The sequence below is a fragment of the Photinus pyralis genome, unplaced genomic scaffold (genome assembly GCF_008802855.1).
Source record: "Photinus pyralis isolate 1611_PpyrPB1 unplaced genomic scaffold, Ppyr1.3 Ppyr1.4_LG5, whole genome shotgun sequence".
Lineage (NCBI taxonomy): Eukaryota > Metazoa > Arthropoda > Insecta > Coleoptera > Lampyridae > Photinus > Photinus pyralis.
The window spans coordinates 27,476,462-27,601,252 of NW_022170596.1; the positions used below are offsets into that span (position 1 = coordinate 27,476,462).

The 124,791-nt window shown below is 35.8% G+C and overlaps 3 protein-coding genes and 2 long non-coding RNA genes across 12 annotated transcripts; 4 read left to right on the plus strand and 1 right to left on the minus strand.

The window, feature by feature from the left end:
- The first annotated feature begins 181 nt into the window (after positions 1-181).
- Positions 182-1,528, plus strand: LOC116171227. The gene is made up of 2 exons (XR_004145400.1): positions 182-1,033; positions 1,086-1,528. It is a non-coding gene; the product is annotated as an uncharacterized LOC116171227 (long non-coding RNA).
- A 4,614-nt stretch (positions 1,529-6,142) lies between these two features.
- Positions 6,143-92,710, plus strand: LOC116170173 (four and a half LIM domains protein 2). Of its 7 annotated transcripts, XM_031486398.1 has the most exons (10): positions 6,143-6,382; positions 11,939-12,024; positions 12,728-12,833; positions 49,306-49,468; positions 50,337-50,498; positions 50,552-50,833; positions 73,839-74,039; positions 79,138-79,312; positions 91,566-91,735; positions 91,788-92,710. In XM_031486398.1, the coding sequence occupies exons 2-10, from the start codon at positions 11,961-11,963 to the stop codon at positions 92,130-92,132; spliced, it is 1,668 nt and encodes a 555-aa protein (XP_031342258.1). In that variant the 5' UTR covers positions 6,143-6,382; positions 11,939-11,960; the 3' UTR covers positions 92,133-92,710. The 7 variants fall into 7 exon arrangements, with proteins under 7 accessions (XP_031342258.1, XP_031342259.1, XP_031342260.1 ...); XM_031486399.1 differs by lacking the exon at positions 12,728-12,833 and having other exon boundaries at positions 6,144-6,382; XM_031486400.1 differs by lacking the exons at positions 6,143-6,382; positions 11,939-12,024; positions 12,728-12,833 and adding an exon at positions 36,313-36,458.
- A 2,453-nt stretch (positions 92,711-95,163) lies between these two features.
- Positions 95,164-96,339, plus strand: LOC116172348 (vacuolar protein sorting-associated protein VTA1 homolog). 2 transcript variants are annotated; one of them, XM_031489555.1, is made up of 3 exons: positions 95,164-95,203; positions 95,258-95,364; positions 95,417-96,339. In XM_031489555.1, exons 2-3 carry the CDS (start codon positions 95,262-95,264, stop codon positions 96,163-96,165), a joined length of 852 nt encoding a protein of 283 aa, XP_031345415.1. In that variant the 5' UTR covers positions 95,164-95,203; positions 95,258-95,261; the 3' UTR covers positions 96,166-96,339. The 2 variants fall into 2 exon arrangements, with proteins under 2 accessions (XP_031345415.1, XP_031345414.1); XM_031489554.1 differs by lacking the exon at positions 95,164-95,203 and having other exon boundaries at positions 95,210-95,364.
- A 526-nt stretch (positions 96,340-96,865) lies between these two features.
- On the plus strand, positions 96,866-97,820 carry LOC116171852 (mitotic spindle assembly checkpoint protein MAD2B-like). The gene is made up of 4 exons (XM_031488867.1): positions 96,866-97,045; positions 97,098-97,389; positions 97,439-97,604; positions 97,650-97,820. Exons 1-4 carry the CDS (start codon positions 97,024-97,026, stop codon positions 97,773-97,775), a joined length of 606 nt encoding a protein of 201 aa, XP_031344727.1. The 5' UTR covers positions 96,866-97,023; the 3' UTR covers positions 97,776-97,820.
- Positions 97,821-101,516: 3,696 nt separating this feature from the next.
- Positions 101,517-102,124, minus strand: LOC116172277. The gene is made up of 2 exons (XR_004145621.1): positions 101,894-102,124; positions 101,517-101,846 (listed from the first exon to the last, which is right to left on the minus strand). It is a non-coding gene; the product is annotated as an uncharacterized LOC116172277 (long non-coding RNA).
- Positions 102,125-124,791: the final 22,667 nt, after the last annotated feature.

A 124,791-nucleotide genomic window follows, 5' to 3' on the forward strand; every position in this document is an offset into this window, starting at 1 on the left:
TCAGATGTAAGTTGGTAGTGTGCTTTAGTGTTAATGTACCTATTACTGTTTGTCTGTTTGTTTTATTTTTAACTTGTAATGTTATATACACTTTTACATGTAAACCTTTTTTGTTTTGACAACTGTAAGTGCTTTGCACCCAAACAGGAACGTAAATAAATAAAATAAATAAATAAAAATAAAATAAATAAAAATATAGTTTATTAGAGTTTTTGTCCTCAAATAACCTCTACTTTATTTTCCCAAAAGATTGCCCATTCCGCTTGGATCACCCTGTATGCTGTGATTTTTCTTGAAAAAATTATCTGGAACCTTTATTAAGAAGAACTGACTCAACCTAGTTGCGAAGGAAAGGGGTGTGCCTATGTGCGGGTTCCCCTGGTGAATAGAATAGAAGTTTGATCTGGCGTTTTAGAGTGGCTTAAAAATAAAGTATATTGCAATGGTAGACCCTCCATTTGGCAAAATGTTTCGGCTCTTATTAGTTTCCGCTTATATTCAATAAGGTTCCCTATTTGTTCTCCATTCTGATATCCCATTTGCGTTTGGGATTTTCTCAAGTGTTTATATTTAAACTTTACGTTATAGATATGGAAATTCCAAAAAATAAAAATTCAAGAACTCGGCTAACTCCTTTCGAATTAATCAATTTGTTACGTTCTAATAATTATTCATCTTTATCGAATGAATTCAGTAACAAAAAAAATACTATGATGGCTTCAGTTTTGAACTTAAATTTAGTCAACATATTGCGCGATCAGTCTATCCCCAAGTTGTTGGCTAACTGGGATGTGAAGAGGCGTGATGCAGAAGCCGTGTGGTTCATGAAGGGTATTATGGATGAATGCACACATTTGAAGAATTTCTCAATACCGTTCGACACCTCACTTATTTATGCCATTTGTGCCCTACATGATGGCTATGTTCCTAACAGCGGCTGTTGTAAATTAGAAGATGTGTGGCCTCAAGCGACTATAAGATATGTAAAAACGGGTCATGTTGGTGCGTACCTGTGGTATCTTCACTTATTTAGGTATGCAAATGAAATACATTTATTACTTTGTGTTTTCTAGGATCTTTTTTAGGAATACTATTGTCGAAGCGTTTGAAAGGGCAAAACTTGTGTGCCCTCCACCAGCTGTGACTTTCTCATAATTGAATGAATACATTCTTTACCAGTATTCCTTAAAATTCATATGTGAACTTATGTGCCTTTGATCTTTTGTATGATTCGCACTGATTGTACCTGACTGATTACCGATTAATTTTAAAATGTGATATTTTTGATATAGTTTATAAACTTACTAAAATGTTATACTTGCTACGGTGATCAAGTACTGCATTGATAAATTGCAAAGAGTGAGTATATATTCGCTGTTGTGTTTGATATTGAAACCCAATGTTTACAAATTAGAAAGTGTTGCAACTCAATACTAATTATTCCAAATTATATATTGGCTGCTGTATCTGTTTAGATGAATAGAAATTGTAACAATTTAGACAAAAGCAATAAACGTATTTTGTTAAAGTTGCAATTTAATGGTGTGGGTCCCAGTGACGCGGCAAAGAACTTAAATGAGAGATTCAACGTTAAATTCGGTAGATGAGTGGACCAAGCAGCATAAGTTCGGATAGCCCTGGACAAATAGAGCAATCTTCCGGTTAAGGGCATTAGAATGATACATAAGGGTCCCACTAAAAGCCACACCAAATATACCTACACCAGATTAGCCGCGGAATCAACTTAATAATGTATGCCACCGACAAATGGATGGACGCGATGGGCAGTGAAAAAAAATCCGATACAACTGAATACTGAACGATCCTCGAGATCTTCACACCTTATTGTAAAACAAATTTTTTAAATCAGCATTTGCTTTACTTTTATTCGAGGTGCCCACATCCAACATTTCATTTAATATTTTAACAAATCGGATTGCGCATGCGCAAGACAAATTTTGTGATTTGGCTCTACTTTTTCCGAAGTACCTAATCTCAAAATTTCCTTTCAATAGGTTAACAAATAAAAAAATCGTACTGCGCATGCGCCAAACAAATTTTTTTGTATCTACATTAGTTTACAGTAGGTACTTTTATTCGAGGTATACAAAATTTCATTTAAATATGTTAACAAATCAAAAAATTTGATTGCGCATGCGCACGTAGTTACTTTTGAACATGTGTACCAACTTTCAACGTGATTGGACGTTTCTATACAAAGTTATCCGGGCAGAGACCAATACAAAAAGATCGTTAATAAAATGTAAATTAGGTCTATCGCACTTTGTCGGCAGATTTCCTATGCGTCATTATGAAAACAATAAGAAGAATTAAGAAATTCCTACACAGAATCTAAGAAGTAATGGTAGATACTCATACGTGCGAACGACAATACCGCATTTTATTCGTACACCCAACCCTTACATGTGGTTTCTTTCCTGGTCTTTTGGTTAGGAATTAAAGATTTATCAAATCAGACTCTTGCCGAGGTGGCTCGTATTATGCATTCAAGCCACTTCAGATAAATAGATGCACAAGCATTACGTAAACGTTGTAAAATCTTTGCAAAAAATGATGTTTTATAACTTCACTTTCTCTAATGTCTACCGCCACGAAAACAGTACCATTGGGCATGCTCGTGAATCCTGATGGTAAATATTAAATGAAACCTTTTCAAGCTTTCTACAATATTTAACGCGCACAAAACCAAATTTGGAAACTGGCGCTACATTTGCTTTTATTCCAAGTGGCTATATGTATCAAATTTCATTTAAATCCTTCCATAAATAAGAAAGTTGTCACTGCGCATGCGCAAAACCAAATTTTTTTATTTTTTGGCCTACATTGCCAATTCACCAACTTCGATCTATAAATTTGATAAAGAACCCACCTACAAAATTTCATCGTAATCGGTCCATTCGTTATCGAGATTTCGTGCTAACAGACAGACAACGCAAAATTATAAACTCACTAGGAGCTCGTTAATATAATAATGGAAGATATGGGCACCTCCTACTTGGCACTGAAAAGGTCGGCTGAAGATTGGAAAGGATCGAGATCTCCATGCTAACAACCATACTGATGGTGGGTCACAGTCAGGGGAGGACTGGCCCGGGGAGGCGGGTGGCGATTGCCACCTGGCCTGTAGATCATAGTGGCCCGTTGGAAATTTATAAGTATATATATAAGTATGTGTTTCTCTAATATTGTGGTTGATGTTAGGTTGTTAAAAAATTCTGTTTTAATTGAAGTGTTTTACAATGAATTTATCATTTTTGTCGTAGTATTTTGAAAGTGCTGAAATACAATGATAGGCGACGCACCTCGTGTGGATTGTATATTTTGTTACTTTTAATTATCAGCTGCAATTAAAAAAAACTGTATGGTAATTGAATTTCGAAAAAGGAGTACCTTAAAATGTTTTTGTGGTGCACCTCAGAGCTAACCCCCCCCCCTCCACCCGCCACCTTCATTGCTACACTCATACTTTAATGGCCCGTAAGTACCCAGTCCGCCCCGTGTATAACCTTCCTTTTTTACCAAAATTCGACTACACCAAAATTTCTCGGGAAAACACTTTTTCTTATTAATTTGGGTTGGGTGCGTAGAATCCAAATCAATTCGTACTTTTTCGATCAGACTTCTCAATCAAAAGTTATAGACTAGAAACCAATTTCGAAAAAAAATTCAAAGGGATGTAACTTTTGAACTAGTAGCCCAATCTTGGAACTGTTTGAAATTATGGATTCTACAGGCCACATTCTATAAGAAAAATTTTTTTCCGGTTCGATCTGAGACAATTTTTTTAGGGTCTCAAAAAAAGGCAGTGTATAACCTTCCTTTTTTACCAAAAATCGACTGCACCAAAATTTCTCGAGAAAACACTTTTTATTATTAATTTTGGTGCGTAGAATCCAAAACAATTCGTACTTTTTCTATCAGACTTCTCAATAAATAGTTTTAGACTAGAAAAGAAACCAATTTCGAAAGAAAATTCAAAGGGCCGTAACTTTTGAACTAGTAGCCCAATCTTGGAACTGTTTGAAATTATGGATTCTACAGGCCACATTCTATAAGAAATTTTTTTTTCCGGGTCGATCTGTATCAATTTTTTTTCGGGGCTCAAAAAAGGCAGTGTATAACCTTCCTTTTTTACCAAAAATCGACTACACCAAAATTTCTCGGGAAAACACTTTTTCTTATTAATTTTGGTGCGTAGAATCCAAAACAATTCGTACTTTTTCGATCAGACTTCTCAATCAAAAGTTATAGACTAGAAACCAATTTCGAAAAAAATTCAAAGGGCTGTAACTTTTGAACTAGTAGCCCAATCTTGGAACTGTTTGAAATTATGGATTCTACAGGCCACATTCTATAAGAAAATTTTTTTTCCCCGGGTCGATCTGAGACAATTTTTATTTCGGGGTTCAAAAAAAGGCAGTGTATAACCTTCCTTTTTTACCAAAAATTGACTGCACCAAAATTTCTCGGGAAAACACTTTTTCTTATTAATTTTGGTGCGTAGAATCCAAAACAATTCGTACTTTTTCGATTAGACTTCTCAGTCAAAAGTTATAGACTAGAAACCAATTTCGAAAAAAAATTCAAAGGGCTGTAACTTTTGAACTAGTAGCCCAATCTTGGAACTGCCAAAAATACTTGGCCTGACTGTTTGTCAGGATGTTACATGGTCCTTGCATATTGATAACGTATGTAAAAAATTGCGAAATTGTTGCTACTCTCTAAATGCTTTAAAAATCTTTGCACTAGATCTACGCTTCTCACCCTGTATCATTCGAACTTTCACTCGCACATTATGTACAATATAATAAACTGGGGTGGTAGTGCTCAAGTACAACGCGTGCTGATACTACAAAAACAGGCGATTAGAACCATCTGCAATCTACCCTTCAGAACTTCCTGCCGGCGAAAACAAAGGTTGACCCATCTTCAATATGTCTTCGAGCGTCAGTTGTACGACACGGAATACTTGTCAATAAGGAACTCAAAAAAACTCCTAGGGAAGCTGCCAATTGTCGTTTCTTTGGTCTTACATCCTCCAATACCAAAGACTTGGTTTTTTTCTACATCTCAAGTGATCACGTTAACAGGGTACCCTAGATGGGGAACATCTCGACCATGTTTAATCAATTTTGACCACTCGCAAATAGTTGACTTAGAAGAGCAATCATCTCCGTATACAGGCAACATTTCTTCAAAAATATTTTTTGGAGGTTTTCCTTGTTTTCTAAGGTAGCTCGGTATCCGATTTTATTCATTTCGATACATACAGTGTGTCCCAGATAGAACGGGCCATAGGGAAATGGCATATTTATTCGCGAAGGATCCAAGAGACTTTAGAAATTATCATTCAACCAAAGCTTTTTGGTGGTTCAACGTACCTACCTATATTACTCCAATCTCTTATTTCTAACATCAGGCAAGCGCAATAACTGTATGTTACCCATATGAAGAAGTGTTTTTGATAGAAACTCGTCTAGGAAGGGGTTGTAATAAGTGTCTATTGCAAGGGCATCCGCATGTTAATGTATCTATTGTTATTTGCGACGCTTCGGGCATTTCTTTATGCAGGAATGCAAATTCTCGCCCTCTAAAACTCGGCAGCCAGGGAACTTCGCCCCACCTGTTCATAGAACAAGAACTTTGCTGATCCAGCTTGTTAATTGCGTTGAGTTTGTGATTTTCAGAACAACCCATAATTGGCCGGGGAGGTTACAATTTGAAATTATTTTTAAGAAGGGTAGTTATTGACGATAATTTAGTAATTCACCCTTCTATAACTCTCGTTTCAAAAGCTATGGTTTGTGCAAACGCGAACACCGGGATTGATATTTGGGGAAGTTGCCTACTCCCATGAACTGAGCCCATAAAACGGAAAAAGTTTGGGGAGGGGGCTAAGCGATGGATCTCTTTCAGTTCATATAGTAAATAATAGCGCATTGTTTAATCGTAAATGTGCAATGCAAATAATTGATGACAGTTTTTCATATTCCTATCGTCTTGGAATTTATCATTTCATGATTACGAATGCGAGTTATGCAAGCGGTTGAGCAGGGCAGTTCGAATGTCGGTATTCGCCGGTATCAGGCGACGAATTTGATTTTAGAATTTTAGTTGTGTTGGTGCGTGTGTAGAATGTGGTAGGTTTAATTTTTCCGTTTATTCTAACCTATAAACTGTTCTTGGTTTTGTTTTTAACTATAACATGTTTTTATAAATAATATACCGCCGATTATTTTCATTTTGATTGAATCCTTAATTTGTGTGTCGCTTTTTGTGTCGTGTACATCTGTGTTCTTTGATTCCCTCCGAGATGGACGGCACTAATATTCGAATGACCGAGGAGAGATTTTACCCTGAGGTAAGGCCCGTGCAGTGCACGTTTAATTTATTAAATAGTGAGGTGATAAATTAAAGCGGCAGGCGCCTAACGTTTGCTCGTCTGAGAATTGTCTGCGGGGTTAATTAGAATTCGTGACTAAACTTCGGGATTAAGTTATCCAACTGCATTCATTTGAAGAGTGCATGATATCATTTCTATATTAAAGTATGATGATTAAGTGCCATATTGATGAATTTCGATATTTTACATATGGTGCACCCACACGTTTAACCCTACCGGTTATGCCGTGTCCAGATGACGATGAATCGGTTAATCAAATCAAGTCGCTGTGGTAGTCGATAGTTGCCTTGGATTATTCTCAGTGGGATAATAATGAAAAGTCACGATCCCTCTGATAAGGCAAAGGCACCCACTCCCTCAATATTTTGAGGTGCATTTTAACATTCTTGTGAAGTTGGGTAAAAGTCAAGCTGCGCCAAACCAGGAAACTTATTTATTTATCCACCTCTATAGCCTTTGAGTGACATTTTTACTTCCTGTTAAAGGAAGTCCATTACGATATTGCTCGGTTAGTTTATTACACTGTTCAGTTTAATGTCGTTGAACTAATTATCCCGTGCCTGATTTTAAATCAAAAACTTGTTCAAATTGAAAAGTGACAATTTTGGCCTTGCAGACGAGGACAATTTCGGTTTATTTATTATTTTGTAAACCGACTTGGTCAGCTGTTGTAAAATGAAATTGTCTGCATTTATTTATTTAGCGCTACACGTATATGAAATGATTTTTTCCCGCCAAAATTGGGCTCCCAATAAATGTTTTGACCTAGAGCTAGAGGTCAACGAAATGACATAATTAATCCCTAGTTAATACCATTGTAAATTTAGTAATCTTGCTGCCATTCTAACTTAAATCCCATCCTAATTCCATGCTCTAATGTCCTGTATAATATCATATTGCACATGATACTGTTAATTTCACTCACCTACATTTGTACCGAGACTTTGTACCTTCCATGGCTATCTCGATGAAACTATGTGATATAGTTCGTAAAAGGTTTTAGACGTTTTAGATCTCAGCATTGAGAGTTTGCCACAAATAAAATAAAATTGCTTCGTACAAAGTGTCTGTTAAAAATTGAACCAAAGGTCAGCCAGAAAATGAAAATTTGCTGTTTATACGCAAAAACAGGTTAACGCCAACCCGAGCGCCAACCGTTTTGAGATAATTACAAGCGAGATTACAAGCATGTAGAAGAAAAAAATATCTCCCTTTATCATTTACATATTTGAGGGGTAACGAAATATTGAATTGGAAGTAAACGCATCTTCATTATTTTGTCGTTTGTAGGACGTTATAAGTAATTAGAATGGAATAAAACGGGATTAAAAGTATTGAATGGGGTCGCGATAATGAAAAACACGCTCTGCAGGAATGAGCGTTTCGAGCTCTCGACCGGAAGGTATGACAAAATATGAAAATGAAATATGGCTCGATAAGTCTGGCCATGGTGCAAGTCCAGATGGGCTCATAGAGACACCCTCGCAGACACCGTTATAATTATAGAGACAATTCAACTCATGTATAAAAAATCGCATAAGCCGCAGTGCAATTGTCACTTTGACAGCGGCAAAAGTTACCTGCAACTTTTCCAGCGACAAATGCACTAGTGGTTTTTTCACTTTTCATTTTGGAACAATTATCGCATTATCCTTTCCCATATGATTAGCTTGACGTCTGTCAATAATTGACTAGTTTGGTGAATTTCTTGTTAGTTAAATTGTCCTGCCGAATTACACTCGAGGTTTATATTTAAACCGAGTAAATTTGGGTTGTTGCAATTCAAATCTGTTTCCTTTTAGCAATTGAACTCGAAAAACTGTCAACCTAAAAATGCTCCACCTTCGGTGTCGCATTTTTATTAGTTGACAGTTTTTCTCGTCTAATTGCTAGGCAACAGATTTTCATTACCTTAACAACCCAAATTTATTCGGTAAAATACAAACCTCTTGTGCAATTATAAGTGATTAAATGCGCATAAATATCGAGAAATTCTGTTGTGGAATTATTAAATAACGAAAAAAAAAGGATTTTATTTTCCTTATAAATGGGTCACTTAGTGGTAAATAGAGACCATCCAGATTATCAAGCTCAAGGGCAATCTCGAGGGCAATTATTACTTAATGGGTCGAGGCAAATGCAGATTTCTAAGATGGCCTACCAAATCGGAGCGGAACCCGCGGAAGCACAAATTAATTAACGGTATCTACATACTAGCTACAGGAAAACGAAACAAAGAAAACAAACCCCCCTATATACTTCACGGAATGAAAATATCAAGCGCTTACTTTGAAATTAAGTAAACGGTAAGTTCCGAGGTACGTTCAAATGCCACAGTCACACGAAACTAAAACGGAAAAATATCCCCTTAAATAGGTTGGTACGTTACATAGAATTCTCAAAAAATATGGAAATAGAATACCGTTCCTGATGTGGGCATCCTACACACAAATTCCCGATTCCATGAAATTTGGTATAACCATTGTTTAAATACTTAAACAATTTATACAATGGTATAACCAAAATTTTACACCTAATATGCTGTTTTCGAGGCTGTTTTCGGTCATTTATACGACTACGAGGACCAAAACATAGTCAAATTCTATTTTTTAATGTCCGTAAGTCAATTTTTCAAATAGGATTACAGTGTCTCACCTGGGGAGTTTGAAGCGCCCTGTATACACGGTGTCCATTTTTCGAGTGCCACTATGGGGATCTCGCTTATCTTAAGAGATAGACATTTGGTTAAATGGGGACAAAGTTGTGAATTTTCGTGATGAATAATAACCTAAAAAGAAATTTAAAATATCTTCAAAAGTTTTGAAAATATCGCAAAAAAAAAAGAAAATTTCTGATTTTCGTTTTTAATTTTTTCATAGTAAACTAATCGTTCTGGACATTTCTAATTAACACATTTGAATTCAGACACTTTTTAATGGAGATTTCGAATCTGGCAACCCGTTTTCAATAACTTTTAAGAGGACGGAGAAACACGTGGCAACTTTAATTTTTTTATGGGCGCCGTTTTGGATTTTGACATTTTGAGATTAGGTCTTTTTTTCTCTTTACAACGATATATCACACATGGTGGTTCAGTAACACATTTTTCCTAAAATTACAATTTTCATTTTCTTCGAAGAATGCTTTGGAAAAACAAAACGTTCTTTTGTTGTGAACAAAAGGTTGACTTATTTACGTTTGTGCTAGATTTATTGCGAAAATATTATTTATTCTTATGTATTTTTGTTCTAATTTGAATTATAATTTGCTTGCAAAACGAAGGTTCAATTCTATTCAGATGAAAATCGAATTGTCTCAACACAACTAGTTCCCTGCCAACGCTCCAACCAGACAGATGGATCAAACTGTCAAACTTTTGTTCACGATAAAAGAACGTTTTGTTTTTCCAAAGCACTCTTCCCAAAAAATTAAAAAGTGTCTGAATAATGTGATAATTAGAAATGTCTAGTATGATTAGTTTACCATGAAAAAATTAAAAACGAAGGTCAGACATTTTTGTTTTTTTTGCGATATTTTCAAAACTACTAAAAATATTTCTAATTTCCTTTCAGATTATTATTCAGCACGAAAATTCGCAACTTTGCCCCCATTTAACCAACTCTCTATCTCTTCAGGTAAGCGAGATCCCCATAGTGGCACTCGAAAAATGGACACCGTGTATATATTTCAAATGATTACATTAGATAATCTACGATTAAACAAAAAAATAAGTAATAAGTAAAATAAAATCGGTAAATTATTAATTATTTATTTAGGTGTAAAACTGTCTGTAGAATCCAAAAATGTACAAGGTGTACCGTGAATTTTTTAGAACTATCGTTTTTTGCAATTTTTGTGTATTTTTTGTGGAATTTTCGGGCATGTTCGTCGAATTTTCAACCTGATCCGCCGCATCGATTAATAAATTATATCCACAATTATGTACATCTTTGTCAACAGAGGCGCCATCTAGTATGACAGATTGCGACTATTATCCGTTCTGTCGATAAGTTCGCCGATAGGTTACCTACTTTTTAAGTTGAGGGAAGTGTCTAAGTACCTGATCTTCAGACGATTGAATAATTTGAGTAATTCGACCGAACGGAGAAGGATTAAATTTCATCAAAAGAGAGGGGTGGGGGGGACTGGTTTTATCCTTCATGGTACTCCGAGTGGTACTCGAATGAAAGGTTTCAACGAAAGGAATTAATTTCTATCAACCATAGTCCGAGCCATAGTCCTTCTCCTCGACCCCTTATCGTGATCGGATATAATTCCTTATATCTTAAGAACGTATTGTCGCAAGAGGGTACTCATAGGGCAAGAGGAAGGTCAGGACTAGACATACTATTGGTGCTGTCAAAACGGAGTGTCGGAGGAGCTCGCGGAGGAGGGTACTCTCAAAGGGCGGAAAGATCGTCTAGGCGAGACACATATATTGGCGATGCAAAAAAACTAATTGTTCTAGTAAATGATCATTTACTGAAAAAAATTACAAGATGTTAATAAATCATATGAGACCCAAAATATTACTGGTATGCCCTCGTCCGAAGATACTGCTAATGGGAGCTCGAACAAAGTAACACCTACTTCCTCAAAGAGCATCGGAGGTTTTGAAGAGCCACTAGTTCATAATGTTAACCGCACGGAAGACATTTATCTGTATTTACTGGCGATTGCTACATGGATTTCGAAGATTAAAATCGAAACAGTATGGGCGAACGAAAGAGTTGCAGAAAAAATTGAAGAATTCTTATTGACTTGCGGCCTCCAACCCTGGATTTTAGGCAAAACCTACTTTATGATCCCAAAGTGCACCTTTTTACTAACACTTAATGGTGTTTTCATTAAATTAATTAAATAAATTAATTGAGGTAGCTTAGCTTAGATTGATAAATCAAATTTTCTATAATTATTACCTGTCTACTACCAATTATAAAGTATAATTTATGGGACACCTGAACTCAAAATTATAATTACAGTGCAAGTTCCTCTACACATATTTACTTGATAGATTAATTTACTGTAAATATTTCGTAACAAGTATCGCATCTGGCACATGCCGTACCAGTCCCGCAAACCAAATTGACTAATCTCGAGTTTTAAAGAGACAACTTTCTACATTCATTGTTTCTTTAACTTGAGTATTCCGTGGGTGTAATGTGAGGGTTTCATTTGCCGAAGGAGGTAATCGATACCCAACCACGTAAATGTTATTTGTTACACTCATTTATGATGCTTGTAACAATATACACCTGACACGATACCTTAGCGATTCGAGTTTTTCTTCTTTTCAAAACAAAATCTGCGTGACCAACTTAACACGCAATTTATGCTTTCGATCATACATACTTCGTACTGAGTAATGTTTGGATTGGTTCTTCTTCAGGTTTAAGGGATGAATTGATGACAAAAATAAAGTTATTTACTGCTCACAAGATCTGTGAGGGCTGTTTGATGTTTCCTGATCTTGTTTATATGTAACAGTATATCTCATATAGTATCTTCTTTCAGGGTGCTCAGGTGAAGGAATTGGATGATGGACGACCGTGCCTTAATTGCAACAGTTGTGAAAACGGCTACAAGCCTCACATTTGGAGGTAAGTAATAGCACCTCGAATAGCACAGACAAAATACTGTAATAGACTTGGTAAGAATGGTTGATTATCTGCTCGATTATATGTATGTTAAAGATTCAAATTTTTGATAATTGAATGTTCAGTGTCTGCTGCTTATTCCAAAAAATGCTCAAGCGCAAGAAATTACGGAGAAAGCAGTCATTGGGAAACTCCATGTACTGTTTGTATAAACCAAAAATCCTCAAATGCCACTAAGAAAGTGTTAATAATTAACCCAGTTCCAATTTGCTTGCCTTACATGGGCAGAGGTTTTCCTGCCGCTTACGTTCATTTTCATAATCGCCGTGCCATCAGGTCTAATCGTCGTGAAACGTGTAGGTGTATTACTAATTTGTTAAAACCGAAAACGTGTTTGAGAAAGATACTTAACGAGTTCGTTAATTTCGTAGAAGTCTCCTTATTTAGCCGGGGAATTCTTAGCTTCATTTTCAGTTCAAGGATGACTATTTACATTTAAATTGTTCAAAGAAAATTCTTACGAATGCAAGTATGTAAATTTCGATTGGGGCTTTATAGTCGAACAACGCGTTCGAGCTTCTTATGCAATTTGCAATTCGCCTCTACATTGCAATTGCCTAACTGTAAGGTAGTAGCTGTGGTAATCAATTGATTTAGTTACAGGGGAGGCGCATAGAATATTCTTTAGTGGTGATTATTGTTTCAGAACGTTTTGTTGAGGAAGACTGTTTTATTTTTATAACAAGGTCGGGATATCGTTGTTTCCTGTTTCAATCTGAACACCGGAAACACCTTCTCAGCGAATTTATTAAGTACGTTGTAAGTAGTAAGTACATACTATATTTTAATGTGACTTGAGAAAAATTCTCCCTGATCTAATTTTTTGCATTGGGCACATGACAAAAATGTAACGACGTTAACTTTCTCTCTTTTTAATTCTCAATTCATTTGCCGGAGTTGCTTAAATTAGACAGAAATGAATGTCTGTGAACTCAGCCCCGCATGTATAGAATTTTGCAATTCTAATTCTGGATGTCCTCGGCAAGGTACCTACCTCTTCAGAGTTATTGATAAATCCTAGATTTCGGGCAGTTAAGTCATAAGAGTAATTTTGAAAATATTGGAGAAGAGCTTCACGGTGCGCTGCTCCCCCCTTACCAAAAGTTCTGGAGAAATCAATTTGTAAGTAGTTCTCAATAGGGATCAACCGATACGGTCTTTTTTGGCCGATGGCGAGAGGGGTTTAAATAGAAAATGAGACTGCATTTTCGTATCAAGGAAAGGATGAGGAAACTATTAAACAAGATATGGACAGGAAGGGGACTACTTACCTGATGAATGGAAGGAAGGGAAAATAGTGCCGATTTACCACCGATCGTGAATGGAAAATGATAGGGAAATCACGCCAATATCCACGGCGTACAGAATATATGCAAAGGTATTATATGAAAGAGCAATAGAAGAGAAGAGGATGTTACAGGAAACACAAATGGGAATCGGAAAACGAAGGGGAACGACCGACTGTATATTACATTGTTTTGTTTGGTTTCATCAACTACAGTAGTGTTGGGTCACCCTGTATGTTTAATTTCAATTATTTTTAAAACGTAAATGTGGTCGTTAATTTTTATATTAAGCGCAAATCTGCATCATATTCGTTGAATTCGGGGGTCATCCTGATGTATCAGAATTATTTGATGTTTGATTTTATTTAAATAATTGTGTTATTTTGTTATGGGAATTACGTGTTTTAGATTAGGTTTTTACATTATCTCTGGTGCTTGTGATAAGAGCGTTATCGCTGCGTCGCTTAATTAGTTTCAAGATATGCACGTGGAAATGGTTTTTTGCCGATAAGGAAACACTGGTTTTTAATTTATTCGAAGACGCATTAATTTGTTGGATGCGGAAGAGAAATTGTAGAAGAGACAGACGTTGCTTTTTTGCTGGTGGACGTTTGAAACGTATCCGTTTGATTTAGCGTACTACCGTACTTACGGACAGTCGTCTTGTTTAATTGTAAAGTTGTGTAGAAGAAGGCTGGAGAGTGTTTAAAGAATTTTCCTCGGAATTTTCTTTACGTCGTGATAAAGGTGAACGTTAAGTCGAGGCGTTTTTTTCACGTTTACGAAGAAGGTTAGTACGAGTGCTGTGGATATCGAGCGTTTGTCCCTTAAGAGAAACCCGAGGAGCAACCTTTCTTTAAGGACTTCAAGTTAATTAGTTAAAGGGAGTTTTCCGCTGTCAAAGAGGCAATTGTAATTATAATTACATCGAGGCCAGCGTCGTATGGATTGAGATTCGATTTATGTGGGTGGTCTCGTGGGTGGTTTAGTGACTGTTTTCCAAGATGGGAAATAGACAGAATCGAGGAGACAAGAATGAGGGTAAGACTAGAAGAGTCTGAAGTGTTCTGCACATGTAAAGGACTGAGACAGGAATGCTCACCTAGCCCAACCCGAGGCCCAACCTTATTTACTTTCTACATGAGACACATGGAAAAAATAGTAAGACAGGGTCAACGTGGAGTGATCGTAATGGGAAGAAGGAAGAATAAGGTCCTTGAGTTACGCGGACGACACAGTAAGGAAACAGATGAAGGAAATGATAGATAGAATTGATATATATGTATTGGGATAGAAAGGGAATGGAGTCAAATGTCAAACAAAGGGGGGGGGGGAAGGAAAAGGGAAATGTTTTGACTTTCTGCTCGCATTCGGAGATACGATTTTTAATTAATTTAATTAATTTTTAATTAATCTGGTTTGTTATATTGTTTTGTTATCAAAAGAAGTTACTAAATACGGATTTTCAAAAAGATCGGATGAATTTTGCTTAGTAATAACAAAGTGTTAATTTCCGAGATTACTTTTTTACATTTTTCCATAAATAACAATAACAGTTGAAAATGAGCGTTCCGGACCAACTGTATCTTATAGAAAATTTTATTCTAAACAAGTTCATTTCTATTCATTTTTTCCTTCGGAGAAATAGGTAGTTAACGAGATAAACGTGAAATGTGAAAAAACACGACATTTTCCTTTTCATTTTTCTTCGTTTTTTGGTTATAACAATATGTTCCGGGCGTTTCCGGCCAGGGGGACTAGGATTTTCGGATTCAGCGAATTTTTTTACATATGATGCGCTTGGTGTCGTTGAGTGAAGTAACAACATCCAACCCAAACCGTAATTTGACTGGACTATGGTCTTCTCGATCGTTAACACCGTTGATCGTGATATATTGAGCATGCACGCCCAAGTTTACCCTCAGTCACCACACACTGAAGAATTGGGTACAGGTCAACATCCAAGATCAGAAAACGCTATCAATGCCTTGTAGAAATTCAAAACGGCTTAATACAAAGCAAATATCTGGAATTAATTTGGGGGGGGGGGGGATGTTACATGTTAGATATGTCCCTACCGAGGTCCCTACCCTTACGTTGTATTTGGGAGGATTTCCATTTGCGTATCTGTCTGTCTACGGGCGCCGTAACTTTACCCCAGCCCTAGACTTGACCCTAGGTTATCTATTGAGTTTCGGTGTCCGCTATATGATTTTTTCTGTAAAATAGTTTTTTGAATAATTTATATGAACCTACATTGTGCAATTTAATACATTTTTATGTTTTTTTTTATTATTCTAAATATTTATTTAAAAGCCCTGTATCTCGCCTTGTTTGTTGAGAAATTTATGTTGATAATCAATTTTTAACTGTAAGTATATCAAAAAAACTGACCTAATATCGTGTGGACGATTTGTTTTGCGAATAATTTAAGGAACGTCAACGGTAATATTTGGAATAATTCCAAACACATCAACTTGATTTACACAACTCGTCATTAGTTAATTACAAATTTCCAACTGTAATTCTATCGTCACTTATAATAGCTCTGAAGTTATTAATAAATATTAGGAGTATTATGATCAGTTGTTTATTGTTTTGATTTCGAATATGTGCATAAATTGCAAACGTTCAGAAAAATACCTGATTTAAGTGTATAGGAATCGATTGTAGATTGAAAACTCAATTTTCATATTGGACGATCTAGGTGATTAGTCTTCCAAACCTAGTTCTAAATAAATATTGTAAGTTATTACCTAAAACAAGAGCTAAACGAAATTATTTATATGTTTTTTACACTTATGTTATAAATAATTAACAAAAGTTTCGCATTACTTTATATTTTGTTGTAGGTCACAATAACAATAATTTATTTTGGGCTTTGAAGTGGTTCTATGTTCCAAAGCTTACTAGAAAGGTAGAGTTGCACTGATTGCGCGATTCCAACGATAATATTCCGGAAAAATTTACACTTTCTGCCTAATTCACCATGACGGCTCCCTAATATCTTGATTAGATTCTACAACAAATGCGATTTAAAGTTCATAGTGATCACATAAACGGGAGATCTAAATATTTTTATTTTTCCTGAATTCAACGTTCAAGAAATTCCTGATTATCTCTAAAATGGCGTTTTTTGATTTCTACCCTATTCGTATAAAATTTCCTTGGAGCCGATTGTTTGAAGTTTGCTATAAATTTGGAAATGCGAAAGTGGACTTTCCGCTGAAAAACCGTCTCATCTGTTTATTTGCAACTTTCCCGTGTAACCGCAATAGTGGTTGAGGTGATTCAGTTCCCTAACCGTTAAATTATACCACCTTGATTACTGTGGCAGGAGGGGAAGCAAGTCTGCAATAGAAAATCAACTTCAAAAATTAATTAAAAGTTCGTCACGTCACAAAGATAAAGCCTTACACTAAATCGAAATTCTAAAATTAAATTAAATCAATCCCTAGCAGTTCTCACTTTAGATACTCGATGAATTATGCTTCAATGAAGCAGCAAACGCGAGCACTCCAATGTAAAAGCCCTAATCTTTAGCTATTGAAAAGCTTTCAGGCGTAATGGAATAGGCAACCCCACAATTTTCATTTTTTTTACTAATCCGCTTTCGATTCGTTTATTTGCGGATTTGAAAGGCGTCAATCAGAGCGGTCGCACGATGCACGAAAATTGGGGTTAAACATTCAATTACGATTGAAGTTAAACTCGCCAAAATGTCAAAATTTAACATTTAAGAGATGATAAATTCGAGTATAATGGACAGTCGATGTAGGAAATGATCCGAATGGAAAGGGTGTGATAAGGCACATTATCATCTAGCATTCAAGCTCTATTAAATTCGACCTCCTTTAAAGGAAAACACTTTAAGACCTGAAAACGAACTAATTCTCATAGTTTCAGTGGGGGGTTCAGGTCTCCCCATTAGACTTTTGGAATAGACTCAGTTTAAAATTTCGAGCAGTTTTTCAATCAAGTTAAAACTTAAAATCCAAGTTTTTTTAATTCATAATTTTGGTCTAATTGAACCGAATTGAACTATTGAAGAGTAGGTAACGATACGACACCAGAGGTCTTACTGTTAACCTGAATCACGCATATAAACGATTTTTTTTGGAGTATATTCCTATTGAACTGAAAATCAAACTGTTAAAATTAACTAGTGCTTAATGCTGCATAGTTCCATGGCTCAGGCGTATTACCTAGATATATTTGAAACGAATATTTAATTACTTTAAGCACCCGCATTAAAATTATGTTAACAAATGACTTAATTTCCTGTCGGGAAGTTTATGTAGCGCTCCCATTTGCTGACATTAAAACAATGGCATCGTTATTATGAGTTCTAAGAAATCAATAAATTAGGCATAGCAAATTCTATCGAAATATTAAAGTGCTAAATGAAAAAAAAAATTTTCATTGAGACATGAGAGCTGGATTATTTAAAATTGGCGGTAATCAAACCGAAATTTAAAAATGGAGATACTTTAGATATAGATAACTACAGACCCATCATTTTTTAGAGTATTTGAAACAATTATATCTGATCGCAGAAACTTTTTAGAGGGTCATAAGGTGCTCAGCAATCTACAAGATGGTTACACTAAAGTCCAAACTGCTACTTTTCGATAATAAAAGGATTGGAACAGAAACAAAAGGTTTTGGATCTATTTTTTGACCTCTTTAAAGCTTATGCTACTTTGTACTATGGTGTTAGGGGAGTTGCTGGAAACGTGTTCAAGTCTGGACGTCAAAAAAGGTTGTGATAATAAAAAATTCCACTTTTAATCGAGAACTCAAAGTATAGAAGTATAGTGCCTCAAGGGAGTGTGATAGGTCCACTCTCGGGTCCACTACTCTACATTATCTATGTGATTGAGTTATATCGCGTTGCTGAAACAGAGAATTTCCGCATTATTAATTATGCCGACGACTCCAATGTTTTGGTAGCTCATCACTAACTTTTAGCAAAAGGGGAACAAGTGTTGAATAAGGTTTGCTTGGCATGAATGATTTAATTGTAAATAATGGAAAGACCAAATGTATTGAGTTTAGCTCACGCCCATCGAGTAATTCCAAATCATAAGCTGCAAATTTTAATAATAAAGACTATCCACCTCGATATCCACTATCAACTGACTGTAAATTTCTTGGAATTGTCATCGACAATGTCTTAAATTGGAAAATCCATATTTCTTTAGTCAGGCATCTATGAAGCTTTAACTTTTTTATTTAAAAATCAAATCCGTGAAGTTAGCACGGTCACTGGAAGCACTGAGTACTAAAAGTAACCCCCCCCCCCCCCCCATAAGATTCACTGTAACTTCCCACTCTTGTACAATATCCGGCCTGTGTGGTACGGTAGAGTTGAAGTTCGATTGCGGTACCAAGGGTCCCTGGTTCAAATACGGGTTTGGGCATGGATATTTGTAAATGTATAGTGGATGGGCTCGCTTGAAACCCCGCCCACTTAAAAATAAAGGTAAAAATAAAAATAAATAAAATAACCAAATATACAACTACTTACGTGATCATAGGGGTTGAAATTTTAAATGTAACATGTTTGGGGGGTCTAAAGCGTGTACCTATATAAATTTTGGGACATATCTGATCGTCCCTACCATCACCAAGAGCCCTACTCTCGGCCCTACTCCTATTTATACTTTAATTGATAGACCAAAGCAATTGATAAGAAACTGTGTGTTAGTACAATTTCCCGCTCTTTTCATTACCGAGTTCAAAATTAGGAGATCTCCTTCAACTTTTGTGTGACACTTTTTTCCAAAAAATGTGATCCCAACAAGTTATTAAATCGGCTCAAGATAAATAAATCAAATAACACATACAAGGCATTTAGATGTTCTTTTAATTATACAGTAATATTCATGCAGAAGTAGACATAGGAATTTCCTATGTCTACAGTTTACTTTTACATGATAAAAAGTCTCCTGAAAAACCCCAAATGTTATGCCACCAAAGTAACTACCTACAACAAATGAGGATCTGCCTGTCATATTAATTAATTTGAATATTATCGCTTTGACTTCCCTATTCTAATTTCGGTTCGTGTGCGATGTATTCAACTAAACAAAAAGTTGATCTTTCCAATTGGTATAGTGCCAATAACAGTTAAAGGAGCTTTAGAGATTTATTTTCTGTGAAGCTAAAGCGACAATATTCAAATTAATAATTAATATGACAACCAGATCTTCATTTGTTTCAAGAAGTTATTTCTATGTCTACTTCTACACGAATATCACTGTATACCTACAACCATTGCACCATTTTTTGATGGCATTAATAACAAAAAATGTCGATACGATGGTTCTTCGTTTCGTGGGTCATGGGAGTATGCAAACAGGATCTGGTAGTACATCAGCAGTACCTCGAACTGCGGCAGTACGCTTCCAAAAGTTTGCCCAGTAAAATACCCCTCGATTACTGTATAGTAGGTACCTACACAGAATTTCGTTCTCAATTTGTGTGACCCATTTTTTTCTCTAAAAACCACGTGCAAATATTTATATCTGCTTGTTTCTTAGTGTGAAAATATACAGGGCCCTGCAGCAGTGCTTCGGTCTTTCCTAGCTCATACCTACTAAAAAATATCAAAAAAACTGTTGTGCAAATTTTTTTTAATGGAACATTCTGTATATTTTTAGGTAATTCGATGTCATTTTTTAACCTCTACATGGCAACCTATTCACTACTTGGTTTTTTGTCAATGTTGCCAAATTATTCATTTTTTTCCTAATAATTCTCTATAAGCCACCCCCACTTCGATAAATTGTACCGACCTTAATTTTTATAGTTAAGAAATAGATTTGATCAATAATGTGAATCTGAATAAAAGGCAACACTTTGGTAATGAGAAAGTTGAATTTAGTGATACAGGGTGTTCCCAAAAAAATAGCAAAACTGCCATATTTCAGTGTTTTAAATAAATAACTATTTTTTTCAAACGGAACTCGCACTATTTTATTTCTTATTCGATAGTCTTTTCCATGCTCTTCAATTTTTATATTTGGTGTTTTGTACCAAAACCCCGTATTTTTTAGGTTATTCAATATTTTTCACAAAAATAGTTTTTTGATATTTTTACCAGGTATGGGCTAGGAAAGACCGACGCACGGTTGCAGGACCCTGTATATTATTATTGGAGCATCAAGCAATTCTAAAATGTTTTTTTTTTCAAAACCTGCGATATTCGAGCGAGTTATTTCATAAAAAAAAATAATATCGTGGCAGTACACTGGTAGGGAAATCGCCAAGGATTATTGAATGCCTTTGTTTTTTTCCCATCAATTACAAATTCTGCATTTTCCGGCACCTTGTTACAATATTTTTGTATAGTTTCGGTCATCGTGAGTATACGATAACTAACAAGATGCCAGTCTGATTTCGGATCGAGGTTGAGATATGGGCTGGGTGAAGGCTTAGCTTAGAGGATAGAGCGCCATATGGCATTCCTGACCATAAATCCTCCCGACAGGTGGAGGACAAACCGAACGTGTAAGTGTGAACTTAGTGTTACTGAAGTGTTGAATATGCTCGGCTTTTATGAAATGTATTTTTTGCAATAATATCTCCAGCTGAGGGATTCTCAGGTGGTGGTGGTGGTTTGGTCGGTGTGCTATAGCTCAGCGATCTCCAGGTTAAAAAAGGTAAATTTTGAAGTTTCATAAGGATCAGACATACTGACCAACTTTGGAAAAATTTAAGGCAAAGTTCACGGGCATGTTAATATGATTGGGCAAACATCCTGGACTGAAGTCGATCTTTGATTCTAATTTGCAAAAATGTCCACACTAAAAAAACAAAACGCGTGCGACATTATTCATACAAACATTTACATCATCATATGAAACAACGCCCACTAAATCATTTGTAAACATCACTTTGGCATTACAAAAGCGACGAAGTTACTTTGATTTTCAAATTTATCCTCGTAAACAATACCTACAATAAAAGTGTGTTGTTGTAAATGTGTGACACTCGTTTAAAAATAAAATGTTGGTCAACTCGAGGGTCAACCTATCACACCTTTTCATTTTTCATACGAAGACGTCACAATTTTGGAAATGCGCCGCTCGAAATTTGTCATCCTTAAAATTTGCCAGGTACTTAATAAAAGGTCTCGTAAAATGTAAATATACAAACAAGTACAAATGAGTAGGTACCTACAAAGAATTGATATTCACATGAAAATACGGGTATGTTGCCTAATGTTTGGAAGCGGAAAATAACTTCTTTCTATAATTCCGTTTTATTTCGAATGAATTTGTTTGTATTTCTAAATAGCCTTAACCTTTCATTCAGGATGCGTGGGACATCTTCACACATTAATTCATCTTATGAAATGTACAAATCGATGTGTCACCTGTATAAATAAACAAAAGGAGCATCAAAATTACCCAAAGGAATTAGGTGTATGGGTCGGGAAGAAGACAGAAGTAATTCTCTTCAACCTAAATTTGCAACGTTAGTATACAAGGTGTTAATTAATGTCATGCAGATATGTCAGAGCGTGATAGCACTCGTGAAAATAAGAAAAAATGTTCCAAAACCCACTCGTGGGTATTGCCGCGTAACACAAAGTATTGAAACGACGCATCGTCACCAAAAGCACACAAAATGTCGAATCTGCCTATTGAAGCACATCCACGTCCAGAGAAAGAGAGGAGTTATAAGTTATAAAGTTTCAAAGAAATATTACCATACATAAGAAAGTTGGCTATGAGCAGCCTGTGCAGTCACTGCGTATGCCCACATAATTTTTTCTATGTGCGAAATGTTTACCTTTACTAGAAGCGCCTGTGGTTAAAATTTCAAAGAAATATCTCCACAAATAAGAAATTTGGCATTGCGCAGTATGCCCACACATCACTGCGCATGCCCACACATCATTTTTGCTATGTGCGAAATGTTTGCCTTTACTAGAAGCGTCTGTGGTTAAAATTTCAAAGCAATATCTCCATAAATAAGAAAGTTGGCATTGCGCAGTCACTGCGCATGCCCACATAATTTTTACTATGCGCGAAATGTTTATCTTTACTAGAAGCGTCTGTGGTTAAAATTTCAAAGAAATATCCCCATAAATGTGAAAGTTGGTATTGCGCAGTCTGCGCAAAATATGGAGTTAAATGAAACTGATCGAATTGGGCAAATATAGACCATAACAGCTATCAATTAGCGAAAACCCGAAGTCTCTAGGTGGCCCAGGGGCCGAGATCTCGATGGAACGGACGGACGGACGGAAACACGAGCACATAAGCTTTACCTCAACTTCGTTGTGTTACGCTAAAAAATGCAAATATATGCATGGTCTAAAGGGCGTCCTTTTCGTTATATAGGGTGGCAAAGTTTTAATTTTTTTCTCGTATTTTGCCTTTTCTCTCTTATGTTCTGTGACAATTGTTTTAAATTTGAAAGATCAATTATGTTTTCGAATAAATAATTAGCCTAAAGAGACACACTCTTTTCCAACCGTCCCGAACCAAAATATTCAAATTCAATTCAGGGTTGCCCTCGCTTAATCATTCGATAGGCAATAGCTCTAGGGACTTAATTGATTGCAAGGAAGGAAAAAAGAGCTATTGAAAACCTTCCAGGATATGTAGTCACTTATTTTCTTACTTCCTTTCCAATTTGCACTTTACAATTTCACATTATGATAGTTTTCATCCCGTACGACAACATCGAGGAATATTATCTCCCTCATAGTCGTGAGTACACCCTCTATTACACCAATATTCAAAATATTGTACCACCAGCTTTCACAGAAGTGTGGTTGTGTTGTGGTTATTATCACTGTTATGTAACGGAACCCGATATTCACACCAAGGGTTCACGGTACGAAGAATACACAATAATATATCATTTTTGTTTATGGTTAAGAGCTCCGGGCCTGCATTAGGATGGCTCATCATAACAATATAAGGGTGTGTTCAGGCGCCCGGGTTTGGCTAGGACATAACATGTCTCATTGTAATACAGAGTTAGGGGTTTCGAGATCCATTCCATAATAGTTTTCATATACCTAACATAAAAATTCAAATATTCAGGAGCATGAAAAACGAGATGAAAAACAATCAAATTTGTGCAAAATAAGATTGTGGCAAAATACCGCTGCAAAGAAATTCAACAAATATATATCAGGCCCCCCCCCATAAACAAATAAAGCCCCCTGGCGCATCGTACATAACATATTAACAATCATCATAACTGAATTTTAAAATATAAAAGACTTGCGAAAAGTGGCATAGCACATAGCGTACGTGCGAACTTTTTTTTTAAAATCCGCCTCGTTATTTTTAGCGCATTTTTGCAAAAAATTTTTTTTGTAAAAAGTAGCTTTTAATCTCACTTTGGCTGGCTGGCTGGCTGGCTGGTCGGCTGGCTGGCTGGCTGGCAGTAAATGCGCGCCCGTTGAAAAACGCTTGTAAAAAGACAAGGAGTGTACATGTAACTATCGGGGCCGTGTAATTAAGAACGTTAGGGATGGGGCTACAAGATTTGGAGTCGACGACATCTGGACGCCATCCCCGAGCGTATTATACTAACCTGGAGATTTTTCAGTTTTTATCTATCTTCTTCTACAGTTTTTCTCCGATTGTTTTCAAATTGGTGTCGTCGGGAAGATCTTGTCAACGCGCACAACTCCTGCGTGGCGGAATTTTGTTTTTTTTCCTGGGGGCGAAATAAACCACCTTTTGCGCGGCGCGCTTCGAGGGGTAGTCGACTTTGGGCGCCCAAAAGTCTCTCTTTCTCGTGTCACTAATAGAAGGTCGAGCTATGTGAAGTACCCAAAAGTTGAATACGATTTTATGCCGGGATTTTAGCGAAATCTACCAAAATGTGAATTACGAATGAACGGGACGTCGGAACTGTGTATCGACAAAGGGAATGTGGTAACCCCCGACGAGATCTTACTGATGGTGCAGTCGAAACTTCAAATCCGAATTGTTGCGGGTGATCAGAAGTGGGTGTCGACAAAGGGAATATGGTAACCCCCAAAGGATTTTAATGATGGTGGAGTCAAAACTTCAAACGCGAATTGCGAGGGCACGGTAAGTGAGAAAATGGTACCGACAAAGTGAACGTGGTAGCTTTCGGCAAGATCTTATTGATGGTGGAGTCAATATTGGCTAATAAAACACTGATCTAACACACAAAAATGCGCTGAAGTCCCTTCGATCTCACACGAGGACTTTGATCATTTTTTGTTTCACTATGCTTAATATACATTTACAAAATTTGAACAAAATCCGTTGAGCCGTTACTGGTTTCAAAGCCCACTCGTTGGATTTCCGCGTAATACAACTGTAATGATAAGTAATGGACAAGTATAAACCATAGCACCAATAAATTAGCGAAAATCCGAAGGTTCTAAGTGGCCCCCATGGGCCGAGATTTCGATGGAGCATGCAGACAGACGACTGAAAATCGAGCACATAAGCATATGCATGATAAAAGCGCATTTTTCGTAGTACAAATCAGTATTTTATTGGCAAAATTTAAAATTATCGATCTCAGAGTAACCTCACTCAAAATAAGTTAGAGCCTGCACAATCTCAGAAGTCGCTAGCACTAGCTATTGTAATTGCTGAGATCTCAGTCAGACAGCCAGCCATAACCAATCGAAAAATTTATTACACGGTGTACGTAGGTACCCGCAAATAAATTAAGTTGCTAAAAACGAATAAAATGGGCCAATCAGGCGACGAACCCCACATGTTTTCGTCATTCTTTGCACATTTTCAACATTTTCAAAATATTTGCATATTTTCGAAACTTCCGACACAATGTAATGTACGTAAACATTCTCTGTGTAACTCTTCTTATTTTTATTTTTTATATGTGGATTCTATAAGTGATCTGCAAGAATTCGTCATGTTTGCATAATACAAGTATGTCTGTTTTTCTTGCCTCTGCCAAGAATATACAATAGTGATCCTACATTTTCTGTTACTGCACCATAATACAGGGAAATTACACTTCATTAACCGTTGTTACCAAATAACTAAAAGCGTTGCCATTGTCATATTAAAGAGCAATAATTTATAACAGAGTTTGCAAGGGTCCAATGAGAAGGCGTACTGTACTAAAAGTAATGGTCAAACTTTCCTCGTAATTCTAATGGACTACTTCACAACGCAAGTTGACAAAGTCAGAAGTGGAATGGAGGAATCGGATTGATTTTGTAATTAACTAATTAGGTACAGTTGTTAAACAACAATACAAAGGCGAAGTTCTTATCTTAATGTAAGGGCGACGAGCACCCTTTCATTACAAACTGCAACTAATACTATAAAAAGATGGGATCTTCCATTCATGATTATCTATTAGGTACACCATTTGCCACATATTCTAAATTTCGAGACGAAATTTGCATTAATTAATACCCGGTTCAGTTACGAAACAATTTTGGCACAAACCAATCATTATTTTTTAGTCAAAATAATTAACTCGCATAAATAGCAGTTACACGAAACAAATGGGAATGTCTGTAACCGATACCGGTTTATGGAGTGTTCATAATTAATAATGAACAAAACGACCTGCCAAGAGCTTTAGATGTCCGATGGGAGGTGAAGTTAAAATTTGGAAAAAAATAAATCTTCAAAAATTAAAAATAAGTAGCGACATTTGCAAATCAAATTTTGCGTAACGGACCGCTTGCCAAAACGGTTTTTGGATGTATGCACACGACAATAAAGATACGTTAGGCAATAACTAAATATATGTTTTTTAATAGGCGTGCTTTATTGTCGCCGTAAATATTATGCGTTTCTCCGAATATAATGTTGCTGAAAATTACTATAAATAATATCTTCTTCTAGACTACCAACGACTGTGCACAGTTAATCGAGGTGTACAAATTTTCAGATATTTAGCTCCTGCTCTTTAGGGTGCGTTCTGCTGTTTCTCTAATAAAGTTTGAATCTGCCGATTTACGTCTTTTCCCATTGAAATTAAAACAGAAAATTAATTGCGTATTCTCGAAACTAATGCCTGAACAGTGAAAATTGAAGTTCAAGTTATAGCCTAAGGCTCCAGATTTCAGTGCGCCTGTTTTATCACAAACTGTGTTGGATTAGATTATTTGGATTATAAACAAAGATTATTTTTTTCACTATTGCCATTTGTACCATGTAAAAACAAGCTTTGAAAGCTTCTGTTTTTTGAAGAATGTTTTAATTTTCATTTCATACGTTTTAGAATAAATTTTTGTTATGGCCAATCGTGTCAATTGTGTGATTATTCGAACCCGTTGTGCGACCAGGATTAAAGCCTTTATATCACATATACCTTCTCGTGTTGATAAAGATTATTATAGTGGGATCGAGGCTACTGAGTTTCCAAAATTATTAATTTAAGTCAATATTAGGATTTTTCTTTTGCCGGAGTGTAGGTATGAGGAGAAATTAAAAAAATTCTATGTTTCAATTTTGATTTGTCTGAGCTAGCTTGGACAGGCGTTTTGTGGGTGGTGTAGTTTACCTCAAGCCATTGCACATAATAATAATAATAATAAAGCACAGCTAAAAAACACAATACTCTTTCTTCTCAGAAACACACCACGTTATCACAACCCACTCGTACTCAACCCAAACGCAACAACCTTAACAGCACTACAGGCTCACAAAATACTGTAACGTCTCCACCAATAACCCAAGCAACCACACAAATACTACCTCAAGAACAAAGAAACACAAGAAATACAAGTAACGCAACATGCACTACAAAGACAGGTCCACCCAATAAAGTTACACGTCTTAGCACAGTTAAAAAACATAAAACTCATTCTTCACAGAAACACACCACGTTATCACAACCCACTCGTATACAACCCAAACGCAAAAACCTAAACAGCACTACTAGCTCACAAAATACTGTAATATCTCCACCAATAACCCAAGCAACCACACAAATACAACCTCAAGAACAAAGAAACACAATAAATACAAGTAACGCAACATGCACTACAAAAACAGGTCCACCCAATAAAATTACACGTCTTAGCACAGTTAAAAAACACAATACTCCTCTTTCTCAGAAACAACCCACTCGTATTCAACCGAAACGCAACAACCTTAAAAGCACTACAGGCTCACAAAATACTGTAATGTCTCCACCAATAACACAAGCAACAACACAAATACAACCTCAAGAACAAAGAAACACCATAAATACAAGTAACGCAACATGCACTACAAAGACAGGTCCACCCAATAAAGTTACACGCCCTAGCACAGTTAAAAAACACATAACTCCTTCTTCACAGAAACACACCACGTTATCACAACCCACTCGTACTTCAACCCCAAACGCAAAAACCTAACAGGACTACTAGCTCACAAAATACAGTAATACCTCCACCAAATAACCCAAGCAATAACAACACAAATACAACCTCAAGAACAAAGAAACACCATAAATACAAGTAACGCAACATGCACTACAAAGACAGGTTCCACCCAATAAAGTTACACGCCCTAGCACAGTTAAAAACACATAACTCCTTGCTTCACAAGAATCACAACCACTGTTATCACAACCCACTCGTACTCCAACCCAAACGCAAAAAACCTAAACAGCCTACTAGCTCACAAAATACAGTAATACCTCCACCAATAACCAAAGCAATAAACAAATAACAACCTCAAGAACAAAGAAACACCATAAATACAAGTAAGGCAACATGTACCACAAAGACAGGTCCACCCAATAAAGTTACACGTCCTAGCACAGTAAAAAAACACAAAACTCCATCCTCACCGAAGAACACCACGTTATCACAACCCACTCGTATTCAACCCAAACGCAAAGCCAAAGAAACACTTACACAATAAACTCCATTTAATAAAATTACAGGAATTATTATAATGATTTTTGTTTTGTTTTGTTTTCCTCTTTCCTGATAGCGTTGGCTTATTGTGCCCATGTGTGATTTTTATTTATTTATTTTTTTTAGGACCCTACATAACTTCACCAGACACAGACACAGACACTGATCGTTACTTGATTTTAATCCGTGCGATTAGTTAACCAGGCTAGACCTGAGTTCTCACAAGAAACACCGACCATAATAATAATGTTTATTGAGCATACATACGAAACAAAACAATAAAATAATAATGTTGTACAGCTCAAAAGGTAATGAATTCGGCCTAAAGCCGTTTTTCAATTCATCCTGTAAGACACAAAATGATAAAAAAAAACAGTCGTCTTGCTAAATTAATTACAATTCTCTAAGAAAAAGCTCTTAGTAGATCTAACAAACTGAGGATAGTTCATGTGCAATGCATCTAACCTTAAATTTAACAACGATGGTGCAACATATGTGAAGCAACCCTGGAATTTTGCAGTTTTATGTCTAGGTATTGTAAAAGAATTAGTTCTTAAATTTACACAATGAGCAGCCGATCTTCTTATCAACAGGTGATATAAATATGACGGTATTCTAAATTGTAAAATTTTATAAAGCATTATCATATATAGATATTTGACACGATCCTTGATTTTTAACTCATTAAGTCTGTGATAATACGGCGTGACGTGCTCTCTAAGGGGAATATTGCAAATGTATCTTATGCACGCATTTTGAGTTTTTTGCAGCCTTGCTTGGTCACGTTTTGTGAGAAAAAAATAATACACCATACAACAATAATCAAAATGGGGTAAAATAAGAGATTTGACTAGCTTACGCTTGCTGGACTCATTTAGCAGAGAATTAAGGTGATAGATTGACTTTAGTTTTAAATATGCAATTTATTTATTTACATAGCAATGTGAATACCAATTTTTTTTATGATGAAATTTAACCCGGAATATAGATATTGTCCCAAAAATTGGTATCAAGAAATATGCCATATTTACTTGTGTAAATTAATCCTGATCGTTCTCGCTGTTTTAGCTTGCCACAATAAATATGCCCCGAAACGGCTTAATTTTTTGAGGTAGTTAGTAACAGATTTTGTAATATCAAATAGGTACACTAAACTTTTATTTACATATCGTAAAAGTACGAAGTTTGGTAAATTAGTACAAATCAATATTGTAGACAGATGGTGACGCTTGCGAAACAAGGTAAAATGTCCATTATCTTACAATAATGAAGAGAAGCTTCAAATATTTACGCGCTCCGCCATAAACTTTAATTAAATCTCGCAGGCCGAACTAAAGAGAAGACATTTATTACACACATCCTGATCTAATTATAATTCATAAATTAAGTTGAATAAATCTTGCGTCATGAGAAGTATATAAATTGTTTAATTTTATCTGGTAATCCATTGGCAAATTTTCAACAATTTAAAGTATTGTCTTTATTTGCATTACTTTTATTCCAAAGGTGAAAACCGAGGTGAAAACTAACCCACGACTAGCTGAAGGAGGCTCAGATTTTTGGCTGCTCGCAGGTAGTTCATTCAGCTTCTGTTTAATTATTTCAGGTATAATACGTATTAATTACATTGTGATTATTAGGTCACATTTAATTTCATTTCTACACGCCTTTCTTAAACCGGCGCATTTAATGTGTTCTCAGCTTTTCAACTTGTTACTATTTCAAAATGAAGAAGAAGAAGAAAAATGAATAATCATTAACGGGGGTTTTGACATTCACGAATCCATAGAATCTTGGGGGATCCAAAACAGGAAATCGAACTTTTTAAGAAATTTTTAATCGGGGGATGTTTCAAAAATCGTTGTTTCCCGTAGATTTTTGGTATATTTGAAAGGAATTATGAAGATCTTAAAATTTAGTACCACCTGAATGACCGACAATTTGTGCATGCTCCGGTTGAAAAGTTGTTGGGAATTATTGTATTCTATAGCTAACTGAAAAAAATCAGCTCGTGCACCAAATGGTCTCTGTCATTTACTACTAAATTTGGTCTCGTGTTATATTGGTTACGTTCGACGTGCGGTATTTACACTTTAACAAGAAGATAACATGGCATAATTTAAACAAAAAGCACATTTTTAAATTACCAAATTCTTGTTCAAATCAAAAGTTTTCTCCATGTTGAGGTTACCAAGTTTGCCGTGTGTCCAAGATAAGAATGAACAGCATGGGTAAATCGGAAATTATAAGATATACATTGGATATACATAGTCGAGTCGGTAAAATTTTAGGACTTTGCAAAATGAGGTTTTAAAAATCCGGATATTTCGATCAGTTCCGAAGATATTCGAAAACAACCCAACAAAGTTACCCATATTCGGTTTTATTTCTTTCTGACCTTGTTTGAAAGGATTTCAAAAAACAAAAAACACTTCCCCGCACCTTTTAAACAAAAGATTGTGCTCACAGATTTTCGTTTTTGAGAAACCATCATCAACTTCATATTGTTATATCTATGGACCACGCGAAAAAAGTACAAGTACAGATTGATGATGTTAAAATATGTGGACACCATCTTGTAGAGCTTAAAAAATTCCTATGAGGAAATGCACCTTTTTTTTTCCTACCTGCCAAAGTGAGTTAAAGAATTAGGTATATGTATTTAAAATGTTTTCAAAAATCAACACCAAGTGATTTTTTATTTGTATTTTTCAAAAAACGGTGTTCAAACGTAATGCTATCATCGTCAAGAAATAATTTTCGCAATACGAATTAACAAATATAATAACTGAATAATTATTATTTCATTATGACTCTTTATTTCTGGTCGGTGGTTAATAAAATTTAGAATAGGAAGAGCGTCATGGTTTGGTAAATATCTGACCAATCTAAACACACTTACTGACTTACTGTCGCGCCAATTCATCGTGCTTTGTTAAAAAAAGAAATTGTGTTTGCAAGTGCGTTAATAAAGCATGCAAAATTATTAACATTATCAGTATGTGTATTTCACTTTCTAACACTTACATTAAAAAATGACCGGACAATGTAAATATATCACATGAAAATAAGTGATTTTGCATAAACATTTACATAATCATGTCAATTTTTGCTTAAACACATAAATTATGCCGTATTAAAATTAATCATAGGAATTTTGAGAGCGTGCCAAAAAATTAATACCACTTACTACACGTGTATCAACAACTTTTGTGAAAGATCATTTTCAAAGCAGATAGTTATGTAGGTAACAGTTATAATTATAGGGTAGGTAATTAACTGTCAATAACTTTGTAAAAAAGCTTATTATTTGCATGATGTAAACGTGTCATCGAAAATCGACCACATTGCGTACGCACGATTTCAGCCAATATTTCCTACCCAACTGTGGAATATCGGAGACTGTGATTCTTGCGAAAAACTTTTTCAATTAGCAATTCACGTATGCCAGTAGTTTTTGATGTGGTAGATCCCCTTCGATGACGAACAGCAGGTAATTAGTAATTTTTTTAAATTTATCCATCTACAATGACTGACTAACTTTACGCAACAGATCAGTATTTTTGTTAGCCAGTTTTGCCTTTTCCAAAGTCATATAATTTCAAAGGGAAACAATACAAAAGAAATTTACTTGTTTTGAAAACAATGAAACAGGTTTGTGAGCTTGTATCGTGGGATCAATGGGAACGTAACAAAAAACAGAAAAAAAATCATTAGCAATTATTATCGTTACTTTTCAGTCACGCATGGTTTCAATTCAAAGAAAGAAAAGCAAATCGTTAGGTAAGGTAAAATTCAAATTAATTAAGATCGCTTCTTTTGAAACCACTCGTGGCTTAATCGGATACTGCTTTCTGCAGCTCATTTAATTAGCAACGTTTAATTATCCTCACTATGAAAGAGATGAAATTTTTAAATTCATACTCCCGTTGTCTCGTTCAATTTCTCAGGTCAAGCAAAGGTCTCTTATCAAACCGGTGTCGGCGTAAACGTGCAGTTTTAATGCTTGCGTTCATATATCATTGGAAGCTAAAACCTGCTAATAATTACTTAACGGAGCTGAAATTGAAAAGAACATCTAACATAAGTGCAATAAGTGCACAAGCAAAGAAGCGAATTTGTGAAGGCAGAATCGCCATTTAAAAAAAAATCGAAACAATTTCCACCCTTTGCGCTATAGTGTAAACCGTCATTGTTTTTGAATTTACCACAAAATTAAACAAATTTACCCAAAATCGTCCTGAAACCTTCATTTTCATGCCTACTTTCTGTCAGGAAATTTTGGTTTCCATGACAGACAGACGCAGAACAGACTACGTTTCCTGGCGCTTGTCACTTTACTGGCCGCACCTATCACTTTACCGGTCGCACCATCACTTTACCGGCCGCATTTGTGACATTGCCAAATGTCTATAATGACTCATGCCATCACTGACAGATTGACATTAATCAAAAGTTCTATATAAAAATTGAAATGCTATATTAAAACACGATTTCGGGTAATAGTTATTTACATATTATGAGTATGGTAAATCAAGGTTTACGTTAACGAGTGAGATGTTTACTGCCGAAGCGTAGCTGAGGCAGGAATTTCGAAACGAGTAACGTTAACTGATTTAACATACAAATAATGTAAGACATTTTATTTCATACTGCTCTTTTTTCTATTAAAAGGCCATACAATTTTTGATTAGAATGTTGTACGCATTCAAATGAAAGCAAAAGTCGATCACTTGATTTGTTTGATCTGACAGTAGTTTGACACATTAATATATTGGTTTATATGGACGTCAGTTGATGTTGCTAGGCAACATTTCCAGTCTCGTAAAAGCTTTCAGTCTGGTAAAATACGATTTACCAGACTCAAATGGGTCTGGGAAAGCGGTGATTACTAGATAGTATGAAATAAAATCTAATACAAAACTCGTCAGTAAAATGACATTACTTGACTCGGAAATTAAAGTACTCGGCCCCAAACTCGGCTTGGGGCCTCGTACTTCAATATTTACTCGCCAGCAATGTGACATTTTTCTGACTTTTATATAAAAAACTGTTATCACAAATTCGCTTCATTGCTTGTGCACTTATTGTATTTATGTCAGATGTTCTTTTCTGACACAAGCTCTCAATTATTTCAACTTCAACGCCTACTTAATAAACATTTAAAACGGTTCTGCAAATCCATTTAAATCGAGTTTTCTTTGGAACTACTGATCGGATTTGAAAAATAAAAACAGTTCTGAAAACATAATGAACATTTCTTTCGACCTAGCTAACATTTACTACCCTTTCCCATTTAAAATTTTTGTGGTGCAGTTCACCCCCTTCTCAGGGTTAAAGTTATGTAAGTAGTATTACTTAATTTAGGTGTCTCTCTCAAAACTAAAATTGTCGTGTTCGAGTGTTACTGGCAAGACTGTCGTTAAGTGGGCAAAATTAGCATTGTTCAGTGGGCCACCCTGTATTGAATGTATAGTGCTTACTTATTAAATTAACAAAAATAAAGCTTATTTAAATTAAAACCAAAATAGCTTAGTAAATGGTTTGGTTATAAGGTAGTAGCATACTATATTTATCATTGTTTACCTTCTTGCTAGATGATTAATGGGGAGGGGGAACTTTACACATAAATGTGACGCTTCGAACTATCCTTGTTAAGGTGTAATTACATTGATTGCAAGTGCATTCACTTTGACATCCTAAAAACTTCAATATTAATTTACTTTTGGCCATTGCAGATAAGCAAAATGGCGGTCTTATACCACCAATAGCAATTACAATGTGCTGCCACAAGAGGTCTTACTGTTAATATGAATGGCGCATATGAGCACCAATGCGATCTTTAATTTATCTAAATTATGAGCTCGTTAGAAAGAGAAAAAAAGGCTTACTACTGACGTACTGGCATGATCTATGTTATGTCATTAAAAAAATTCAAGATGGCGGTCGCACTCAAAAAGCTTTGGTTCAATCTTTATCAACCACCCTGTATGTGCCTGTAGCGAGCTGGTGTTGCTTCCCCTTCAGGAAAGAATCCTATGTCCAAACGAAGCAACCTTCGCTAATTCAAAACCTAGCCGTTGCCGTTTAGGATATCAAACATTTCTTGGGAAAGCGGTGTCTGCATTGTAATATAGAGTAGAATTGTTTACTCTATAATTGTAGATAATCGCCCATAAAATGCCTATTTTTTTAATAACCGTATACTCGTATTTTGATGTTTTACACTGTTACACATTGTGTCCAAGATAAGGATGTGTCCATGGGGATCTCAGAAACCATAGAAGATAACGAAGATGGTTAAATTTGGGAAAAATTGCATAATTAAAGAAATGCTGCAAAGAAAACCAGAAAATTCCGATTACTCCGATTTTTAGTTTCTTCCGATGTTATTTGAATAGATCCAGAAAAACAACAGTTTCTCATTGCCCCTTTTTGAGCTCGACAAGACAGCCTTGAGGGATTTTCAGTACAACGTTTTGTTTTGTGTTCATCAACTTTATTAGGAAGACAACGATGTAGGGCACACACAAAAAAACAAAAGTTGGAAATAGTAGGTTTCAACAGGATGGTGCACCCGCGCACAATCGCCTAATTCTGCTATAATACCTATCGAACAAAGTTCCTGGAAAATTTGTCCAAGTATTCTCGCAGGTTTAGGGCGTCGTGCGCGAATGGGCTATCCGGCATCCTGTCGACACCAACAGTTTCCAACTTTTGTTTTTTCTTTGTGTGTGCTCTACATGGGCAAATTTCTGTTTTTTTGGCATATCTTCGGAAGTAATCGGAATTTTCGGGTTTTCTTTAAACCATGATAATAACTCTTTAATTGTGCATATTTGCTCTAATTTGACCATCGCATCGTCGTATCTTCTATGGTTTTTGGAGATATCATTATTTTATTTATTTTATCATTAGCTTGGATACCAAAATGTTTGGAATTGCCATATACTAATTTAGTTCGTATTTTAAAAGATAATTTGAAATTACATAATCGCTGTTTTAAAACTATGGAGTGTTCAAAATAATGGTAAAGACTTTATTTAATTTGCTTTCCCAAAAACAAGTTGTTCATCTACAAAAATGAAACGACAGTCTAAATGGCCCTTCTAGACGCATTCAAATTTAATTGTCTTTAATTGTAACTGGTATTTAATCGGCCGAGTCCCTTATTTAGGTCAAAAAGGTTAATCTCGACTAGGGAATTGCGTTGAATGTCTCCTCCATTCTCGAAAAAGTCAATTATTGCGTTCAATCTACATCGTTATTCTTTCTACAAAATAATAAGCACGTAACCTTTCTGGAAATACAGCTTTATTGCTACATTGTTTGAAATTCTCGCTCTTTCGGAAAAATGAGACGTGCATATTCAGCACTTGCTGAAGGTATCTAACCTTCGCGCCGGTTTCGGAAAACCTATTTCCGCCCAAATTTCTTACCCGTGAAGCGCGACAAAGTTTCCGTCGAATTAGAACTTGTATGGATTTTTAATGATTTCCGCTGCACACCTTTCTAAGAACGTATGAAATCATTCGGAGTGCAAAGTTGAACGGAAGTCTAATGTAATTGTCTCATTTTCCCACGACATGCTAATTGCATCCCTCTCAAGGTAAGCGCGATTTAAATTTTACACGGGACGTCCACCTTTATTACGATTGCATCGCGAAATAATTAGAAAACACGCCGTTTCAAATTGTTTATTTTTAGCGGGCTTATTTTTGGTCGCGATTGAATTTTTTCCTCTCATCATCGCTAATTAACTATTTTGATTTATGGCCGATGTTTGTGTATATTCGTCACAATTTTGACGTCTTGTTACAGCGTCTTTCGGAGCGTCGCGCACACTCCTCGACGTCTTCTTCACTAACAGAATTAATTCTATCATTTTACACGCGACTATTCTGTCGCTCGTAGCGCTTTTTTTTTGTGGCGGCAATTTTGAAGTTTGTTTATAAACTTTTGCGCAACGTGCGGAGAAAGTTCTTCTGAAACCATGAACTTTGATATGCGGATTTTTGTTTGTGGTGGTTATCGGTTTCCGTTGGCTTGTGATGTTCCGTTTGAAATTGTGACTATTTAAATCATTTGGTGTGTAAGTGCGGTGAGTGGTTGTTAATGATGTTGGCGGAGAATAAATCCAGGGAGATTCCATGGATGGGGTTGAACTTGGCCTGTGTGAGGATTCTTCAACTGTACTGTAGAGTTTTCGAGCATCCTGAACTTTTAAAAACTGAAAGGTGCGTGTAAAATGTTTATAGGATACTTTTTTTAAAGTTTTTAATAGCGATTTTATTATCGTGTTGATGGTTAATTCTTTGAGCGAAGCTCCTGTCATTGGGGCTTTAAAAAAGACCGAAGTTCTTCAGATCTTAATTGTCTGTTTAATATACACTGAGCCTTTCTGTTATTACAAGGAACTTTTAATCATGCATTTTACAGTGCTATTGATGCGACTTGAACATAAACAATGTGTGAAACGAAGAATCATATGAAAAATTCGCGCTGTCAACCCACCGGTTTGAACATTTTGGCAAACTTCCATGCGAGAATTTTTACACTTGTACGTGCATCATCACTTTCCCTTATCTTTCATTAATTAATTTACCTTCGTTGAGCCTAAATCCGAACGTGGGTGCCACGCTTTTTTTATTATCCCCAAGTTGTGTATTTTGCTGGGTCCATATTAAACTAATTTATTGCGTGTAAATTGTAAAAATAGGGAGTGTATAATTACTCACTTATTTTGGCGGTTAATTTTGTCCAAATTAAATAAGATTCCACGTACATATGAATAATTTTATTTGAAAATGTGTCACCATGTTTAGCTTGAAGAATCGTTTATTTTGAAATCTAAAATTATATGTACGCCCAATTACCGTATCTCCCTGTTTGCTTTATTAATGTAACTTTAAATTGTTTACCTTTACTGTTACTATTTAGTCATAGTCATACCTTCTATAAATGATAAGGCTATCATGTTTGATTTCAAATTAACAGACCATAATTAACAGTTACTAAGGTTTTACCTCGGGTTTTACCTATATTCAGTTTCAATTAAAAGATCATTATATTGAACAGCCCTTACTCAATCCTTTCAAACGACCCTTCTTACGTTGATGATACCAGGCCATTACAAACAATAGATTTAATTGTTGTAAACGATTGTAGGATGATTCGCCCCCGAAAATTCGTCCCTGAATATTCGCCCCCGGAATATTCGCCTTCAAGAAAACTCGCCCCCAAGTATATTCGCCCCAGAAAGATTCGCCCTGGAAAATTCACCCCCGGCAAGTTGGCCCCCGACAAATTCGCTACTGGAAGATTCGCCCCCGGCGATTCCGCTCCCGTAGGATTCGTCTCATAAGATCCTCGGAGGTAACAGGGCCAGCAGTTCGTAAAATGAATTTTGTTTAATTGTTATTTGTTTAATATGTTACCAAACCAACCTATTACTTCCGAGGGTTAATAAATGTTATGGGGCGAATTTTTCGGAGGAGAATTTGTTGGGGGCGAATACTCCGGGGGCGAATTTACTTGGGGGCGAATATTCCGGGGCAAATTTACCGCACACCGTTGTAAACCTGTGAAGAATTAAAAAATTATTTTACAAAATACGCGAAAAATGTTTGGGATGTTGTATGCAAGAGTATTTGAAAGTGAGGAAGATCAAGCACGTGTTTATTGTTATTATACCATTCTAGATAGGTGGCCACCTTCAATTTAGTATCTGGGGGTTTTTCGAGGGGTTTTTGAACATAAAAATCACGAATCTGAAATTAGTTTTGGAAAATTTGAAAAAAAAATTCCACTGCAATTCTTGTGCGGCCGGACCACTTAAATGTGCGAACAAAATTTAAAAGTTATAGAGGTACTCATTTGAAAATTGGTCCTTCGAATCAGAAGAGTATCCCTCGGCTACTAGTGAGCCGTCTAATTTCGCAGTCCACGGCTTTTCCAGATGTTTCATAGGAACTCCAAAGCATGGCATGTAAAGTTCTTGTACTTTTGGTGTAATTTGAGTTTTTGTGAAGAGAAAGTAACATTTCCGCCAATAAGGGCAAAAATTGGTTACATGGCCTTATACGAACCCTGAGCTACGAGCATCCAATTCATAAATACTGTTAGAGTTAATTAAGCGTTTTGAACAAAAATTTGCGAAAGAAGCTCGAAATTTTCCACAATCTTAATACAAAGTTCAGTTCATTTCATCGAAATGTGAGGTTATGTTACACAATATTTCATGGTTACTTTAATGTGCTATTAAATTAAGTCTACAAGGCGGTCGATGGTACTGGGCGATTGATACGAAAAAGGCGGTCCATAAAAGATGCGACAGTTGTGCCTTCTTCTATCAAGTGTGCAAGGCGGTGGCGGTGGATGCTAATCGGCGGACGATATGGAAAAGGTGGCCCATTTGGAATGCAACAGTTATCCCTTTCCCTAGCGAGTGTACAAGGCGGTGGATGGTAATCGGCGGTCGATAGAAAAGGCGGCCCATGGAAAATGCGGTAGTTGTCTCTTCCTCTTGTGAGTGTACAAGGCTGTCGATGGTAATAGACGGTTGGTGCGGAAAAATCGATCGTAAGGAAAAAGGCGATCATTGCCAGATGCCAAATATAACCCTCTATACGAAATTTTTTTTTGAGACTGTGTGCGCTTCCATTGGAAGTACCGCTTATTTTCTGTGTACCTATTACACTATTTTAATAACTGTTAATATACACCGTAAAAGGGAAAACTGAGAGGCAAAGCTCTCTCTATCCTGTTGGTCGCATTAAATCGACATTGCTGTGGCTGGGGTTGTATGCCGCATGTCGATGGTATGATAGAGAGAGCTTGTCGCTTAGTAGCCCATCTGTATATGTCGATGGGAATGACGAAGTAACATAACCTCACATTTTGATGAAATGAACTGTACTTCTTATTAAGATTGGCGGCAGTTTTGGGATTCTTACCACTCGGATCACGTATACAGTGTGATTGATTTTGCGTGTCCAAGCATATATTTTTTTTATTATTGGAAATAGGAAAATAGTGTAAGAACAAAAAAATACTCTCTACTTTAAATTTCTGATAAAGCTACATATTCAAAAAGAAACAAAAGAGCATCATAAAACAAATTAATTTTTTTAAATAGAACCATTAAGTACTTTTTTCTGTAATATTCTTAAAGAGCTTGCAATTCACTTTACAATGATATCAAATATATGTTATAATTTCCTTAGAAACCAATCGCAGTAACTGGAAATTTAACCAAAAACAAAAGAGAGTTTTTCACATGTTATGTCTGTCACAAAATCAGTTTAGTGGACAATATAACTTATAAGAACCATGCAACAAAATAATAATTACACAAATGATGAAACGAGTGATGAAACAATGTTAAGAGATGTAATGTCATCATGATAATACCTAACAAGCAAGTGCAATGTGTTTAAATTTGTCTTAAGTTATAATAATTATTTTTGCAACTGCTTTTCATTTGTTTTATTTGTTTTGCGATGGAATAATTTGAATACTTACGATTTTGGATTTGTCAGGACAAGAATGCCAATTGAAATTGTTACTGAAATTTTGAAAACCAAAATTTTTATTTTAAAGATCCATAAATTTCGTCGAAATTGTCTTCTTTCCGATAAGATACACAAGATACAATTTCAAATGCCAACGGTCAAAACTAATAAACGCAAGAGATTATCGAAATAAAGCCAGGACCTACCTGACCATTTAAAAATTCACTTTCATCTAGCTAATTATCGAAAATTGATTTTTATATTTTTTTTCTCTGTAACGGTACCAATAAATTACAAGGGGCCAAAAAGTTTCGAAACAAATGAGAAAACTACATTCTTATTTTACAACCTACCAGACTACCAGTGGCGGATCGAAAAAAAGTTCAGGGGTAGAAAATGTAGATTCTCACTACCATTGACAGAACAATGATGTAAGCCCTTTACCGTAAGTTGTATTTCCAATTGGAGCAAAATATTTGAAATACTGCAGAAGATTTTAAAACATCCTGTAGATCAGTAGCAAAGCGTTTGCGGACCTATGTTTATATGAACTTTTACTTTTCGTCATAAAATAAATCAAAGAATGAGCACCTTACGTATTTACATCATGTTTAAGAACACCCTGTATAAGAGCGTAGGTATCTGGTATAGTAGATTAGATAAGACAGCGGTGAAGGTCAATGCTGCTTCTAACCTTTTCGCGTTGAAAAAAAAATGTTCACGCATCATTCACATAAGAGGACAATGGACGCCTGATAATAGGTTGCGGTTGACTCAAAACTACAGTTGCTTTTCACGATTGGCCGTGCTAACTTCGTGTAAAATTTCGGAAGGTAAAAGTTTTGTATTTTTACTAACAGTGAAAAATCGGCGAACTGTAATTAATTTAACTAGGTAATAAGGCTAGGTAATTTTGACTACGATCAAGACTATGTTAATAATCTTCACGGAATCGGAGTGCCAACACAGAGATTGTGGTAAACTTGACCAAAGAGAGAGAAAACTCAATCAACGATTCAGTCAGATTTTTAAATAGTCTTAATTTGGAGAAAGATGCAGTTTCATGATTCATCCATCCGCTTGTCTGACTGATTCAGATCTCAACACTGATAGACATAGAAACAACATGTTTAGACATTGCAAAAACAACGTAGTTACTAATTAACCCATTAGTGCACAAGGTTTATGCAAAGGATGAAATGTTGGTGTAGGTATTGAGCACAATGGCATGTGGTCACTACGCCACCCACAAAGCACCTGTCCACCTACCTCAAAACTAATTAAAATTGAAACGTAGTATTTGATAATTTTAAATTTCAATTAAATTTTTAAATAGCGTAAAAAAAATCCACGCTTTCAAACCGTCGTGAAAGAAATAGCTCGTCTTCTCGTTATCTCCAGTATTTAAGGAAATACCCCATGGAAAACTACTTCCACCATAAAAACTCCTTGTTTATGAATTTTCAAATGAATCGGCAATCGACGACGACGTAATGAGCCAAACGTCCCCACTTCGGCCGATATAAAACGCGCAATTCTTCTAACACCTACATCTCCTGTTATTAGCGAAAGAACACGTGCGTTAATTATATTTCGCCTAACAAAAAACTCCTTATTCGCAACGAACAGATGTAACCTTTTATAAAACACGCAAATATCACCAGATGTGCCTTACTTCTACCACCTTTTTTAAATGGAATAATTTACAAAAGACGATCTAACAAAATTTCTAAAAGGAACAACAAATACGGAAATACAAATTCAAATAAAACAAACCAACTGTGTTTTTTTTTCGTACAAAAATCCACCAGATTTGCACTTAAAAATTGAACTCGTTTCACATGTAGGGTAGGCAAACCTTATTGAATGTGCTGACACCAAAATAATGTCTTCGTGACGTAGTTTACATAACAGTTCTAGCCCTATTTTCTAAATGTTGTTCTTGAATTTTTGCATCTTTTGGGGCCATGAACGTACACACAAGTAATAAAGGTAAACCCGAGGGTAAACCAGTATGTGGATAACGTAACGAAAATGGCTACTAATGCATTACCATGAACTCGTAAAGTTTTATGAATTCAATCCAAGAAATTTGTATCATATTTGGGAAGTTAAGATCAGCTGCAATAAAAAGGTGATTTATTGAATGACCAATATATTATTTTTCCTTTGTGTGACGAGATGTAAAATAAAACAGTCTCACGGGCGGGATCATTTTATCGTTTAATTATTACCATACAGTGAAATGAATAAATCAATTCCCCCGCTTGTTTATATATTTCACCGAAAACGACCACCTTTACTAATTTCCCGTCAATACTGAATGAACAAAACACTCGCCAAAGTAAATTCATTTACGACTGATTATATTAAGATGCCAAATAAAATCGCATAAATTACCGAGAGGTTGACGTAACTCATATTTGTTATTTTTTCGCCTTTGCGTAACCTGTTGCAGGGTGGCAAATTAAAATAGGCCTGTCGCAATCGTAAATTGTTAGGGCGCCTTTCGAAGGGTTGTGGACCGTCGTCAATTTAAGTTTATTACTGTGTTACTTACACATATGACGTTTTTATTACTATTTTAACACATAAATCTTGATAAAACGTACGTAGAAATATAAAATGGGGTTGGTGGCAGTAAGCGGCTAAGTAGGTATTAATTTTTTTGTTATTCGTGACGATCTTCTCGGTATTCATGAAATTTTAGCCTAATGAATCATGTCGCGTATTTTCCGCGTCTTCGCGTGGGTACCAATTTGGTCAGGAAACAAACGTCACGCAGGCTTATATCGTCGTAAAAGTGTCCTAATGAATCTGACTTCATGCGTTTAATTGGATGGCATGTGTTTGTCGGTATTCACAATTAACTGCATAAATCGTTCCCTAAATTGAAAACTATCTGGTTGTTGGTGGAGGAAGTAACTCAGGAAAGTGACCTGAAATCGATTAATCTCATTTAAATTATTGAGACGATGACAGCCGAAATCAGAGTAGATCGCCATTTCGTTAGTATTCAATCAACCCATCCTTTGAATTTGTGGCCGAAATTTTATTTGAGCCATCTGCAGAAACTTCCTGAAAATGAACAGTGCCAACTTCATTTTTAGAGCCGATAGAAGCTAAGATAAATAGAAAAAGAAGGATAATGAAAACCATTCAATGTCAATCGTCCGTCAATGAAAATATAACGCTGTTTCCAGCGCGTGTAAACAAATCCTATTGAACGGGGCCTTTGCAGCCGACAAAAGCGCATTCCTTGTAATTTTTATGAAATGCTTCAATTAGGTATATCATGGTTTCGGAGATGTTTAACAGATTTTGGTATTCGTCTTTCCGCATACTCATTCTTGTGCTCCATTACATTTCATTGCGGAATGTCTCAATTTACAACAATAGAAACATCTCATACGAGATGGAGATACTGTATTGTTGCTAGTACTTTTTTTTTGCAAAGTTTTTGAATTGAAAGTCAACTAAAAAACACCATAGTTTTCAGGAATAGCGCTTTTTTCCTCCATTGTTCACACCAAGATGGTGACTGATCTTTGTATGTACAAATGAACCTGCCATGCAGAAATTCTTTGAAGTGCCTTCAAAAACGACAGAAAATACTTCTGAACTTCTGCTAAGAGTACACCAAAAGGACTATTGTGATTTCCCTCTCATTATATGCTTTTGTGGGCGATGTGTGCTTGATGTTTTTTGACATTCTCAAACGCTTTTGATATGCACAGATGAACCTGTCACGCAAACATGCCTCAATAAATTCCTTGAAATGTCTTCAAAATCGAGAAAATATCTCCTTCATCCAGTATATTGTATGTAGGATTAGATTAGCGATTAAAGGGAATCAAAGTTAATGCGTCTCGTGACACCTTCCCAAAAATGCCAACTAAGGAACGTTTATAATCATTATCTTACTGTATGTGGTAGAAATACGGTGACCGCTTATGCTTTAAAATATAACAAAAATAGTCTTTTTAGTAATAATGGCCAATAACATCATAAAACTCCCATTTTTAACATGTATCTCATTTTTTGTCACTACGAGTTACGACAAGCACATTTATAAGCTTCTCCATGAGATATTTACTCATAAACTTTAATTTGCAATTATTTATGCGGTAGTACTAGTAATTGATAAATCACTGTAATGGCGCAACTAATATCAAGTTATCTCCTACTTTAATTTTGTTAAAACCGCGTTATCGTGATTGTCGCACTTACAGTACCAACCTAGATTAATTAGTCAGGATGTTTTTAAGGACGTGCCTTGTTTTATTTCATAATTACGATAATTGTTTCAAGTATAGTTAAATATTTGATGTACTAACCACATTTCCTGCTTGTTTTAGATATTAGGTTATCGGAAAGTATGCATTTGTTAAATCAAGACGCTATGTTGGTTGCGTGGTGCACGGCGCCAAAAATATCCACGATAGTTATTTTCTGAATACTGCATCGATTTATTTTTATTCATTTGAAACCCGCAAACCCATTCCGATATATCCGAACCCAGGTTATATCTTACCCCAAAAGATTTTTTACAATCATCATTTATTCATGAATTTCGTTGCGAAAACGAGCAACGCCGTTTTACTTAGGCTTAAAGAAGTGGTCTTTTTTATCGCCAAATAGGTGCTAAAACTAGCAGATTGGTTGGGAATGTCCAACATACGATAATTGCAAAAGTTTTTGATACTCAATTTTCATGACAAGGGTGCGTTGGGTAGTGATAAGTTTGATAATGTTAGACAAAGTTTAGACCGAGATCCTTGTATAAAACCATTTTCCAACTCATGTTGAAAGCGCCGCTATCATGGACACATCTGGTCGTTAGCGATAAGAGTTTTTCTTATTGGACGAGATTTAATTATCGGACGTGTTTCTATCGCTGTTAGAAGATATAACGAGTTACGCAGGAGTCCAACGTGGTCCGCATTATCTTCGGCGTAAGTGGGGATACGTTCCTTCTAATGTAATTGCAATTTGCGCATTTTTTATTATTCAATGATGGAAGTGGGTGTTAATTAAATACGCGAAACAAGGTAAAAAGGAGGCTGTTGTTAGTTCGAGACGGTAAAAAGAGCGTGTAAATTTATTTATTTGTTACTCAGTTGTAAACGTTGATTAACAAGACAAAACGCAAACGGGTAAACGTCATGTTTAAACGCTACTGACTTGTAAAACTGACAGCAGACCTGTAAAACTGACAGCAGACCTGTAAAAATGTTACAAGTTAGTAATCTAGTAATTTCATTGGCCAGAATTAATGCGAAGTCTCTGTTACATGGATCACATGATATTTTAGACATTTCTTCAAGATCAATTGAAGAACTAATTATTTACGTTTACTATTGTTTACAAATGAGTAACAAATAAAATATTGTACATTATACGCCAGGTAATAGTTTTTACTGGCTCTAGGAAACTCACTTACCTGGCTAATAATGTAAAATACTATTACCCCAAATCGTGGGCGGTTGACCCTTTTAATTTTGTTAAAGACGCAGTTCGTCAGTTTCGAAATAAAGTGTGTAAAAGAAGGTAAGCAGTTTTAATAAAATATTAAGTTATCGTCCAGTGAAGGGGTAAAAGCGAGGGTAAAAGTTTGTGGAAAATTGTTTTTAACGATTTGTCCGTATTCAGAAAAAGTTGGAACGAATAGGGTTCAACAAAGCAGTTATCTGCTTAGTGAAAGTTAAAAGTTTCGACCGCCAGAGTAGCCACCGAGAATCATTTTCAGCTTGTTTATCAAGCTAGTTCGAGTTATTGAGTCCAGCTTATTTAAAAGACAAAGTGAACTTTTTTCCAAGAATCTTGTTTTAATTTTTTCTTTTGATGTGTCTTGGAATAAAATGTTGTCATTGTCAATCATGTATTGGTGTGTTTATTTGAACCCATTGTGCGACTCTGATAGAATGTTCATGTCAGATTTTTCGTTTCATATCCAAGATTTAGTTCAGGTGTTGATCAAAATTTACGTAGTAAATTCTTTGAAATTTTCGGAAGTTGACCGAGGCCACCGAGTCTCTTTGACTCAATTTTTGACAACTTTGACTAGAAGTGAATTGCTCAACGTCCGCCCATCCTGGAAAGAAGGTTGATTTTCGACATTGAAACACTTTACAAGAAAGACGCGTTGTTTAGTCGCCATAAAAGTTGTTATGCATGCATGTATCTTGCATTTTGTATGTTTGATGTCTGGATGTTTGTTGTTTTCGTAGCTTGAAGTGACGATACTGTCTTTCCTACCTCTTGATCCTTTCCTTGACATACAGTTTCCAACCGTTTTCTTGCTCTACACAAGATTAACTTCAGCCTGCACTCTTCAGCTCATTTACTTCTTCTGAACTTTACTTTCTTTATTAACTTGACTTTGTTCAAACTACCGGTCCAAAATTTTAATGGTTGTGTTGTTCTTTGTTGTAAACAACGTCATGTGGACGTTATTTCGCTCTAAACACCAAAAATAATGACGGAATACCAGATACCCTGTATATGACAATATTTCAACTTATTAAGTGTAAATCTGGGGGACAGAGTTTGTTTATTTTTATTTGAATTTGTCGTTTCGTATTTGTTGATCCTTTAAGAAAGTGGAATTTTTCGTTTTAATTTTATCGCTTTTTTGAAGTAAGAGATCGGGTCATGTTTGCGTACTTTATTTTGTCTGGTTGTTTTGCGATAAGTAGTCGAATTTTAATTATAATTAACACACATTTTATACCGCTGTTAAGATATACCGAAGGTGTTTTACGATGCGCGCTGTATTTCGGCGTAAGTGGGGACGTTTGGTGCGTTTCGTCAAAACTGGCATTATCAAGCCTAATTGTGATTATCTGTGTTTTGAAAATCCGGGAGGAGATTATTTTATAGTGGAAGTGGTGTTCCCTTAAATAGGGGAATCGACGTGAAAACGAGACTGCTGCTGCGAGTTCCGCGACGGTTGAAAAGTATATAATTTTTTTAAGTAAATCTCGAGTAACCTGGTCTAACTTTTAGAAACGGTTTGGCCGTATTCAGAAAAAGTCAGCTGAGTGGGTAAACAAAGCAGTTGTCTGCTTAATGAATGTAAAAAGATTATCTTTCTTTTCTTGCGGGGTTTTGCGGGAATAAAATAAATTGTGTGTTTATTCGAATCCGTTGTGCCACCCGGATAGAGTTTTCATGTCAAATTTTTTTATTGGCGCCCGAAATTTATTTCAGGTGTTGATGAGAATTTGTGTAATAAATTCTTTAGAATTTTTAGAAGTTGATCGACACCATCAAGTCTCAAATTGAGAAGTTTTATGTTGGTATTAAGATTTTCCTTTGTAGCAGATGTCGAACCGGTGTTTTGTGGGTGGCGTAGTGACCGCTCGCCATTGCACACAGCAGTATATGTAGATTTTGGTACAAAGCACCGTGTCCTTAACACGGAACGTCACGGCATAAGTACCACAGTCGTAACACAACACAATATATTTTTCCGACATTATGCAGTGACGCTAGGAATATTTACATTAATTGACAGTATCGGCAGGGTTGGCACATTTAATTCGCGATGTAAATAAGTATTTTTTATTTAAAAAATCACTTGAAGATTAGTCATCGGCGATAAAAAAACGAAAGCGGATGTGACGCATTCTTTCCGGGAAATATGACGTGTTTGTTCGAGAACATTCGAGAGCGTTCAGAAGCGTTCGTGAAAGATCGGCGTTTGCTATGTAAGCGAACTGAATCGCGTGTATATAGTTAGTTTCAATTTCAACGCCTAAGTAATACATAGTTCGAGCTGTTGCAAATTGTGTATATGTGAGCGGTAAATAATATTTTAACTGTTATAAATTAATTCATTTCAAAACTTTTGTCAATTTATTGTTAATTAGTTGTAAATAAATAAAACACGTAATTAAATTTACGTTACAATACTATTGCCTAGATTCAAAATGCATGGCTTGTACAGTATAAAACAATCAATGATCAGTTTATACAAGCTGTCTCAACTAAAACTCCCGATTTCTAATAAATCACTTTCCATAAAATTAACGATTTGATTTCCATCACTATCATGAATCGTTCAAAACGTGCTATTTACATTTATTAAGAGGGTAGCCACCCCACATAAATGGTGACGTAGACGTCAAATATAAATGAGGTGAAATTTATCACTTTTCAATAGATGGTTTTTGCATCTGAGCATACAAAAATTTTTAACGTGTACCTGTTACAACGCCAAGTTCCGAACGCGAAATTGATTCGATCAACAAATTGTATCCCTCTATCTTATTAACCATTACTTGCAGTATAGTCACAAATAATGCTATAAATTGACGTTCAGTGCATCAGGTACACATTTTAAGGCAGTGAGTTAACCTCTTGAGAACGATGCATAAAACGGGCACCATCCAACACAACCCTTACTTTTTTTTCAATTGAAAAAAAAATGCTACTTTTTTGTTAATAACAATAATACAAATTGTTCAGGCTAAACAACAAAACGCAGTGTACGCTTACTAATAGTTATTTATTTTACAAGACGATAAAGGGATATTTTAACCATTGAGTGAAAGATATTAATTCACGCGCCACGAGGGAATTACTTTCACGAGCTGGTTAGTTTCCTTTTATCGTCGTTAATAATACAAAACTTTATTTTATAGCAGAAGCCATATATTTATTGTCAAGTTTCTGACAATTCTGATTCTGAATGATGTCATTAGAATGTACACTCGTCTGTTTCACTTTTTCTACCCTTACGGTTTATCTATCTTTACGATTAAAGAACGGCTTAGCCTACTCATTCCAACCTATTAAAATGTCAATTTAACATAAATTTTAAAATAAAAGAATATTTCATGCTGCATACAAAGATTACAATGCAGATATTTTCGGCTCGAAATTATGACGAGAATGTAATCGAAACTCAAGTACAACATTTCAAGACGAAATAGTCCACTGACGCTAACAAGACATAAGTACCATCGTTATTTTTGATCATTCGGACTGTAAATCCCACGATTCTACTAAAAATCCCATGCTAGTTAGGATGGCGATCAAATTACAAATTTGCGCCCTCTGAGTGGACGAATTTTATTCCGTCAATGGCTTATAATCGCCACTTTAGAAACATTTTACGTAGAGGAATTGAAATGGTACCTAGGGGTATTGAATTTATTCCGTCTCTTTCCTCCAAATTGCCGTTATGCTTTGTTTTATGTGACAATCTTCAATAGTTCTAGACGTCTTTATTGCCGAAGATTTATAGTTATCGTTATTAATTTTCTACTCGAGTCTGAATCGAAACAAATTGTATATGTATGTAGATACACAGTATGGTCAATAATAACACTCGCAAATTAATTTACTAATAAAAGAATTGTAGTGGTAGATCTCGATCTCTAGAATGTTCACATCAGTTATTTTGAAATCAAACTACAGAACTTCGGTTTCTCACACTCGATGAGATTAATTTACGGACGATTCCGTACCAAAATGGTGGCAACCAAAGGGAGTGAGAGTGGTAAATGAGAGATGTGGACTATTTGAATGAATGTGCCAATGTAACAGTTTTCTTTATTTTCAGGAAAAACTGCATCAGCTGCAAATGTTCAAGGGATATTCATGACGTCATCGTGGAGCATGGCGGAAGACCCAGAGTGGGATTGCTTCCTACTGCACAAGAGATAACCGAGCCTAGAAGCCTGGGCTATGCGTTTATACCTTCTGGTTTAACTTCTGCTCGCCTCGTAAGTATCATTTAAAAAAAAATGTAAGTACGTGTTTTTCCAGAACTAGAAAATAGTTGGGCCGGAACTCAACCACTTAATTTATTACCATTAAAGATTTCGAACCTTCTAAAATTGGACGGAGTGGTCTACTGGTCACGACAGTAGACTACGAATAAAGACTCAAAACATATTCTAGTCACCAGTATCAATTTGTAACGTACCCAGGCCAACCCCTAAAAACTGGACAACCCAAAATTTCAAATCAAAACTTTCCCACCTAAACTGACTGAACTCGAGTCTAGGCAAATCTACCTAACCGTTGTGTTAAAAAAAAGTCACTACAAGATAATCATAAATGTATGTGCTTCAGGTCGGCGTGAGGATCCAAGTAAGATGTAGAAGTAAAATGAACAAATGAGTTTAGAGGGTCAACTAACAGATTCTATTAACAAAGTACCTCTTTTCACATAAAAACAATACACAATATAACGATACGAACACCGCAACAATCTGAATCATTGCATGGGGTTTCTGTGGGGTTGGCACGTACGACCAGGTAGACAAAAGGGCAGCTTCACCCGGTTCATCAGATCACGAACCAATCAATGAAATCGTCAGAGCAAGAAATCTCTGACCCTTTTCTTGTCAAGTGATCACTGATTTCTTCACTCTCTCCCTGCACAAAGTATGCCCCACAGCAATAGGAATTGTTTCTGGTTCGCTATCCGGTAGATCACATTACGGCAGTCGGCCAGATAAAAAATATTAATCACAAAGCTAGGAAGTATGAGAATCTTGGAAATTGAGCAGCAAATTTCTTATCTTTATATTATCTGTAGAGTAGAATTTTTGAATCCGCATTTCAGTTATTTTTTCTCATTTTCAGGTCGACCAATTCTATTCAATGCTCCCCAATTCCGATGTTCCACGTTTGGGGACCAAGGGAGAAGTTATTCGTACGCAACGCATACTTAAACAACTGCCTAGGCAAGATTTATCGATAAACGCGTGTAAGCACATAGAGCCTGAAAATAGAAGCAGCTACCAAGTAAGTTCATAGTTCTGACGTTCACAATTCATCTAACAGATCTTCCATTTTAGGACTTTATCAACGCTAGAAATGAAATAGCCTTAGACGTGGGCTGCGTACGTACAGCTCTTCCCGATATGAGCTGCATGGGCTGTTCGAAGTCGATATTGCCCCAACAAACTTGCGTATCAGCCCCTCGTCTGGGCAAAAACCTCTGGCACCCCCCGTGCTTCAAATGTTCCACATGCGATGATCTCCTGGTCGATTTAGCGTATTGCGTCTTTGAAGACAACGTGTACTGTGAAAGACATTACGCCGAAAAGCTAAAACCACGATGCGCTTCTTGCGACGAGGTAAGTGCATGATTTACTAAAACAATCGATTATTAAGCCAGAGCGCAAATTGGCCGACAATCGTTAGTAAAATTAAATTTAGAAACGCTTGCAGTCTATTATTAAACCTTCCCCGGTGAGTTTTAGGGGTGACGGTGTCATTAAAGTACAGTTTGCCTTTGTTTGTTCTAGTTTGTTGTAATAATACTAAAAACGGTGAGTTCTACTCCAAATCGATCGCCTGAATGAAGTTTAAAAATAATTTTCGCGGGTATTGCAGGCAAATTGGTCAATTCAGCTTATTTTTTGATAATTCCTCTACAAATTTCTCGTAGTGGAATGTGAATCACAGTTGTTTCTATCGGGATTTAAATAAACCGCCATTAATTCAGATTCTGAAATCGCTTTTACTGTTAATCATGAAATTGTGTGTGAATTAGTCATAACATAACTATTTCGGTTAGTATATGATGCAATAAATAATACAAATTAATTAATACATATATAAGTGATTACTTTTGTGTTTTGTTCTTTTTAGCCTGAATTTTTATCGTTGTGATTGATTAATTAAAATACAAGAAATTATGAGACTGGAACAGAAATATAAGCAAAAAATTATACTGGAATTCGATATAAACTCAGGCGCCAATAAATTAAAAATAGTCAATGCAATTAATTAAAAATGAAATATATATACTTACCCATACTCAAAATTCAAAAAAATTCTTCGGAGAAAAACAAGTAACATAACAAAAAATTATAGATAACGGTCTCGGACTAAGTCTCGGTTACTTCAAAAACTAATTTGCAATGCAACGCAAACCTAATGTTGGTAAACGAACTAATATAAAGGTTCTGAAGCGTAGTTCAGCTAGTACAAATGAATATTCGGAGTCACAAAACACAACCAATAAACCCTTTTCAGGTAGACACGAAGTCACTAGAAAAGTAATGGCGTACCGAAGAAAAATAATTTGCATGTAACCAAAATGGCGGTAAAATCTTCACTGAAAAGGAGCTTATACGCAATCCCAAACTAAAAAGGATAGAACATCTGCACGACCTCCACCGGCGAAACAAAGAACTGGGATAATAAGCTACTACAGCTACGGGTTTACAAAAGAAACACCTGTATTGCGCAAGAATTTAAATAAGAGCACAAATCGAAGGTTACTTAAATGTAATTTAAATCGACAATGGAAAAAAATAACAGGTTGATATAATTCGAAAGCCAAAAGTCAAAACGGCAGATCGTCAGATGGTTCAGAGCAGTTTGTCCTGTGAAAATTATTTTATATGATTCTTTTTGTATACTTTTATTTTTAAGTGGGCTGACCAATACTCCTTTACCAATCCACAAATATACATGCCCAAACTCTCATTCAAAACAAGGACTCTCAATAGTCTCAATGTACCATAGTGCATGTCCAAGATGAAAGAGTTGTATGGATCTCGAAAGATCCTATGTTCCAATCTACCCAGTACCGACCCAACTCCGCCTGTAAGTCCAATTACTCCGCCTACGCCTACCCGACATGAGTCGCAGATTTGATAATTGTACAATTTGTTTAGGCTCCCCAAAGGATGGAAAAAATCCTTAACGTTCTTTTGTTATTTTTGGTAAGATTAAACAATTTCGAGTTTTGATTGCTACTGGAAGCGTTCATCAGTTGAATGCAACTTTGTTTCCAAAGGCGACTTTGTTTTTATCATTTTAATTAATGCTTACTTGAGAGTAAAGCACGACCACGTGCGTTCGGCGCGAATGATAAGCTAAATATTGCTTCCCTTCTAGTATCTCAGTAATGAAAAAAGGTATTGTAGCGAATATTCCAGAAATCTCGATAGACATCGAGGCGCCACGAAAGATTAGTAATCGCCGATAAAGAACCGAGGCGGATGTGACGCAATCTTTCCAGAAAATATGATCTACAATCTAGAATGTTCGAGAACATCCGGGAGCACTCGAGAACACTCGAGTTTGCTATATAAGCAAATCGAATTGCATTTCAGGACAGTTCCAATTTCAACGCCGAAGTAATAAATACTTCGCGCTCTATAAATTGTGAGTTTTAACTGTTATAAATTAATTCCAAGTAAATAAATTAAGCAATAATACATAAATCTAGACATCTGACAAAAATTATAACTTCATCGTAAAAGGCCATCTGCCGGATATGAATATCTTTAATTGATACTGCAGGCGCGTGTAGTGTATCAACTTTCAGCCACACTAGGTTTTTGAAAATCCACGATAAAGCGTTTTGTTACCGAATTTCCGTATAGAAAAATCTGCTTCTTTGATTTGGAGTGCACGTTTCGCCCCTCGCGGAATTATAGGAACCTATCCATAATTTCCATCGTTTTCTCTTTTTTCTATTGTATAAAAAACTTAAATCTTTATTATTTTCTAATGTATATGCAATTCTTATTTGCCTATCCTCAATTTTATTTGTTTTGTAAATTTTCAAACCTCCCTTAATGCATAACATATTGACATATCAGAGGCGTAACTTAGATACTCACATCCAGCGACTTTTAAGACATTTCTAACGGATGGCACTTGTTTCTCGATTCTTATTTGATCTGTGTAACAGCGATTTAATATTTTTCGTTCGTTTATTAAAAGGGAAGATAAATAACGTGGTTTCTTATGTCTCATGTAAAATGAGAAAATGTGCTTTAAATTTATACTCCTTTTTATGGATTATATGTATTTCAACGTTGAAAAACGTATTTCAAGCATTTTTTAGAACCTCGTAAAAAGAAAAGTACCCAATTATTGCATCAAATTTTATTTTGTTATCACATGCATTGTCATTTCAAAATGTTGCTGTACTAGCTCATAAAACTTTGTCTGCGATTTCTATTCTTGACTGGTAGTCGCGAACCCGTCGTTGGTAAAACACCAGTCAATTAAAAATTGTTTTCCAAAAAACGAAATGAACTATAGCTTTTAGTAGTTGTATTCTTTTATTGATGTTATTGGGAAGACAGTAGTGCCATTTTCGATAACCGTTTGTTGAATTCACGATGTGTTCCAATTTATGATGATGTTCTCTTTAGCTCTATAACTTCTCCAATGCAATACGAGTTGTTATAGGCTAAATGTCATTAACTCATTACCTACCAATAATGTTATTTTTTTCTTCATCGCAGTGTGGTTAAAATTAACCCTTTTCATTTTTAAAATAAAAGGAAATGTTTAAGGGATTTCTTGTTGAAGCTTAGGGTAATCTAAGAAGGTTTGGGAAAATGAATTGGAATGCATGGCAAATTTAGGTCATATGTTTGTGGTAATTTGGGTGGAGGATTATGAAATTCTCGGGAAATATAAGGGTATTTTGAGGAAACAGTTGACAATTTTTAGATAGTGAAGTGTCCTTGTGACCAATCCCTCGGCGGTCTTTGTTACTCGTGCAATACATTTAATTTATCTTGAATAACGTGTAGATTAAGTTAGAAGAAGATTTCATTAGCTTAGTCGCATTTTCTCTCTGCGATATTATTTTCTTTCACTTATCAGATTTTTTTCAGTCGAGAGTTTAAAGTAAGTGAAGGAGAATAGCATTATGACATTATCTAAATCTACTTTAATTGAAAAATAAAGCAAAAGTGGTTAATTAGATAGCGTTTGGTTTTATTCATTTCATTACTTTATAATAAAGCTTTTGGCAAAGACCCACCCTGTCTAACGACCGAAACAAATTTACGGAATAGACTTAGTCGTTAAATGATAAGATAAGCTTGCAATGTGTCACACGAAAAGACTAGAGCTTGCCTTCTAAATTGATCTTATGGGTCATTATTTTCTGTTGTTATCTGCTCTCGAAAGGCTTTTGTTATTACCATTTTGAACTTGAAGCTTTTTCAAATTTCACTATAAAATTATTTTTAGTGTGTAGTATTTTACTTCTTCGACCAACATAGTGGGAATATAAAGTAAATTATTTATAGTTTGACAGAAATTTAATGAATACATAATGAATAGGTCACAAAGTGCATTAGAAAGTATGAACATATCTCCAGTTGTCGTACGTGATAAAAGTCAGACGAAAACATGTCAAGGAATTTGCGCCAAAGTTTCTCATGTCAGATAATCGGGGTGCACTAAAAAAGTTCATCGACCAAGAATCTTGGATGAAATGACAATGACAAATCGTTTATTATTATTAAAGAACCGAATCGAGAAGTTTCACTAGATAATTCTAAAAACTTTGTTATAAATGTAAGCTAGGCCATACATTTTGTGAGAAAAAGTTTTTAAATTAAATGCACCACCGCTAGGTGGCGCGTCCTAACTTAGTTCTTTTAAATTGAATACCCACTTTAAATTAGATTAAAACAAATAGTTAATTAATCAACTAATAAAACGACAACCGGTAAAAAGTTTAAAGACAATTAATTCGTTCTGTTGTCGGCTGTCAAGAAGTCACAAGTTAAAAAGTAATCGTAAACGATTTACATAAAGCGCATTTCCACTTGCATTCATTTCCCATTTGTAAGATGCAACTTCTATAAAATCGTAAAAATCCGGCCACAAATATGAAAGATAGCGTTGCACATGGGCAATCCATTTTTGTCGTGCTACTTCAATGTCAGTTTATGAGAAGAATTTCATTTCAATGCTTTTCTAAATAAGAAAGTTGGAACTGCGCATGCGCAAACCTAAATTTTGAAACTAATGTTAGATTTTCCTTTGTTCCAAGCGCCTAAATATCAAATTTCACTTAAATGCTTCCATAGATAAAAAAGTTGGCACTGCGCATGCGCAAAATAAAATTTTGAAACTGGCGCTAGATTTTCCTTTATTCCAAGTGCCTATGTATCAAATTTCATTTAAATTCTTCCATAAATAAAAAAGTTGGCATTTTGAAATTGGCGTTTGATTTTCCTTTATCCCAAGACTCGACACCATAACGAACCAAATAGCGAAAAAAGTAGAACAATAGCTCTTAAGATAAAGAACTAGTAGCGTCGCAAAACGAGCGGACGGACGGACGGACGGACGGACAAAGTGGCCACAATAGCGCATTTTTTTTTATTTTTGTGGAAATGCGCTAAAAAAGGAGAAGAATTGCACTGACAAGTGCGCATCGGTAAATAGTGTATTTCGGTTTTTCGTTGATGAATTATCCAAACAAAATTACAAAACTAAAGCATGGTTCATTCAGCTCCGAAACATGCACATAATTTCCCTTTTGTAACTGACGATTTCTGAGATTCCAATGCTGTGCACGGAAGTATGCAAGCCACCGTGTATATCGTGGTACAACCGGCCCTTATCACCCCCCCCCCCTTCCCCCTACAAATCGGTGCCAGAATGATACATCCAAACGGAAATCAAGTTACTTTCTCAATTTTTCCAAAAATATAAAGAATGCCCTTTTTTAGGGGAATTATTCGAAAGAAAAAAAATTCCCCTTATGTGTTGGTTTTGTCCGTCTGTCTATCTGTCTTTTCCTCGTCTAACTCGGGAACGAAAAGAGTCACCGATGTCAAACCTTCGCCAATCGATTTCAACGAATTCAAGGATCACTGCTATTCAATGTGAGCCGGATTTCTGGTTTCCGAATGCAAGTAGACTGTCCAAAAATTCCCCTACGGAAAATCGCCAGTTACACGTTTCCAGATCAGTTAATTTCGGCAGAAAATCAATGTTTAGGCATTTGTGGCAATAACATTTTGAAGCACTTTTTCCATTTCGATCATGTTTTCAGCCATGGTTTTCTATTTTCAAATTAATTTAAGGCGCGCGGCGCTTTGACTCGCAGACGTTTTCAGTTTCCAAGACTTGTATTTTTTTATAGAAAGTAAATCCACTTTTTCTTTCATTGAGTCTATTATAGATTATAAATGTATCTAATAGTAGACCCATGATTCATTGTGTGATCTATATTTAAAAGGTGTTTTTTTAACCGTGCGAATTAATAACGTCTGCAGTTAATAATACAATTTAACAAACGTCAAATTGGTCTCACTTCCCTTGTCACTTTTCCAATTCGTAAGACTAAGCTTGAAATGAACTACCTAATTATTTTGCTAGCGATATCTAAATAATCATAATTGTGCACACGGCACCGACGCTGACCAAAACGAATATCGCATAGTTTTGCTTCTGTTGAAGTAAATTGTGTGGTGATGCGGTGGCCAAACAAGGCGCGGCTCTCGGGTTGCATTTTTCAGATTTGCGCTATAATTCCATTGCATGCATGAAGGTGTGATAAGTGCACCTTGACGTTACACATTTCAAATCGACCGGTTAATAATTTCATTAGATTTAGCAGCCTCTTCAAACTGAAGTAGGTATATGCAAAGTGTAGTTACTTTCTAAAACTCCTTGGTACCTACTTTTTAATGCAGTGGCATTTTTTTCTTTTATCTTAATGGCTAAACAAATCAATGGACATGCTAAGTGAAGTAGAAATCACTTTAGAATTCCGAAGCGCTTGTGCTATTATGGAAGGCAGATACAAATAATTTAATATATTTAAAAGCAGGTCGGTATCGCACCAGGGGCGAAGAACTCTCTAGAGCGAATTCTAAAATCATAAATTGTTTACCTATAAATTTAGAATCGAGATTTTAAATTTAGATTTATGGCCGGAGTGAGAATTTCTCTCTGTTGGGTATTTACACGTTGCAGAACAGACGAAGGAACAAATTAACATCTCTTAAGAACTACTACGATCAGATTTCTGAGACTGGATTAAATTATTACCATTGTATCGTATAACTTCTAAAACCGAAGTTCGTCAGATTTGGCAACAACCTTCAAAAAAGATGGTGGCGGTATAACTTGTTTGCTTTGTCCTCTACTAAGTGCCATCTAACTCTAGGGATGGGGAGAGGAATCCGCTATTGCTGTGTGCAATGGTATGTGGCCCACTACACCACCGACAAAACACTTTTCCAACTAGATCAAAATTTAAAAAACTCAAAAAAAATCCCAATATTGACTGAAATTAATAATTTGGGAGACTCGGTGGCTTCGAGCAATTTTCGAAATTCCAAACAATTTATTAAACAAATTTGTATCAACAGAAATAAATCTGGGATACTAAGAGAAAACTCTGACATAAAGACTGTACGGGGCGCCTAATCCGAATAAACACACAATTAATTGATTATCAATAAAAGAAAATTAAAACAGCATTTCTGGAAGAAAGAAAGGCTATACACAGTCAGTTTGGACATATTACCCCGCACGCAAACGGCCGATAGTGAAAATAAGAAATTTTAAAATTACTTACAATTTTTTTTAAATAATCCAGTCGTAAACAAACTTGCGATAAATAGGTGCAGTTAACTCGATACAAATGCTGACAGATTTTGTCGACAATAGAATTCGAAAATTCGAATCGCTTTTGTTCTGCAAGTTATCACAGGTTGTGTTATATTTTGTTGGGACACATATAAAAAATTGCGTGGGGATTGTACCAAACAGTCAAAATAAGGTTTTAATGTTTTTCTCAACAGTCATAACAAATGAATGGAACTAGCAATGCTATCTAGGTCTATGGATTAGTGATTCTTGCAAGATAAGACAAGGAATTATCCCATTTTTGCCTTGTTTCTTGTTTTGTCTTTTTTAGTGTCGAGTCAAATGACTCCTGTCACCACTGACAGATTGATATTAATGAAGTGTTATTTGAACATTGAGAGTTTATAATAAAAGACTATTTCGAGAAAGTAATACAAAACTGACCAGTAAAGTGATACTACTTGACTCTGAACTTAAAGTACTCGACTCCAAGGGGCGCTCGTACTTCAATACTTACTCGCCAGTAATGTGTCATTTTCCTCACTTTTATGTAAATAACTATTAGCGCGATGATTATCAGGTTAACTATTTTCAACTGAAGGAAATATTTTCAAAATCGATCGCCAATAAGTGCAAGAGTGAGTGTTTCTTGCTCGGTCAACTTTTGGCATTGCGTATTATATGGCTAAAGCTATGCCCATATTGAATTTCATGCAATTCAGTTCATAACTAACGGAGATGTAAAAGCGATCGAACATTTCTAAACAAAGTTATCGTTCACACGGACAGATAGATGGACAGACAGACAAAGGAACAGACGGAGAGACCAACCGGCAGGCGAGAGATAGCAATGCAAAATTATAAACGATCTCTAGGATCGTTAATAAACGGCAAAAGTGTAAAATTATGGAACATGTAAAAAACGGTTTTTTGTTTTTTTTACAATAACTTTTTTTGTAAGCGGTACAGAAAAAATTCCTTCCTTGGTACAAGACTCGACACCATAACGAACCAAATAGCGAAAAAAGTAGAACAATAGCTCTTAAGATAAAGAACTAGTAGCGTCGCAAAGTTAGCGGACGGACGGACGGACGGACAAAGTGGCCACAATAGCGCATTTTTTTTTATTTTTGTGGAAATGCGCTAAAAATCACTTCTTGACTCTCGCAAGACAAGACAAAACAACACAGAGAATATTAGCTTCCTAATTGAAATTATGAAAAATAGTAAATTCGCGATACATTAGAGACTATATCCATCGCATCGGTAGCATCCCGTATAGGTGGAAATATTAAATTTGCTGTACTGTATTTTAAAATTATTTCGGAGCGCAAGTTTCATCAAACACTGACAAAATGGAGCTATTTACTCGGTAGTGAAAATTTCGACGTAAGTTGTTGCAGAGAGGATAATTGTTTCATGGCCTCAATTAAAAACCAATAATTACTACATAACGGCTATCACATCCTCTTGCTTCCAGTTTATACGTTGTTTACCAAACAAATTCAAGTTCCATATTAAAGCAATTTTATACGTTTGCCGGCAGCTTTTGTTAATTTTAATTTATGTTTGTCGCGGCATATACTTCTATAAGGTTAACGAGGTCTTTATATATTTTGTAAATATGTGATTAAAAACCTGAAACTGGGTTATATTTTTCAGTATGTTTTGGGTTAATTATAGTCTGTGACTTTTACAAACGTTAATCACATTTATTTATGTAGACAGTCAACAATTAGACTTAGAGTAATAATTAACAAACGTAGGGTATGAATTTGTATAATTCGCAGTATACACAATTTGTAAACCAATGATTAACCTGTTACAATTGTTCTTTTTTTGAAATTTTGAAAAACTAATGATCGATTCGTTATTTTTATGACAGTTCAGAATCTCTTGGGGATGGGAGTTTTGTAAATTTGTTTACAAATTCGCAATACTTAATCCGATTTAAGTTATATACACATTGCACTGCGATTAAATTGTGAGAAACATAATTATTTTAATGTGTGTTCACTTTTTTGATTGCTATTTTTAATTCTAACAGACTGGGAATCTCGCTGGGAATGATCGCCTTCTGTATAATTTTGTTTATTTTATATTTTATGCATCAAGGGCATTAAGGCGATATTTATGCCGAGGGCGACAGAGCCCGAGGGCCTCCGGCCCGAGGGATTGTAAGTCGCCCGAGGGTTAAATATTGAGTAATGCCTGAGGTGCATACAACATTTTATTTTTCATCGTTCCAAGAATGCATTTCCAATATACAAATGTCATGATTATTGTTTGCCCAACATTAAAATGCTTCATACGAATCAAGTTGCATCTTTTTTATTACATAATAAAACTCCGTCAATCAATTTGACAGGCCGTTTGACGGCATAATGAGATGACAATCCATTATGCCCTCTCATTATGCCCTTGGGCGTAATAGACTGCTGTATATATCACATATGACAGATATAATTGACATATAATAGGCAAATAAATAACTATTACGTAGTGAGGTAAATACACAAACTTTCTGTTCTGAAATAATCATATTATGCAATGTTTTCTTGGTCCTTCTTAGGATCTCTGCCCACCCCTTGTTGTTAATTGATAATTTCTTTGCCTCCTCCCATGTTGTTCCTATTTTTTCTTTCTTCTCAATCCAAATTTTCCTAGGCCTTCTCTTCAGATGTTCTTGCGGTTCCCATATTCGGTTTACTGTCATCTGCTTCATTCTATTCAGATGTCCAAACCATCTTTTAGCTGTTGATTTTGTACGTTTTGCACAATTGCATCAACTCCCAATTCCGATCTTACCGTCATTCCGTATTCTGTCCCTTTTACACTCCTGAGGTGTTTCTTGCTCTTCAATAGTATGTTCAATTTCCAGCTCTCACTTCTGAACAGAATGATTGGCCTATATATTGTCCTGTATACAGCCATATTTGTTCCTTTACTCTTTAACGCTTTCGATTGTTCCTGACATTTCTCCCCAAAATTAGTCGTTTTTGCTTTTACTTTGATCCTCATTTGGTCTATAAGCTATTAGAATTGTAGTTTTTCCGTCTGCTACATTTTTATTTTTAATTTACGTTCATGAATTCCCGTTGACTTAGCCTTTTTACCTGCTCTGCCTTTATTATAACAAGCCACGCCTTCCTTTTCTCTCATTTTTGAATCGATTCCGCTGTAAAAATAATGTACGTCCCTCTTCCATTTTCATTACCCCTATACCTTTCTTCGTTCAAGTTCATTTTCCTATGTTCCAAATTCAAATTTTCCACATCTCTAGTTTAAAAGTTATAGTCCGTCAGCTGGCGGCCAAAAAAGGCGATGATAGTATAACGTATGCCCTTTTGCATTCTTGTTTATCTTGAATTCCAAAGGCGACTCGACAACAATTCATTTTTGATCGCCCGTTAGTAACGCTGCTCTTTTTGAAGTGCCTTCTCGAGGTGATCGCTTGCTTATTGTTCTTCCTCTATCTTTGTTTGGTCATACACAGTTACCTCGGTCTCGAATTTTTCATCCAAATCTTCAATTCTGTATTCCACTCCTTTTATTATTAACTTGTTGTATTTGAGATAGTCTGCTTTGTAGCTCAGTGGTAGAGCTTTGGGCTAGAAAACCGGAGGTAGCGTGTTCGAACCTGGGCTGGGGTAGGAATTTTTCATTTGCGGCAGAGATGGGAATTTCGTTAGATCAGTTTCGAGCATTCTGCCGGCAACTCCTAATTAGGTTCTCCTGTAGTTTCCCTAATCCGTAAGGTAAATATCGGAGTAGTATAGAACAACTTAAGTCCTTCTGCAGGGGCACCTTGTAAGAAGCATTATGCGGGCCACTCAGTAATTGGGCGTAAGCCTGTTGAGGGCCTAGAACAAGAGGGACAATAAATAAACCTATTTTCTTATATTTTCCCGTAAAATTTTGTACTTAATCTGATGGTATATTGTCCTTATAACAGGACTCTAAAATATGAACTCGATCTATTGCACACCTTTGGAGATTATCTCCAGTGGAAATTGAGTAGCTCAACACAGAAAAGCTAAACGATTGGGTAAGGAAATGATTAAATGTTTTTTTCTATATGACTTTTATAAAAAGATCAGTATAAGTAAAATTATTTACAAATTAAATTGATTGTTGTTATCAGATTGTACGATCAACGATTAGATAACAAACGCTTTGACCTACATGCAATCTGCGTCGTACAATTTTTCAACAGAAGAGGAAAGACGGTGGAACGAACGACTTAATTCATTTCATATATTATCGGCGTACAAGAATGTCACTGTGCATATACATACAGGGTTTCCCAAGAGTCATGGGAGCTATATAAATTGAAAATTACTTGATCAATAAAGGGTCATAAAAACTACAATTTAGATGGTTTAAAAATTTCATAAACTGTGGGGAGTTTTTTAAGGCACTTTTAAATTGTAAACCCTATCGATTTTATAGGTAGGTAATCAAAAAAGATTTATGGGGATATTTTTCTTGTTTAGTGACTTTTACAATAGGTATAAGATGAAAAACCACAGGTGCCGCAATTTAAGATTTTGAGGTTATCAGTTTTAAACCATTTGAGTAGATTTGACGAGAATTTCAGACACTTGCAGTTCCGCCCCAGGACTTTTCGGAAATCCTTTATATATTACATGTGCAGTGGGTGTTTAGAGTTCGCCCGCCAACTGTAAACATAGGCAACGCACCATTAAGGGAAACAAATGTCAGATATTACCATCCCTACACAACACACTACTACAGCCCATTTTCATTTTACCACACAGGTTAATAATTTGTACCTTTGAAATACGACATTTTTTAATTATTATGCAAATGCTCAGACAGTATGGCATAATCACTTCATTAATAAATCAATGGTGATAGCGTTTAGACAATTGCTAATTTTAATAAATAAATAACCCAAGCCCACTTGCAGGCAAATTGGCGCAAAATTGTGTGCAGCAAATTACTTGCTTTAACCATATAATTATCGAAAGTTAAAGTTAAATGGTCACATATTACTTAAGTGTGCATCATAAAATCTGGTACAAACCCAAGGTGAAATATTATTCATTTAATTGACCTACTGAACGTATTTTTTTAATTGTTGTGCATTTGTCATTGTTTTATATCACGGACAGTATGGCTTCTTTTGAGTTGTATCCAAAGTACCTTAGCCCTTTGGCCACTTCCGTTCTGCTCTTTGGTGGTGAAAATTCAAAATGTTTCAGAACTCGTTTCGTACTACGCCCTACGGTGATGTAACTTGTATTGAAATAATGTTTCCGGTTATGAAATTAATGATGCTTCTTCCATTAAAGATTCTTTACGGCATTTTTGGCAGACGAGAATTGTGAATTCTTAAAATATATGCTCCGAATATAAAGAATGTCATCGTTAGAAATAACGTTAAATCTATTTTGGCTTATATGAACTATAACTTTAACAAAATTCTACTGTCACCTCACTTTTTGCTGGCATACTCCCTCCCATCAGTACATGGGTAGGTATTAATCTAAGTCTGCTAGCAATTTTTCTGTGACTTCGAAATTGAATTATAACACTCTTATTTATTAACTGTAATTAGTCGTTAAGTAACGACTTATTTAAATCCGGACCCCCAGGCAAATGCTATTGCCAATAGTTTGATCAGTTTGTTTTACGTTTCGATGTACAGCAACTCGTGTTTTTAATTTACAATTTTGTCGATCTACGTCCCATTTTGGGAAATGGCGCGTTCGCGCTTCGGTCTCTTTTACGAGGATGCGTGTAAAGTAACTTGATAGCGAAACCAAACTGATCAGAATGGGATTACTTTTGTCGGTTTTAGTTATTTGCGTTAGCGTGGTTGAGTTTCTGTCGATCCTCTCCAATTTTCGAAGGACTTTGGTGCCGCTTGCCCCAGCCGGCGATTTGTCCCCGCTCGTACTACGCTATGAGGAGGGGCTTCACGCGGAACGTAGAAGAATTTTAGGTATTTTGGAAAAGTGTAGAGAATCTGAAGGTGCGAATGAGAATGGCACCTGCGCTCACGCATATGGCCCTACCGAGCCTCCTTCGCTTCCAAAAATAAGGTGTAGCGATGTTCGCAATGACAAGAGAATTGGTGAACGCGCACGTGGAAATTCTGTATGCGCTTTTAACAGTACCGAATATTGGGAAAATTCTCATGTCATTGAGAAGCACGAGCTTAAAGTACCCAAACGGCGGGTGAAATTTGGGTACAGTCTTGAAGAAGGCGATCGAAATTGGTCACGAACTCCATCTCCCATTTTCTTCAAAGTAGAAGAAAGCGACGATTCCGCTCGAGAATCTTCTTCGACTCTCCAGGACGATGCTTGGGACGTCAACAAGAAGACCGTATCTTCGGACGAGGACGAAAGTAATCCCCATTTCGACTCAGATTTCCTACAGACACTCGACGGTGTGAAGAAACGCAAATGTGCGCATCGTAATTTCGGGCAGAACGACAACGTAGACTCCTGGAATCCGGATCGGGTTCCTACTTGCTCAGATGAGGACAGCGGAGTATCAAGTGCTAACGGGCCGATATTGCACACTGATAAAAGGAAACGTTCGTTTCGCAAGAAAAAGTACAGAAGTCGCGAGCACTCTTTTGAATTACGTCCAAAAACCGCCGAAGTGTCAAGTTCCGATTTCGAAACAGATGCTCCAGAAAACGTCGACAATAATTCGTTGCCCTACGCAAATGAACAATTTGAGCCGGTCGATCAGCATTGTGACAAGGAGAGGAACTCCGCTTCTAACGCATTTTGGGTAACTAGCGTCACTATATACCTACCTACTGTATTGAAATAATATAATCACACTTAAAATAGCGAGGCAAGTTGCCAATCTCAAATTGATTCTAATTTTTTTTAGTTCTATTTTTCATTAATTTGGACTTGCCGATTAGAAGTTGATTGATGTGGACCGTGTAACAGATCTTACGTGATTTGTGGGTTTACGCGATAGTATTTTTAGAACCACTCCTCTCTCGTTTGTTGTAATGCCGAAAAAAAGAAGTTTATTGTGTAACGATATTAGCTACAAATTTCCAACATATTTTAGATGACTTCTGTTCAATGTGACAAGGTTTAAACAGTGATTGATGGACTTTGTAGTCCTTGAAATTCTTACATTAGATCGAAAAGAATTTGGGACACTATCTTTTCTTATTCTAGTACAGTAGGCGTTGCCCAAAGCTCTTAGTCTTTTAAACCACCTGAAGGGGGTAGTGGTGGAAAAAACCTAGAAGGGTGAGAACTGATAAAGAGGGTCTAAATTCTTATTGAAAAAATGTTTCAAAACCCACTCGTGGTTGTTGCCGCGTAACATAACTGTAAATGATGACTAACGGGCAAATATACATCATAGCAACTATTAATTAGCGAAAACCCGAAGTCTCCAGGTGGCCCAGGGGCGAGATCTCGACGGAAGAGACAGACATGATGGAAAATCGAGCACATAAGCGTTACCTTAACTTCGTTGTGTTACACTAAAAATAATTCTTATAACGACGCTTATTTTGAAAACAGATACATTTTTGGGCTTCATCCCCAAACAAATGAATGCTGCATCTGCAGTAAATATTGCTTTTTATTTCAAAAATACGAGTATGGATAAAAAGTTATGTAAGATTACGTTTTCATTTGGTAAATCACAGAGAGTGCTATAGTATATGGCGTTCTCTAGTATTTACTTAGTGGTATGGTATGTAAAATTGAGTTGGGTGACTGGAGCTATCTGGGTCTATTCCAATCCACCAGTGATCTAGCTTCATCTTTTCGTTTAGTTTGATCTCTAATTATGATACTGAATTAAACTAATGAATGGGATGCGAGATGTTTCCTTCAGAACCGCTACCGCCTGTTGCCAAACTGCTCAGCTGGATTAGGTAGCTACGATATTCAGGGTGTTCTATTAATAAAGATCACAGGCCATATCTATGGAACCGTTAATTGCATAGTTTGGGGAAAAACATTTTGTTGACAGAATAGGCCAAGAGAAATCGCTGGAAAATATTTTCAAGTTTCTAGGTTTACCGCTAGATGGCATACGATTCATGGTTAAGTAAAAAAAGATGATCTTTTCTCATGAAATATATCCACAAATTTCCATAAAAATACATGTATCGAAATCTTGTACGAATTTTGCATTATTTTGATACTACACATATTGATCTAGCTCATTAAATATGAAGGGTGGGGGCAGGGATGCACCGATAAGGAGGGGAGAGTTTCTCTTCTACTGTTGATGGATACACCCTCGGATACACCACTGTACTAAAAATAAACTGTACCAATATAGACAACGAGCGACAAAGTCACTTCCGGTTGACGAATATTGATCAAAATTTAATCAATTAGTCGGTTAATCATTGTCTACCTATTGCTAAAAACAGACGAACGGACGGACCGATGGACCGAAAGTCCAAAGTCATAAACTCGCTTTTTGTCGCTCGTTAATAAACCTGTAACAAACATAGCAAACGAGCTCCTGGGTCACTGAACATTTAATCAGTTGTTCCTTAAGTAATGATAAACAAAATACAGTATTTTGACTGAAAACAGGATTGGAAAATTCGAAACCGTTCGGAAGATATCCTGTCCATAGACGGACCGACGGGCGGACGGACAGAAAGTCCAGTTATTTTTAATTACTATTTTTATTATATCTTGTTATATGTTCATTTGTTTCAAAGCCAACTGGGGTGAATATAAGTATGGAAATTTAAATTTGTGAATGGGCGTATTTTCGCCATCTATGCTTAGGAAACAGATATCAAAATGCGGTTTACACTGATCACTTTTTCATTTTATTTGATTATATTTTTATGGGGAATTTTGAATTTTCAAGAAAACCTGCAAAGTTTATATTAATATCAATCCGCGGCCTCTACCACTCATCACGTTTACTAAACAGACTCGACTTTGTAAAATTTGATTACACGAAGCTCTTTCCACTTATGTGAAATCGGTTAACCTAAACCGAAGTTACATTCAACTCCGTAAAGAGATGTTCTCTTTCCCCACCTCACATATTTTATGAGTTAGCGGAATGTGCTCCATCAAAATGATCCAAAATTCATACAAGATTACGATGCATGTATTTTTTATGCATGTTTGTTGGGTATATTTTAGGAAAAAATCATTTTCTACTTAACCATGAATCGTACGCCCTCTAGTGGCAAACCTAGAAACTTGAAAATAATTTTCAGCGATTTCTCTTAGCCTCTTTTGTTAACAAAATCTTTCCCCCCAAAACTGGCGAAAAACACTACGCTACAAGCGCTCTAACCGAGGCTCGAACAATGTGGCTTGAAACCAAAACAATATTCCGCGCTTCGTATATTCTCACTAGCCACCAATTTTCGTTTAGATTTCCTACTTTCTCTTTCTGAGTACTCTTTTCTGACACTTCACCCTTCAAACTTAAACATTAACCAAAGCACACTCGTACGTGTCGCCCAGACGTTGCAATGGCGCTTTGCGAGTACCCTTCTCCGACATTCCGTTCTCTAAACATTACTTAGTATCACATTGCATTCGATTCTGTATTTTGTGAATGTTTGCAACTAGCAACACGAATTTGGAAATCCATGATGCGTTACAGCCCCAAAATTATGAACAAATATAAAGTGAGGAAATTTGACCAACAAAAACTTCTGTACAGTTAAAAATAAATCCTATTTCTTCAAAAGAAATTTAATTCTCTTTATTGAGGACTTTTTTTTACAAACAAAGGTTTAGAGGACATAAAGGAATGTGTAACTAACTAAATAAAGGCGAAGAAACATTTCAGAATTGGTAAAATTTGTGGAAAATCAGCTTCCATGTAGTGAAAATGTTAATATAACTCGCCGCTTTCGGGGCATGAGCGAAAAAATAAAAAAAAATATTTATTCATCTCCCACCGGCTAGACTACCGGTACAAAATAGCGTGACGCTTTCTTTAAAAAAACCCGATAAACCATCGTTTACTTTCCAATCTACTTTCAACATCGTTATTCCCGACGGTACTCCAAATTCCATGACCGGCGCCCGAACTGATAACCACCTGCGTTGCTTATCTCGCACGTGGCATAAATTTTAAATGAGTAGGCTTAGTCTAGAGTAGACAAAGTGGTAACTTTAACGGAAAGGGTTGATAAAGCGAAACAAACGGTTGTGCATTCTAATAATGACATGTCATTTTAATAATAATGGTACACGGAGCACGAAATAAAATTGCTATTTTTGACGTTTAATTGAATTCAGGAATCAGGAGTGTCAAAAGTTTCATAATGATGGATTTCTGCTATAAAATAAAGTTTTGTATTATATACAATGAACCTATTAAAAAAACTGAATATTGTCCTTCCGCCCTACTAACTTACTGACTGACAAAACATATTCATGCTATACTGAATATTACGTTTCATGGCTTTTGTTGCTTTATACTTACTTTTGATTACTGTTTATCCATAATTACGGGATCACGTGCAGTTTCCAGACCTAGACATTATAGGTAAATACAATATCCTATTTATAAACGTTATTTACAGTAATCGTTAAAGATCAACGGTGAATTGGAACAACTTGCCAGCTCAATCGAAATTGGATTGTCTGTATTACAGGCAGCTAAGATAAACAAACATTCGGTAGTTTATTCCAAATAAAAGGTAAAATGATGGCATAATTTGTTATTTGTACGTTGTGCATTTGGGATACAGTTTATCCTAATTTTTCCCTGCATAAAGAACATTGTCATTGATCGACATCTTTGTATATGTACGTCCGTGACAAATGTCGCAAAACGATCATATCCAATGCATAATTTATTTTTGCTGACGCGTGTGTGTTTAAATTAAATTTGATTGTTTAACGCGATTGTTTTCACAGCCAAGATTGTATGCTTACACTAAACCTTGAAATTTAAAATAAATTGTATGTAATTAAACAAACCTACATTTCGCTCAGCAGTTTTCCAGAATATTTTTTAGATCCAAGGATTACTTTTTGTAGCATCTCCTTTGGGTTTCCGTATTGTGTCATTTCGCATGTAGAAAAATTCTAGTAAAACGGAACAATTCTAATACTTACACGTCACCTGTTTTCAGTATGTCGCCAAAATAATAAACAAGTTAAAAAAAGTATCGTAAACGATTTACAAAAAGCGCATTTCCACATCAACAGTCTTTGTCCGAAAACATTAGCTACTGACACCTGATTTTAATTTGCTTTTATAAGAGTAAATTGCTAAAATTTCAGGAGAATTTGGTCACAAACATGTCACAAATAAACAATTTAAGTCTGTGGATGCCTAATAACTTCATTGCACCTTTATATTAATTTATTTTTTAGGAAGCACTTTCCCTTCTATTCTATTCGCAGGGGAGCCCAACCGGGCAGCACTTAGGTACACGAGACCAGAGGTCCATTGTGCCTACCCCCGTTCTTTCGAAACTGAACAAGAAAGTTGGCTCTGGGCATACCCAATCTATTTTTTCCAACAGAACCAATTTTATTTTTCTCCTCAATCCATGTACCTGCTTCCTCAATCAAATTTTGGGTTGATTTGTTGGATTCGTCTCCGACCCGAATAGCAGAGTAACGATTAAAATAACGAAGAAATACAAAAGGAAATGTGGTTATCGTTATGCAACGTACTACTGTACCCGACGCGTAAGAAGATCACGCACCCCCACCCCCATATTCTATTAGTGCCCCACGAAGGTAGTTAGCTTCTCTGCAAACTAAATTACTCATCTGCGCATAACCCGTTGTAGACTTCATATGTGACGGTAGCAGAAAATTATGTAGGCATGTGTTAAATCACAATACTTTCAAGTATTTGAAATGTGCACAGTGTGATTTTGCAACACATCACCACCGTGTCCTGAAACGGCATCTCTTAATTCACAAAACCTCGAAGGATTTAAAATGTGCACACTGTAAATCGCATTATATGGAAATGTTAGACAATATCGATCTGCCCCTACATACGAGGTTCGCCGAGATAGGCGATACAATGTTCATCGGGTCTGCTATTATCTATATAAACAAAAATGAATGTTTTGAGGTCTGTCTGTCTCCTATCCCTATCTAAACCGTCCATCCGGCTGCGATGAAATTTTGGGGAATGGTTGGGCGTAGGTCCGCGAAAGTTTCTGAGTTAGGAAAACACTTTCCGAATTCCCACGGAAACGGGAACAGGAAAAAAACAGAATTTTATGTTTTACGGTCCAAAAGAGACTTTGATGATTGAATGATTTTATACAAAATACATGGAATACCAAAGGCTTCAAACTACCGTAAAATTGCAATCTTAGTGGAAAATCATTTCTATTTGTAAGATTTTCGGAAAATTCGCGAGAACTTGACGTTTCAAAACGAGGTGGATTGTTTATTAAATTTTTGACACGTGTATTAGATCTTTACTACTACTCCTCGTGCACTTTCTCTCTCTTCACCCTCTTTTGTTATATTTGTGCATCCAAATCCCTTTTTGCCAGCTCATTTTTCATCCTTTCTTCTACTCTTTTCGACGTCGCGTCGGCGCGTCCGTACCCATCTTACATAACATTTTTCTCTTTATTCCTCCCACGTTCCTTTTACGTTCATGCTCGTTGTTAAGCATTCTTTCACTAATTCGCTTTCTTTCTGCATCCCTTTCGCCAATTCTCCACACCTGTCTCATCGCCACCACGCCCTTTCTCCTAAAGTCTCTTATCTGCGCTATTGTTTCTTTGCATTTGGTACTCTCAATATTTAATTTTTTTTAACTTTTCTATGCTTTCCTCCCTTTATTTCCATTGTGCTTTCCTTCCAGCCTCCTTCCCAAATCTCATCATCTTCCACTTTTCTACATTTACCTCCATTCCTTTTTTTCCCCAATACCTTTGCATCTTTCCCATCATTTCCTTCATCTGTTCGACCTCTGTTGCCGTGAATCACTGCGTCGTACGCGTAATTAATTAATGCCTACCTTCAAAAAGGCGAATTGTTAACGTAGCCGGACATATTATCAAATCGTTAATTTGTAGCTTAAATCCCACCCTAGGAATCAAATAAAAACTGGGTATCACTTTGTATGCGAGTAAACATACAATTATTGGTTGACAAGAACAAAAATTAATTCCGAAACACATGAAAGAAAGAAAAGCTTACGAAGTTTGTTTAGACATATTACCCCACACGCAGGCGGGCGACAATTAGAATAAGAAATCCTTAAATTACTTAGATTTTTTTTCTTAAGATCCGTTTCCGAAAGGATCGATGATCAGTGACAACACTATATCGATACCGCAACTGATAATACGCGAGCGTGTGACGATACAACTTAAAACAATGGACAAGACGGATCGTTAGTCCTGATCATTGGTCCTTTGTTCTAATAATTCAAATAATCTGGTCGTAAAAGATTTGCGATACTAGGCGCACACAAATGTGGACAGTTCCTGAACTTCACTTTTCTTTATAAGACAGAATTATATGACAAACAAAACTGGCGTTATGAGTAAGATGACAAATTTTCGGGAGCTGTTCGGACGGTAGAAAACTTTTAAGTTTTAATAAGAAAAGAACCTTAACGAAAGGCCTCACTGGGGACTACAACTGCTAGACTTTTATTTCAACGAAACTTTTTCTGAAATCGGACAACACGCGTTAAACTTCTCACACAATTTGCGTCTGCACAAATTTATTACAAAAATGACGCATAAACAAATAGTGCCGACTGCCCGAAAATGTAGCGTAAAAAATGTACACGCTCTTCAAGCGTCGCGACACCGGGAGCCCCGTTTTTACGTTGATTCCAGTGTTTTAAAGAACCACCACTCTCACTACACCTTCTTTAATAAAATTTCAGAAACCTCGCCAATCACCAATAGCTTTAATAATCACAGCTTCAAAACTATCAGATGTGCATTTCCTTGAATTTAATTCACTTTTGCGTTATCGCAAACTTGACCAGATGTGCCTTAGTTAAAGCAACTTAAATATAAATGATTTACTACGTTTCTTCCATTGATGTTCACAACACGGATATCAATTTCATATTCGTACTACAAAAAAGGTATACATTTTTTCAAAATTATCTATTGCCATTCTCTAAGAAGTATTAACGGATTTCCTTGTATACTATCGATACATTACGCAATAGTGTATGGTTTGGACAAGAGAGAAAGTGGGCCCCAAATTTCCGGAGAACAAACACTTTTTTTGGGAGAAAAGTCAAAAATTGAATGATGAAAATAAGACACTGTCGTGGTATTTTTTTAGTTTTTCGTATAAAGAACATTATTTATGATTTGATTTAAATTTGCGATAAATTCGCTAAATAGTTCCTTAACTATGGCGGTACCTCGTTAAAATTGTTTCGGTTAAAATTACTGTTCGTTTGAGATACGAAACATCAACTATGTTCTAAATTGACAGACCGATTGCCGGTTATGACCTTCCTGCTAATATCTGTAAAATTGGCAACATGTCAACACTTGTTAATTGGGATGTGTGTAATACTACAGTTACAAAAAATTAAGAGATTTTTCGCGATGTTTGACATCGATCTGCTTTTTTTAATTCATACTTAGTAATTGTTTTGAAATCTATACGGTTAGCAAATGCTTGTACCAAGTACGCGTCTGACTGGTTCTTTGGCTGGGGGTTGAATCGTACCAACCCACTACCTGTAGTTACAACCTGATGAAAATGGCGCTTTAGGACACGAAATCATTCTAGAAGATGCAACTATGAAAACAAAACATAAATGACATTTAATTTTGCTATAAAAATTGGTGCCAAGTAACGATCCATTTTTCTAATTTTGAATTGTCTCCTTATATAAATTACGAAAGAGCTTGCGTAATCTCTACAAGACTACAACCAAAAAATCTCATAAAGTGAATCATTTTCAAATTTCGGTTACAACTGAGCGAATACATTTTTGAACTTTTATTGCCCGGCAAATGAGATCCTTGGCATTCGTCCCACATTTTGTGGCTCTATCATACATAGATATTAATCAAATGCGTCAATTCATCCGTTTTGCATTCATGAAACCAAATTCGCCATTTTTTATAATACTCGAGCGCGTAATTTGACGATAATTCCCTCGTATTTTTTCAAAAATAGAGCTCTAAACTCGTTCGTAATTGAACACACATGATGCGAAAATTGATATATTTTCATCGATATCGTCAAGACCCACCTCAAAATTTCTCGAATATATTGCACGCGGCACTACGTTCCATATCATTTTCTAAAAATACCACCGGTATGCTTTGCTCTTTTACCCATCTGGCACAATTCAGTCTTCGCCCAGAGTTTGAACAGTTTGTGTGTCAAAATGGGAGACGTGGATCTGCAAAGCAACTACACCATCACCGAGAAGAAGACTCGCAAAGTTAAAAAGACCACAACGAAACGACGCGAAAGTAACGACCGCGGCGATGTTACCATTACAGAAATTGAACGTACCACCAATGGGGTGGAAAATAGGGGGTACGTGTGGTGATGATTCGAAAATGCGCCCTTTTTCGAATTTCTACCACGCGTACCCCGACTAATAAGGTACAGTTTTTAAGTGTTTACTATGTGTTTTTGGGCTTTATGTAGTGATGTGCAAAATGTTGGAGTTGGGAGTTCGTCCAAATTATATTAATTAAATTGTGTCCCTAAACATCCAAAGTGTTCGTTGATTTTGATGTAATAGAGCTCATTTCATCTCCGAGCTTATTTTTAGAGTTAAAATTATGTCTAATTACGTCCGTTTTTCTTTCAGCTTATTTTTAGTGGCGAGTACACGAAGGCTATGAATAAAGATTGGCATGGACAACACTTCTGCTGTTGGCAATGCGACGAAAGCCTAACCGGACAACGGTACGTTCTTCGAGACGAGCACCCTTACTGCGTCCAATGCTACGAAACCGTGTTCGCGAACAGTTGCGAAAAATGCAGCAAAACAATTGGTATCGATTCTAAGGTAGGTTCGGTTGCACTTTTGTAATTGAAATCTAAAAATATCACTACATAATAATGCATGCATCAGCGGCCATTTTGCTTTCGGCGGAGGCAAAAATCTATTTACGTCAACTACTAACTCTTCAACTTTATTGCCTTTCTGTTAAATCGGGTATGTGGAGAAGATGCGAAAGTGCCGTTCCTTTATTTGAATTCCTCGCTGCTGAAATTGAATTTTCTATCACCCTAATGCTTTGGATTTAGTTAGACGTCTGAAAAAACACGAATTTCTCGTTTTGGAACAGATCACTTTTTGTTGCTTGTTCCGATTTTATAAAAATAGGGTATCACCGCGCGACAATTTTAAGGTTTGCTGCCAAAACGTACACTCTATCGATTCTTTCACTTTGTGAACAGGTGGTGACCTACATGATACTTGGCATATTTACCAAAGCTTAATTTAGATGCACTTCAAAATTGTGGCAATTAAAATGATTTTTTAATTTCGCGGGGTTGATATGAATGAAGAGGGAACTCTTGCGTTGGGAGGTAATGGACTTTTCTTTTGAAATTGAACACTAAGACAGTGGGCGTATTTTGACTGACGTTAGTGGAATAACTAGTTTCATAATCGACTGTTCGCTCGACACTTCATTGCTACCGTCTGCAGCCATTCGGCTAAGAGATTGGTAATTAGTGAAAATTAGGTATATGATCAGTTTTTTTTTTCGAGAATTCATTTTTAAGTTTAGTTTCGTTGGGCCATCCTGTATTAACCAAGCTTTAGATTACAGTGTATTTTGTGCTCATTGTACAAAAGTAAAATTGCGTCATTATGTCTGCTCGTTTGCCCGTCCCGTGAGGTATTCTGTCTTCTTTTTACTAATGTTGTAAAAATCTCAGAAAAGGTGCCTAACCTGAATCTGAAGAGTTCCATCGAAATCTTCGTCCAGATGCTAAAAGAATTATGAAATTATCGTTACGGAGATCTTTCCTCAAAAGTCTTTCGGACATTTTTAGACAAAAACTAAAAGGTCTAAAAATGTTAATCAGGTTTTCCATCTGTATGGTCTTCTCTTGCACTCTTCAATCTTTGGAACCAAATTAAAGGACCTGGGTTGCCATTTTTTTGAACAGAAAATTTAAAATGAGGACAGCCGAGAATGTTTATAACAAAAATGCTCGATGCAATTGATATCTACAGCGCGTTCGCACCTGTAGGTGCAGTATGGTGCTTATGAACATATAGTATGCTTGCCAAACTTATTACTAAACGTAACAATGATAGCACAAGCAGATTATGGGGTCTATTCTGTATATTGTCGTTAATAAACGATATCGTAATGGTAACGATATGATTTTGAACGGCATCTATATGCAGTAATACTGAACAGAGAAAGTCGTTGCCAACCGATAACCGCTCTGTAACATCGTTACGCGTTGGAGAATAAGCGCCTATGTTGTATTTTAGTTACTTTAATTCAATCATATGTCAGTTTGGCATCATTGCGGTGAGAAATAAGGATGCGTTATCGAAGTATGACGCAAATTACTAACAGATAATTTAGTCCATAAAACCCCATACTGCATCTGGAGATGCGAACGCTGTATAGTTTTGCTTGGTTCGCCATTTGAATAAATTGAAGCTTGATTTATTTCAAACGAGTAGCTGTCCATCAAAACAACAAACAGTTAAAATGAAGAACACCTTAAGTCAGAACTGTTACAACATTTGGCTGTCCGAGTTGCCTTGTAAATGATTTCTGTTCCACTGTTGCTAACGTCTTGCTTTGAATCTACTGCCAATTACTGTGCAAAAACGCTTTCAGGTTAGTGTATGTGTAGTAGTAGGTTTAGTGTTTTAGGAAAGAAATTCCTTTCATGTGATGGTTTTGTCGGTTCGTTTGTCCGTCTGTTCCTCCTTCCTCGTGTAATCCGAGAACGTAAAGAGGCAGCGATGTCAAACCTTCTCCGATCGATTTCTGCGAGGATTAGTGCTATTAAATATGAGCCGGATTAAAAGTCGTGTTTCCCAATGTAAGCTGAGTGTCAAAACATTCCCCTACTGAAAATCGCATGCAATTCTTCGTATGTATCTTGTTTTAGTATGAACATAATAAATGGACAGCGGTAATTGAGTGATTCCATATCTTAAATGAGATTGAAGCAGAACGTGGAAATATAAAACAAGATAGGAATTCAGTAGGGCAATTTTTGACAGCTCGCATTCGGAAACATAACTTTTAATCAGGCCCATATCAATAGCACGATCCTTGAACTCGTAGAAATTGATAAGCGAAGGTTTGACATCGGCTCTGTCTCTCTTCGTTCTCGAGTTAGACGGGAAACAGACCGACGGACAAAACCATCACATAGACTCCCTGAAAATGAAAGCTACGTATCCAAGGGTATTTTGATTTATTTATTTGCAAGAAAATGACTTGAACTATACTTAGTGACGCACGTACCCCGTTCGTTAGTTTTTTAACTTGCAGGCGAAATAGAAACTTGAAATTTGGTTTAGACCATAATCGACCATTACGAGTTGAATTAAAATAATTTTTTATTTTTTTCTAAATGCGCTATTTTATTCTAAACTCAATTAAGATTTAAGTACCTGTCATAATTTTGACATATGTCAATTTTTCTCCAAAAATTTGAAGATGCAAGGGTCCATTCAAAAATTCATATCTTTACGTGGGAAGTTAGTGCTTTGTATAAACGAATCCTTAAAGTCTATGGAATTTTTTGAGTGACCGCCGAAAGTCTTGAAAAGGGACTGCTGCGATTTTTCAATTAGCAATCAAAAAATGTCAAAAACGCCAGTTTTCCAAATTGCAACTACTATTTCTAATACCAGAAAATGTAGATTTAAATTTTAGGCCCATTTTTATTAACATGCTGTAGTTTTTGAGTTATTGGCATTTTTTGAAAGAAATTGTCATTATAGGTGTAGTAGGCTTTGGAAGGAATCGTTTTATTATGTCCATTGAATCAAATGTGAAACAGTGTTATTTTTTTATGTTATGTTTGTGTTGTTTTTGATCTGTTTGTTATTTACGTCAATAACTCAAAAACTGCCACATAAAGGCATACACGAGGGCATACAGAATGTCAATGAAAGTGACCCTAAAATTTAAATCTGCACATTTGACATTTTTGCTACTTTGAAAAATTGCAGCAGCTCTGGAAACTTTTACAAGCCTTTCGGCGATCACTCACAAAAATTCTTCAAAGATTGAAAAATTGGACGGATTAGGGGATCAGAACAAGCACTTTTTCTTTCAGCAACCATAAGAGTTACAAAGACTGGCGCCACTGGCGGCCGATTTTGGGATATGCACTTTCCGATTTTGTAAAAATTTCTCAAAATTCCTACCACTAAAAGGCGCACCCCTAAATGAAAATCACGAATTTGAAATTAGTTTTTGAAAATCTTCAAAAAAAATTTGTTACGTAAAGACTTGGTGAGTTAAGGAACAGTTTTTTAAAATCATTTTTCAAACAAAAGTTATACCCATTTGAAAATGGGTCCTTCGGATCAGAAAGAATCCCCCGCCTACTAGTGATTCATCTAATTTCACATGTAGTTAGTTGAAAATGTCCCAAATAACAACAAATTAACCCCCATTTAGAGGCGCGCCCATTCGTGGTGGAAATTTTGCAAAATCGGAAAGGGCATACCTCATAGATCATGGTTGCTGAGAAAAAAATTAAAGAAGAAATGCAACTTTCGCCACTTTTATGAGAGTGGCTGCCAAATGAAACACTTTGGACTCTCGGTTTATTTGGAAAAAGTGCTTGTTTTGATCCCCTGTACCACCCAATTTTTTTACATACCTACTGAATGTGTATTTGTCAGAAACATGTGTTTGTACATACACCATGTGTCCAAATGAAAATGGATAGTGTTGGGATCTCGGAAACCGTAAAAGTTACAAATCCGGAACTTTGACGGTATCCGAAATTTTCGTGCTGTCATTTTTATCTTGGATACATGGTATAAGAATGGTTGTTTCGAAAAACTCGATTCTAAGTCAAGTTTACACAAAAATTCTTATTACTCTTTCTCTTGGACAAAATCATCGGTGGTGCAGACAAATGAATTTAGCTGAGATAGTCATCTACTTTATCAATACCAGTAGCACCAAACTTATGCTATGACGAAAACCACATTGGCGAAGATACGGCCTACTTGATCATGAATCGTAAACCACGAAAAATAACCACATAAAAATCCTTTAACTAAGAACTTCAAATGCAAAATCAAACAAAAAATATTTATTTGGTAAATAGTGCGTTCGAGATAAGAGGGTTTATTTGGCGTGATACAAAAAAATTGACAAATATATAATATATGTGACATTACGGTCTAGCGCTAGCCGATGATCGATGGCATAGTGAGTTTCTGGTATCAGTTCTGGTTTAACGGGAAATCGATGCAACTTTTGTTTTTCAAATGCAATGCCTATACTTTTTACCATATTTGAAAAGAGCAATCAATTTCCTGTACGATCACATAAAATATGCATAAATGGTTGATATACAAATAAATCGAGAAATGTGATTCAATATTTAGAAAAGTAATGAAATCTAGCATGCCGTGTGCTGTCAGGATGCGCGGAGATCGTATCGCGCAAAAGTAAATCTTCAAATCGAAACATGGATCAGGTTGATGTACGTCTTTTCTGTGTAATATGGTACACGACATGCTAGATTTAATAAGTTTTCTAAATATTGAATCATGAATTTCTCCTTTTTTGTGTATCAACCATATGCATATTTTATTTTGTTGTGCAGCCGGAAGTGATGCTGAAAGTTTCAATATGCGATCGGGTATATAATTATATTTGACAAATGTCTCGTATCTCGCCAAAGAAACGAAATATTGAGGTGAGCTTCTTATCTCGAACGCACTGTATAGTTCGACTACTAATTATTTTTGAAAAAAATCGTGAGGTGCTTTTGCGCGTTTACAAAATTCCTAACTTGTTTTCGTCTTAAAAGCAAAAATAAGTTTTTAAATGCCGCTTTGATACCAGATTACTTTTGAGGAGCACTATTTGATATTTGAGTGTAGACGATGATTGTCACGTGTATCAAAATCATTTTTGTTTTAGGATTTGTCGTACAAAGACAAACATTGGCACGAAGCTTGCTTCCTATGTGCAACTTGCGGAGATTCCCTAGTCGATAAGCAATTTGGATCAAAAGGTGAACGAATTTACTGTGGGCGGTGTTACGATGAGCAATTCGCTTCCCGATGCGATGGGTGCGGTCAAATCTTCAGAGCTGGTAAGTAAAAAAAAAAGTAGTTTCAACGTCATCAGTTGCAATCATCAATCAAATAATTAAGATCTTTAGCAATTGCTAATCCAAGATTTGTACATGTAACTATATCGTGCTAGAGTGTAGGATTCTTCTGGCAGATTGTGTTGGCATAATTACATATTATTTAAAAAATTCGTGGAGAGCCTGTGTGGGATGTGATTATATCAAAAGTCTCCCACACGCGTAATAATACGAGGTTTTATATAGTTATGATGTCAAAACACCTGTACTTTAAAAACTGAAATAAACTTCTATTTTCATCTGCGTAAACGATATTGTGCTATAACCCATTGACCAAATTTTGTAATATTTGCACTTCGTTTATGCCATCCGATTTCGATTATAATTAATGCTCAATGACATCTCTGAACGCCCATAGCGCGACAGTTTGAAAGAAGAGTGCGTAACTCTGTTTCATTTCAGGCTTTAAAATTAGCTTCCGGGCGGCCAATAAATCGTGCTCGAATTAAAGATTATGTTTAGCCGTGTCTAATTTTTTAATCGCTGGGAGTGACGCACGCCATAAATTACGATTGGACGAAATTACTGTTTCTAATCATCATTTACCAGCTATTTTCTCTATTACAAGTGTATTGTATTACCGTTTATTTAATGTGCCATAAATTTTTGTTTTTATTCTTTCAACAGTGACCGACGGTTGTTTCTAGTTCCTTGGTGCCACGAAAGTGTGGCACGAATAAATTTAATCGTCGTTGATGGCTCCTTATTAACGATCTGCCCAGCTCGTTCATGATTTTGGACACTCTGTCCATCCGTCCTTCCGTCTGTGTACATGATAACTCGCGAATGATTTCGAATTTTCCAATTCTGTTTTCAGTAATAGGTAGACTGTGGTCAAGGGATTCAATTTTGGTCATTTGGACTTTCTATCCGTCCGTCCGTCTGTGTTTGTTAGTCGTTGTCTATACTATAATATCGTGTCTTGTACAGGGTTGGGCAGGGAGGTATGGATGATTTGAAATAACAGTTACACACTCATTTTTAAACGAAACTCAAAATTTTTTTTTTTTAATGTGTAGGTACCTTAGATGTTGCCATTATAAAAATTAAAGAGGAAAAAACTAAAACATTGATTACGTACGAAAAATAACATCTGTTAAATGCTGTCCGTTTTTGTCACTCGACACTCCTGTAAACGTTGTGAGAAGTTGTCCATACTCCTCTGAAGCATTAAACGTGGTACCGTTAGAATTTCTTGTGTTATTGTTTCACTCAGGGCTTCAAGTGTATGTGGTTTGTTTATGTATACACGTTAGGTAGCCCCGTAAAAAATAGTCACAAGGTGACAGGTCCGATGACCAAGGAGGCAACTCCACATCTCCACGCAACGAAATGAGGCGCTCAGGGAAGGTCTGCCTCAGAAATTCTATAGCTGCTCTCGATGTATGGCTTGTCGCCCCATCTTGTTGAAACCATACTGTGTTGAGGTTGATACGTCGTCTTCTCAATTGTGGCAGAAAAAACTCACGCAGCATCGTTAGGTAACGATCTGTATTGACAGTGACGGTTCAAACGTTTTCTCGAAAAAAGTAAGGGCCAATAATGAAGTTTCGACTAATGCCACACCAAACAGTCAATTTTTCGCTGTGTAGAGGTTTTTCATGGAGTTGAGGTGGATTTTCAAAAGCCCAATACCTAAAGTTCTGCTTGTTTACCACTCCTGACAAATGAAAATGGGCTTCGTCACTCATAATCAAAACAATATCATCAGTCATGTTTTCCAACGTTGTTTCTGCAACTCTGAATCGTCTTCCGTAGTCGTTTTGCTGCAATTGTTGGACAAATATCAGCTTATACGGATGAAAATGCAGGTCCAAATGTAAAATCTGGAACTGATCGGTGCGACATGCGAAGAGCACGAGCATGTCACACAGCCGAACGACGAGGGCTCGCTTCAACTGTTTGAGTGTTTGACGCACTGTTTCAATGTTTTCCGGGGTTCGTACTAATGAATTCGGTTTGACACTTGGTTGAGCATTTAGAAGAGCGGGCATTCCCAACATTTGTGCATGTAATCGTATAGAGCCGCATTTCCTTTGGAGGAAAACAGAAAGGCCACTCAATATTGAAGAAGTAAAAGTACTGAGGTTATGGCATGGACGACCATCAAACTTTCTACAAAAGTGAGTAAGGATTCTGGAATTCTGTATTTTTAAAGAAGTCAAGAAGAGGTATTCCCTCTAAATATCATGCCTAATGATTTGGGCGGATTTTTGTATTTAGTCCCTGTACTGTATTTTTTTCTTCATTTCTTCATACCAGCATCGCGTAGGATTTATTTGTCTGTATCCATAATACAGAAACTATCAAAGGAGACACATACTTAAAGTTAATAAGCTTTTATAGTTTTCCATACAGATTTCTCCCCAGTAATTGCATCGAGATTTTTAGTCCCTCCCTCTTCTGCAACTAGGTTAAAATCACCGGCAAACACTCCAAATATCATTCCTTACAGTGGCTTCAGGCATACATACCTTACGGAAATCATGAGTGAGGACTGGATGTACCTTCCTTCTTTTGTTTTGACTATTCTCAGTTGAATGTACACTCCACAAATGAAACAATTCTTCTTAAAATTGAACTTCATATGCAGATCGCAGCACCGATGTTTTTGTTGAAAGCCGCGATGGTTTTTTTAAGGAAAACTATCTCTTTTTCACCCACTTTAGAGACCTCAGGACTCGATCCAGTCACTTTCTCACACATCGTTGAATGCGGCATCAAAACATCCCACTGGCACCAAGCATTTATTTTTTGGTGCATTGTTGAATTGCAAAAATGATTTTTTTTTCAAGAGCGGATATCTCGAAAACTATACAAGATATTGAAAACTTGATAGAATAAAACTTGAAGCTTTCTTTTTTGTATCATTTTGTGTCATGTCGCTAGTTTCCGAGATATAAGCGAAAAATCTAAAAATGGGTACTTCAAACCCAACCTCTCCCCCTGGCTCAAGGGCTACCGATGGGGATTTTTGATAGGTTCATCTCCTAAATAGTCCAAACGAAGTTACGAAGTCAAAAATCGTGTTCCAATCATTTCCCGCCATACCCTCCCTTGAAAATAGTAGTTAAACCCCTCCCTCTCCCTTCCTACAGTGCATACAGGTTTCAAGCATTTCTGATAATTGGAGCTGTGAATTATATGAACAAAAAAAAATGATAAAATATGCGTATAAATATGCAGAAAATTACTGCAAAATATGCAACCAGTTTGATGTATATGCAAAATTGTATATTATCTTGCATAATTTCCAAGAAAAAAGGAATTACGATAAAGAGAGGCGGTGGGACCAGGTATATTGTCAAGTATCACTAGCAATAAGATCTTTCTCTAAATGTTATGCAAGAAATGATTGCCTCCTGTCGCTACGACTTAATTTATAATCACTAAGCAGAAAAACTTCTCTCTACATCAACAGAAGTATAGGCGCATTAAAAAGGGCCGACAAAATATTGCGAGAAATTTCCAAATTTTCCACAATATCACGCATTGACACCGTAGAGAAAGAGAAGGTAGTTTGGAAATGAAGAAATTAAACATCAATTAAATCAATAAATCTTCCTTCCTGCTATTGCAGTACATATGTTATGTTTCATATCACGTCCGTTACGAAAATCCGCAAAAATGTATTAAAAATTCAAATCAAAATCGATTAAAACTAGCAAAAATTTAAATACATCTTAAAATATGCAACATTTACAAGTTTAAGTGTAAATGCAAAGAATATAAAATATGGAAGATATGCAAAAATAAATAAAATAAATGGTGCAATTCGAGAATCTCATACAAGTACAACCAGAAATAAACGATATGCATTTTTCATATAGTCACAAATTTTCTGATGAAGCCAATGAAAATTAACAAGAGATCTGACTATTTACAATGAGCTTTAAGTGAGGGATCACAATATTCTTCCTGCCAATCGAATCAGATTTCAAATGACCGTACGATCTATCATGCCATTTAAATAGCTTAAAGGGGTTTTCAAGGAACGAAATGGATGACTACCCTTTTCTATGGAGTTTTAATGAGATTTTGAGAGATATAAGTGAAAGAGCGATTTTGGCAAGGGTTTGCGTTTATTTTGTGTGCAGGCCATTTCGAGAAAACATGCATTTGTGACGTTGAAGTGATGTAAGTATAATTTCAGTTTCCATTGTTCCAATATTCAATGTCATTTTTATTTGTGAAATAGCGTAGGACCTTATAAGTTTAGAATTTGTGATATACCTATAGAAATCGCAAAATCGGAACACTTGGGCTCATATTGTCAACTTTTTTCGTCAGTGCTGGTCCTAAACTAATTCTTCTTCCATAAATTATCGCCGATGAAGACGACGTCCACAAATCAGAAATCTTTCATTTTAATTTGTTCAATATTATTCATAATGGATGTGACACAAGAGCACTGATTGTCGTGTCGCAACCTCTAATCAAGCTGTCGATAATTTGTCTGTGTTGTATTTGTTAAATTGTTTCTTCATGGCCAGCTAGCATTAGTATGCACGTTATCTTCACGGTAAACAAGCACGTTATTCGGTTACACGGAAACATTAATTTTTCCAAAGTAAAACCAAATATTTAACTTTCGCTTCAAAAGCGCGACAACTGTAATTGAAAGCGTATGTGGCTTCCGACTAAATGGATAAACAATAATAATAGCGGGTGAATGATTGCATTAACGGAACGGGATGTTGATTTCTGGTTTGCCATTTAGGGAAAATGTGGCACACTTCTGGAAGCAGCAGCAGCGCGCTTTCTATGATCGCGCCTTTTCGTTTCTGTCAACAAATTTAAACATTTTTAACATAATTAACGCGAGTAATAATCTCGTCAGACGTGTGTAGGTAGTCTCAGTTCAATTCAGCCTTGCAAGGCTTGTAATGTTTATTCGATTTAGTTTTGCCTGGTACCGACCAACGTAGTTCTTTTAAAGACATCGCCGTGAGGAGACCGCATAATAATAATTATTTGAAAAGTTGATTTCGTGCGCGTTTTGACGTTCGGGGTGTGTTTGGTTCATTGTGATGAGTTTGCGGATATAATGGCGGGCGTTTTAAGTGATCAGTTAAAGTCGCTTAATCTGCGAACGAAGACTGTTGGTGAGGACCGAATTCGGCGCGCAAGAGAACGCAACGAGGATGTGGCTATTTTGTCGATGGACTTGCCTGGGGAGAAAAAGACATTCGCGTGCTGCTTGGGAGATGAGTGTTTAATGGGAGATGCTAAATTACTGCCTTTAGGTGGGATTTCATTTTTTTTTACGGATTACGGATACGCCGAAAAATTTACGCGACCAATTAAAATAACTCACTTTGAGTATTACTACTTTCCGCTAAACTTCCGCACAATTTTTGAAAATAAGTCCCATGTGATGGAAGTAGCGTAACGCCTAATCGGGATGTAGTTATATGTGTCATGTGGAAAAGGTTAACGGACTTCTTCCATATTTGGTAATATGTTGTGGTTTCAATTTACGTTTAATTACAGCAACAGGATGAGTAAATAGCACCTAATATGCACGTTATACTTTTACGGGAATAGCGCGACAATTTATTGCTCATACAGTCCGCTCCAAAAAATATAATTAAATTGCCCATTGTAATTATTTCGGATGGGCCCAGGTGTCAAATGAAACCACTCCCGATATAAATAATAAATGAAATTTCGTTGATGCATTGTGGTCACGCGACCCACGAAGGTGGCACAGGATAGTAGTACAATAATGTCAAGGTTACCTCCCAATATCCTCCCAAACCGAAAAAAAAAATATATTTATAAATACTTATGAATCATAATATATGCCGATTAGTTCATTTCCACAATAAAAAGATGCGTTCGTTAGTGACCGCGACGCAATTAGATACATCTCAAGAGGTACAGAGCTTCATTCGATAATTGGATAAATCAAAGAATTATTCCAAGAATAATTACACTTCTCTTGGCATTTTTTAGTGACAGATGGAATTTTAACTGCCGATATACCGCAGATATTTCAAATAAGTCACGCAATAGGTCGTACAACAGCACCTGTAAATAATCATTAAGATGAGAAGAGCATACGATTTATTTTGCCGTTTTCCCGGCGAAATTGATCAATAAATGAACTGACTGCAGTACTGAGACACTAACGTGGACGGACGGACGGGCAAATGTTAGTGTGGCACATTTTAATTTTTGCAAAATGCACGACCCTCGTCTATGGAATAGCTACTTAGTCTTTAGTAAATTTCAAAAGAGAATACTTACCGACAGTGGGAACAAGGCAGATTAACAGATCTTTGATTTGGTCTTGATAGGCTAAAGAAATAAAATAATTGACAGGGTAGAACATAAACAATAATAGTGGTCATAATCGAGTGTAATTTCATAAATGATCTCAAAATATTACAAATAGGACACTGTAATATCTGGATCTGAAATGTCAACGTTGAAATTTAACTTAATTTTTTTGCAAAAAAAAAGGGAGCAACTCGTAGTCTGTAAAATTATTATCAGTATCAAAACAGGCCTTTCAAGTACAAGTCCAAACAACCTTTCCGAGCTTAGAAGTACGCTTTTTGCCTTGTCTGTAACAGTTAAAAACATAAAAAAACAAGAAGGGCAGTGAATAGCATGGCACCTAAATATTGCGTTTTCACGCTCATGCAATTTGCGCAAATTGACTTGTGCATGCTAATTTGTGCAAATTCACTGAACTCATGCATCCATTTTCACGTTGGTGCACAAATTTGTCCACAGTACAGTTCAGATTGTCATTCTTTCCTGTATGTCGTTCTCAAGGAATTTATTTTCTTGATCACAGTTTCCCTATTTGCACTCTCTTCAAGTGTGCGCATTTTTTAATTTTTTTCAATCAGATTATCATACGCCTGTGGCTTTCGTCGTTTCTATCGCTGTACTGCTTGGATTTAACTTTCCAAAGACAAGGAAAGAATTTATAAAGCTCAATAAACTGTACCATGAACTCTTTTTCTTTCTTTGACATTATTATCACAAACAAAACACAAAATAACGTACAACACAGGCTATTAAAGCCACGTGCACGTCGGAACAGCAATTCTGTTTATTATTATTCACCGTCTATAGTCGAGTAAAATTAGAGTTCAACCTAGAACAAATTCGGGACAAGCAAGCGATGCCCGAAATTAGTAGTACCAATAATGCTCTGTAACATACTAAAAGTCCCCATACCTCCGAGGTGCGGAACATCCTGAAAATTGAGCCGCCATCTTGGATTTTCATGTTTTTTGCTAATAACTTTGTTATTATTATTTTTTTCGGAAAAAGTCAGGAAAGGGAATTTGTGAAGCTTTAAAATACAAATCCAATGCTTCTTAATTTCTCGAAATCGATTGAAAACTAAGGGAGTTATGATTTTTTTATTGCATCAATAATCGCACTATACAGCATTCGCTGTGTATACCTACTATACGACAGAGCAACACTCCTCCCTCCCCCAGACATGAGCGGAGATATGTGTGATATCCCCCCCTACCCTTACTTCCCCCTCCAGCCCTCCCCCTCTCCCCGCCCATCTGCCCTCGCTTCATCCCCCTTTTCTGGTATAAGTAGTTGATCTAAACTAATTAAAAAACTAAACATGATTAACGTATATTTGTTTGCAATGGACAATTTAGGGTTAAGGTTCAGCATCATCACTTTCTGGGTCTAAGCTGTTGCCGCAAAAATTTCCAGTACAATGGGGGTTTACAGTATAGTTGAATTCCGCAGTTCTAATTTAATAAGCGTGTACCTGAAACCATAAATCATTTTTTTGGACAGTAAAAGTTTATTTAAAAATAGAGGCTGATTAGCAATAAAATAATGAACATGTGCGGTTTTAAAGGTTTATTCAAAACGATATGATTGTGGCGGGCTCTGTGACGTAATAAGCCCGACCAATCAGCTCCTAGAACCATTCAGATGACATAACGACTTGGCAATATTGCAGGAGAATGGCATTTGTAACTTGCGTCATCTGTCACAGGCACTTGTCACTTTCGTGCTAGATGCAGTTAAACATCCCTCTCAAAACGTCAAAAGTGACAAACGTCAGACCCTCGCGAAGGTTGCCAGCTCACTTCTACGTGATTGGTTGTAGGTTTGTGACGTATTTAGTCTGAAGCGTTTCAAATTCGGACTAAAAACACAGCTTTTCAATAATTTATTTTGGGTTTATTTTACTCGCAAATAAAAATTGAAGACACACGGGTCTTTTTATTTTTAATGTACTTTGTGGATCAGAAATAAAAAATGAAGGCGGGATTCCTGCAACATGCAGTGCATTTGAGCCCCGACTTCCTACAAAAATTAGAACACGATTCTTTCCAACCGCAAAACAGCATTTTCAAAATGAGATCCAGTCCACAGGGTTTTTCCATTCTTACGGGCTCCAAGACATTGTTTTGATTCGTAAATCAGCCAAATTCTTTAGGGTTCAATTCCTCACCCATCCAATTCTGGACCTGTAGATACACCCGTCTCAAATGTAATCTAGCAGCATGCGATGTAGAAGGTAATGTTGCTAGCTCGAAATTGGTAATGAGATTCTGCCTTGCCACGACTTGGTTGTACTTGATGTACCGGTAGTCATCGAGCGTTTTGCATTTTTTGGCACCGTACCACTTCAATATAAATGCTTCTCCTTGTTTGAGAAGCTCATCCATTCGGTAGTTATTTGAAAATATTACCCAGGAGGGGGCGGTAAACTAAAATTTGGACTGAAAATTGTTGAACCGATAAAGAATACCTAATTAGTCTTTGACTCTTTGGTCTATAAAGTTCCAATGAATTTCGCCTATCGGATAAATCGAATTATTCGCGAAGTTATTCGTGTATAGTGATATATATTATACAATAAAAAAATCATAACTCCCTTAGTTTCCAATCGATTTCGAGAAATAAAGAAGCATTGGGTTCGTATTTTAAAGCTTCACAAATTCCCTTTCCTAACTTTTTCCGAAAAAAATAATAATAACAAAGTTATTAGCAAAAAACATGAAAATCCAAGATGGCGGCGCAATTTTCAGGATGTTCCGCACCTCGGACATATGGGGACTTTTAGTATGTTAAAGAGCATTATTGGTACTACTAATTTCGGACATCGGTTGCTTGTCCCGAATTTGTTCTAGGTTTGAGCAAATATTAGTCTAATTTTACTCGACTACTACGCATGCGTCGAATTGGTGTGTCGTTTACACGTTCATGCATTTGCACCAACCACGTGCAAATTATCTGGCCATCCAGATTTTACTCAAGCCAAATTTTCTGGCTTGCGCAAGTAAACAATTTTCGTTTTCATGCACCAATTTACTTGCACAAAATGGCATGCACAAGTCAATTTGCGCAAATTGCATGAGCGTGAAAACGCGTTTGATATTCGGGTACTCGAATACTACAAACCGTAATTAATACTCAATAAGAATCAATAATTCAATTGACGTTAACTAAACAAAATCATAATCTTGATCGACAACGAATCGTCCGTACAAATTAATAATATAAAAAAAGCATAACCGTCACGTTAATTCGAAAGCTACTTTACGATGTACAAATTACTAAATTTCTATACAACATAATATGTATGCTTAACTATTTTTTTAAATACGCAACATGGCCGCATTTTATTACGTTGTGGCTAATGGGAACCAATGGTATAGGACCTACAAAACCTTTAATTCGAATCTGGCTATTGCGCTTGATAAGGCCCAAAGTATATTCAATATTTTGTGAAATGTTAACTCTAAGACAAACGTAGAGTCCATGTTGAAAACTATGTGCGCGTATGTGCAGAACGGACTTGCATTTTTTGTATATCAACCATATCCATATGTTATGTTGTTGTACAGGAAATTAATTGCTCTTTCCAAATATATAAGACATAAATATAAAATTGAGGTGGCCCTCTTATCTCAAACGCACTGTATTTTGTATTATTTAAAAAATTTTTTTAAATTTATTAAGCTAATGAATCATACGCTCTTCTGTCCCGACGTACATAACAGCGTAATAAAGTTATACGTCCAAAATTTCATTTTTCTAATAAATGGGCATATACGCGGCTATGACATATTTTATCATGTTGTTTGAAATGACATGTTTGTATCATTAACAATTTTTATTGATTGGTATCAGCTGTCTTAATTACCATGGATACAATAAACAAAACAACATCGTTTACTATTTAAATTTAAAAACAGTAAAAAAATAAGGTTTTCATTGCTAAAATAAAAAAAAAGATATCTTAATGTAATCAGGAAAAAAATGGCAAACAATTGACTTCAAGATATACAGGGTGTTGCGTTTAAAGGGGCTACATGACGTGGGGTCGGCTACATATGGGTGCCATCCCCTAGCGTGCTAACGTGGTGATTTTTGAGTTTTTTTCCTATACATTAGGGCTTAAGATCTAATTTGATTTACATTTAGGGGATTGTGAAAAATGTCGATATCATTCACTGAGGAGAACTTATTTAAATTGATCAGGATTCTAATAAGTTAAATACAGTGCGCGGGTTAAGATGACTTGGCGGGCATGTAGGGTCAACGCTTCAAATTGGGTCAGTGAGTTAAAGTCGGGTGGTCTTAAGAGTCAAGCTGGGTTGTCAAGTCGTCTTGTTATTCATGGATGGAACATTTTGGTTCCTGTCCTCATCCATTCATTTTGTACACAATTTATCTGCGAGAAAGGGTTTGACTAAAGAGAAAATCATTAATAAGAGAGTCAGCCTCCTTGTAATGGATATGGGCAAACTAGTCTAGAGAGGACGCTTCTCTTATGAAACTACATTGGTAAGAATTGAAACATTTGAATCAGACCTGGTATTGCTTATGAGCAGCTTTGTGAACTAACTTTATTGGAGTAGTTCAGATGTGGGGGAAAAACGGTATCGGGACGTGCATTTAAACTGCAATATTCGTCCTGCTTGTTAAATATCTAATTAGACTAGATTAGATTAATTTCTAGGTCTATGTCAAATAATAAAATCGAGCAAGGCCAAATAACCTATAATTAAATTGTTATTTCTCATCAAAATTGAATTTAAATCCTATTCCTCAGAATGCTGTGCTCATTTGTATGGCCTTTATTTAATTATTCTAAAACGATTTACCAAAAAAATGTAATTGCAGACCTAAAACCGTGCTATAAAAATTAAAGTCATCATTTCAAGTGCGTACGTTTTAATCAACTATCAATCAATCTCATAATTAAATATACCTAATTATACCTAATCAACAAACACAGTAAGAAGTGGGGGGTCACATGTCGTAATTAATTGTAAAAAAGATTCACATTTGAACTTTCCTTGTTTATGAATTAATTAACAAAATTATGTCTGTTCATTATAACTGGTTTTTATTAAACAATTATAATAATCCGATTTCTTTTATTAGTCATTGCATCATTACTTTTTTGTGCCACACAGTCTAGAGAGTAAATAGTAAAAAATAGCACACATAGTATATTATTGATTCAATTTTTGGATCAATTAAATACCCGCTTTATTGGCCCATATGAATAAAAGGAAGCAAATGCTTATACTTGCGAAATTCAAAGTAAATACTCGTAATTGCTCCTTCACACTGGGCGATTTAGCAGCGCTGCTGAGCAGCAGGACAGGACGCAGTGCAGCGCTGCTAAACAGACCAGTATGAAGGGGCAGTTACGAGTATTTACTTTGAATTTTGTAAGTATAAGCATTTGCTTCCTTTTATTCATATGGCCCATTGTAAAGGGTTTATTGGTTTTAAAACTAATTATGGAAACTATAACAACTGTTTTCTAATGTATCTAGGATTGAATTACACAACAGGATTACATCCTAAACACAACCATTTCTTATCCATTATTTACTCCCTACCTATTTGGATAGTTTTTTTTAAAACTTAGCGTTATAGGGCATACTGAGTAAATTTATTCTGGATGCTTGCCGTTATTTTTAGTAGCGTAATTACTCTATAGCATTAAAATTTTGTTGATCTGTAACACCAAAAATGTGCTTACTTTCCTGACGACTAGGTACCTTACCATTTTTTTGGTTAAAACATTGGCAAATACATTAATGTTATGTTCAAAAATTCAAAATACAAGAAAAAATTAACAGAAGTTTATTTCAGATTTTAATCATGCAACTGCCTATTCATCTATTTACTATTAACAGCAGAATAAAATGTGGCCATTTTGTTTTAGGAACTAAGAAGATGGAATATAAAACAAGGCAGTGGCACGAGAAGTGTTTCTGTTGTAACGTCTGTAAAACTCCCATTGGAACCCAGAGCTTCATTCCGAGGGAGCAGGAAATTTACTGCGCCAAGTGCTACGAGGATAAGTACGCCACTCGTTGCATCAAGTGCAATAAGGTAGTACTCGAACTGAAATTGTTTGTCACATTTAAATTACAATCTTTTTTAGGTGATTACAAGCGGAGGTGTAACTTACAAGAACGAACCGTGGCATAGAGAATGCTTCACGTGCACCAACTGCAATACCAGCTTGGCCGGCGCTCGCTTTACCAGTCGAGATGACAAGCCGTACTGCGCCGAATGTTTCGGCGAACTGTTTGCTAAGAGATGCACGTCTTGTAATAAGCCAATTACTGGTATCGGAGGTACGAAGTTTATATCGTTCGAGGACAGGCATTGGCACAACGATTGCTTTTATTGCGCCAATTGCCGTACGAGCCTTGTCGGACGTGGTTTTATTACTGATGCGGATGATATTATATGTCCCGATTGTGCTAAGAAAAATTTCATGTAATTTTTTTATTTCTTCACGCTTCATTTTCAATTAGCTTTACTTTCGTTTTAGCAATATTTAAATCTTAATTTATGAGGAGGTAATTTTATCAATTATAAGTGGGTTTAGAATGTGATGTTCACTATGTGTCATAATTTATTAACATTCGCTTATATAATCTTGTATTCTATCATTAAATATTAATTTCAAAGGTCACCCGGCAATAATTTTTTAACATTTAACTAAAGACCTTTAATTTAGCAAAATTGTACTCATATATTGTTAATGTTATGGAAATGTACATTTCGAATGTGTGGCCTTAAATTTGGAATAACTAGAAACCTACCACGTTTCGTAGGTTGTGTGCCTCTAGTAGTTTTAACTTCATCTAAATCTGGTTAACTACCTGGTTAATGTAGATAAAAAAGCAAGTGTATACAGCTTAAAGGCATTTATTGAGCTAATTTGGTGCTACATGAGTAGTTAGAATGTTTAGTTTACATACAATATTGAATGTTATTTTTTAATAGTTTAATCGTATTTGCGAATTTTAAATGATATCTAATACATATGTAAGCTTCATTAAATTATTTATAATATCTAGCTACATTTATAAATTGTTTAGAAGGAAATGTCTGTATATTTTATTATTTAACTTGTTTTGGAATGTTAACGATACATTACGCATTGATTCTTGTATACAGGGCTTGTGCTTTTTAGGGAACTTGTTAATATTATGTAAAATAAAGTCTAAAATCATATTCTTAAGGTCATCGCAATAAGTCACATTGAATTGGAGTTGGTCTGCTATGGAAAATGACTAAAGCTCTTAAATGCTCTGAATACTTGTAGACTCTTGGAAGGGTTTTTCAGCTTTCCAGAGGCCCTAACGTTTTCCACAGTCTCTTAAATGTTATTTGGGAATTTTCAGGTTCAGAGAGATCTGGAAAGCTATCAACTGTACCTTGAATGCAATCTGCGACTCGTGTATAAGGCTTTCCAGAAAATGGGCGAGTTTCGATTAAGCTTAGAAGGCCTTGGAAAGAGTTAAAATGGTGTGATACTGTGGCAGGGGTTTAACGAGTTCCGCAAAGACATTGAGCCACTGAACTCTGTGAAGGACACTAAAACTAGAAAGCTTTGGATTACTCTGAACCATACTTTAAAGAAGAAAAGTGGGCCATAATAATATTTTATGTTTGAGATTCGTCAGTTCAAGAGGTCCTATACCTGTATTCATTTTAAGAAGGTAGCGGTAAAAAGTATAGGGAAGCTTTGACCTTCAGTGTGATTGGTTAAAACACGAGTCAGTATTACACTGAAACATAAAACGAGTGGCGAATTTTGCAAGCTGGTAGTTTCTGTTGCCATCTAAACTGTTGGAAGTGTCATTAACTGCTAATGTCAAAGATTTATTTCTGTTTGCAGTACTGGATATTTCTACTTTAGAATAATTTTATGCCGTTTTATATTTTTCCTGTGTGTGCTTATCTTCAAACACAGCGCCATCTACTACCTTCTTATAATGAATGAAGTATAGTAGCAATTTATCATTATTATTATTGTAGTAGGTACTAGGGGTGGTCCCAGACTGTTATTGTATTTTATGTTTCCAGAAAGATCTTGGAATGGTTGTATCTTGGAATTTTCGACCAGAGTGTGGAGTTTCTTCATGAATTTTGCTTGAATCTCCTTTTTGGCTGTGTTATATGTAATCCCACAGGCCAGTTTGGGTCCTATGAATGAATTGCACTAACATGTTCTTCTGCAACCTAGCTGTTTGCGATTCCCAACACGCCCAGGTGCCTAATGCGTTTAGTCATCAATAAGTTTCTTAAATAGGAGAAGCGACATTAAGCTTGGCGAATACGACTTTTACGTCCCTCCACGCCATGGGTATGTATCCCAGGGCTGTATTTGCACTTAGTAACGTACATATATAGGGTGGAGGCTAACTTTTTGTAGTAGAACAGGAAAAATATAGGGGATTTATGCCTTAACAAGAATACAAAATGAAATAATTTTTTAATTTCTAATCTTGATGACATACCAAGTCTATAAGTGGTTTAGTTCCAGAGCTTTTGTGACTTGGCAGACATGAACAGCGTAAAAGTACTTTTTATTTTTTGAAAGTGAAAGTGCACAAAAACTGCTTTTGGCGAGAGAAGCGTATGTCGAATATACTCGGATGATTTCGACAATATTTCCATAACTCTTTTAGTGCACTTTCACTTTCAAAAAATAAAAAGTGTGTTAAAAATTATTTCATATTTGTATTCTTGTTAACGCATAAAGCCCTTATTAAAATCGAAAACACCAATTTGAAAGTGACCTGTTCGTCTCTTGTTCGCAAGCGCGCCGCTTAACGAATTTTTTTTAGTCACCTGAAACAACTCTTCGGCAGTTTTGTTCTTTAATATATAATAAAGTGTACCCGCTAGTTCTATTCTATTCATAAGGGGTGCTCGACGAGGCAGGATAGGGCCTTAGCTGTTTAGCCTTAAACTGCTTCACTTCCCTTCCTGAGTGACCAAAGAGCTAATGCCTGTCTTTGATCAACGCGTCACAGTATTAGATCACATGCTAGGTAGTTTCATCTCTTACTACAGAACGTACACATGGGCTCCTCTACAAACCCAATCTGATGATGACTATCCACTGCCCCGTGAGGACTCTGATGATCTTCCTGATCTGGCCTCTAATTTCGAAGTTTAAAAGATTTACATTTGCCGAGGGGCCCGATAAGAAGGTGCTAGACTGTTTGAGTCCAATTGCACTGAGCCTGGAATTGATTGGTCATCCAGTCTTTAATCCTGACAACAAATAAGGCGGTAATTCCTCGGGTTCGAATTAATATCAATTTTTGCATTGATTATTTTGATGTTGAAACACAAAGAAATGTCGGTTTTTTTATTTGTAATTTATTTTGGCTCTTACCACTCAAATTAATGACATAGCCGGTCCACCCTGTACATTCACGTATTGCAATATGTAGGCATAATACAAACTTTGTATAAATTTTGCTTGTTAGAGATTACAGTATCAGGTAGTTCATATGTTTCAAGGTCCCAAAACTGTCATTCAACAAATTCGTAATTCCTTATTTTTAGGGTGTATTTATGTTCTTTAACATTTAAGATTTTTAGAAGAATGCCCGATTTTCCGCCGATTCCCCCTGCTGCAAAACATGTTGCACATTACATGAAAGTGGCAGATGAACACGATGATCGAAATGTCGTTATCAGTTATTGGAGTAAGAATCTGACCTTTAAATTATTTACTTATTTATGTTTTGATCAATATAGGTCGTATGTACGCTTGTGAAGTCGTAATGAGATCAATTACTGGAAAGAAACCTCCAGAAGTTACAGCATTTTTAATAGCAATCATGAGCTGGCTCGAAGACGTTAAAAAAAATCATGCGGATGTAGAGGGTATCACCAATACGACTGTGGCACAAGCTTTAATTGAGGAATATATTTTGCAATTATTTAATTACGCTGATGGGCAGGATAGAGCTGAAAAATTTGGGAAAAATGTAGTCAAGGCTTTTTATACGGCTGGAATTTTGTGCGATGTACTTCAACAGTTTGGCACTTTAAGTGATGAAATGAGCAACAAACGTAAATACGCCAAATGGAAAGCTGCGTACATTCATAATTGCCTTAAATCTGGCGAAATCCCAGTTCCGGGTCCTCCAGCTGACTACGATGGTGAAGATGGAGATCCTTACATGGCGGATGATGCTGGCTTTCACCCGTCAACAGACAACACGCCACGCAGTAGACCAGAGAACGAACCTGCTCCTTACGTTTCGCCTGCACCATCACCTGCTCCTCGCACTTTACCTCCTGTGGCACCTGAACCGACACCCATTCCTCAAACCCCTACAATTTCTCCTTCTGCTAGTGGTAGTTTAAACCCAGAGGATATGGAAAAAGCACAAAAATTTTGCAAATGGGCTGCATCTGCACTAGCATACGATGACGTTAATACTGCTATTGATAACCTTCAAAAAGCTTTGGCCTTATTACAGACTGGAAGAGATGCTTAAGCTTGCAGAGATATTGCTTTTGTAGTTTATCCGTCTTCAATGATGGTTGAGTAATTGATTTTTTGATATTTATTGAAATTTAAAGTGAATTTTACACTCTTAATTTTGTTATAAAAATAGAAGCTATTTTCATTTCTGTAATATATTTTTAATAAATGGTAATGCTGTAAAAAATTGTAAGGTGCTGTCTGCCGGTTTTGTAAGGTAAATACCGAAATATAGAACAACTTGAGACCTCCTGCAGGGGCACCTTTATGCCCCATTATGGGGGTCACTTTGTAATTGGGCGAAAGCCTATTGTGGACCCAGAACAAGAAAGGGACAATAAATGAGTGTAAGTTAAAGTAGCTCAGTGTGGGAACAGAATACGGAATAATATAACGTATCTTTATTCGGTGGTGTGGGTAACCAGAGGAATGAGGAAACGTTGCTGTTGGATATTTCTTTCCAGTACAGTCGCTTCTATTACAAATAGTAACGAGCGATTAAAAATGAGTGGCGGTCGAGTCGCCTTCGGAAGTTCAACTTAAGTACGAAACATCATGTAAACAAAAATTCCAAAAGTGATGACACCGACAGCAATTCATTTTTGATCTCGTAGTATATTAATTATAAATTTAAATTTGTTGGGTATTGCATCTACCAGATTTGTTTGAACTACTAATAATGAAATGTGTTTTATGATCATTGATCCTGTACAGTTGGATGTCAAATTTTATACAAGTTTTTGAATTGTTAACCTAATTTTAATCTTCCAGAAATTGAAATTAGACAAAGGCATTGAATTTATAATTAAATTCAATTACAAAGTCATAAAACACCCAAATAGATAAATGTTCAACGGCTTTCTACAACGTTATGAACTCAAAAGCTGACGAAAGTATTACATCCTTCACATTCATACTTGTAGTTGTAACTTCATGTTATTGTAGTTATTGTCAACATATTATGCGAATTTTGCGAAGTGGTTATTCATAATATACTCTACCTGAGGCAGCTGTACCCGAAGCAAATTTTCGTAAAGCGAAAAAAATATGGTGTCATAGTTCATCGTTCCGTACATCCCCAACTGAACGAGTACATTACTGAAAGTTTAAAAGCGGTCAAATATCATGCGAAAGCATGCTCATTACGGAAATTGTTTGTGTGTATTATTGGTGCTGAAGCGACGATCCACGAACGATTTGTATTTGACATTCTCTCAATACAGAACAACTTTAATAAGTAGACATAGTGCTCTAGTTGTGCATAATAATACTATTATTTCTTTTAGGGATCAAATTTATTTAAAATTGGAGCAAGATTTGCGTGATTTTTGTCTTAAATTGCAAACTGCATGTTCCTATTTAGATCCGGTTCCTGATAATGCCGTTTTTAAAATTATGCTCCACACTACGGAATATTCAAATATATCATTTAATAGTAATTCTGCATATGAGGTTGTTATTTCTAAAGTAACGATTGCTTCTGACGGTCAGTTTTAGGATTTTCCCTGGTTGCAAGTGAAAGAGCAAGAGTTTAAGATTTCCGCACCTGATGTTGTACCTTTACATACTGTGAAAACAGATTCTCTTGGTTTACAAATATATATAGAAAAAAATTCATTGTAAAAGTACCTATTTGCTACCGATAATTATAAGTAAATTACAAAAAATGAAATTAGACTCTCTGACCATTTGATAATTTGTTGTTTATGGCCTGGCCCAAGTAGATGCAAATTAACGCATTGTTACTTTATGGTGTACGTACTTACATTCCTACATACTTGGTAGTTGATCGTCCTGGAAGTTTTGGACTCCACAGTCTATTTGAAAAAGTTGACTCCTGTAATTTCAAATAAGTCATTTTTCCAAAGAATCGAGGTATATTCTCTTTGTTATTTAACTAAAACGCACCTATATCCCCTGCAAAAAGTCTTCTTGTTCTAGATTTTTGCCTGTAGAATCTAATTATCCTATTATTATTATTTTAGCGAAAAACGACTAATTTGAGCAACTGGAAGACTTTGTTCTTATATAGATCTTTGTCCTGTAGAATAAAAGTCGCTACCAGACTAGTCGTTTTTCGGTGAAATAGCAAAAAGAGTAGCTAGACTTCAGTAGAAAATCGCCTTGGGGAAATTAACTGGGCAAACCTTTCTCTTATGATGGTTTTTAACTTATGTACAATCCAAAAAGACTAGAATTTTCAGGCTGGGCCACTATGCGGTTATGGGCGAAAACCCATTGGTCATAACTTTCAATGTAAGGAGTCGGTTCAAACCTGAGAATTCTGGTCGTTTTGAATTGTACAAGCGCGAATATTTATAAGAAAAATGTTTTTCCAATCGATTTCAAACTGTTTGTTTTTTGATGAAATATGAAACATTTTTGCCGCTAAATTTGGTTGAAAAAGGACTTGCCCGAGATCGACCAAGATTGACCTAATACTTTGTGTGCCCCGAGGCCCCAAAAAATTGGCCGCCTCCCTTCGTCGGATGGCATGGGGGGAGAGGGGAGGTGGTAAGTAATAGCTCCGTGTAGGTTTATCCATTTCATGTTATTTCATATCCGCATTTATAAAAACCGAATAACGCGAGTTCCCATGAGGGTACGTAGGTAGTCAGTGGCCTGCATCTGTTTCTGTTTATCTATACTAAGGTTATACAATACCTATTACTATTGAACAAAATGAGGGTTTTATTCAATGATATTACTCAACGAAAAGCATTTGTAAATGAATCGCCTACGAGTGCGGTTGTAGTGTACGGCGCTCAGTTCGTGTAAAACCATTATCCCACGTATAAGGGTGAGTTTTGTTTATCGTTATGTAAGATTGGTTGTCGGTTCGAGACGTTTTCAACATAATAAATAAATTAAAATAAGTTAACACGCAGTCATCATTTAATCAATTTTTGGTATCTATTTCGGTTTGCCCGAGTTTTGATAATGCACGCGATCGTGATTTTGGTAAGAAATTTCTACCAATGAAATTGTGATAGATTGGGCCGATTTCTTCCATATCTCTTAGATGGCATCGCCCATAATTGATCTAAGGGTACAGGGCTCAAAAGAAAAGCAATCATGAACGTCAAAATTTTTAAAAATTTTTTATGTTGATGGGTATAGAGAAATGTGGTATCTCTGCGACCGAAATAAACCAAATAATTCGCAAAAGGTTGGGTGCAGTGTTCTCGTTTCGTCCGTTCGAGGCTTCAGATCTGAGCGCTGAGACCTCATCACTCAAACGCTAGAATTTGATTTAAACGCTCACAAATGAAAGGCTAGAATCGGTTATTGTGGGTTAAAAAACTACCCTAGTTTGGAAAAAATTTTATAACACTTCTCACGGACCCTAATAAAATAAGTTACTCATCATTGCCAGGAGGCAAAGTAAGCCGTCCCCTATTAGTTATACAGTCATAAATGTCTGAGAAGCCTTTTTTGAGGAAACAATTAATAACCTCTATAAAGCGTTATAAAGTCCTAATTATAGTTTCACGCAACCCTTAATCAGGGCCATCATTGTCAAATGAGATTAGGGAGGTTTTTTCCTATAAGTTTTACTTATTATTCTTCAATTATAAGTGCTGAAGTTCCATAATTTATGGAAAGCGACCATAGGGTCTGAGGGGTCTGAGCTCTGAGTGTACATGGACTACCCCCCAATAGACTGTAGACAAAGATATGATGCAGGGAAGACATTGAATTGTTCCTTTTCCTGGGTGGTATTCCATGCAAAATAATAATTCTTAAATTTATCAAGAACTATTGAGTAGTTTTCGCAAATTTAAATTTTTCTTCATTTTCTATTACCTCAAGTTTGTAGATTAATATTACTTTCAAACCTCCATCCCGAAGTACCGAACTATAATGGGTGCAATTACAATACAACTAGCAACCGAAAACGAGTGTTTAAACATAAGGTGCCGTGAGAAATTGGCTCTCATTTTTGGACTGTTACTGTTTTTTTCCAAAAATTCTTCCCAAAATGTAGAATTTTTATGCGTGCAATTTAATGGGCTAAAATTTATCACGAAGTTAAATTTTTTTTACCCTCTACACTACAGTAGGGTAGAATTTGACTTAACAGTGTATCGGTAAGGGGTATTTTTCATAAGAGTGTAGAGAAGAAATTATATGATAGCGAAGGGATTTTTATAATTAGTTAAGCGTCATTGTATCGAAGTGTACGCGCTCCGAATACAGCAGCATTCCTCTATGACAGCGGTCACGTAACGTAAACTGTATAGAGTTTTGAATTGCATTGAGGTATTAACGTCGATCCATTTTTTTAAGTAAAACCATTGAGGTAGAAAACTAATGGAGGGAATATAATGGTAGAGGGGGTAAGAATTTTTGTAGACGGAAGTTGCCACAGATAGAGGCCACTCGCGTGGATAAGTTCCCGTGAAGGTACATTTTGGCCGACATTATTTGACACATGAAAACGCGGGTCCTGTCACTGTCAGTTTTCCACCAAATTCAAATTTTATTAAATTTGCTATTTTAAAGTACCTAATAATTTCGGATCGGTTTGTGCTCTGGTTTATATAAATAACTAACTGCCGCATAGTGTTTTTATCACACGCAATTTTGTGAATTGAGAAAGATTAGCTGCGTATCATGCAAAATTTCTCATAAAGGGAAGAAACAGGGCATTTCCTTTCATCGGTAAGACATGTCATTTATCATGTTGTAGGTACCTAGTTTATGTTTCTTAGTTTTCCAAACGAACCAGTACTTCGAGCAAAATGGATACCTAACATTTGTAAATATATCTCGAGAACTGCTCTCAAAATTTACTTTTGTGCTCACAACGCTTCATTGCTGTGATTTCGACCAAAGGTTGCACCGGAAAATGTTCATCAAGTATCTCGTCAAATATGCAGTAGGTACTATCAAAACTTGTAATGAAGCTGAGACCAACCAGAAATTGTAGCTATTGATCAACAAAATTTAATGGGAGTTGTCAAGTTGTAGTGGCTATAGTATAAAACTGGCCTTAATTATACTACTGGAACACATCGATGTATATTTAGATTTGTAATCAATGATTATATTAAATCTGCATACTTTCCCATCCTTGTCTATTTTGTTTACTTTACCACGATCATGTATTTTACTCCTTCTATACGTTTTTTTTGTTATTATTCCTATTAGTGGAAAGAAAATTATATCTCTACGCCACTGAAGTGAGACGCTAATGATAACGGAAGTGGTGTGGTACTTTAATCACAGTTAGAGGCCACTTTTGGTTCCCGTGGTCTACGTCTGGCGAAGCATTTGATTCCCTCCATTTGTTTTCTAACTCAATGAGTAAAACCTATAGACAAAACGAGTTACACCAAAAGCACGGTGAATAATTCACCGTTACCAAAAGCTAGTGAATTTATTTACAGATGTATATTTTATAACCGCAAAAGATTTACAATGATAATGAAATAGTATAATTTCCACAAACATATAGGTCTAATTACACGATCGCCCCCTGCGTCTTCTGCTCCGGCTTCTTCCACGGGAAGAGGAACGACTTGAGGAAGAAGCACTCCGCTTCCTTCTTCGACCTTTTCCCCGTTTAGATTTACCATGTGACCGGCTCCTAGACGAACCACCCTTCTTCCTACGGCGACGACCCTCAACAATGTCTAGCGAAACATCCCCCAAATAATATTTGTCCCCGGCTCTGCGTATAACGCCAAACTGTATTCCACTTTGTAGCATTGGCCGAATGTAAGCTTCGTACTTACGTTCGAAACGGTATTTGTCCGTGAGAATGTTCCGCAATTGCTCTTCAGATACACCAACATTCGTCGACGAGTGATTCTTTTGATCTTTCAAGGCACGTAAAATAAAATTGGAGACCTTATTAGCGTCAGAAGACATGTTTAAGGGACGTAGCAATTTTGTAATTTTCCACCAAAATTTGTCACCGCAAATTTGTTTATTTACTAAACAAAACAAAGTTCGGGTTGCTATACCAACAAATGATCGCCGCTATAGAAATGATGTTCCTATACCTACCATGGTTTCTATGATACGATATGACATGGTACAATAAGATAATATGATAGTGGTCGCCATACACGATGCTGTTTACCGGAAGGCAGGCCCTCTCGGTTTAGCCATACACTCTACGTTTTATTCGCGTGGTTTTTGTCACTTTTTAGTGTAGTGTGAACAAAACAGGGCTATAGCCATGATCTCTAAAGATGTTAATAGGATTCCCAGTTTGTTTGTTGCCTGACAAACAGAAGAAATCATAGCCCGAAGGTAAATTTTTAAGAAGTAGCAGTTTTTTAGAAGGCCGAGAGTTCAGGCCGGGCCTTCCGGCCAATATAACCACTAACGCTACGGTTTGCCTCGGGTTTGCAAATCGAAAGGCCTGCCTTCCGGTAAACAGCATCGTGTATGGCGGGACCGACAAGAAATCCAAATTCCAACTTTTTAGGGACAAATTATCCAAATAATTTGGATTGTTTTCGTCAAGATATCCAATTTTTATCGACAAATTATCCAAATCCAAATAAAGCGACAAATAATATCCAACCAATTTGGAAACTGCGATTTCGATATCTTGTCGGTGGCGCGACAAGATATCCAAATATCGAATTTTTTTTAGACAAGAAATCCAAATTTTTTGGACAAAATTTCCAAAAAGTTCGGAAATTTTTTGACAAGATATCCAAACTTTTTAGACAAGAAATCCAAAAAGTTTGGAAAGTTTTCAACAAGATATCCAATTTTCGTATAGATAAAGGTACGCCGCTTTTTTATGTAAATATGTAAATAACTATTTTTATTTACAGGTATAATCATTACATTGCCTGCCTGTGGAAAAAGAACATTCGAAAGACGTACGATGGTTTGAAGTCAAGTTTAGCCCCGCGCCTTAATTATACTTCACAGACCACGGAAGGAGTTAGCACCATTTGCTTCTAGCGTAATTTTTCAGTAAGCTTGAACCGCTTGATCCACTTCCTCCAAAGGTATATCCTTAGACCATACAGTGCAGGTCTAAGGCTATATCACGCGTTGAATGTTGTTCTTGCAGGACTCTTATAGGAGCTGCATCAAAGATGTTTATTTCGTCGTTGTTCATTTTGCTGCTATCCTATAAGTCATTTTATTACTAGGTAGGCACTAATTCTTTGACGCTGTATGAAAACATACTAAATGCTATGGCGTGCTTTAACACTGAAACTGAAATGTTTCGTACTGCACAAGGTTCATACGTGATTAAAGGGCTTGAATAAAATTTGGATTTCTTGTCTAAAAAAGTTTGGATATCTTGTCAAAAAATTTCCGAACTTTTTGGATATTTTGTCCAAAAAATTTGGATTTCTTGTCTAAAAAAATTCGCCACCGACAAGATATCCAAATCGGAGTTTCCAAATTGGTTGGATATTTTGTCGCTTTATTTGGATTTGGATAATTTGTCGATAAAAATTGGATATCTTGACGAAAACAATCCAAATTATTTGGATAATTTGTCTCTAAAAAGTTGGAATTTGGATTTCTTGTCGGTCCCAGCCCAACCATGTAGCTAAGCTATTTCGATTTAAAAAAATGCGCTTTATCTGGACAATTTGTATTGTTTATATTACCTATATTTTAAAATAATTTAGATATTCTTTACATTTTTGTTCTTGAAACATCTGTTAGAGATTCTTCGTAATTCTTCTGGGGTACTTCAGGTAGATTCTGAGAAGTTCTTTAGAAACTATTCATGGATATTTTACGGACTCTTTTGAGATTATTGAGATTTGTTTAGGTTAGTAAAGATTATTTAATGGTATCCATTTTTAGATCTTCCATATTCTTCACAAAATTTTTATCAATTCATGACCGATTATCCAGATTTCTCAAAGGTTGACCGGAGGTTTTTCAAGGAACATCTGAAAAACAGTTTTTATTGCTACCCTCTGACGAACAGTTCATAAACATTCAAATCTACTGAGCTTTGAACTCGAAACACATAGCGTTTTGAGTACTCCAACTGACCTGAAAAAATATCATCAATCAAATTAGATATACGGCTTATTTTAGCCCCAGGAGACCAACAACAGAATCTGAATAAATAAAATAAAATAGTTGCAATTTTCCGCAACAAAATAACCCAACATATATTTATTAAAGTTAATAAAAATTGCCTCATAATTGAATTTTTCTATCGCTCATTAAACTACTACTATTACGTTAACATTTACTATTTTATAAGAATTCCCAGGTGTGTACAGCTATGACTAAAATCGGACCGATAATGGAGGTACAAGTATCAAATAAACTATAACAATCTTACCTTCAATGAAGAAATCGCCAGCATAGGAAGAGAGCTCTGTTCCGAAGCCTCCAGTAATTCAGTCTAAAACAAAGAGGCTAATAATATACTCGGTTATTAAAATGAAGGATGCTTTAAGAGCCTAACTACTTGTTTCTCGATCCACTGTCGGCTATGTTAATAAAGTATTACAGGCTCTGAAGGAGAAGGAATACCAAACTCATACCACTTTCAAACTCGAAGCGATCGTGTATCAATATGTTATTGAAGTTAATTACTGATAATTACTTTACTGATATAGGTAATCCCTTAGATTAGGAAAGAGTATGGATACCGCGTATGCCGTACAGCCCGTGTATGAATTGTGTTACCTTTTTAAACAAGTCCGCCATTTTATATGTGGCACATACCTATGTCATTAAAGTAACATCGTTTTTTATGAGTTTTTGCGCTTAAATTGATAGGAAATACACAAAAACAACTTAAAATCATGGTGAATTGTGCAGATTGTGGATGCAAAAGCCGGAGTGAGAAGGAGGAACCGGGAATTTCGTTTCAGACGTAAATATTGAAAATGTGCCTAATGCCGTTACCACGTATTTTCCTATTTTTCATCATAAAGCTTTTTCTTTGAATATCCTTCTTTCAATATGTTAAAATTCATACCTGAATCAACGATTATACATAATTTCGTACAACAGAATCAATCCCATGCATTCAAATTTTGATAACAAACGTCTTCAAGGACGGAATTATTCAATAAACTCCATAGGCATAGTAATTAGCACTCCGCGTTTTTCAAAGAAAAAATTGGTACGGAAACGGCTTTACGTGAAAAATCAAACAGAAAGCAATGAAGATTCTTATTTTATCACAATCTTTAGCTGGAGGGACAGTTAGTTTTAAAGGCATTCCCGAAAAAAGGTAAGAGGAAGTTTCTTTTATACCTGTGTCTGATTAATAAATAGTGCAACGCACGAATTTCATTCGTATGTTCAACTTCAACGTGATTTATTATCTATAATTAGGTGCTTCTGCCACTATTCGCATTTACGGATGCTACGCCACTGGCCAATGTCATTATGTGGCAGGTGGTAACACTACCGCTAGCGAATTATGCGTCCATATTCTTTCCTTGTCTAAGGGTAATCCCTTACAGAGAAATTACTTTAAATTAACCAATCACAGATCCCATTGATTCCTAAAAAGAAAATTGAACTTAATTGACCCAATTTCATTATCTCCGTCCAATATGTTTATTTAATCAGGCCATCTCAGTTAAAATGCTGTCCTTGGATCCCCAAATGACATGTACCAACGAAAATTCTCGAAGGGATAAAGTTGAATGATAAAAATAAACTTGAGTTAACAATTGAATTGAAAATGAAACGTAACATGGACGTGGACCTTATAAATAAAATTGCATGTAGTTTTTCTACGAAATATATGCACCTCCTAGGTGAAATAAGGGTTATTTAGGAAAACAATTTTCGGGAATATTTTCAGTGATATCAAAAAATAATTTTATAACAAATCCCTTAGTAATTTTTTCTCATCTTGCTGATGAAGCTAAAATAACATTTTTATAACTTGTGGGTTTCGACTAAATTACATTTTTATGTCTTATAAATGCCATATTTTTGTACACTCAACAGACAAAAATTACAAAATCGGCAATATCAAATACCTAGTATTTCATTTGGAAACGAATCTTCAATTTTTAGATTGATCATTCAAGCAAGCCATCCAAAATTTGAACAAAATTCATCGAGCCGTTATTTCGGAAAATGGCCAACGTACGTACATACATACTGACGTAAAAATGTTTGCTCAAAATGATCTAAAATGTGGACATTTCATAAAATGACTTACCCAAAAAACGGTGATTGAAACAGCCATCTAGTTCAAGCTAGGAAGCTAAAAAACGCACCGTGTATAAATTGAGAAAAGAAAGCATCAAGAATTGAACAAAAATATCAATATTTTAGTACGGTGGGCCGAAAAATCAAATTTTAAGATTTCGCTTGGGGATAGTTCGCGTAGCCTTTTATTATTACAATGAAAATGTTTATTAACTATTTTTTGATTGTCATTCATCTATTGCCCCCTACCGAAACTTAAAATTAAAAAAAAAAAGAAAATCCAATTTGGAATTTCGGTTTGAAATAGAGCGCAATAGATGCCATGTGTTATAATAACAAAAATGTTTATTTGTCGTTTTTTTATTACATTGAGTCTTCTGTCCCCTACCGACGCTCAAGTTATAAAAAAAAATTGAGAATCAAATTTTTCATTCTGTTTATTATTTTATTATCTTACACTACACTTTTACATTAAACTAACAAACAAATGAAGAAATCGATCCCGTAATAAAATGTAAAACGGATAAACTTATTGTAAGAAGTCTTTTTTGCTCTCAAATTGGGGCATTAGTCTACAAGATGCTAACCTTGTTTTTATAAACCCATCTCTTCTTAGGAAACCAACAACTGATAAGGAAGCGTCCGTTACTAATTTTATGCATCTTTCCACTACTTGAGAATGACAGGGATAGGATTTAAGATCAATATTAACAAATGTATCTGGGGTTTCTGTTAAAATATTTTGCAAGTCACCCACTTCTAAATTTTGAAGTAGTGGCGGTGGAGTGATTTCGTTATTATGCCAGTCGATTAAGTTAGTGTGCTCATCTGCCTAAAAATTTAGTTTCGGTAGTATAAAAGGACGAATTTTTCTTGAATTTTCCCTTCTCTTAGTGTTTAAAATCCATCGAATGGCAAGTTCTTTGATATGGGGACGAGGGTCACTGAGCATACATACTAACAAATTCTCTGGGTCTGCAAAATATGCATTGCGTTGGATAACTGGATCAATAATTCTTTTCAAATCGTCTCTTAAATATCGGCTTAGGTTAATGGTTTGCCAAACATGCTTTCCCCCATTTGAACATGATGTATTCAATTTAATTAGAAACCACATCGGAGCATAAACTTTGAGAACAAAATTTGTCAATTCTTTTAAGTTTGAGCTGGGTTCTTCCGTCTAAATTTAGAGACGCAATAGGCGGTTTGCTAAAGTAAGCCAGTCAGTAACTAAATTCATACCCAATACACCTGAAAATGCATTAGGACCGGTTGTTCCGCCATCAAGTGCCTGAAACAAATGTCTCAATGGTAGCTCATTGGCGTGAAGTTGACAGATAAATCGCTGTAAAGGACGTCCTAAGGTTGATTCAAGTTGAGTGATAACTCCATTCTTTAATCCCGTGTTCGAAACAGGTCCTTTGCTGATCCCGACGAAGGTATTGTATGATCCAGAAAAACTGAACCTGGTTCTTGAATCAAAGAAATATGTTCTTCAACTATCGTTCTTCTATGGGATCTGCCATCTATTTCTTCAATAGTGAAGGTTTTATCTTTGCGGCCATCAAAATAAATTGCGGTGATAGGTTCAGACATTGTCGAAATCATAGTTTTGTTCCTTGAATGTTCTCTAGCTCTTCTTAGTTTGTTTCAGGTGGGTATATATTAGAATATAGTTCTATTCGCCATTAAAGCCAAAATTTGATAATAAAACATTTCACGAAGAAATGACCCATTTATAAAAAAATAAATGCCATTAAACTAGAAAATTACAAAATTACTCAACTTTCAGGGGCTAGTAGGGGGCACAAGACGTAATAAATTTTAAAAAATGTAAATGAATATTTTCATCGAAATCACAAAAGGAAACTTTTGCGTGCTATTCCAATTCGAATTTCCCAATTTCTATTTTTTATTTTTTTTTAAATTTTAAATCGCTGTAGGAGGCAAAATACGCATTACAATAAAAAAAAACTATTAAACATTTTCATTGGAAATAGAAAAGGCAACTTTTGCGAACTATTCCAAAACGAAATTTCCCAATTTTTGAAAAAAACCGTTTTTCGGTCCACCCAGTATACTGAACACTAACGTATGTATAACTCTCGCCAGGAAAGATTGCCGGTCACAGCACATCTTGTGTCAATTTATAATCTATGTTTTTTTAAGATGCGAGTGACTTCCGGAATTGGATCGTGTCAATGTTGAACGGAAAGTGTTTTTGTTCAACATTGACACGATAGTATACCGGAAGTCGCTCACATCTTTAGAAAAACAGAGATTGTAGACCGGGATCAGGTCTTCTGTGACCGGCAATCTTTCCTGGCGAGAGGTTTATATGAAATACTTCTTTTATTTACACAAAAATTAGAAAAATGATACATTACTAACAGTAGTGTCATTTTACTGACGTGTTTACCGGAAATTGTATTTTAATATAAAATTTGAATTTTCATATAGAACATTTGATGAATGTCAATCTGTCAGTGATGACAGGAGTCAGATATTATTTATTTATCACTGAAATTATTTTAGCAATGTGACAGGTGCGGCTGGAAAAGTGTCAGAGGCGACCGGTCAAGTTACAGGCGTTAGGAAAAGTAGTCTGGTGTCATCGGGCCAAAAAGTTAGAGCCCAAAAACAGATCACGAGGATGGTTTGGTATTCAGTTGTATCGGATTTTTAATCTTAAAAAGTGCATGAGTTTTGCGGCCCTGCAACCGTTTTGCAACTGGGGGCGCAAAATAATTCGGATCCCGCTCGAACTTGCTCGCGAGGGGTTCTTTATTTATTTATTTTGTTTTGTTCAAAGCAATAGTTATGAAAATGATACCATTACTGGCGAGGAAGTATTGAAGTACGAGGCCCCTTCGGGGATACTTTAATTTCCGACTAAATAGCGCCGCTTGTCTGGGTCCTATCGCGCGCACCTAAGTATGGTGGTTCACACTGCGGCCTTCTGTTGTATATCTAAGGTAATTTTTACTTACTACGCTCAAAAAATATTACACTACACTCATTTTTAATTTCTGCGTCCGGTGGCTTCTTTATTTTACAGGTCGTTGCATAAATAGCAATTTTAAATTTAGACTAACGCAAAAATAGAAGACGAGTTGGATGCTGTAATGTGAATCTTGAAAATTTAACAAGGAAGCTCAAAAAATTCGAATACTTACCCATGGTATAATGGAAATCTTAAGGAGTGTAGCTGAAGCGCCAAGGGTTGATTAGTGATTAGTGAGGGAATTTCATAGTAAAAGATCCTCGAACTTAAAATTGAAACATCCGACCTCTTTTCAAAAATCCACTTTTAGTTTTCAATGCGCCACCCTGTAGTGAAAGTAGCATTCATTAATTCTACCCGAATAAAGTTTAATCAACATCATTTAGACTTAGTGGCGACATAACGTAAAATTATGAGTGAATTAAAAGAAGGTAATAATCGTAAATGTTTACCTTTAGGTACTCGTTTTGCACCAATAAAACACGTAAATGGACATTGTTTACTTTCAATTCATTTTTAATTAACACAGGTCGACGCAATATTTTTCAATCAGAATGGTTACTCAACTTAATTAATCTCCTTTTTCCAACCAGAAAATAAATTACTGCTCTTACATAATGAAGATTAAAAATACCTATGTATTTTAACTGAATTAATAAATATTAGGTAAATACCCGCATACAATTAAGCTACGAATCATACCAATTTGTGACAATTAAATTTTTATCGTATTTTTATTGTGCTCTTCGTGAAACGGTCTTAAAAATCAATTGAATTCAACGAGTTTTTAACGACCTAAGGATTGGTTCTTGAATTAAGCGAATAACGCGGCGAAAAGTGGGGTTGGAGAAAACGTAAAAAAAAGGACACCGATTTGAATTAAAATAAAGTTGAATTAATAGTTTAACAAGTTTGCGTTAAAGCGCCAACACAAGTTTAATTAGAAGAGAAAATCTAATCAAAACTTCCACTGGGGGGTTTCAAACATTAATGAACTACAAAATCGACTGCCAATTTATATCTAATGGGGAAATTCTAAACCCATTTTCTACTCAAATCTTCTTTTTTATATCGCGGTGTCTACGGGGTGCCGAGAGCAATTTAAAAATCAATTAAACGGGTAGTAGTGTAGCAGTTACATGCGAACGTCTCTCCGAAAGTGCAATAATGCGTGAAGCTGTTGCGAAACGAACATCTTAATTAAGCCGCTATTTCTTAACAAGCTAATATCTACGTTTTGTGAAAGCTGCAGGTGAACCTAGAAAAACATTTTTGCCAATTACATTCAGTAGCTGTGAATACTGTTTTTTCATTTCACGAAACAGCCCGGAATAACCGCCCCTAACCTATTTTATGTTGAACATCGTCATCTACAGAATGACACTCTTAGTATGAGGTACCGTTATTTTGTTTATGCAAAATTAAGGGTTGTATATCTTTAAGACAAAATCGTTGTAAATCATGTGATGAAGTTTCAAATAAAATTTGAAATTGAATGTTCGTAAAGATAGTTATCTTTGAGTAATTTAAAATGTATTTTTGTGAATTTATTGCCATAACTAATTATTTTTCCATTTAAAGTTGCAATATCAAGACAGAAAAGCTCCTAGTTAATGAGTTCAATATGAATATACAGTGCGTTCGAGATAAGAGGGTCACCTCAATATCTCTTTTATTTGACAAATAAAAGAGATATTGAGGTGACCCTCTTATCTCGAACGCACTGTATATTCATATTGAACTCATCAATGTTTTTTTAAGACATTTGAAAAGTATAGTTATTTATATAACAAGAGCGCGAAGTTCAATTTCGCGCATTGAGACTGACGGTATTTTGACGAGGCGAAGCCGAATCAAAATATCAGTCAAATGCGCGAAATAACTTCGCGCTAGCGTTATATACAATATTTTTTCTACAACTGAACCGATTGTTAATTAAAATTGCTGTTTAAGTTCAACTTTGTCACGTGCGCGAAATACTTTTTTTCACTGTTGACGATTTCGCGCACGTTGTCAATAGCAACCTTACTTATTAATTAACCGTTTAAAAATCTAGTACTTCGCGTTTTGAAATCCGTCAGAAAATGACAGGTTTTTGACAGTTGTAGAAAAAATCAATTTTCTGTACGACAATTTAAAATATGCATAAATGCTTTCAACAAAAATGATGTATCTATAGTTTTTCGATATGATTATTGACATGCCTGCGGAAGTTTTTGAAATAGTAACAGTGGTATACGATAGGTGGCATTTCGAAAATATATAAGATTATCTTCTGTGTTAATTTTTCTTTATTTCTTTGTTTCAGGTAAGCCATTCCAATATATTATACAGCAATATTGTACCTACATGTGGATGCATCTACTATAGCGGTATGTACTGATTTTTTTTCCCGGAGTGTTTGATATTATGAATCCCAATCTAGAGTGATTGATATAGGCGATATTGTTTTTATTGGCATAAAAAGCGGTCTATATGCATGCAATAAATTTTTTTAGTACATAAAAATGTACTATTGGGAAAAAACCGAACCCCTCGAATTTTTAAATTCAAACGGGAGTCTTGGGTCGTATGAACCTTTGCTTGAACGAAATTTTAAATTCATTTTCAGAAATATACAGTCATTTGGTGCAATCATAACTGAGGAATGTAAAAATGACGTTCGCTTGATTGATTTAATTTTTTTCAATTTGAGAGACTTGGTAGCCTCAATCACTTTTCGAAAAGTCCAAAGAATTTATTACACAAATGTTGTACAACAACTGAAAAAAATCTTGGGCACCAATAAAAAGAAATCTGACATGAAAATTCTATTTGGGTCGCACAATGGATTCGAATAAACCATTAAGTAATTGATTGACAAGGACAAACATTTATTCTGATAAAAAAAAACTAAAACAAAATACTTGAAAGAAAGAAAAGCGTACAAAGATTGTTTGGACATAATACCCCGCACACAGGCGGACGACAATTAAAATAAAAAAACCTTACTTACAGTTTTTTCCATCTAATCTAAATAATCTGGTCGTAAAAGGGTTTACGCTATTCACTCGCACTTAAATTCACACAAACGCTAACAGCTTCCATTTGATTTACCAACATTTCATAATATTTTTCTATTTTTCTCTCCTTTTGCCCTATCCCATTTCTTAATGAAACATCTGCAATTAAATTATGTCTTCCCAACAAACCTTTTACAAAGGTTTCATTAAGCTGAGAACTTCTTTTTTTACTGGAACTCGATTCTGAATACCGACAAACCGTTTTAAAAGCTTTCCACAAACTTTTACTGTTTCACCGGACAAGGTAACGAGAGCATTTATTTGCGTTAAATTTTTTGCGATTTTTCCCGTTCAATTATGCGGGGGGAAAATTTTAAATTTAAAAAGAGCTAAGGTTTCAAGAACATTCAACCAAACAAATATCACTCATGTTCAGTTCAAGTTTTTATTTTGTTGATTGTAATAGCAGCAATCTTCCGTAAGGTTGCCAATGAATTATTTGATCTAAATGTGTGTCGCCTTGTTGTCTGGCTTTGGTTTTGAATTACACGCAGGAAATAGGACGTGTGTAAGTTACTTCTGCAACTCTGTAAATTAAGCACACTTTCATTCAATCCAAAGACCTCTCTCGCTATTGTAAATAAAAGTGTTCGTAAGCAAGTTCCTCGGGAAACTTTACCTGGCATTTGCGCAGTTCAATAAAAGGAGATTAAATTAATTAATACGGCGTACGGACTTACAACAAAGAAAACTGTTAGTAAAATCAAATAAAAATAAAGTTCTTCAAAGTCCAACCCAATAGTCACCGAAAATTTGTCCCATGCCAGCGGGGTTAAGTTCATTTGAAAACGTCTGATATCCACCCCAATTTGACGAGTAAAAAAGGTTACCAGTAAGAATTGCAAAGCATCCACGTCGAAAATTGTGAATAAGGTCAGTCGTACTTGTACTACGTATTTTATCAAGTTTACTCGATAACTTTAAGATTCATTGTCAATGATAAATATTGATCCGTGGTATAATTAATAGTACAACTTTAAACGAAGGATCTTAATGGATTCGAAAAAGTGTAAAATTCTGTATTTTAATGTGTGGTGCAGTCAAAATCCACGGAATTTGGTTCGAGTGTAAATGTATACTTATTTAAATTAGTCGCAATCCAATTTCAAACAATTAAGTGATCTAGAGGTAAGAAAGTAAATTTTGGTACCCATATTATAACAAGTAGATCTATTAGTAAATGAAAAGTTAATGTAAAAAGGGAGATGCATTCTTAAGCATCACTTAGCATTTTCTGATTTTCCTCAATATACAATTCATATGGATTTTGCTGGACAGTGGAAAACAAAAAACCCAATTGTAGCAAATTTGCAAATTATAGGCAAGGAGATCTCTTAAGTAAGCAAGGGGGAGTGTAAAGGGAGGTAAAGTTTGCTAAAAAAATTATAAGGGCTAGCCGACGGCATTTGAGTAACCTTTTAATGATACAGGTTTCTTTTTGCAATGCCCAGTTTAATAAAAACAAAGGAAACGCGCAATTATTCGTAACCTTTCCATATCCGTTATCTCCTCGGTTATCTCTTAACAGCGATACGAACACGTGCGTTAACTAAATTTCGCCTGATAAGTTATCGCAAACGACACCACAAACAATTTCAAAAGGAAAAGCAGACACTGAGACACAAATTCAAATACAATTAACCAACTTTGTGCTTATTCGTATATAATCCCCCAGATTTACACTTTTGACGCAATAGGTGAAAATTTTAAAAATTGATTTTTTATTAATTAATGGTATGAACCATTTCTAAGATTGATGAAGAACTCTAGGACTTCTGTGGGGCTGCCAGAACTCTAATTACAGTTGCAAAACTTTATAAACGAAGGGTTAATTTCACATACGCCATGTCTTCAATTCAGTTACATTTGCATACGTACAAATTATATAGTAAACGACACTTGCAATATGGAGCTAATTTAATGAAAATGGATGCCGTAAATTTGACTAGAAAAGAAAAACTACTAAGATCATGAAGAGAAGTGCGTATAATCTTCCATGCTGTCATTTTATCTTTTAAGTAAGATTTCGAAATGTGCTTTATGTCCACTTAGTTATTGAGGCTATTATTTTAGTACAAGTTATCTAGGGATCCCGTTTCTGCCGTATGCGCCAAGTATTCATACAATTTCGAATCGTATTTCTCTTGAATTAATGATAGTGATCGTTTGGTTCTTAATAAGAAATTGAGAAACTTGAGTAGGGGTCTTTTTAAAATTTACATAAACATTTATCAGTCTCTACACAAAATACGCACAGAAATATTATACGCAAGCGAAAAATTAATGAAACTGGCTAATTCATTTCGAAATTGTGGAAAAATCGGAAATATTCGAAATACTTGCTGTTTTTATGTTCACACGTTTGTACGCAATAACCTCGGCAATAACAATCGGCGAGGAATTTAAATTAAAAATTTTGTTGTACGCACCCTTCGCAGTGAGACCATTTTATTTGTAATTGGCAATTTGGCCGCAAATGTTTCGAAATTAGAGCACAAGTGATGGATTTATTACGAAAGAATCCTTTTCTGACTGCAAATAATAAATACGGGCACTTCGTTTTAATATGCGAAATGGAACAAAGAGGAATTGCACACGAGCTACTATATCGACCTCTTTGAACAAATTGGCGACTTCCCGATTCCAAAAGAGAAATCACATCCCGGAGCAGCCGGAAGTCCGGGGTGCAATTTCCGGTGCGAGTACAATGACGGGTTTAACGTTGATCCTGGAGAGAATCCGGCCATGAATCATTACAAACATACTCGAGACAAGTAACATTCGGGCATTGTTTAAACTTAAACAATGATTCGGGGTACCTATATACATATTATAGCGATGATACCCGGAGCGATACTAACGAGACGGCGGCACTATGTGACGCTAATGAGAATTTGATGGCTGAAATCTACCTCTAAAGTGCCCATGTACGTTCGTTAACAAGCAAATCATGTCCTGTCTACAACACCATCCTAGGATTAACCACGTTTCGTTACAAAAACATCGCATTAAAAATGCATAAATTACAAATTGAAAGCAAACAGATAATTTGGTGGTTAGGTTAATGGCAGATAAAAATGTGTTTAAGTTCAAATATATTCTCTATCTTCAGATCTAACTGGAAGGTCAGCCAATCGGAAAGAAATTACATTCTTATCGTGGTCACGATTTGTATTATTATTTAACCTAACCTCACATATAATTACATGCTATTATTATTTATTAGTTAGGTGGCCCGTTCTAGGTTAGTGTTATCCTCGCAGATGTATTATTCTTTTGGCTCGATCAAGTATCAGACGCTGGGGATTAATGAGAAATAAATGTGGTCTCATTTACTATACCCACTCTTTTTATGTTGAGCGACACAATTTTAATTTTATGGGTGCAAAAAAAGTTCTCCACAAGCACCAGAAGCTAGTACACGTTCTATTAACTCGACTGTGTATGTGAAGACAACATTTTCTTACATTCAATTTACCCCTTGTCAGAAAGTTTGTTTTATTATAAAAAGTAATTAAATACACAGCGTGTCCCTTTTGGAAACTTGTATTCCGAGGGCTAAGAATACATTATATTAAAAATGACAATTGAAATGTACCTAAGTGTGTCAAATAAAGGATGGAATATTTCAGTGTGCTTTGCGTGTGTAATAAAACTTTTTTGCACTTACGGGATCAAAACAGCTATGTAAGCTCTGTTTTGGGGAAATAAGTTGTTCGTTAATTGTTTCCAAGGCATTAAATCCTTGTGATTGAAGTTACTCATATTTCATGTAAACTTCAATTTTTCAAAATTCAATGACACCCTGAGATTACAAAAATTTATTATCAAATAAAAGAAACTCTACTGTAATAAAAATTCCTTTTTGTACACAACCCGTTCACAGAACGAACACAACGGATAAACCAATCCAAGAGATCTCAAGAAATAAAAATTGAGTACCCACGGTCTGTCTATGCAATATTCAAATTATGTTGGTCTGTCCAAGGAAACGCAATTACTGACGAATTACACTTTCACGAAAACTTAAAGCTTTTACAAATTATACATTTTATTTTGACACTTGCCATTAAATCTTCCTACGACTGGCTGGATAATTACAACAATTTTAATTCAACGCAACACTTTCATGAACTGGACCATGACATTATTTCATTTCTTAACAAATCTTCCAAACGGCGCCGACAACTCGCCAGAACTTAAACTTGACGCAACCAAACTGTGTACGTCTTTCAACTTGAGACAACAGGCGTGTAAAAATTTCAGGTAAGATGAGAAACGCACGCTTTCAAATACCACCGAGCAGCAGCTTCCTTAACCGCTGTACTTATTTAAGCAATCACCACCTCCACTCTATTAATCCGCATCGTTGTTAAACCATGATAAACGAACAGCCAAACTACGTTGTCGAATTTATCAAACCAATTTTGTCCGATAGCGGCTTTTATACACACGTTTGTCCAGATAATCTTGCTTAAGTCGAGTTCAAATGTCATGTATTCTTACGTATGCGCTCCCCGAATTTCAGACACTCCTTAAATACAATAACAACCCTTAAATTATGTCTAAATTTACGATACAAAAACATTACAATGGCTATATAATCCTAAAATTCTGTGCCATTTGACAAAGTTTCCCTCAGATCATAAACAAATAAATTTATACATTGTACATGATGTTCTGCCTGAAATTTCTAATGCTAAACCTAAATTACGTTTACAGCACGTAAATTTTCTTAACAGTATGACTCGCTCTCATCGTCGGCATTATTTCAAAGTTAAGAAATCTAATGTTTTCTTGAAAATTCCTCACATCAACCAAAATGTAGCTTACGAAACTTTTTCCTAAAGATTAGCAACCCTTAATTTCTGATTGCTTGAAGCAAAGCATACGCTTCGGCTGTATAGATAGAGGATTTCTTATCAAGGCTGCTCATTGAAAGAATGTTTAACGTTGTGCATATGAATGCCACACCTGTGGAAAGGGAATTTTTTGATTTGCTGCTATCTGTGTAAGTAGCAAGAGCGTTCTGGCTTTTTATTTTGTTCTCAAAATACGTATTGGGATTTGGTAAGTTTTTTAGGTCTTGTCCAAAGGAGAAGTCCACATCGATTGGACTGGTTAAGGCTTTGTAATTGATAATATAATTACTAAAATGTGACCCACGGTAAAGGATGTCCTTAAGGTTGCAGGCATTTAGGGCGGTTTGAATAAATAAACTGTTACTAAATTTTAATTGCTTGTCTGTAGGTTTTTGGTCGTTCAATTTTTTTGTTCTAATTAAGTTCTCAAGGCATTTATTTGTAAGTAGACTGTCGTTTGAAATGATTTTTGCTAGGCAGACTTTGAGCAGGAACTTGACTCTCTCTTTAATGAAAGGAATTTTCGTTTCAGCAAGAATTATATTTGTGGGAGTACTTATACGGTATCCCATTGCTAGTCGTAAGGCTTGGAGTTGTATTTTTTCTAGTTTTTCACGATTTGTAAGTGAACAGGGATAGTATATGAAGCTTCCGTAGTCAATCCTCGCTCGTACGAAACATTTATAGAAAGTCAAGAGCGTTTTTGGGTCAGCACCCCACCAGGTACCTCGAGTGAATTTGATTATATTGCAGGCTTGCAAGCATTTTTTTTGTACATATTCGACATGATGTTTAAAAGTATATTTCGGGTCGAAAATGATGCCTAAAAATCTAACTTTATCATTTGGAAGGATTGTTGTGTTAATGACTTTTAGTTCAACATTTTCTGTTTTTAGTTTTTTGCGAGTGAAGTGTATAAATTCAGTCTTATGAGGGGCAAGATTTAAGCCAATTTCCAATAGATTATAGTGAATAATTGAGATAGATCTTTCAATGAGTTTTTTAGCTTTTGTATTATTGCCGTAGTTAGTATACAGAGCTATGTCATCGGCAAATTGTGATACGTGTACACTTTTAGGCAAGTTTTTGCAAATAGTGGATACATATAAAGTGTAGAGTAAGGGGCTCAACACGCCTCCCTGTGGAACGCCTTTATAATATGTCGTTCTAATTTCATCCTTCAAAAAGTCAGTAGACCTTGTTCGTTTATATGTTAAGAAGAAGTGTAGCATTTTATAGGGCACTTTAAGGCTCGCTAGTTTGTCTATCAGTAAGTCGCTGTTGACATTGTCGAAAGCTCCTTTCACGTCTAGAAATACAGCAAGGAGATCTTTTTTCCTACTAAAAGACTCTTCTATTTTTAACGATAAATTTATGAGATTATCGATGGTAGATCGCCCTTTGCGAAATCCGGACTGGTTCTCAGGTAGGAGGTTTTCAGTTTTGACCCACCATTGTAATTTATTTTTAAGCATGGTTTCAAAAACCTTGCAGGTGCAAGAAGTGAGGCTTATCGGACGAACGTTTTTTCCATCAGGTTTTTTAACAAAATGTACGTAGGCTCTTGTCCAATCTTCCGGATAACGGTGAGTATTGTACATTTCGTTAAAAATGTCGACAAGAATGAGTTTCCATTTTAACGGCAAAAGCTTTAAACATTCACAGTCGATACCATCAACGCCACACGAAGATCTGTTATTTTTGCTGTCAAGTGCAACGTTAAATTCGTAAAAATTTAAGGGTTCGTCCAAAAATGAGGTGGAGCTATCGACATGAGGAAAAAACGTTGGGTCGGTGGGAACCCATGGTGGGCTAATTTTGTTTAAAGCGACTTTAGTGTTATAATTTGGTTGTAGAGTTTCTTTGATATTTGGATCCCTCGTTTTACACCATTTATTCTTTAGAATTTTCGTTGTATCCCAGACATATTTAGAGTTTGTATGAACGTTTAAACTTTCAGTGAATTTTCGATAACATTCCGTTTTTTTATTTTTGAACGTTTTGAGAGTAACTGCTATGGTTCTTTTTAGTTCAATATAGTCAGCCGGTAGTCGAGAGAATCTCCATCTTTTGAATGCGGCGGTGCGAAGTCTTTTAGCTTTTTCGCACTCAGCGTCCCACCAGGGCACTCTATCTCCAACAATAATTCTTCCATAAAAATTAACCTTAATATCCTTACAGCCAAAGAGTTACTATATAATGATACCGTAGCCAATAAAGACAAAAGAAAAATAAAGCTCTTTTGGATTCCTGCCCATAAAGGTATTACTGGTAACGAATCTGTTGACCTTCTTTGCCAAGAATGCATCAACAATGGCCCCGTATGAATAAAAGTAAGCAAAATGCCTTATACTTGCAAAATTCAAAGTAAATACTCGTAACTGCCCCTTCATACTGGTCTGTTTAGCAATTTTTAGCAGGCGCTGCACTGCGTCCTGTCCTTCTGCTTAGAAAGCGCTGCTAAGTCGCCCAGTGCGAAGGAGCACTTACGAGTATTTACTTTGAATTTTGCAAGTATAAGCATTTGCTTACTTTTATTCATACGGGCCAATGCCCCAGATTCATCGGTAAAAATTCCGTTTACTTCCAAAGGGAATCAATTGAAAACACTTTTGACATGCTCGTCAAACAAGGGCAAACAAAAGGCAAACACTATTTTATAAACTATTTTAATAGCAAAAGACATCCTTGGTTTGATAATAACAAACTTACGAGAAAAAATATTGTCACAATAAATAGGTGGAGATCAGATCATTATAATCTTGCGTCATCTCTCTAAAAATGTGAATGGTACCAAATACCAACTGCGAATGTGGTCATGAACTCCAAGATATCAATCACATTCTATGGCAATGCCCAAGTTATGATCATCTCCGAAAGGATTTCACTGAAAAACTTAAAAATCTTGGAATTCATTTACCTACTCGCGTTGAGGCAATTTTGCACAATACTACTACCTCCATTTGTAATGTTATATGTACATTTCTAAATAATTGCAAGTTAAATATTTAACATTATACTTATATACATTTTGTTATGTTTCAATGTGACAGATGTAGCATTATAATCTGTAAAGATTTAAATTGCAAATAATAAAAAAAAACCCTTAATTTCATAGAAATAAAAGCACTGTATCTCATGTAAAAATGTCCTTCCGCAAATGATAGTGTTTATACAAAATAGAGTTGGGACCCCCTCCCCCTCGTAGTGACAGTAGCTCGGAAATTAGCAATGGAACTTGCAGATTGGATCTTTAGTGACAGTAGGCTTATTGATTATCCGGAGAATTGGTGCCCTCTGAACAACAATTTTGTTGGATTTTTTATAAATCGCAGGCAATCAATATTTTCTTTCCACGACAGTTTGTTAGTAACGGGGTTCTCAGTGCTTTGTATTGACACCAAAGGAGAAACTTTCACAAAGCAAATTTCTATACCCTATGCTTTTTCAAATGCGGAAGTTTAGATAATTTTACCCTTGATTTTACCATTATGCTTTACAACGACACAGGTCAATCTGTCTTGTTTCGTTCGCGGCTGAATGAATGCCTTCAAGAATCTCTCCAGGTTAATCCCTACCTATTCTCTTTTTAATTGATTAACGCCTATTTCAAAATGACGAAATGTACTACTCGTATTTGGACCGTTCCTTGAAAACCCATGCACTAAACATTCTGTGGAATTACATTCTTACAATGCAGGAGATGACTCATTTTGGAAATCCTAAATTCTCGGTTTTTATTTGGAAGTTAAACAATAAAATTTGAATCTTTTTATAACTTTAAAACTAAATGGCATAGCGGCAAGTTCCATATGTAGTTGTTTCAGAGATTTTCAATTAGCCAAGAATTCTTTAGCATCCATCTAATAACCTTTTTAGTAACTTAATGATATCTTCAGCGTTTAATCGCGCGCATAGAACACAAGACTTTCCCAAAACGTTATATCTGATGGTTCTATCCTTATATAATGAGTATTTATTAGTACTTAAATGTATAATGACACACTTACGAATTAAATACCCTTCCCAAATGACAGCGGCTGTAAATTTTAAGGTTAAGTTTAAATTCCTCCTTCGGAATTTAATAAAATTAAATTTTGACCCAACACACACTGCGTGCATTCGATCATTAATTTCAATTGAAATGTGGCCATGTCTAAAATACCCTCATAGGCGATTTATGATCGTAATTTTCAACCCCGCACATAAATTAGCATTTATAATAAAAGAGCTCGCTAATAACTTAAATAAAAAGAAATTGTGGCATTCCCCGATGCCAAAATAAAACAACCGGAAAAGGATAACCCATAATTTTCAGTCGTTGGATTTGTCTCAAGTTTCGGCCAGTGCCATTCATTACCGTCTTGTAAACGTTCTACCTACCGCCTTCTTGATATTTAACTTATCGATATATGCAGGGCCCTCCATATATTTTGATGGTATCTTACATATGTGCGTGTGGGCGTTTTTATGGCCCTGTTATGTAAGGGGACGTATCGTGATTTGCCAAATTATGGACTTATTTATTCGTGGTTACTTTTCAACGCCGCCGTGTACAACAAAACAAAGTCGTAAACTTAAACCTAAAGCAAACCATCGGGGGGAAACAATTTTGTTATTGGTACGGTATGCTAATAATACGTGCAGGTATGATTTTTACGGCTTGCGAGGCGATGCTATAAATGAAATGTGATCTAGACACATCTTGATTAACTCTAGAACTCTATAATTGGCTATTAGAGAAACGGCGGCATTCTGCAATTATAGGTACTGTGGGCGGAATTCACCTTAATAGTACTAGATGATCGATTGTCAATAACATTCTCAATGCAATCATCCTAAACCCATTCATAATGAAATGAGGGATTTATAAAATTTCTTAGCATTGGCCAAGATTTTTTATTGTTTCGTGTCTTCATTTTGAGTAAGGACGTTGCAAGAACTGAAAACTGTTGGGTAATTTATTTGACAATCGTCCCAATACCAAACAATAGTTGAGTGCTTTTCAAAATATAAGAAAACCTACTAACTGATAACTACAATTTACAGGATTGTGTTTGACAGAGAACTATCCATTCCCTTTTATGTGACAACGGTATTAAAACAATTCTCCTTTCGGATGCCAAAACTAGGGTCACTTGATTTCGTGCAAAGCTCATTCCCTCTCTTTATACCAAGCTGACTTAAAACGCCTATTTTATGATGGAAATGACTCTCATATACTCCAGATTCAGTTCCCCATAAGCTTCTGAATATGGAAAATGTGTCCTTTCGCATAATTTGTTTTTTCGAAAATGTTTCCAATTTTTTCGAGTCTTCATTTCTCAGACATGATATGAATTTAGAGTTTGAGTCTAGTTTTGAGTATAGGAGATGTCAGAGTAAGAGAGAGAGAGAGAGTAAATCTTTATTTCCATGTATCATAACAGAGCACAAAAAAAGTATAGCTAACGTAACAGAAATTTTTTTTACGTGACACATGGCAGGTACCTCCGAGCAATGCTGTGTTGAGGTTACCTTCTATAAAAAATATAACACAGTAACATATCAGTTGCAGGAACCACAATAGATACACTCTATAGAATAAGCAATTGATTTAAACATAAGTTGGATGTATTTAAAAAAAAATAAAAATAAAAAATGTTAATTCATAAGTGCTTTTTAAGTGAGGTAGTGGAAATCAATTTTTAGTAAAAAGTTTTTCTATTTTCATCAAAATTTAATGTAAACAGCCAATTTTTTAAATTCTTTGAGAACTTGGTCAAGATGTTTGCGTTAATAACTTCAAGAGGCAGCTTATTGAAAAACGATAAAGTGGTGTAACTGTAAGATCTTTTAAATGCCTCACACGTGGGTTTTAAAAGTGCTACACGATTTAGTTTCCTCAGTCTTGCCGAGTGAACCTCCTCATTTGCCGTTTTTTGGCCGCCTCTCATATAAAAAATGCGCGGGACTCTATATACATACAAATGTCTGATGGGGAGTGCCCGCAGCAATGTAAAATAAGGAAATGAATGCTCATTTCTTCTGATATGAAAAAAAGTAAGCATATTTTTTAACTGATTGTATATGTTCCTTCCAGAGGCAATTCTTGTCTAGGATTAAACCTAAGTATTTTATTTTCTCTACCTGTTCAATTAATACACAATTATTGCAAATATCATCGGTCGGTTCCACTCAAACATTTTTTGCATTTAAAATATACATCCTCATTTATATGCTCTTTGTGTCGTAGCAAGAAATAGACCAGTTTGGTTTTGGAACTTAATGCTAGCTTATTTACAGTGAACCATGTTTTTAGTTTGTTCAGATCTGATTGAATATTACTTTTTAGTGTACTAAAGTTACGAATAGCTTAACGCAGTGTCATCTGCAAAGCAAGTCACTGTACCCTGAAAATTCCCCAAACACAATTCATCTATGTATAAAATAAATAATGTTGGTGCAAGGACTGAACCTTGCGGTACTCCCGACGAGATCGGCAGAAGAGAACTTGTTTCGTTTTTTATTTTTACACATTGATTTCTTTCAGTTAAAAAACTTTTAAACCAAGTTTTGGCAACACCTCGAATTCCTACATCCTCCAGTTTAGCTAAAAGATATTATGATCAACAGAGTCGAATACCTTGGTAATAGCGATAAACAAACCAGCCGTATTTAATTTTGAATTGATTCCATTGTATATTTTGGTACAAAACGATAGTAAGGCGTCCTCGGTAATTTTTTTCCCAAGAATTCCATATTGGTTTGAACTTAAACAATTTTCTGAATTTAAAAACTGAAGCAGCCTAGATTTAACTGGCTCTTCCAATATTTTCGCAAAGACGGATAGCAGTGAAATGGGCCTATAATTGTTCAACTCTATAGAATCTGCTTTTTTATGTAACGGAATTACAACAGCTGTCTTTAATTTGGAAGGGAATTCCCCTGTTTCAAAACGTAGATTAAAAATATACGAGAGTACTGAACTAATATACTTTTTGGACATTTTGATGGTTCGGGATGAGATTCCATCAATATTTACATATATTGACATTTAAATTATTTATAATATCGGAGACTTCAAATTTACAGGTGGGCATGAGAAAGAAAGAGTTACTGACATGTATTGAAGGGAAAGTCCCTCTGTATGCGCACATATTAAAACCATCAATTGAGCCAAGATTTTTCAAAAGCCTGCCTACAACAGTGGTGAAAAATTGATTGAATTCTTCTGCAATTTCTAGGTTGTCATAGGTATATCAATATGTTTGGAGTTTAATTTATCATAATACAGTCAATGCTCTTTTTTTCATTTCTTTAACCTAAGATGGCATTTACAGTTTGCCATTGTTTTTTGGTGTCACCCTTGTTGGTTTCAAAAAGTTTGAAATAATAGTTGCTTTTTTGAGTTTGAATATTTTGTTTCAGCTTTAAGGAGACTGACTGAAAGCACTGTTTTAATTTTAAATTTTCAGGATTTTTCTTTAATTTTTTATACAACAGATTTCTATGTTTTAGTCTCTCACAAAGCTCAAAAGTCATTCATGGCTTCAGCAACTTAACTCCTAATTTTTTTGTTTGAGTAAAGGTTGACT

Bases quoted from the DNA above. Each gene is read 5' to 3' on its own strand.
- LOC116171852 (XM_031488867.1), top strand. From the start codon at position 97,024: ATGAACTCAAAAGCTGACGAAA. The intron at 97,046-97,097 runs GTATTACATCCT...ATGTTATTGTAG, and splicing joins GAACTCAAAAGCTGACGAAA to TTATTGTCAACATATTATGC. The intron at 97,390-97,438 runs GTAGACATAGTG...TATTTCTTTTAG, and splicing joins ATACAGAACAACTTTAATAA to GGATCAAATTTATTTAAAAT.
- LOC116172348 (XM_031489555.1), top strand. From the start codon at position 95,262: ATGCCCGATTTTCCGCCGATTCCCCCTGCTGCAAAACATGTTGCACAT. The intron at 95,365-95,416 runs GTAAGAATCTGA...TGATCAATATAG, and splicing joins TGTCGTTATCAGTTATTGGA to GTCGTATGTACGCTTGTGAA.
- LOC116170173 (XM_031486397.1), top strand. From the start codon at position 63,879: ATGGGATTACTTTTGTCGGTTTTAGTTATTTGCGTTAGCGTGGTTGAG. The intron at 64,851-73,838 runs GTAACTAGCGTC...TTTTTCTTTCAG, and splicing joins CCGCTTCTAACGCATTTTGG to CTTATTTTTAGTGGCGAGTA. The intron at 79,313-91,565 runs GTAAGTAAAAAA...ATTTTGTTTTAG, and splicing joins CGGTCAAATCTTCAGAGCTG to GAACTAAGAAGATGGAATAT.